This window comes from Phaseolus vulgaris, chromosome 8 (assembly GCF_051622355.1).
Source record: "Phaseolus vulgaris cultivar YP4 chromosome 8, ASM5162235v1, whole genome shotgun sequence".
Taxonomy (NCBI): Eukaryota; Viridiplantae; Streptophyta; class Magnoliopsida; order Fabales; family Fabaceae; genus Phaseolus; species Phaseolus vulgaris.
The window spans coordinates 10772477-10901904 of NC_143505.1; the positions used below are offsets into that span (position 1 = coordinate 10772477).

The 129428-nt window shown below is 35.6% G+C and overlaps 3 protein-coding genes, 1 long non-coding RNA gene and 2 pseudogenes across 9 annotated transcripts; 4 read left to right on the plus strand and 2 right to left on the minus strand.

The window, feature by feature from the left end:
* Positions 1 to 11472: 11472 nt before the first annotated feature.
* LOC150025410 (uncharacterized) lies at positions 11473 to 14154 on the plus strand (annotated as a pseudogene).
* Positions 14155 to 44109: 29955 nt separating this feature from the next.
* Positions 44110 to 45674, plus strand: LOC137826617 (zeatin O-glucosyltransferase). The gene has a single exon (XM_068632652.2). It carries the CDS (start codon positions 44159 to 44161, stop codon positions 45551 to 45553), a length of 1395 nt encoding a protein of 464 aa, XP_068488753.2. The 5' UTR covers positions 44110 to 44158; the 3' UTR covers positions 45554 to 45674.
* Positions 45675 to 48150: 2476 nt separating this feature from the next.
* On the minus strand, positions 48151 to 70224 carry LOC137827272 (uncharacterized). Of its 6 annotated transcripts, none has more exons than XR_011083697.2 (23): positions 70057 to 70224; positions 69237 to 69462; positions 69086 to 69151; positions 68911 to 68983; positions 68015 to 68137; positions 62402 to 62571; positions 61874 to 62026; positions 60949 to 61092; positions 60525 to 60585; positions 60059 to 60369; positions 59127 to 59258; positions 58910 to 59029; positions 58411 to 58497; positions 58152 to 58283; positions 57919 to 58042; positions 57698 to 57823; positions 56749 to 56883; positions 56078 to 56220; positions 55810 to 55950; positions 54569 to 54892; positions 53915 to 54031; positions 48887 to 48957; positions 48151 to 48622 (listed from the first exon to the last, which is right to left on the minus strand). XR_011083697.2 is itself a non-coding variant. In XM_068633557.2 (22 exons), the coding sequence occupies exons 3-21, from the start codon at positions 69134 to 69136 to the stop codon at positions 53951 to 53953; spliced, it is 2631 nt and encodes an 876-aa protein (XP_068489658.1). In that variant the 5' UTR covers positions 69137 to 69151; positions 69237 to 69497; positions 70057 to 70212; the 3' UTR covers positions 48661 to 48957; positions 53915 to 53950. The 6 variants fall into 6 exon arrangements, 1 of the variants encoding a protein (XP_068489658.1); XR_011083699.2 differs by having other exon boundaries at positions 48151 to 48615; positions 69237 to 69472; positions 70057 to 70212; XR_011083696.2 differs by having other exon boundaries at positions 69237 to 69472; positions 70057 to 70212.
* A 15447-nt stretch (positions 70225 to 85671) lies between these two features.
* LOC137827274 (GDSL esterase/lipase WDL1) lies at positions 85672 to 87602 on the minus strand. The gene is made up of 6 exons (XM_068633560.2): positions 87247 to 87602; positions 86841 to 86918; positions 86551 to 86691; positions 86386 to 86468; positions 86167 to 86310; positions 85672 to 86087 (listed from the first exon to the last, which is right to left on the minus strand). Exons 1-6 carry the CDS (start codon positions 87355 to 87357, stop codon positions 85874 to 85876), a joined length of 771 nt encoding a protein of 256 aa, XP_068489661.1. The 5' UTR covers positions 87358 to 87602; the 3' UTR covers positions 85672 to 85873.
* A 2644-nt stretch (positions 87603 to 90246) lies between these two features.
* LOC137823335 (uncharacterized) lies at positions 90247 to 91508 on the plus strand. The gene is made up of 3 exons (XR_011083112.2): positions 90247 to 90372; positions 90524 to 90598; positions 91367 to 91508. It is a non-coding gene; the product is annotated as an uncharacterized LOC137823335 (long non-coding RNA).
* A 22362-nt stretch (positions 91509 to 113870) lies between these two features.
* On the plus strand, positions 113871 to 119063 carry LOC150025411 (uncharacterized; annotated as a pseudogene).
* The last annotated feature ends 10365 nt before the right edge of the window (positions 119064 to 129428 follow it).

A 129428-nucleotide genomic window follows, 5' to 3' on the forward strand; every position in this document is an offset into this window, starting at 1 on the left:
AAATAAGATCAAATATTGGTCGCATGGCTTCTTGCATCTATGTCCTCTACAATCCTAATTAAGATGGTCGACCTTGATTCTTTGCGGAGATCTGGCAACATCTTACCACTTACTATGTTTCTCATACTCGTGCCATGGTCAAGAAGTTGTGTCTTTTTATCAAAACATCAAAGAACAAACATTCCATCTCCAAGTACATCCTCGATATCAAGAAAATGATAGGTTCACTCGTTGTTGGTGGTGTTCCCGTTTCTTGAATTGAGCATGTTGATGCCATTTTAGATGGTTTGTCGAAAGACTACGATGGCTTTATTACCTCCATTTTTTCTCACATTGATCATTACAGCGTGGATGAGCTTGAAGCTCTTATGCTTGCCCAAGAAGAAAGGTTCAAGAAGCACAGGCTAGCTCAATCCTCTATTCTTCATGTTAACACCATTTCTACTATATGGCCTTTCAACAATCCTGTCAAATGAACACATAAATCCAGTTATAACAACTTTCATGGTGGATGTTTTTCCAATCACTCTGTTTTTTTCCCTCCTCACAATCGCTTTGCTAGATCCAGAACAAACTTTCGCCCACCTTCAAATCAATTCTCTCCTTAGCAAACTGTCAAACACTTCTGTCAAATATGTCATAAAATTGGGCATACGGCTGATATGTGCTGGCACATGTATGATCCACCTTCCACACATTCTTTCAATGCTAACATGACTCAATATGCACCTTCAGCTGATCAAGATTCCACACCCTCCATTCTTGGTGCACCTTCAACCATTGAGGATTCTTTATGGTACCCCAATAGTGGAGCTACCCATCATGTAACCAATGATTCCAATATCTTCACCAATAAGCAAATTCATCATGGTGGTGAAAACTTAAAACTAAGTAATGATCAAGGTGTGGAATTTTTACACATTGGTTTTGCACACTATATTGTCTCACACACGAATACAATATTTGTCCTTCGTAACCTTCTTCATGTCCCTAAGATAACTAAGAGTCCAATTAGTGTTTCTCAATTTGCAAGAGATAATCACGTCTATTTTGAATTCCTTGCTAACACTTGTTATGTTAAACATCAGGAAACTCATCAAATTTTACTCCAAGGAAAAGTTAAAGAATGTCTTTATGTGTTTCCTCCTTCCAATGACTCTCATGTTTACACTGTTAATCATGTTGCTTATAAACCTAAATCTCCCACGTTACAACTATGGCATAATAGACTTGGTCACTCTAATTTTTCTATTGTTAAATGTATTTTGAGTGCATGTAAGGTTTCATACAAAACTCAAACACAATTTTGTAATGCTTGTTTATGTGGAAAGTTCATCAACTTCCGTTTCAAAATTCTAAAACTCACTACACTACAACATTATAATTAGTATACATTGATATCTAGGGTGCCTCTTCGATTTGTGCTTCCAATGGTGCAAGTTATTACATATCTTTGATGGATGCATATACTAAATATACTTGATTTTTTCTTCTACATAATAAGTCACAAACACTAACTGCTATTACTCGTTTTAATATTTTTGTTGAAACACAAACTGGTTACAAACTTAAAGTTACCGACAACACAAAAGAATTTCTATGTTTCAAACGTTTCACTCATGACTTTGGCATCTATCACCATTCATTTTCCCCGCATACTCATGAATAGAATGGTTCAATTGAATGTAAGCATCGTCATATAACTGAAATGGGATTAACTTTGCTTGTCTCTACTTCTTTACCCATTCGGTTTTGTGGTGAAGCATTTACTATTGTCATGCATATTATCAATGTTTTACCTTCTCCTATTATTCATAATAAGTCACCTCATGAAATGCTTTTTAATACTATTCCTGATTATGCAAAATTCAAAATCTTTGGTTGTGTTTGTTTTTTGTTGCTTCGACCACACAATAAACACAAGTTTGATTTCAGGTTGTCTTGTTGTCTTTTCCTTGGTTACAACTTATACAATGTTCTTGCCAGTTGACTTGCTCGTTTGTTGACTATGGTGACAAGCTCTAGCTTAATATGTCTCTTTAGGAATTTGTCTTATCTCTTGTAGCTCTGGAACGTAGCTCCGTTGAAACAGAGGGGGCCCTACCTGTTGATTGCACTTCGACGATCAAGTCAGTAAGGGCTTACTACAATTTAAAAAGTATTCAATTTCAGTCTTAGAAACAACGTACCTTTGTCTCAAGCCCATTTTATAGCTTATCTTTTGTAACAACTTTCCCTCAGGAGAATCTAATCTCAATTGAAAGCATACTCAATGGGAAAACATTTTGTTTAGGGGCGCCCTCTCTAGATGCAGTAACAAAAAGGAATCTTATCTCTAAGGAGTGCATAAAATAATAATAGAACAACCACCTGCCAGCAAGGCACCAACTTATGCACCAAAATCAGGGGATATTCTGCTTACAGGGGCACCCTACTCATGAAGCAACATTATCTTTTATCATGCATGCAACTTAGCCCCTATGTGCCCTAGATCACACGTACTTAAGCTAAAGCAACATTTACTTAACCTAGACACCATATGTGTTATGCGTACCCCTAGGTTCAAAAATACCCTTTAGCAGTGGTCATATAAAGGTTAACTTATGCCACAATGGGTTTACTAACCAAATTGGGCCCAATCACATGCCCCACTATACTGGCCCAACAACTAAGCTGACCTTCCTGTGCCATGCTCCGAGATCTGACCACCGAGTACTGAGCCCTGAGTGCTTTGTCCACTACACAAGCCCCTCAGGCTTGAGCTGAGCTTGCTTTAGCAAAGAGACTATCTACATGCGCTGGTGGCTTACGTGTCATTCTCACAATGGGCAGGTGTGGCACAACGCACGAAGTGTTTCTGACGTGACATCTCAACATACTTAATCTCATACGCACACGTGGCATCCTCATCAGCGGTGGAAAGGCGTTGCCGCTTGCCATTCCTACATTTGTTTAAGTTAACGTTCAAAAACCTTCTCCACTCATTGTTTCATTTCTCTTATACTTGTGAACCCTTCGCGCCTCTCTCAGACTCACTACGCCTCCTTCACGAACCTGAGAAATCTCCTCTTCCTCAATCGCTCCCTGAAACAAGGTATTTCCCCTTGTTCAACCCATTACTCATGTACTTGCATGATCATCTGTTCGGAATATTTGTTGCGATCACACTGCCTGAGTTGGGTCTGTTCTGGATTTATTCTTTTCTACTTATGTTCGTCGTTATTTCTGCTGGTTATATGGTTTCACTTGAATCTGAAATGCGTCGTTGCATGTGGTTTACTTTGCCTGAATGTGTGTTTGTATTTGCTTGTGTTTATACTTTTAGATAATCTTGCAATGGATTACAAAGCTCTGTATCCCTGGGCACCCCAGAATCTGTTAGAAGAATTTTCCATATACACTTCTCGTGAAAAAATAGTGGCCCTTAGGAAAAGCGAATGTCAAAACAAGTGTCATTTTGGTAGAGAACGATAGAGCTCTTAGGATAATCCCGTGTAGAGAGGATGAGCCTGTTTGTTGCGATGAGTCCTCTGACCTTTAGAGTCCCTTTTTTTTATTTTTATGCCATCATCTTCAAAAAGATTCTTCTTCGTTTACCTTTGTTCAATTTTGAAAAAAAAAAACTCCTCACCGAGATCAACGTGGCCCCTGCCCAGCTACATCCAAATAGCTGGCCATTTGTTTGGGGTTTTCAATTCTTTGCACACAGTTTGTTATTTTTCCATCTGTGGAAGTCTTCCTATATTTCTTTGAGGGCAAACACCTAGGCCGCCAACTCTAGGTTTCCTTTAATGGGGTGGCTGGGAGAGCATTGTTATAGCTCTTTCAGCAGTCTTACAAAGGCTTCAAAGGTAAATTCTTGAAGATACATTGCAACAAGAAGGACTCAACTTCTTCTAGATGGGTTTCCTTTATACTAGACCAAGAAGCCTAACTTCCAGAGTGCTCGGTGCCTGGAAGACATGCCTCAGCGTGAGCAGGAGGTCTGCCACTTCTTTTCGAGCTTAAAGGTGTTCTTTAATACCGCCACCCTCATAAGCAAAGAGTTCTCCCCATGGGGCTAAAGGCTTACATTGGTACTTCTCATTCTATATTCTCAATAATGCTGACTTTATTATAGTTGTTAAATTCCTTTTGTCTTCTTTGTAGACAACATGTTGGCCTGAATTAACTAGAAGGATTTGGCAGAGAGGGCCAAAAAGATGAAGGCAACGACTCAGCCCTAATCCCTAGATCTTAAGCTCAAGGTTCCTACTGTAGCAGCTCTAACCCCTACTGAGGATGACGAGGAGATCTTCTTTGGGATAGTCTTCAAAAGGAGAAGGAAGACACCCACTGCCCCAACTGAGCATTCTGAATCAGATGGGCGCGCTTCCTCCTACCATGCTCCTCTGCCAAGTCCAACCTCGCCGCGTGATACGAGGGTGGTGCTAGAAGATTAGGATACCAGCTCCTAGGGAGAGGGACTATGGTACCAAAGTCTAGACATCCCATCCTTTCTCGAGAAGGCCCTCTTGCCCAACAAGGCGAATGAGAAGTTGGTATGCCTAGAGGTGGATTGTCTAGTCCAAGAGACCATGAGACAAATGGGGTAGACTCTTGCTGCGAATTGCTTGGTCATCACCAAGTTAAAAGAATTGCAAAGGTTGGCCGACCAAAAGTCCCAAGAGGTAGCTGAACTTCACCAGAAAGTGGAGATCCTTCAAGAAGAAACGGTCAAGCTTCAGGACGAGCTCCAATGATCGAAACAAGAAGCTGAGGCCCTCCAAAAAGAAAAAAAATAGAAAGAAGGTGGATGGATGGGTTTCAGGTCCTTGTTTTAACGAGAAGTTACGAAAATTAATTTTTATTTAACAATTTTCTTATAGTGTAAAAATTGAGAATATTATATACACCTATAATGAATATAAGAGATTCAAACTATTTATAATAAAGATGTAACAATTTTTACTATCATTGATCATATATGGTAGTATTAAAATATTATGCTTAACACACTATTAATAAGACATTCTTTCCATCAATATTTAGAATGAAATTATATTACATTTATTTCAAGAATATGGAATGATACATACTCATTTCTATATATTTTTATTTCTCTCATTTAAGGAATCACACTCTCTTATTCGGTTCCTCATGAACAACATTCCACAACTCCTTACCTTAATGTGATGTCTCCACCAAAACCAACTATGATTGATAAACAACATTTGTTTTCCTAAATTTCAATGATTTGATGACAAAATTATTTAAAATTAATGTTTATCATCTATATTCTATGTTTACATACAATTCTTTTGTTAAGGGTAATTTCATATTAAGGGCATCAGTTATACAATTCTATATCCAATATTTAGTGCCTACATACATATGAGTCCATAAAATTCATAAAAAAAATAAAATCATGATGATATCAAACAACAACATCTATCTAAAAAATTCCTAATCATTCCACTTTAGTTTGACTTCACTTTACCATGACAAAAATTATGCTACCATTAAACGATTTCTTCACTCCATTATAGCATGAATTACCCTACTTTGTAATTTTTTTCAACGAATCTCATTATTCAGGTAAAAAGGGGCAAACTTACCCCACTTTGGTAAAAAAATTCATAATTTCCACCTAAAAAAAATCATCCCAAAAATTCAAGACTTAACAAACATCATTCTTATTATGATATTCGACACTATTTCCAAAAAAATATAATATAATTTTTATATATTTAAATATTTAAATATGTTTTAATTAATTAAATCTTAACTATCCTTCAAAATTAATTGTAATACTTAATATAATGCTAATACTTTCTTTTTAATTGTATATTTATGATATTATTTTTATACCACCTAAATATTTATAAAATAATTAATATATATTGTATTATTATTATTATTTTAATTTAATATATATTTTCATAATATAACTATTTTTTTAAATAGATATCAATTATATAATTAATTAATTATTTTAATATTATGTTAATATAAATATTTAAAAATTAAATTTTTATTTAAAATAGGATTTTTTAAATTTTGATTTAAATTATTATATAATTAATTAAAAAATTAATAATAATATTTATAAATTAAAATTAAACTTACATTTTTTATATTAATATAATATAAAAATGTGAAAAGTAGAAAAAACACATGAAAATAATTTTGAACTGTATTTTAGTTAAATTAAATATTTTATTTTACAAATATATTTTGATAAGAAATATTCAGACGATAGTTTTGTTCATTGAGTTATCAAACTGTAGTTTTTGCATTTGATTGATTACAACATATTCAATTTTAGAACACAATTGAAACACATAAGATATTTTTAATACATCCTCATAATAATTCTCATTCCCATCATGTCAGTGCAGACCAAAACATATAATGTAAAGGAGATAAAGAAGAAAAAAATACACAACATTTTATACTGGTTTGTTTGTCGCAACAAACTACAACCAATTCTAAATCAATAAACTGAAATTTATTAGGCAGATTAATGTTGTGAAGTACATTTCGAATATTATTTGGGTCCATAGATACTCTTAGCTAATTTCTTGAACATTTTTGGGCTCGTACTCACTCCTAGTTAATTCTTTGAGTATTTTTTCCACAAATTGTTTTAATGAGTATTCTTTCAGCTTGTAGTCACCCATGACTAACCCCGTTGAGTATTCTTTTCCAAGCCACTCCTGGCTCAACGAGTATTCTTTGGACTCCAAGTCATTATTTGTTAGTCCCTTGAGTATTATTTCCCAAGTCACTCCTAGCTCAACGAGTTTTCCTTGGGCTTTTAGTCACTCGTGATTACTCCCTTGGGTATTCTTTCCCAAGCGACTCCTGAATCAACGAGTATTCTTTGACTTTTAGTCACTCATGATTACTCCCTTGAGTATTCTTTCCCAAGTCACTCCTGGCTCAACGAGTATTCTTTGGGCTTTTATTCACTCCTGACTACTCCCTTGAGTATTCTTTTCCAAGTCACTCCTTGTTCAATGTGTATTCTTTGGGCTCCTAATCACTCCTAACTATCCCCTTCAATATATTTCCCAAGCCACTCTTGGTTCAAGTAGGAAGGATATGTGTTTGTATGATCAACAAACCATTGAATGTGCATACTAGGAAGTGTTTGCATCTTTTGATGGTACAAGGTTTAAAAGTTCTTACCTAGTTTAGATAATTGAGTTGGTTCTCTAGGGAAGGATTATGTCTTTCAAAGAATACAAGGTTTGAGCACTCTTTCCTAGTTGACTACATGAACACTCACAATGTTCTTCTTTGAAGCTTTGTATGGCACATAAAATTTGAGCAACATTTCAATATGGTGCAATCTTAGCTTTGTGCTCGTCTTCTTGATGAAAGATTTTATATAGGTGCTCAAAAAAAGATAGTCATTGCAAAAATGTTTATAATCATTGAGCAGCTTCAGCTCACTTGAATTTGAGCAATATAGCATTTTACAACAACACTTGTACTATGTTGTTGTTCTTCTTGATGAAATATTTTATATAGGTGTTAGAAAAAAGATAGTCATTGCAAAAATGTTTATAATCATTGAGCAGCTTCAGCTCACTTGAATTTGAGCAACATAGCATCTTGATGAAAGAAGAACACTCACAATGTTCTTCTTTGAAGCTTTGTATGGCACATAAAATTTGAGCAACATTTCAATATGGTGCAATCTTAGCTTTGTGCTCTTCTTCTTAATGAAAGATTTTATATAGGTGTTGGAAAAAAGATAGTCATTGCAAAAATGTTTATAATTATTAAGTAGCTTCAGCTCACTTGAATTTTCTACTACGTCTACTGAGTTCGATAGTGAACTATACATTAATTGTACTTCATGCAACTTTAAATACTCTTCTTATGTATACAACATCCTTGACCGTTGATAGTACTCATCTCCCTAGGTAACATAGCATTTTGCATCAACACATGGTAAAAGTGCATACCATACAAGATAGATAATTGAGTGAGTGTTGCAAAACTCTTTATGAAGGAAGTTATTGAAAAAAGAAGTTTTAGCTCGCATTTCAGAAGATCTTGATGTTGATATGTACTTGAAATCGAATAAATCTCTTCTAAAGACAAAATGCAATAGACATTTCCTACAACATAGCATAAACATACAAATGTATCGTCAGTTAAATGCAACACTTACATTTTTCATACATTTTGCATGATACGTTTTTTTTATCGGCAATAAAAAATCAATAAATGTGAACCACTTTAGGGGTGGTTCAACCCGTATACAAAAAAAAAACTCAAACCCTAAATCTCCTCCACCCAAATCCAAACCGCTCCACTAGACTCCTAAAAACAACTCACCTAACTGGACCTATAGAACCCACCTATCGAAAAAAAAAACATCAACAAACCATCCTCATACAGACTAAAGGGTCAAGACACCAGTCAAAAAAGGAGAAAAGCATAGAATGAGACTTGACAGTGACCCACGACCAAGCCTTTAATTGAACCAAGGCAAAAACTTCTGAAACATCAGCCACTCCCCTATTAAAAATTACATTGTTCTTATGCTTCCACAACTCTCTTACTATTGCAATCCAAACCGCTCCTCACACATCAACTGGAGCATTATTGAGCCTGAACTGGGAAAAATTCAACAAAGGAACGTTGTGAGACACGAACTGCACACCAATCCACTCAAAGCAATGACTCCAAACTAGCCAAGCAAATCTACACTCGAAAAACAAATGTCGACAGGACTCCTCCTCCACCCCACAGAAACTACACAAAGGACTATCTACCACAATCTCACGCTTTTCCAAATTGACCCGAGTGGCTGTCTTATTCTCCAGCACCCTCCAAGCAGTATCGAGTGCAAAAGGTTGCACTTTACACCTCCAAAACTACTTAAATATTGTGGTATCCTCCCCTTCCCAATCCCCCCTAAGACGATTATAAGTAGAATTAACTATATAAGATACTACCTCCCCACCCTTCCAAATCCAACTATCCTCCTTATCCAAGTCAAAACTCAACCCTTGAATTACCTGGAAAAATTGACACACCGATTGTTTTTTCTCATTCAAATAAACTCCTTCTTCAGACGAAATTCCAAACCCATACACCATTATTCCAAACTCCTACAACCTCGAAAAACATTCTTCAAAGCATCACAACCCTCCCAGTTATCCTCCCAAAAAGAGAATTTCTTCGTGAATCCTCTCTTCCACTTAAAAACATCTTCAAAATTTTGACTCCAAACCTCTTTCAAATTTTGCATGATACGTACATTGCAAATAAAAGTACAATGTTGTTCCATTGACATGCAAGACAAGTTACCATAGTTCAGTCCATCTGAATGGTCAATTTAATCCATTCCAACAATAATCAATGCACAAGATAATTGATTTCTTTGATGGAATCATATTTGCAATGGTCTGTTGTACAAATTATAAATCCAAAAGACATTGACCCATATTCTTTAGCAGAATGCTACCATTACCTTAATTCCTTAAGCATAGCGTCAACCCACACTACAAGAAAATGATTAAATGGCAACTAATTTAGAAAAAAAAAAAAAGTAGTTTCTATAGTAACTAATTTAGATACCAATTTATAAACTAAAAATTATTAGTTACTAAAATGGTATCTATTATTAATAAAAATTATAATAAAACTAGATACTACATTTTTGGTAGCTAATAATAAATAAATAAAAAGAATAAAATTAGAGACCATTTTTTTAGTCTCTTTGTTAAGATGTAATTGGAAAGCAATTTTTAAGTCACTTTTAATCTATTTTAGAAACTAATTTTTTTTTATAAAAATAAAAAATTAAAAACTAATTTTTTAGTTTCTAATCATCACATAATTAGATACTTAAAGTTTTTAGTCACTACTATTTAAATTTAGATACTAATTTTAGAGTAATTAAATTTTATAAAATTAATTATTTTTTTAATTTGAGCAAATTGGGTGCAGGAGGTAAAATTAATTATTTTTTAAATTTTTTTTAACTTGAGCAAATTGGTTGCAGGGTAAAATTAATTTATCTTTCTCTCTATAGCTTTTTCTTCTCATCTCTCAATCTCCACAACACACTCTCCAACTGGTGGCGGCGACGCATCCACGACGGCGACGCTCCCCAACGGCGACTCACCCGCGAGTGCAGTGCATCCTGCGACAGCAGCGCGCGACGGCAGCGCATCTCGCGACAGCAACGCACGACGGCAACAGAGTAGTATGCTTCTCCTTGTCTCATTTCGTGCTCTATTCTTACTCTGTTTTTTATTTTTTGTGCTTGCTCATCCTTATAGATTTTAGGTCATTGTAGTAGAGTGTGATGTTTTTCCTTGTCTCAAATTTAACAATTATATTCCAATGTGGAGTTTCAACATTTGATTTTCCCATAGACTCTTTGAATGGTCCTCCTACACATTTTTATTACCATTTCAGAAATTCAAAACTTAGCAATTCTTTTTAATTTTCTCAGATTGCGTAAATACTTAATTTATAACTTCTCAACTATAAACTGATAACAAAGTTGATAGTTTTTTTTAATCTATGTATAGATTCCTTATAAGATAATAATGTTAGTTTTATATGAGTTGATAGTTTTTTTAATCTATGTATAGAATCCTTATAACATAATAGTGTTAGTTTTTTTTTTTAATAGAGTATTCCCTGCTGTGTGGTATAAAATGCAAATCAATCCATTAATTTATTCACAAAAGTCTCCATCACTCTTAAATTTATGCATCTTGAACACATTAATAAGATATCCATTTGTATGAAATTGGCCTTATAATCTTGCACACACTTTTTGATTTTATAAACAATACATATGATGTTTCTATTCCAATCTTTGACGCCACATAATGAGTATCTTCTAGCATTATTTAATTCACGAGATCGAATGTGGTCTAGTTCCAGACCTATAGGATTGTTACATATAATATTGAATGACTGAGTATTAAAAGTCATAAGATTAGAACGTCTTATGACTTGGGATAACCTAATTTTTTATGAGTTTCCTTTCTACTTATTGGATTTAGGATTTTAATTGGATATCCTCTTTGTTATCAATCCTTTTGAAGAATATGATTTGTTTAGCACTACCATCTGCATGAAGTTGAAAATTAAACAAGAACCTCCCAAGATAACTTAATTTCTTCTATGTGTTGAGATGGATTTGTTTAGAAGTCTTATATTTATTCATAGGCTTTATATATGAAACTGTTTTGTTGAATGTCTACGTAGCTAATATGTGTGTGGTAGGTGAGTAAATAGGTTGAATTCTTTTAGTCCAAGACTAGTACCTGTGGGGCTGCAAGTTTCTCCTGTTCTTCCGGCAAAAAAAAAAGGTTAGACATTTTTTATTTTAGTCATTGTATGTTCATAGTTTAGGGAATATTTTATTGTTCTCAAATAAATTAAATAGTGATAGATTATAAGACTTTCTTTTATAGTTGAATGATGCATTGTGTTATACGACAGATTATGGATATTCGTCAAAATCGATATTGGATGTATGATAGATTTATGTCTGATAGAAAGGGATATAAAGACGCATTTTTAAAAGGAGTAGATGAATTTGTGTCCTATGCATGTGCAGAAACAAATTTGTCAAATGGAAAAATAAGATGTCCTTGTTCTAAGTGCAAAAATCTAAGGTTCTTCCATTTTGAAGAAGTTAAAGTTCATCTTTATAAGAAATGATTCATTTCCTGAATATTGGTATTGGACATGTCATGGAGAAAGTGACCCAAACATATGCATAGATACTAGTCTTGAGATTTTCAGTACACAAGAAGGATACCTCAATAGATTTGAGAGCATGGTTTATGATGTTGCTGGTCTAGAGTATGAAATAGATCATGATCAAGAAATGGATGACTCTCCAAGTATGAATGAGACTCCAAACATAGAAGCCCACAGGTTTTACGAACTATTAGATGCAGCCCAAAAACCATTATGGCCCGGATGTAATAATCACACTGAATTATCTTTTGCTGTTAGATTTTTGACAATTAAATCAGAGGGGAACATGTTTCAAAGATCTTGTGATCAAACATTAGCCCTTATGAAAGGGACACATCCTATTAGTAATCTTATTCCTAAAGATTTCTATAGGGCCAAAAAGTTAGTCTCAAAACTTGGTTTAACTACAAAAAAAATTGATTGTTGTGTTGATGGTTGTATGTTATTTTACATTGATGAAGAAATGAAGTTAAGAGAATGTAGATTTTGTCACAAACCACGTTTTCAGATACGAGGTGTTGGTAGAGATAAATACAAAGAGGTTCCTGTTAAAAGAATGCATTATTTACCTCTCATTCCTAGGCTTAAGAGATTATATGCCTCCATGAGTTCTGCTCCACATATAAGGTGGCATCATGAAAATACACGAGAACCTGGGGTGTTGTGTCATCCATCTGATGGTGAAGCTTGGAAACATTTTGATAAAATGTATCCTGAATTTGCATCTGAACCAAGAAATGTAAGGTTAGCTTTATGTTCTGATGGTTTTTCACCTTTTAATAATTCGACTCCACCTTATTCTTGTTGGCCGGTAATTATCACCCCTTACAATCTTCCTCCAGAATTATGCATGACTACTCCTTTTATGTTTTTGACATTAATTATCCCTAGGCCACATAGTCCAAAAGGTAAAATTGATGTGTATTTGCAACCATTGATTGATGAGTTAAAACAATTATGGAATGGAGAGTTGACATATGATATTTCAAGAAAACAAAATTTTATGATGAAAGCTACATTAATGTGGACTATTAATGATTTTCCTGCATATGGAATGTTATCGGGTTGGAGTACATCAGGAAGATTAGCATGTCCATACTGTATGAACCAATCAAAAGCTTTTAGATTGAAAAGAGGTGGGAAAATTTCTTGGTTTGATTCTCATCGTCATTTTTTGCCTATGGACCATTCATTCAGAAGAAATAAGGATGCATTTTATAAAAATTGAATTGAAAAGTCTCAACCTCCAAAATTTTTGACTGGGAATGAATTGTGGGAACAAGTTTGTTTTCTCCCAAAAACAACTGAAGTTAGTCCTTGTATTTGTGATGAACATGGTGTGTCTCATAATTGGACAAAACAAAGCATCTTTTGGGAGTTGCCTTATTGGAAAACCAATTTGATAAGACATAATCTTGATGTAATGCATGTAGAGAAAAACGTGTTTGATAATGTCTTCAACACAGTGATGGATATAAAAAATAAGACCAAAGATAATGTTAAGGCGAGAATGAACTTGAAGGAGTATTGTAAGCGAAGAGAACTAGAACTACAAGTTCAACCTAGTGGAAAAGTCTTAAAGCCTAAAGCAAAGTTTGTTTTGTCCAATGAACAAAAAAATATTGTTTACAAATGGATTAGTGAGTTGAAAATGCCAGATGGGTATGCCTCAAATTTTCGTAGATGTGTAAACCTAAATCAGAGGAAGTTGTTTGGAATGAAAAGTCATGATTGTCATGTGTTAATGGAGATGTTATTACCTATTGCTTTTCGTGCACTTCCCCATCAGGTGTGGAATCCTATAGCTGAATTAAGTAAATTTTTTAAGGATTTGTGTTCAACAATTTTGAGAGTGGATGATTTGTTATTAATGGAAAAAAACATCATCATTACGACATGTAAGTTAGAACAAATATTTCCTCCTGGATTTTTCAATTCCATGGAGCATCTACCTATTCATCTACCTTATGAAGCTAGAGTGGGAGGTCCTGTTCAATACCGCTGGATGTATCCATTTGAGAGGTAATTGTTTACTTCATTTAATGTACACAATTGTATATGTTAGTTATAAGTTTAGTAGTTAACAATATGCTTTTGTATAGGTACTTGAATAGGTTGAAACGAATGGTTAAAAACAAATCCCATGTAGAGGGTTCTATTTGTGAGGCATACTTAAGCTTGGAGACTTCTCATTTTTGTTCATATTATTTTGAGTCACATGTCCAATCAATGAGAACTAAAGTTGGTCGAAATGATTTTGGAGGTCAAAATGACACGAGCCAAACAACTTTATCAGTTTTCAATCATGTTGGTCGTCCAGGAGGAACTTGTAAGAGTCATTATTTGAATGAGAAAGAATTAGCTACTGTGCATTTGCATGTCCTGCTGAATTGTGAGGAAGTTCAACCATATATTGAGTAAGTATTTTAATTTTATATCTCATTTATTTATTTTTTTAATAGTTTTAATGGATATAAGAATGTATACAATTACAGACACTTTGTGCAATATTTGGAAGCATCTATTCCAAATATAAGTAGAATTGATATTGATGGGAGAATTGCATCCGAATTTCCATTTTGGTTTCGAACATATGTAAGTATTATACACTTTTCTTTTGAATAGTTTTATTAATTATGAAAAATAATGATTTTGGGATTTTTATTTATAGGTTCATGATAGAAATAACTTAGTACAAAATCAACATTTGCATCACTTGGCATGGGGTCCCCAAAAAAAGGTTCATACTTGGCCCATATACTTTGTCAATGGTTTCAAGTTTCACACGAAAGAATGGAGTATTGGTAAGAAAACAATCAATTGTGGAGTTTGTGTGAAGGATGATAATGAAAAATACTATTATGGTATTATCAAAGAGATTATGCAAGTAGAATACTCAGGAGAACCAACCAAAGGTGGTATTTAACTGTGAGTGGTTTGATAATACCATTAATCATGGTATAAAAGTTCAACCCCAATATGACATTGTAGAGGTTCATTGTCAAATAAGATATTCAAATTTTGATCCTTTCATATTTGCAACAAATGCAATTCAAGTATATTATGTACCTTATCCAGAAAAAATAAAAGAAAAGGTCGATTGGTGGGTGGTTATTAAAACCAAACCAAGATGTACAGTGGATGATCGATATACATTAGAGGTTGCTTATAAAGAGTCAACAACTAACGTTAATATCACAACAAATGAGGAACTACTTGGCCATTTGATGGATGAAGACGAGTATGAGGAAATAGATGAACTAGACACGAGAGTTGTTGAGAATTCGAAAGAAAGTAAGCAAATAGAAGAGGAAGAAGAGGAAGAAGAAGGTTTTTTTGAAAGTGAATTTGAGTATGATTCTGAAGATGATGAAATCTTAAATCAATATAGACTTGATGATTACTTTAATGGTAATAGTGATGATAGTGATGAGTAAATCACTTTCTTTATGATACTGTAAAGGTGAGACTTCATTTGTATTTGTGTTCTATTTTTTCTAATTTTTTCTATTATGTTTTATTGATTTCAACAATTTACTAATTTGTTTTATAATTATTGCAGATGTCAAACAAAAATCATGGTAAAGAAGTTACTTTTTGTGAACATTCGACCAAACAACGTTCAAGACGTCCTTCACAAATTACTTGTGCATCTCGACCAATTGCTTTCCCATCCATTGATTCATCATTTAGAACATCTCAGTTTGCAGCTCAACCTTTGGCACTAGGAGCTTTTAGTTCAAATTCAAAACCAAATGTTAATCAATCATTCAAAACACCTAAGTTTGCAGCTCAACCTTTGGCACCAGGAGCTTCTAATTCAAATTCAAAACCAAATGTTGATCAATCATTCGGAACATCTCAGTTTGCAGCTAATTCAACATCAAATGAAATTAATTCAACACCAGATGGAACTAATTCTACATCAAATGAAACTTTTGCTGCATCAGAGTCACATGGCAATTATGTCAAGTCAGTTTTAAACCTTGATGGGCAAGGGTATGTATATCAATGTAATGATTACTCTTAGAACAACCAAATTAATAATAAACTGTGGAATTATGATAATTTACATGTCATTTTGCAATTTCTTACCTTCACGCCCTGCAGCTAATGGGATTGGAAATATCTTCAAAAGTCATTATACTGAGCCATGGCCATCTTGGAAGAAGATACCAATTAGAACAAGGGACTTGTGGTTTGGAGAGTTTTTGGTTGATTTCATACAATTAACTTTGTTTAATTATCTAGTTTAATTTTATTATCTATGTTAGTCTTACATATAATTAACTTTGTTTCTTTATTAATGCAGAAGAAGTTTTCGATTTGTCCACCGGATCATAGGTGGGCAAGAAATAATTTTGAAATGTGAGGTGCTGTAATCATGAAAAATAATCTAAATAAGGCTCGACAGAGAAAGATTAAGCCAAACTGGATTGGAGATAGTACATGGGATATATTATGTCAGCAATGGGCATCTGAAGAATTCCAAAAGAAAAGCACGATCGGGAAAATAAATAAAGTCTCTGGATGTGGAGGTTTTGGAGGGTCTCGTCACACATGTGGCTCTATTAGCACATCTCACCATAAATATAATATGGTAATTTTTTTTCTAACTATTTTCTTTTTATAACATCTCAATATATATATATATAATATGGGAAATGTGTGGATTTTATTTTTTCAGACAAAGATGAATGGAATTCCTCCCACTATATTAGAATTGTTTTATCGCACGCACCAACGACGTAAGGACAACTCTTGGGTGGATAAAAAATCAGAACAAGTAAATGTAATGAATTATTACCTTTTATTTTAGTTGTTTTGTTATATTTTTTGTTTTTTCATTTTCAATGTTAAAGTTATTGTTAGTTTATTGCTGCTGTGTGTTTAAATACATATCTATCTAGAAACCACTGTCACTGCCACGAGACCAATTGCTAAAAGTTCCCATCAGAGCATATACAAATTTAAGTACAAAAACAAAGCAGAAAGAGAACATGAATATTGCTGGCTGAGTCACTGTGAGAGTGTGTGTAATAGAAAGAAAAATTGAGAAATGTATAAAAAAATCTACAAATTCATTATTTTGAAATTTTGGATGAAAAGTAATGTGGTTGAAGTGAAACAGCTTGCGATAAAGCTCAATTTCATGATTTTCAAAAGCTGGGATAGGTTTGTAGAAAAAAGTTGTTAATGTGCTTTCCCTGAAAACTGTTTGAGCTAGAGGCATACACTGCTATAGTGATTAGTCTCTCTCAACCTCTAGGTTCCTAGTCAATCCGACCTGTCCTTCATCATCAAGTTCATCTAGATTTTGCCTCTTAGGTGCATCTTACAAGACAAGGGTATGTATGTATGTTCCTCGTCACTTTTTTATTATTATATTTCAAGGGTAGGTGCATCCATAACTATTATTACAAAACACAACTCAATTATGCAACACTACATTTCGTACGTTGTATCCATATATATATATATAGTTACTGTTGTTGAGAAAATTATGAATTTATTGTACATGGATCTTGGAGGACCGAGTAAAAAGATAATCCCTTTGTTTCTTGTGCAGAAAACATCCTAAATTATTTTGCTAAAGACGGATTTATTTATATCTAGGAAATAAATGCTGACAAAAAAAGAATAGAAAAGTTAGTGAAGGAAAAATTACAGAAGACGGGAATCAAATCAGTGTGTTAGGTTGTTATTGGACATTGGAAAAACCGAGGAACCAGTATGACACCAAACCAAACCATTATTATGAATGATGCATGTCATGAAAGCAAAGAAATGTTTAAGAAATGTCATGAATTATGAATGACAGAATGTAAGAACACTAGTGTCATTAAACTGATTGTATATTTTAACAAAGTGAGAAGAGACATGTTTAAGAATTGGTTATACAGCATCCATAACGCACGATCTTCACAACCAAATTGTGATACACAATTATAAAACCCTTTACTAGATCTGGTGTGACTTTGAGAACATATAGACTCTAGATAGACGCATGATAGTACCATAAAACCAAAATCTAAACCCACTACAAGTAGTTTTCTAATACTGCTGCAGGTTGGGAAAAATGTTTTTTTTTTTCACAAACATCTCTTTCATGCACCAATTAGTGAAGTAGGAAACAATTACTGCACATTTCAACCTTTTATTTTAATAGTTAAGTACGTTGGAGTTTGAAATTGCATTTGTATGTCATCCACTTTATTTGAAAGTGACTCTAGATAGACGCATGATAGTACCATAAAACCAAAATCTAAACCCACTACAAGTAGTTTTCTAATACTGCTGCAGGTTGGGAAAAATGTTTTTTTTTCACAAACATCTCTTTCATGCACCAATTAGTGAAGTAGGAAACAATTACTGCACATTTCAACCTTTTATTTTAATAGTTAAGTACGTTGGAGTTTGAAATTGCATTTGTATGTCATCCACTTTATTTGAAAGTGAAAACTAGGCAACACTGGCAATTGCTTCTTTGGTGCCAAAGAGAAAGAGGGGAATTGCTGGCACACACAGTGTTGAAAATAGATGAAGCTCATCTCTACCTAGCCATAGTGTGTTTGATGTAGATGTTAGCTAGTTTGCTTTGTAGGTTGCAATATGTCTTAGATGATCTTGTACTTTAGGGTTGTGTGTACTCAAGGGTGCCTTTTGCTACATGACCTATCCTAGATGCCTAAGCAAGCATAGATCAAGCACTTGAAGTGGTTAAAAGTTTTTCCAAAAGCTTTTTTGAGTTCTCTCCAAAAATCAGGATACTACACAAAAATAAATCTGTTTCACTGTAAAAGAATAGGTTTATTTTTGGTGTGCTGAAAGGATTTTCAAAAGTTAGTTAAGGCACCAAAGGCTCAACTCAGTCAGTTATTTTCAGTTAGCTGAGTTGGCAGTTTTCCTAAAATAAATCTGTTTAGTTTAAAACTGAATCTGTTGTTTTCATAACAGCTTTTCAACTGTTTTTTGAAAAGAAGTTAGAAACTGTTTTCTATATAAAGAAAAGTTTTTCTCACATGAAAGGATGCTGAGCAATCACGTTTTTGACAGAGATTAAACACTTTCTATGTGAGAAGAATGATTGAAAAGAGTTTTTGAAAGGTTTTCCAAAGGGATTTTCAAGTGAGCTTGTTCTAGGAAAACTTTGATCTTGGTGAAGGTGCTGGTGCAGTTCTGCAGCAAATTGAACTACTGGTTTTGAGTTCTTGCATCTTCTTTTCAGGTGTTATCTTTCCTTTATTCTTGTTTGTAAAGGTGTAAGTGTTAGTTACTCCTTGATAGGGTTTCTTGGAGTGCAAGGTGTGCTGAAATAGGGTTTTTCAGCATTGGTTGTATTGTTCTTGTAGTGTTCAAGAACTGTTGTGTTTGTAAGTGATTGATACTGTTTTTAGTGGATTCCACCTTGGAGTAAGGTGAAAATAGATGTAGCTTTGTATGAGTGAACCAGTATAAAAACCTGCTTGTCTTTTTCTCTCATCCCTGCACTCGTTTCTGGTTTTGCTTAATTCTGTCAAGAACTAAATCTGTTCTTTTGAAATCAAATTTGTTAATTTTGGGTTTAATAAAAACTGTTCTTCCTGATTTGTTAAAGTTCTCTAATCACTAACAAAGTGTTTGTATATGAGGTTTAAATTGGTTTAAGAACAAATAGTCCTATTCATTAAATCGTGACAAAGATTCATTCTCTTTTGAAACCTTGTGTTGAATGAACTTGATTGATTTCTTGGCATAATCTGTACTATTCAAACTCATAAAATTTAACCAATCTGATTTTGTCATACCTCTCTGTTGATTGCAATTTTAATCTGAACAAGTTCAAATTGTGTTAGACTATTCTGAAGAATCAATGTGTTCCTTTTAAAAACAATTTGTTCTTTTTTCCTCTGATATACTAAAAACTGTTTGTATTTGCGAAAATTTTATATGTTCAATTCACCCCTCCCCTCTTGAACTTAGACACTAATAGACCCAACAATTGGTATCAAGAGTTAGGGCTTGTATTTTGCTCAAGTGTATGCATGATGTCTGAGTTTAAAATGCCTTTTGCTGAAGGTGCGTCTATTAATAGACCTCCTATGTTTGGTGGTGATAACTATGCTTTCTGGAAAATCAGGATGAAAATCTTTATGGAGTCTATTGACATGGGGATCTGGGATGCAGTGGTCAGTGGACCTTTTATACCTATGCAGGTTGTCAAAGAAGAAACAATAAAGAAGCCTTGGTCTGAATATAGTGAAACCGAGAAGAAGAAGGCCCAATATGACTCCTTAGCCAAGAATATCATCACCTCTGCACTGAATATGGATGAGTTCTTTAGAGTCTCTCAATGCAACTCAGCTAAGGAGATGTGGGAGGTACTAGAGGTAACTCATGAAGGGACTGATGATGTGAAACGGGCAAGGAAGCACTCACTAATTCAGGAATACGAACTGTTCAGAATGCAATCAGAAGAAAGTATTGCAGATGTGCAGAAACGATTTACACATATTGTAAATCACCTCATTGGCCTTGGTAAAGTCTTTGACAAGGAAGAGCTCAACATAAAGGTGTTGAAATGCCTTGATAGGAGCTGGCAGCCTAAGGTAACAACAATCTCAGAATCCAGAGATTTATCCAAGATGTCCACTGCTACACTTTTTGGAAAGCTGATGGAGCATGAAATAGAGCTGAAAAGATTGAAAGAACAAGAAACTGTGGAGAAGAAAGCCAAAGGAATTGCCTTGAAAACTACCATGGAACATGATACAAGTGAGGAAGAAGAGAATCCTGAACATGATGAGACATTGAGTCTGCTCATCATAAAATTCAGCAGATTTCTTAGAAAGAAAAATCGTGACAGAACTCAACAAAGGAAGAGGTATTCTAAATCCAATGATTCAAATTCTTCAAATTACACTTGTTTTGGATGTGGTAAACCAGGTCATATGAAGGCTGATTGTCCAAACAATCAAAACAAAGAAAAATCAGCAAGCAAGAAGAGTGAAAGAAGCAAAGGCAAAAGAGCATACATCTCATGGGAAGAAAATGATGTATCCTCATCTAGTGATTCCTCAACCGAAAGTGAGGAAGCAAATTTGTGCTTTATGGTGAATGATGAAGAATCTAACTCTGATTCAGTAAGTGATTTTTCTACTGATTCTGAAAATTATGATCAGCTGTTAATTGCATTTAAGGAAACACATGATGAAGTAAACAGATTAGTTGTAATTTGCAACAAATTGAATAGAGTAAATAGGGTACTTGAACCTAAGGTCAAAGCTCTTGAAGAAGAACTGCACAAAGCTAAAACTAAATTGGTTAGCCTTGAATTAACATGTTTGCATGCATCAATAAAACCTGTGATAATTGTAAAAAGCTAGAAAAGCAGGTTGAGTATTTGTTAAAAACACTTTCAAATTTCACCAAAGGAAGAGAAAATCTTGAAACTTTATTAGGTTCACAGAATGCTGTTTTTAATAAAAAAAAATGGTCTAGGATACAATCCTGGAATGAAAAGCAATGTGAAAAAGTTGTCCAGTTTTTTGGATCCTTCCAAAACAGGTTTTTCCTCTTTTAGTTGTTCAAATACAATGTATTATGCAACTTGTTTTTATTGCATGAAGTCTGGACATATATCTAGAACATGTAAAGCTAGGAGGAACCTTGTTCCAAAAGGGTTAGCCAAATGGCTTCCTAAGGGAAGGTATTAATCATACTGGACCCTAGACTAAAATGGGTACCATATGTGCTGAATCTGTTTTGCAGATGAATAGCAGAAAAAATCAGTGGTACTTGAACAGTGGGTGCTCGAAGCACATGACAGGTGACTTGACTCAATTCATAAGCCTAAAACTCAAAGCTGAAGGACACGTCACATATGGAGACTGTTAGAATATATGACCTTAAACGAGAGGGGGGTGAATTGTTTAAGAAAGATTTTCGCAGACTTTTAACCTTAGAATGAAAATACTTTGAAAGAACTTTGATTAAGGATTCAGTTTTTCCAAAACAAACAGCAAAAGCACAAAGCTGGAAAAACAATCGGTTGTTTTAGCGAAACAATCGGTTGTTTATACCAGTTCCAAAATAACAAAACTGAATTAAAGAGATAGGGATAGAGAAAATGTACACAGTTGTTTATACTGGTTCACTCCAATCCAGAGCTACATCCAGTCTTCTCAGAAACCTTGAGGATATCCACTAAGCAATCACACATTGTCACTTACACCACAACCAAGAGAATGACCTTGAACACCTCAAGAAACACACTCTCCTTGGCCAACACTAAGATTGTTGATCTTGAACACCTCAAGAACACACAGCCAATCTCAGCAAAACACACACACGAATTGTTCAGCAGTTTACAAAAGATTACACTTGTTACAGATGGAAATCTGAAATCAATACAAGTAGAATCCCTATTCAGCACCTTGATCAATCTCTCAACTCTTTAGCAATGTCATAATACTTTGAAAAACTCTTAGATAAAAACTTTGTTTCAAGATTCATAATATATCAAAACTGTTTTTCAGAATATATCTAAGAATATAGTTTGTTATCAAATCTTAACAAACTCTTAATTGTATTTAAAATTGATTGGTCAAAGCATTTAATGACTGGAACGTATTCAGTTAAAGCATTTAAAGCTCAGTCAAAGAAAACAGTTTTTCTGTTATGGTTTTAAAACAAACAATCGATTGTTTACTCGAATCAATCGGTTGTTTTGTTACTTAACAAAAACACCATTCAAAAACAGTTTTCAAACTTTCTCAAAACACCTAAGTGTAAACAATCGGTTGTTTCAACTTAGTTTGAAAATCATTTTGCTTTGATAAAATTGAGATGCTAATTGCTTTGAGATTTAATCTAAGTGTTGATTACAATATTGAACTACCCCAGAACAAAGCTTAAACCATCACAGCAGCATCAAGCAAAGCAGAGGCTTCATCATCCTTCAAAGGATTGGATTCATCAAAACATTGAACACCACTTTAAATCAATTTCTACACAGTGCTGTCAGACTCAAAAAACAATCGGTTGTTTCTTCGAAACAATCGGTTGTTTATACCAGCAAACAACAAACAAACTGAATTTAAAGAGATGGGGATAGAGAGATTGTACACAGTTGTTTATACTGGTTCACTCAAAACTAGAGCTACATCTAGTCTTCTCAGAAACCCTGAGGATATCCACTAAGCAATCATCACTTGATTACTTACACCACAACCAAGAGAATGACCTTGAACACCTCAAGAAACACACTCTCCTTGGTCAACACTAAGATTGTTGATCTTGAACACCTCAAGAACACACAGCCAATCTCAGCAACACACACAAACGAATTGTTCAGCAATTTACAAAGATTACACTTGTTACAGATGGAAATCTGAAATCAATACAAGTAGAATCCCTATTCAGCACCTTTATCAATCTCTCAACTCTTTAGCAATCTCAGAACTCTTTGAAAAACTCTTAGATGAAAAACTTTGATTCAAGATTCTTAATATATCAAAACTGTTTTTCAGAATATATCTAAGAATATAGTTTGTTATCAAATCTTAACAAACTCTTAATTGCATTTAAAATAGATTGGTGATGACTTTTTACGGCAAGTGCACCGCGTTTGTCAGAAGTAATAATTGTCCCTAAGGACGGATATCGATCCCACAAGGAACAGTGAATTATCAAGTACAATAATCCCTAAATATAGAACAAAACAATTAAAAGTGTATTGAGAGTGGTTGTGTTGGCGATGATCAATAAGAAAACAGACAAAGAATTAATTATTTCAATTGGAAAAATAGGGATTAGGTTTCATCTCTCTCACTCTCATGTATTTTGATTAACATGTCAATATTAAGTTCTTTAATTGAAATTGATGCCCGTATAAAAATCATTTATATCGATTCCTCGCATATAAAATCCTTAAGAATGTTCCCTAACTATCGATCCCTCGCATAATTATAAGAACAACTTAGAACGAAGCTCAGACGTTTAATAGCAATTAACATTTCAAGTCTATTCCTAGCACTCAAATATGTTAAGTATTGTTGTATAGGTCCGAACCCTAAAAATACCTCCCGGTCAGATTTAAGATTCTCAATTTGTCACGGAAAATTAAAAGTAAAACAACAATACCAATAATCAATCAAGAACTGAATATTAATATATAAAATATCACCTCAATACATAAGAGTTTGAGCAGATTACTCCCAATCCCAAAGGGGTAGAATTAGCCACGCATACTTCTATCACCTTCCATTCTCCCAATTGGGTTACAATTCACTCTATGGTGTTTTCCTCTCAATCTCGCACACTAAGGTTGAGCCTCTAGCCCTCTATTTATCCTAGTTTTCTAGGGTTAGATTGTTTATTGTGTTGCGCTAATGGGCTAAATGATAAAACATAAAAAAGGCCCAATCTTTCTTTGCATCTTTTTCCATTCTGGGACCTTCTATCTTTATCTTTTTAGCTCAAATCATTCATCTTTAATCCAAATCTCCAATCTTCCTTAGAAATCTGCAATTAACACCAAATTTGGGAATAAAATACTCTTATTCAAATAAAGATCATAAAAAATGTAAAAAGGTATAAATTCATAAATTAGGGATTATTTTATATGTAAATTAGCAATAAATCTTCATAAGTGCTTATATTTTAATATGAAATATTACTGAAATTAGACACTTATCAATTGGTCAAAACATTTAATGACTGGAGCGTATTCAGTTAAAGCATTTAAAGCTCAGTCAAAGAAAACAATTTTTCTGTTATGGTTTTAAAACAAACAATCGATTGTTTCCTCGAATCAATCGGTTGTTTTGTTACTTAACAAAAACACCATTCAAAAACAGTTTTCAAACTTTCTCAAAACACCTAAGTGTAAACAATCGGTTGTTTCGACAAAACAATCGGTTGTTTCAACTTAGTTTGAAAATCATTTTGCTTTGATAAAATTGAGATGCTAATTGCTTTGAGATTTAATCTAAGTGTTGATTACAACATTGAACTACCCCAGAACAAAGCTTAAACCAGCACAGCAGCATCAAGCAAAGTAGAGGCTTCATCATCCTTCAAAGGATTGGATTCATCAAAACATTGAACACCACTTGGTTCAACAATCTCCCCCTATTTGATGAAGACAAATCCCTGGTGCTTGTGTTGTACAGATTAAATCTGAAGCAGTTCCTGCAGAGAAAGCATTCATACTATCCAAAGCTTCTTACAGCAGCAAGTTGGATTTCACTCATTAAGCATAATAAACAATTGGTTGTTTACACGAAACAATCGGTTGTTTCTATCAGCAGCAGCAGAAAGGAATTTTAAATTCAAAGATTTAAACATTTTATGCATATAAGACATAGATATACAAGAACCAATAATTCTCCCCCTGTTTGTCTTCACAAATAGACTTTAACATGTATTAAAAACAGATTTAAGAGAGATTATTAAGATCAAGAATACCTAACTCATTTCTCAAGAAGAAAAACCTCTCTTTTGGCAAAGGCTTTGTGAAGATGTCAGCTAGCTGCAGTTTGGTCTCCACAAACTTTACTTCACAGTTCCCATTTTGCACATGATCTCTGATGAAATGATGTCTTATTTCAATATGTTTGGTCCTTGAGTGCTCAATTTGATTTTTGGCAAGGTTTATTGCACTTGTGTTATCACACATCAAGGGAACCTTGTTGATTTGTAAACCAAAATCTGCAAGTTGTTGCTTGAGCCATAGGATCTGTGCACAGCAGCTACCTGTAGCTATATATTCTGCCTCAGCAGTAGAGAGAGCAACACATGCTTGCTTCTTGCTATGCCATGAGATTAGGCATGAGCCAAGAAGGTGACAAGTGCCACTTGTTCATGATGTGATTCCACTAGCCATATAGAGAAAGGTTCTTGACTTTCTTAGGAATCACCTTGAGTTGGACATTATAGAGGCACTTTTCTTAGAGTTGGATCATTGTTCTAAGACAAGAACTCACCAAAATCTAGTACCAAATCCCAAACTCATTTGGATGAACCAATTTTAGTCAAATTGAACCGAACAAAAGAGTAAGAAAAGCAAAGGAACAAGATGAATGGACTCAAAAATAAAACTGCCGAACCAAAACTCATAAAAAACAGCAAGAACACCAAACCAAAACTCAAGAACACAAGCTAACAAAAACAATAGAAAGAGAAGAAAGGAAGGAGAAGAGAGTGCTCATGAAGATGGAAGGATGTTGGATGATCTTGCCACTAGAAGTGTGGAATGCTCCTAGATAAGAGTGATGCCGCCACTTGAGGACTCCATTGATCCATCAAGATAAGACTAGAGAAGAAGGCTCCAAAAGCTCTCCAAAGTTCACTCAAAATTTGAGTAGAGTTTTCTTAGATTAATTCCAATCTCAATTTTACAAAGAGAGCACCTCTATTTATAGCCTAAGGTGCTGAAAATGCAAGCTAAACATTTCAAAAATTCCCTCCTAAAACTAGCTAAAACCGGCGCCTAAACCATGCATGAGGGAGGTGTGACTCTTTCCTTCACTTTGGCACCTCCTATTCTACTCCTACACCTATCTACTAATACACCCCCCCCCTAAGACTCCTAACTAAAGACTAAAAGATGCTAAAACAAAAGAGGTTTCTAATGTTTCCCTCTAAGCACCTTCAACTAAAGAAATTACAAAAAGAGAAAATAAATGTCCTCTAGCTCCCAAAGCTTTGAACATGCTTCTTGTAATCCTTTGAGGTGGACTTTGACCTCCATGGGCGTCCTCCATTTGTGCCTCCACCTCTTCTTGATCTTGTTGATTGGCCTCCATGTCCTCTTGAGCTTGATCTCCATCAGTGCTTTTTCTATCTAGCTTGCAACCTGCAAATTCAGAATCTGAATAACCAATTAAATGTATAGGAGAATGAGAAGGATACCATAGTCCTACAGAAGATGTTCCTTTGAGATATTTCAGAATCCTTTTTGCAGCTTTGAAGTGTGACTCCTTAGGATTTGCTTGATATCTTGCACATAGACACACCGCAAACATGATGTCCGGTCTACTTGCTGTGAGATAAAGCAATGATCCAATCAAACCTCTGTATTTTGTTTTATCTATACTCTTTCCAGCAGCATCTGCATCCATATAGCAGCTTGATGGCATTGGAGTGCTTGCCTCTTTGCAATTCTCCATGTCAAACTTTTTGAGAATTTCCTTGCAATACTTTGATTGACTTAGGAAGATCTCATCCTTTGTTTGTTTAACCTGCAATCCAAGAAAGAAAGATAGTTCTCCCATCATAGACATTTCAAACTCAACTTTCATTGCAGCCACAAACTCTTCACACAACCTATCTTGAGTAGCACCAAAAATGATGTCATCAACATAGATTTGTACAAGAATAATTTCTGCATTTGACTTCTTGATGAAGAGAGTCTTGTCTACCATTCCCCTTTCATAACCATGAGATAGCAGAAAGTTGCTAAGCCTTTCATACCACTACCTTAGAGCTTGTTTCAGACCATACAAAGCTTTCTTCAACTTGAAGACATGGTTAGGAAACTTGTGATCTTCAAAACCCGGTGGTTGATCTACATAGAGTTCCTCATTGATGTAGCCATTCAAGAAGGCACTCTTTACATCCATTTGGAAGAGTTTGAAGCCACTCATACAAGCAAAGGCCAGCAGCAGCCTCACAGCCTCCAATCTAGCCACAGGAGCAAAGGTTTCACCATAGTCTATGCCCTCTTCTTGATTGTAGCCTTTGGCAACTAGCCTTGCCTTGTTTCTAGTGATCACTCCATCCTCATCTAGCTTGTTCCTGAAAACCCATTTTGAACCAATAACATTCATTTCATTAGTTTTAGGGACAAGAAACCATACCTCATTTCTTTCAAATTGGTTTAGCTCTTCATGCATAGCCTCAACCCATTTCTCATCTTTGAGAGCTTCTTCAATTGACTTTGGTTCAATTTGAGAAACAAAAGGTGTGTGCCTGCAGTAGTTTGAGGTAGAGCTACGTGTGGAGACACCTTCCTTTATCTGCCCTATGATGTTATCCACTAACAGATCTCTAGGAATCCTCCACTCTTTGGGCAGCTCACTCCGTTGCAGAATTTCAATCGGTTGTTTCTACGAATCAACCGGTTGTTTTTCTGCACAGATGTCTAGCTTCTCCAAACTGATGCTCTGTTCGTCTTCCTCAGCACTGATCTTTGGGTTCTCACTGGTTCTACGATCTACCTCATCAAAGACTACATGGACTGATTCTTCTACAGTCATCAACCTTTTGTTGTAGACTCTATAAGCATGGCTTGTGAGAGAATAGCCAATGAAAATGCCAAGGTCAGCTTTTTCATCAAACTTTCCCAAGCTTTCCTTTCCATTGTTGAGAACAAGGCAGTTACAACCAAAGACTTTGAGGTGACTGATGTTGGGCTTCCTTCCATTGAACATCTCATATGGAGTTTTCTTCAAGATGGGCCTTATAAGCACCCTATTTATCACATAGCAAGAGGTGCTCACTGCATCTGCCCAAAAATACTTAGGAAGTGATGATTCACTAAGCATTGTCCTTGCAAGCTCTTCAAGAGATCTGTTCTTCCTCTCTACAACTCAATTCTGTTGTGGTGTTCTTGGAGCAGAGAAATTGTGTAGGATCCCCAACTTCTCACAGAACTTTGCAAACTTCTCATTTTGGAATTCTCCTCCATGGTCACTTCTTATGGAGCCAATGTTGCTGTTCTTTGTGTTTTGAAGCCTTCTTGCTAGCTTTGAATGCAGCAAAGGCATCACTCTTTGATTCCAAGAACAAATTCCAAGTGTACCTAGAGAAATCATCAACAATAACAAGAGCATAATAATTTCCACCAAGACTCATAGTTCTAGAGGGTCCAAAGAGATCCATGTGAAGGAGTTCAAGAGGTCTCAATGAAGAGACAAGATTTTTGGTTTTAAAAGAACTCTTCACTTGTTTCCCCTTTTGTCAAGCTTCACAAATGTGATCCCTCTCAAACTTGAGTTTTGGCAGCCCAATCACAAGATCTTTTGATATTAGCTTGTTCAAATGATTCATGTGAATATGAGCAATTCTTCTATGCCAAAGCCAAGATTCATCTTGCTTGGATAGAAGACATCCAATTGAACATGGTGAAGAGATATCAAGAAGATACACATTATTAACTCTCTTACCTACCAACATTACCTCTTTGGTGTTGGGTAGACAGATTTCACATGTGTTTGTCTTGAACATCACTTGATACCCCTTGTCACAAAGTTGGCTAATACTCAGAAGATTGTGCTTTAGGCCCTCAACAAAGAGCACATCATGAATCACCAAGATGCCTTCATCTCCTATGGATCCTCTCCCAAGGATTCTTCCTTTGTTGTTGTCTCCATAGGTAACATGACCCTCTTGCTTGAAGGATATTCTCAGGAACTTTAATTTGTCCCCTGTCATATGCTTGGAGCATCCACTGTCCAAGTACCAAAGATGGTTTCTTTCCTCCAAGATGTCCTACAAAAAAGATTTTCAAGTACATAGGTTTGGTCCCCTTATGAATGTGGGTCCAACTGGTTTATACTCATCAATACAAGCTTTATTTTTCTTTGGAATCCACTTCATAAGCCCTTTAGGAACAACATGTTTTTTGATTTTACAGAATCGCACAGAATGGCCTCTTTTCATGCAATAGAAGCATGTAACAATCGATTGTTTCGATGGTCCAATCGATTGTTTTTCTGGCATTTTCGAAAACGATTTTGAAAATCTATCTTGTTTGTTTTGTGGATTAAAACCCAATCCAGATTTTCCAAAAACACAATTTTGAGATGCTAGCACACTCTCAAAGTTAGATTGGCCTTTTGAAAGCTTATCCACTGTTTTAACAAGATAGTGGACATTCTTTTCAAGATTTTCGCAATTTTCACAAGCTAGAGTATCACACTTGCAAGAGGAGTTTTTGTAAATGATTTCCAGGTTTTCAAAATCCATTTTTGAATTTTCTAAATCTTCTTCCAGTGCCTTTACTCTGTTTTCAAGCCAGCTATTCTTTTCTTTCAATCGATTGTTCAAGAGAGCCAATCGGTTGGCTTCTTCATGAGTTTCTTGAAAGGCTTGAAGCAATTGACCATAATTTTCAGAGTTTGATGAACTTACACTACATGAGTCATCCTCCCTTCTGGCCATTAAGCAAAGATTGAGGCTTTTCTTGTTTTGCCTTTTCTTTCTTCTTGCTTGACTCTTTGTCATTGCTTCCTTTGGTTCATGAGCAGCCTTGAGTGTCTCCCACATTTCCTTAGCAGTTTTGCACTTTGATATTCTGAAAAATTCATTAGTTTCAAGTGCAGAAGCTATAATATTTTGAGCAGACTTATCAAGCTGAGCCATCTTACATTTATCATCTGTCCATTTGGACAAAGGTTTTGTAAAGAAAGCATTTTCCTTTTTGAACTTTGGAATGTAAGGACCATTCTCAATTGAGTCCCAAATTCTTTGATCAATAGATTCAATAAAGATTTTCATTCTTGCTTCCCAAAACTTGTAATTCAATCCACAGAATAAAGGTGGTTTGTAGATTGAAGCACCCTCCTCAAAAGATAGTTTTCCACCCATAGAAAAAAAAGATTTTTGGATCAACTTGAATAACTTTCAAGAACCAAGCTCTTGATGCCAATTGTTAGAATATATGGCCTTAAACGAGAGGGGGGTGAATTGTTTAAGAAAGATTTTCGCAGACTTTTAACCTTAGAATGAAAATACTTTGAAAGAACTTTGATTAAGGATTCAGTTTTTCCAAAACAAACAGCAAAAGCACAAAGCTGGAAAAACAATCGGTTGTTTTAGCGAAACAATCGGTTGTTTATACCAGTTCCAAAATAATAAAACTGAATTAAAGAGATAGGGATAGAGAAAATGTACACAGTTGTTTATACTGGTTCACTCCAATCCAGAGCTACATCCAGTCTTCTCAGAAACCCTGAGGATATCCACTAAGCAATCACACCTTGATCACTTACACCATAACCAAGAGAATGACCTTGAACACCTCAAGAAACACACTCTCCTTGCCAACACTAAGATTGTTGATCTTGAACACCTCAAGAACACACAACCAATCTCAGCAAAACACACACACGAATTGTTCAGCAGTTTACAAACGATTACATTTGTTACAGATGGGAATCTGAAATCAATACAAGTAGAATCCCTATTCAGCACCTTGATCAATCTCTCAACTCTTTAGCAATCTCAGAATACTTTGAAAAACTCTTAGATAAAAACTTTGTTTCAAGATTCTTAATATATCAAAATTGTTTTTCAGAATATATCTAAGAATATAGTTTGTTATCAAATCTTAACAAATTCTTAATTGCATTTAAAATTGATTAGTCAAAGCATTTAATGACTAGAGCGTATTCAGTTAAAGCATTTAAAGCTCAGTCAAAGAAAACAATTTTTCTGTTATGGTTTTAAAACAAACAATCGATTGTTTCCTCGAATCAATCGATTGTTTTGTTACTTAACAAAAACACCATTCAAAAACAGTTTTCAAACTTTCTCAAAACACCTAAGTGTAAACAATCGGTTGTTTCGACAAAACAATCGGTTGTTTCAACTTAGTTTGAAAATCATTTTGCTTTGATAAAATTGATATGCTAATTGCTTTGAGATTTAATCTAAGTGTTGATTACAACATTGAACTACCCAGAACAAAGCTTAAACCAGCACAACAGCATCAAGCAAAGCAGAGGCTTCATCATCCTTCAAAGGATTGGATTCATCAAAACATTGAACACCACTTTAAATCAATTTCTACACAGTGCTGTCAGACTCAAAAAACAATCGGTTGTTTCTTCAAAACAATCGGTTGTTTATACCAGCAAACAACAAACAAACTGAATTTAAAGAGATAGGGATAGAGAGATTGTACACAGTTGTTTATACTGGTTCACTCAAAACTAGAGCTACATCCAGTCTTCTCAGAAACCCTGAGGATATCCACTAAGCAATCACCACTTGATTACTTACACCACAACCAAGAGAATGACCTTGAACACCTCAAGAAACACACTCTCCTTGGTCAACACTAAGATTGCTGATCTTGAACACCTCAAGAACACACAACCAATCTCAGCAACACACACAAACGAATTGTTCAGCAGTTTACAAAGATTACACTTGTTACAAATGAATATCTGAAATCAATACAAGTAGAATCCCTATTCAGCACCTTGATTAATCTCTCAACTCTTTAGCAATCTCAGAACTCTTTGAAAAACTCTTAGATGAAAAACTTTGATTCAAGATTCTTAATATATCAAAACTGTTTTTCAGAATATATCTAAGAATATAGTTTGTTATCAAATCTTAACAAACTTTTAATTGCATTTAAAATAGATTGGTCAAAGCATTTAATGACTGGAGCGTATTCAGTTAAAGCATTTAAAGCTCAGTCAAAGAAAACAGTTTTTCTGTTATGGTTTTAAAACAAACAATCGATTGTTTCCTCGAATCAATCGGTTGTTTTGTTACTTAACAAAAACACCATTCAAAAACTGTTTTGAAACTTTCTCAAAACACCTAAGTGTAAACAATCGGTTGTTTCGACAAAACAATCGGTTGTTTCAACTTAGTTTGAAAATCATTTTGCTTTGATAAAATTGAGATGGTAATTGCTTTGAGATTTAATCTAAGTGTTGATTACAACAATGAACTACCCCAGAACTAAGCTAAAACCAGTACAGCAGCATCAAGCAAAGCAGAGGCTTCATCATCCTTCAAAGGATTTGGATTCTTCAAAACATTGAACATCACTTGGTTCAACAATCTCCCCCTATTTGATGAAGACAAATCCCTGATGCTTGTGTTGTTCTTTGATTAAATCTGAGGCAATTCCTGCAAAAGAACTTTGAGTAATACATTGAACTTCTGATATTCTGTTAGTAACAGATTAACAATTAAAGCTTAAACATTCAATATCAGAACCAAATAACATCACTCAACCTGTTTTTAACAATATGAAAAACAGAAACTTAAAACAAATTGGAAACACAAACACAGCATATATCTCCCCCTATTTGTCTTCACAAATAGACAAAGATAAGAGATAAAATAAAACATTGTTCCAATTACATCAGAATAAAACAGCAACAGCAGAAGGAAAGAAATTTTAAAACCAGAAAAGAGAACAGCCAAAAACAATCGATTGTTTCGATGGCCAATCGATTATTTTTCTCTCAGTCTTCTTCATCAGCAAACTGAAGATCAAAGATTTGATTCTGGACAGCTTCAATCTGTTCGTCCAGAGTCATAAACCTTGCATCCATGTTGTCAAACCTTGTATCTATCCTCTGAAAGTTGCTAACACATAGATCATGAAGGCTCCTTTGATTTTCAGCAAAGGTATCTAGCCTATTCACCATGAGTCTTTCAAAAGGAGACATGGTTTGCATTCTTTCTCCTTGATGTTCAGCATCAGCACTAGGTCCTGCATCTTGAAAATCTTCAGCTGGATCTTCATGTTGAGCATCCATGTTAGCAGGTTCATCTTGTTCAAGGTGAGCAGCACCACTTGATGAGGCACCATGATCACCATCCTTACTTAACCATTTTCCACCTATTTTTGTGAAGCCCATCTTGCTGAGTGATCCATTGTTCAACTCTTGAGTTGACTTGACCAGCTCAGAAGTTTCATCTTCAAGATTAACTTCAAAATAGTGTAGAAACTTAGATATTAAAACAGCATAGGGATAGTGGTAATCGACTAACCTCATGGCTTTTTGCATATGTTCCTTGATTATGTGAATCTAATTGATATTCACTTTCTTGGTGATACAGAAGATGTAAACCAGATCTTCTTCAGTCAACACTGAGTGATTACTCCCCCTTGGAGTTAGGATCCAAGTTACAATGAGAGCAAGCAACCTCTCATCAATCCTCAAGCCTCCAACCGAGCAAGTGCTGACTTGAGATTGTTTGTTCTTCAAGCAACTTTTGTAGAACTGGATTTTGTTGAAATCTTCTACCACACCAAGGTTTCCTTTGTTGATTCTTAATCCAGAGAACTTAAGCCCAGCTACAGCAGCCCAAACCTCATGGGTTATCTCCATCTCCACACCTTTCACATGAGAGACTAAGTTGTTTCCCTCAAACTTCAAGTTGGTGTAGAAAACTCTCACCAAATCTGGATATATGTTCCCTTTGAGCTCCATAAACTTTCTGAGTGACTGGTCTTTGAGAAGCTTCCTCACATTGTCAAGCTTTAAGACAACAATAGAGGAAGAATTCTTGGAAGAGGAGATGTTGGCACTAAAGACTCAACCACTATTGAGAATGTACTGTATGTTGAAGGGCTAAAGCATAGTCTTCTAAGTATTAGTCAGCTGTGTGACAAGGGATACAAGGTTAATTTCGAAGCCAACACTTGTACAATCTCAAATGAAATTTCTGGTAAGGTGCTTTTCACAGGAAAAAGGGTAAACAACATCTATCTCTTAGACATTATGAATAACTGTTCTGAAAATGAGTGTTTGTTGTCTAAAAGTGATGAGTCCTGGCTGTGGCATAGGAGGCTTGCTCATATCCACACAAATCACTTGAATAAGCTGAAGTCTAAGGAACTTGTTTCTGGTTTACCAAACATAAAATTTCAAAATAACAGATTGTGTGATGCTTGTGTAAAGGGAAAACAGATAAGAACTTCATTTAAATCTAAAGATGTGATTTCTACAAATAAAGCCTTGGATGTTTTACATATGGACTTGTTTGGACCATCTAGGACTACTAGCTTAGCTGGAAATTACTATGCCTTGGTGATTGTTGACGACTTTTCAAGATATACATGGACTTTGTTTCTTGCATCTAAAAATGATGCATATAAAGCCTTTAAGAAACTAGCTAAGGTTCTGCATAATGAAAATGAAAATAGAATAAAACAGATTCGTAGTGATCATGGGGGAGAATTTCAAAATGAAAAATTTGATAGATATTGTGAAAAGCATGGGATCACACATAGCTGTTCTGCTCCTAGGACACCCCAACAAAATGGTGTAGTTGAAAGGAAGAATAGGTCATTAGAAGAGTTAGCTAGGACCATGTTAAATGAATCTGGTTTACCTAAATATTTTTGGGCTGATGCAGTATACACTGCTTCTTATGTGCTTAACAGAACCTTGATTAGACCAATTCTTAAGAAAACTCCCTATGAATTGTATAAAGGTAGGAAGCCTAGCATTAGTCATCTTAGGGTTTTTGGCTGCAAATGTTTTGTTCTAAATAATGGTAAAGAAAATCTGGGGAAATTTGATCCTAAATCAGATGAAGGAATACATACTGGTTATGCTATAAATGGGCATGCTTATAGAGTGTATAATAAAAGATTGCTTGCAGTAGAAGAATCTATACATGTTGTATTTGATGAAACAGATTGTTCTGTGTCTAAATCTGTTCTGGATGAACCTGGTATGGATGATTTAAGAACCATTTTGTAAAAGAATCAATCTAGTGAGCTTGATGCAACTAATCCAAATGTTGTCAAAGAATCTATTGTGAATGCAGGATTGCCTAAAGAATGGAAGACACCCAGGGATCTCACACTAGACAATGTAATTGGTAAAATTGAGAAAGGAGTCTCAACAAGAAATTCACTTAATAATTTCTGCAAAACAGTGGCCTTTGTTTCACAGATTGAGCCTAAAAGTCTGGAAGAAGCACTACAAGACAGCAATTGGATAACAGCAATGCAGGAAGAACTGAACCAATTTGAATACAATGAAGTGTGGACTTTGGTTCCACGAAGGCATGAGATGAATATCATAGGAACCAAGTGGGTGTACAGGAACAAGATGGATGAACATGGGTCTATCACTAGAAATAAAGCAAGGCTAGTTGCTAAAGGTTATAACCAAGAAGAGGGAATTGATTTTGGTGAAACCTATGCACCAGTAGCACGTCTTGAAGCTGTCAGATTACTCATAGCATTTTCCAGCATACAAGGCTTCAAGCTATTTCAAATGGATGTCAAGAGTGCATTCTTAAATGGTTACATTAATGAAGAGGTGTTTGTATCTCAGCCTCCAGGGTTCGAAGATCATAAAAATCCAGAGCATGTGTACATGCTTAAGAAGGCGTTATATGGATTGAAGCAGGCACCTAGGCAATGGTATGAGAGACTAAGTGAGTTTCTGCTCTCTCAAGGATATAATCGTGGCAATTCTGATAAAACTTTGTTCATAAAGAAGAAAAGAGAAGACATTATACTTGTGCAAGTCTATGTGGATGATATTATCTTTGGATCCACAAATGAAGAGATGTGTGAAGACTTTGTGAAAACAATGAAGAGCGAGTTTGAGATGTCAATGTTAGGGGAAATGAATTTCTTCCTTGGACTACAAGTGAAACAGCTCAAGGATGGAATTTTCATAAGTCAAGAAAAGTACTGCAAGGAGCTGCTTAAGAGGTTTGATATGGATCAATGCAAGGCAATCAGCACTCCTATTTCAACAAGCTGCCAGCTGGAACAAGATTGTGTAGGAAAATCAGTGGATCAATCTAAGTACAAGGGTTTAATTGGTTCTTTGTTATACTTAACTGCTAGCAGGCCTGACATTATGTTTGTTGTGTGCTTATTTGCTAGATATCAATCTGATCCAAAGGAATCACAGTACAATGCAGCAAAGAGAATTCTGAAATACTTGCAAGGATCTAAGGATGTTGGATTATGGTATCCTAACAATGTATCTTTAAACTTAACTGGTTTTTCAAACTCTGACTTTGCAGGTTGCAAGGTTGATAGGAAAAGAACAAGTGGGACTTGTCACATGCTTGGATCAAGTCTAATCTCTTGGCATTGCAAGAAACAGGCTTGTGTTGCTCTCTCTACAGCAGAAGCAGAATACATAGCTGCTAGAAGTTGTTGTGCTCAAACCTTATGGTTAAGGCAGCAGCTAAGTGACTTTGGGATTCTATTAAACAAGATACCTATAAATTGTGATAACACTAGTGCTATAAATCTATCTAAGAATCCTGTCATGCATTCAAGAACTAAACATATTGAAATTAGACATCACTTCCTAAGAGAACATATAACTAATGGAACTTGTGATATCAAATTCATTGGCACTGAATTTCAATTGGCTGATCTTTTTACTAAACCTCTTGCTAAAGATAGGTTTTATTTTCTTCTAAATGAATTGGGTATCATTAGCTTAAATTGTCCTCTGCAGTAAAAATTTCAATATGTTATTTTATATTTTAACATGTTTTGCTCTCTGTTTCAGAATCACAGTTGTGACTAGGAAAGAGAAAAATTTGTTTTTCTCTCTCTCTCCCTTTATCTTTGACTGCTTTTACGGTTATTAACCAGCAGGTCTATAACAATTATTATGTGGGTATCCTAACTGATTGGATATTGTGTAGGTGCAACAGATTTGATTTGTCAAACTGAAATCTGGTTCCAATATATTCTTGCGTAAATCAACACCTGAACCTACTGTACCACAAGAATAAAATCTGAAGCATATCTGATTGAATTGATTTTTTTTTAAAACCCATAATTCTTGAAATCTGATCTAAAGCTCTATATTAATCTGGCATTGATCAATTGTTTTGCACACAATCTCATTCCTGCTACAAGCTGTCTAGGTTCAAAACATTTACAATATTAATTTCCATTTTCTCATGAACAAGTGAATTGTTATTGATTCTCTCTCTAGCTGGGATTGTCTTTTGATAAACAGGTGCAGGTAAAAACAGATAGAGCATGGCATCCTCATCACACAAAAAGAAGAAATCCAAAGAGCAATCCAACAGCAGCCAAGGCATTCTAGAAAACTGGTTTGCTGGAGATTCTGAAGCTATGACAAGGTTCATCCATGAAACAAGCAGAAAGCAAGTCAATGTGCCCAAGGTGCTGGAATTTTCTTGGTTGAGGGAAGAAAATCTGACTGAAGCGAAAACCCTGCTCAAGCATCAAAAGCTTAAAAGCTTCTTATAAATGACTGGAAATGTCTATCCAGACTTGGTGAAAGTGTTCTACAGCAATCTGGTTCAAGATGGCAAAAATCTGGTCTCCCATGTGAAAGGTGTGAAGCTGAAAATTACAAGGGAAATATGGAGCAATGTGGGAGGAATCAAGTATTCAAGAATGAAGGTTAGCAAAGGGAATACTGCTGGAATTCAAGGGTTCAACAAAATGCAGTTTTACAGGAGCTGTGTTAGAAATCCTGCTGAACCAGTGGCTAGATTTCATGCTGGTAATCTGACCTTAATTCCAAGACTCCTAGCCTACATAATTTCTTGGCAGCTCACTCCTAGAGGAAGTAATCATGCTACTCTTCATGAAGAGGATTTGATTCTGCTATACTGTATAATGAATCAACTCAAGGTAAATTGGGTGAGTACAATGGTAGAGCATATGCTCAAATCCACACGGCTTCCAGATTATCGTATTCCATATGCTATTTTTGTGTCAAAGCTAATTGATTATTTTGAAGTTGATACTGCCAATGAGAGAAATGACACCATTAAGGCAGCAAGTGAAATAAACAACTCCACTCTCTTGAAGATGGGGTTCCAAAAGGAGGATGACAGCTGGATATTTAGAAGGAATGCTGCAAATAGAGCTGAAAATGAAGCAGCTAATCCAGCAGATGAAGAAGAAGAAAATGTTGATGGTGTGCATCACATGGATGAGTCACCAGTGCACTCTTCTGGAAATGAGGATATTGCTGCTACAAGCCAAAATGCATTGGTAGCATATCAGGAACCTGTGCATAGAGGTGAACCTCTATCCATGTTCGAAAGGCAAGTTCTAAACAGGCTAGATACACTCACATACGACCAAAAGGAGTACTATGAAATGACTCAAGCCAGGTTTCAACACTTGGATGACCAAATTGAAGGAGTTCAAGAGCAGCTAGCTGAGCTTTACTACCACAACCAGTGATTCTATTTCATAGTCTTTATCTTTTATATCTTGTTGAACAATTTGATTTTAGTCTGTTTGTCTTTATTATGCACTGGTTTTAGTCGGTTTTATTTTGGTTTGTAATAGAACTCTATACTGGCTTTTAGTTTGAACTGTTATGAATGTCTATGGTATGTCTTTATCCCATGCTTTATTCTGTTTGATGAATCCAAAGGGGGAGAAGAACAGAAGAACATCTCACAAAAGCTGATGTTCTGGTTCAAGCTGCAGGGAGGTAGCACAAAACTCACACACTGCTATATTCTGGTTTTATTTCTAAATGTTGTTGTGAAGGTTTTGGCAGTTAGTACAGTGCAGGTTTTTATCATCAAAGTATGCAAAGCAAAGGGGTTTTGTCTCCATCAAACAGGGGGAGATTGTTGAAGATGGATGAAGCTCATCTCTACCTAGCCATAGTGTGTTTGATGTAGATGTTAGCTAGTTTGCTTTGTAGGTAGCAATATGTCTTAGATGATCTTGTACTTTAGGGTTGTGTGTACTCAAGGGTGCCTTTTGCTACATGACCTATCCTAGATGCCTAACCAAGCATAGATCAAGCACTTGAAGTGGTTAAAAGTTTTTCCAAAAGCTTTTTTGAGTTCTCTCCAAAAATCAGGATACTACACAAAAATAAATCTGTTTCACTGTAAAAGAATAGGTTTATTTTTGGTGTGCTGAAAGGATTTTCAAAAGTTGGTTAGGGCTCCAAAGGTTCAACTCAGTCAGTTATTTTCAGTTAGCTGAGTTGGCAGTTTTTCTAAAATAAATCTGTTTAGTTTAAAACTGAATCTGTTGTTTTCATAACAGCTTTTCAACTGTTTTTTGAAAAGAAGTTAGAAACTATTTTCTATATAAAGAAAAGCTTTTCTCACATGAAAGGATGCTGAGCAATCACGTTTTTTACAGAGATTAAACACTTTCTATGTGAGAAGAAGGATTGAAAAGAGTTTTTGAAAGGTTTTCCAAAGGGATTTTCAAGTGAGCTTGTTCTAGGAAAACTTTGATCTTGGTGAAGGTGCTGGTGCAGCTCTGCAGCAAATTGAACTACTGGTTTTGAGTTCTTGCATCTTCTTTTCAGGTGTTATCTTTCCTTTATTCTTGTTTGTAAAGGTGTAAGTGTTAGTCACTCCTTGATAGGGTTTCTTGGAGTGCAAGGTGTGCTGAAATAGGGTTTTTCAGCATTGGTTGTATTGTTCTTGTAGTGTTCAAGAACTGTTGTGTTTGTAAGTGATTGATACTGTTTTTAGTGGATTCCACATTGGAGTAAGGTGAAACTAGATGTAGCTTTGTATGAGTGAACCATTATAAAAACCTGCTTGTCTTTTTCTCTCATCCCTGCACTCGTTTCTGGTTTTGCTTAATTCTGTCAAGAACTAAATCTGTTCTTTTGAAATCAAATCTGTTAATTCTGGGTTTAATAAAAACTGTTCTTCCTGATTTGTTAAAGTTCTCTAATCACTAACAAAGTGTTTGTATATGAAGTTTTAATTGTTTAAGAACAAATAGTCCTATTCATTAAATCCTGACAAAGATTCATTCTCTTTTGAAACCTTGTGTTGAATGAACTTGATTGATTTCTTGGCATAATCTGTACTATTCAAACTGATAAAATTTAACCAATCTGATTCTGTCATACCTCTCTGTTGATTGAAATTTTAATCTGAACAAGTTCAAATTGTGTTAGACTGTTCTGAAGAATCAATTTGTTCCTTTTAAAAACAATCTGTTCTTTTTCCTCTGATATACTGAAAACTGTTTGTTTTTGCGAAAATTTTATATGTTCTATTCACCCATCCCCTCTTGAACTTAGACACTAATAGACCCAACACATAGATCCTTACTAAATCAACCTCAGAGTACACTGTTATGGTAGGAATTGCATTGAAGCTCATTTGTTCCATACAAAAGTTCTGTATTGTAAGAGTAACTTAAAATCAATTTTAGTATCAACTTTAGAATGTCTTAGAATTCACTTGTGAAAATAATATTGAATAAGGTTCTATTAGAAATATGATTTCAGTATCAGTCCATGTTTGAATAGGTTTCAAGTAAAATTTATGTTATTGATTTCACATATCCTTTCAGCATATTATATTCTTATATATTAAATGTGAAACACATGGCTTCAAGCTTTGAGTATCCTATATTACAACAACTTTTTCAGACAATTTTACCTAATAAGTATCCCTATTATATATAATACACACACATTATAGATTAATTACAGGTCACTGTTATTGTTTACCTGCACATTAATGAAAATTTTCCAACTAATTTCTTTTTAATTACTTCAAATAGACTGAGAAGCAATCATTCATGAAATAATATCTGTTTGTTTTCTTGATCAATATTCTATTGGTATGAATATTCTATTGATGTTAACAAGCAGAATTTACAGGTAAATTTGAAGACTTAACACAAAGTGCATCTGCACAAGGAATTCCCCCTCCAAATGAGTTAGATGTTTGGTGTGATGTAGCTGGAACAAAGAATGGGAGGATATATGGTCTTGGAATGGAATCTACTGTTATTGGAGGTAGGCCTTACTACCTTGGCTCATCTTCTTCCTCAAATGGGTGGATACAAAGTCAAGAGCTTGATGAACTTAAAAGAGATATGGAAGTAGTTAGGAAAGAAAGAGATGAGCTTCGAATCAAAATTTTAAATATTGAGCAACTTTTTGAGAAAAACAATGCAATGATTCGACAATGGATGGATAGCATTAATCGTCAATCAATGCCACCAAGTTTTGAGGAAACTCAAGATGAGGATGAAACACAACCACCCAGTCAACCACTCAGTCCTTATCAAGGTAATTTTGTTACACTATTCTATATATATTTTTAAATTTCAATCTTACTAATAAATTTTATTTTATATTTTTTGACAGGTAGATGATTATTGTTATAGCTAGCATCAAAAGCTCACATGGTACACCACTGAGCATTAGCTCTTCATGGAATAAAGTTCACAAAAAAATGATAGATTAAGCATTTTACTTTTCAAGCGCCTTGTTTGAATCATTTGTAATGATTAGCAGCAGCAGCTCTTAGCTTCTACATTGCATATAATTACTTCTAACAATAGAAATAACTGTTATAATTTGTTAATGACACCATAGTTGGTGCTGCAGAATTATAATATGTGTCACTCTCATGTGCTTTGAAGTCCTTTTGTTTTGTTTTTATGCAGTTTTATCCCAACTATGCCAATCTTTTTTGCCTCACTGCCAGGAACTAAAACCATAGTTGGTAGAGGGTAGATAAAGTAAGAGTGGGTATGATAGTAGATGCAGTTGTGTAATTTTTTTTATCTTACCTGCAGGTTCGATGGTGTTGAGGAGGATGGAAGGAAGCATATGAAGGGGAGTTAGAATAGCTATTTGAAAAGTTATTTTCATCAAACCTTGTTATCTATATAATGTACATACAATCTTAAAATATGTCAAATGTATTGATTTTTATACTTGATAAATAAATAAATAATAATAAAATAAATAAATAAATAATAATAAAATAAATAAATAAATAATAATAAAATAAATAAATAATAATAAAATAAATAAATAAATAATAATAAAATTATATTATTTAGAGACCAATATAGTGACCATTTTTTGGTATTTATATATTTGGTCACTAAATGAGTTTCTATATATTTTGGTCACTAAATTGGTTTAAATAAAATTGGTTGTTAATTTGATTTTTATATAATTGGTCACTAAATTAGTTTCTATATATTTGGTCACTAAATTAGTTTTTACATATTTGGTTACTAAATTAGTTTCTACACATTTAGTCACTAAATTAGTTTCTATATATTTGGTTACTAAATTGGTTTTTATTTAATGTCATTAAATTGGTTTCTAAATTGGTTTTTATTTAATGTCATTAAATTGGTTTCTAAATTAGAATCAAAATTGGTATCTAAAATTAGCGACCATAATTTTAGCCACTTAAGACTATTAGTTTCTAAATTAGTTTCTAATCAAGTTAGTGACTAATTTTATCATTTTAGAAATCAAAAATTTAGTTCAATTTTTCTTATAATGCCATATACGAAACTCAAGAATTTGTCTCCTTAAATACTTCATATTCATCCAACACAGTGCAAGACACTATTTCTTCTATTTTCATATAAATAAACTTCTGCAGCTCTTTAATTTCTCACATTTTCTACAAACCCCAATTATATTTCCCTACATAATATTTTTTTTCTTCCCTCTCTCAAACGAATTAAAATTTCTTCTTTCCAAAATTTCAATTATTTAATTCAATAAACCTTTTTCAATCAATTTTTTTTTTATTTTCTCATTTTTCCTCTCTCCTTTCAAACTAGTGCGAAAATAAAAGAGAGTAGAGAATTCGGAAAACAAGTTTAATTGCGGAAATAAAATTCTGGTGGGTCCAAATGGGGGAAATTTTCCCTTTCCGTACTAGGAAAAAAAGAAGTAATAATACTTTCACATCCTGCTTCAATATAACCTCTCTCATCAATCATATAACGAAAGGTTATTTTCGTCATTGGTGAAAAGTTTGAGAGAAAAAAAAGTGTTGAAAAGGGTGTTCCGTCTGTGGATCATATTTAACATAATATGTTTCACATTAAACCCAATAAATATTAATATTTTAATTATTTATAAAAATTTATAATTTTTTAAATTTTGAAAATTATTTTAACATGTTACATTGTGCTTATAATTTTAATTAAAAAATATTAATTTTTTTATTATAAATATTAATATTTTGTTGTAGATGTAAGGTGCAACAGGGTATAAAAATATAAATATGTTTTATTAATACCCTCTGCCACTAACACAGACATGACATTGCTTGCGTGACATTAATTGACGTTGCAAACATGACATTTGGTGAAGATGTGACACTGGCTCTATATTATAATATATGACCCGTGGCACACGCAAAACTGGTTACTCGTGTGTGTAAGTGGTTACTTATGTGACGTTTATGGCCACCTACTCTTCATGAAAAGAAAAATCAATTTTTTTTAATAAGAACCATATATTACATCGGTTAGATGGCTTAATCGGTGTAATAACCCTACCAGAACTGGTTACCTAGCCACATGTTCTTCCACATATACTGGCACACGCAAAACTGGTTACCTGTGTGTCTGTAAGTAGTTATTTATTTGACTTTTATGACCATCTACTCTTCATGAAAAAAAAAAATCAATTTTTTTGAATATGGGTAATATATTACATCGGTTAGATGGTTTAACCAATGTGTAATATGAGTCATTTTAAGTAAATATATATATATATATATATATATATATATATATATATTACACATGTTGTTACTAAAAACCGATATAATATATTCTTTTTTTATCCTATTTGAAAGTTCACGCTGTTCATTGATGCACAATCTCACTCCGTCACGTCTCTATGTTATTGTGAAGGGTGTGAATATATCACCACTCTTCAAAATATCATAACCCTTATCACTTTCTACACAACCCAATCTCCTCTTCATAATGGCTTTCAATGGTACCCTTGAGAATGCAGAAACCGAAGTGCTCGTTATTCTCATACCTTTTCTTGCACAAGGCCATCTCAACCCGCTTCTCCACTTCGCACGCCTAATTGCTTCACACAACATACCAGTCCATTATGTTGGCACAATCACCCACATTCGTCAAGCCACACTTCGTTACCACAACTCCATTTCAAACTCAAACATCCATTTCCATCGCTTTGAAGTCCCTCCATTTGTTTCCCCTCCTCCCAACCCCAACAACAATGCACAATCCAATACTTTTTTTCCATCTCATTTACTTCCTTCCTTTGAGGCCACTTACCATCTTAGGGACCCTTTTCGCCAACTTCTTCAGTCTCTCTCATCTCAAGCCAAAAGGGTCCTAGTCATCCATGACTCCCTCATGGCCTATGTTGCACAAGATGCTACAAACATGCCAAATGTTGAGAACTACACTTTTCTCAGCTCGTCTGCCTTTTACACCTCCCTTCTCTTTTGGGAGAAAATGGAAAGGCCCCAATGCTTGCATGTCCCGGTTCCTTCTCTGGAAGGGTGTTTCCCAAGTCAATTCATGGACTTTGTTAGTGCTCAACGTGAGTTCCACAAATTCAGTGATGGCAGCATCTACAACACAAGCAGGGCCATTGAAGGTGCTTCCATTGAGTTTCTGGAGGGTGTCGGTGGTGGCAAGAAGGTTTGGGCTTTGGGGCCATTCAACCCTTTAGCCGTTGAGAAGAAAGATTCAGACGGAATTAGGCACTCATGCTTGGAGTGGCTTGATAAACAAGAGGCAAATTCAGTTATATATGTGTCTTTCGGGACAACAACAACTTTGACAGAGGAGCAAATCCAAGAGATTGCAAGTGGATTGGAACAAAGCAAGCAAAAGTTCATCTGGGTGCTGAGAGATGCTGATAAAGGAGACATCTTTGATTGTAGTGCGGCAAAAAGGCATGAGCTTCCAACTGGGTTTGAGGAGAGAGTTGAGGGCATGGGTCTAGTAGTGAGGGATTGGGCACCCCAATTGGAAATTCTGAACCACTCTTCAACAGGAGGGTTTATGAGTCATTGTGGATGGAACTCTTGTTTAGAGGCACTAACCATAGGGGTGCCAATTGCAGCATGGCCTTTTCACTCCGACCAGCCAAGAAACACAATTCTGATGACACAGGTGCTCAAGGTTGGTTTGGTTGTGAAAGATTGGGCCCAAAGGAATGTGGTTGTTAGTGCTTCGGTTGTTGAGAATGCTGTGAGAAGGTTGATGGAAACAAAGGAAGGTGATGAGATGCGAGATAGAGCAATGAGGTTTAAAAATGTCATTCATAGTTCAATGGGTGAAGGTGGAGTTACTTCCACGGAAATTGATTTTTTCATTGCTCACATCACCAAATAGTCTTATCAAATTATTCTTGAATCTACCAGAAGTTTACGGTTTGTTTGGCATGAAAATACACTTTCTTTCTGTTTCTTTAGGCATTGTCTGGTAATAAATATTCCTTATGAATGTGTGCTAATCCATTTTGCTATCCTCCTCTAGTTATTTCCGAAGAGCAAACCTTATTTGATAGCAATAGTTGCCTTACATGCAAACTGAAGCTTCACTCTGCAGATTTTGTATACTATTATTTTTGTTCAAGAGAATCTGTCAAATCTCCAACCATCAGCAAATGAATTTTATTTGCATCAATTAGATTGAAGAATATACTGATGAACTATTTATCTTATGTAGTGAACAATTCTGTGACACCAAAAGCACACTGAACATGTGCTTTATTTTCCCATTTGTTGGATGCTCTTTTTGGCTTCTCTGCTGACATCTTTCAGTTCCTGTCAGGTTCACTGTTGCCTTTTTTCCTTTCCATGCAGTCTTTTTCTTGTTTGATCCACTTGGCTTTTGTGAAACTTGGAAAAGCATGTGTTTGGCCCTGCAATCTGTTTTCATGTCTCCTTGTGCAAGACACAGCTCTATCAAATGCTTGAACAAAGATCATTTTTGGCATTTAAATTCCTCAACTTTATGTTATCTACCTCCATCTTTTGTTGTAATAACTCAATATCCCTTATCTTCCTACAAATAAGGTAATCTGCTAGTAAAAGTAAAATAAATAAAACTCCTTACAACTTTGACCTACTCAACTAACAGTTTTGATGTCATCCAAATCAAAATTCGTTTTGATTGAAGATGTAACTAATAACTTCATATCATCTTTTTCAAAGTTTGATACAATTTTAATCATTTTCTCAAGTGACTTTAACTTCAAAGCTAGTGGATACACTAAACTTGAAACATTCTATGCAACCTTTTTCCAAACTATGTTGCTCATTTTGCAAATTTCTTTGATTCGATAGTATTTTTAAACAACACATGTTTCATGTTCAAATTTAATGTAAAATGACTTCTTTCTCCCCCATCGAATCTTTTTAGCACACTACATTCAACTCACAATTAACTTTGTTATTCTAATGCACAATTACAATTTCTGTAAATATTTTTTTCTAAACAAGGCAGTTACCAAAATGTCAATGTTTCAAGTAAAGCTTTTCTTCAAAAGTAAATGTAAGAACATCAACTAAATAAAATATCTCTTAAATAACAACTTACTTAAAAATTTCCCCCTAAGATAATTTTCATATATATTGATGACTAATAAACAAATTTATTATTGATAAAAAAAGATATTGAAGATGTTGAATAGTAACTATAGCACCTATAAATCGCTGTTAGAATAGATGCAGAAATATTATTCTATTTTTTAACCGTTGCTAAGGTATCACACAATTTTGATCTCTCTTCTGTGACCAAAATAATTTTTGCACCTTTTTCTTTCTTTTTCTTTATTGTTTTAAAATAAGAACTTTATGTCTTTCTACAACCTATAAAAAAAATCGGTTCATGCCCATCTCTTATTAGTCCTTTCAAAAAAAAGATCTTCTAGTTATATTCCATTTTTAGATCTTCTAGTTACATTCCATTTTTAATGTTTTTTATCAAATGGTAAAAAATCAAAATATCTTATCTAATCCGATATTTTGAAAAACTGTCTAAAATATATTTTAAAAATTTATTTCAAAAAACACGTTCTGAACCATACTATACTCATTCCAAAAATCTTATTTGGGAAATCTTTTCTGAAAAATGTTTTTCAGAAAACAATTTCTGGAATAAAATTAAATTCCAGAATGGGATGTTCGGAAAAATTCCAGAAAAATTAATTCAAAAATCATTTAAAAAATAGGCAAATTCGTATTCTTGAATATTGATGGATGCAGGAAGAACTTTATCCGATGTAGGAAGAAACACCTTCATTTTATTTTTTTTAATATCTAGAACAATCTTTCTATTGGAATTTGTGTGCTTGCAAGACAGATTAATAACTTCATTTTCAATGGTGTTTCTAACCCACTTGTTGAAATGATATCAAATACCTCAAAATGGTTATATATCTCACATTCAAAAGAAAATAATTACATTCACAAGAAAATATCTCACATTTCAAGTTTATTTTGATAACTTAAATAACCTCTTAATGCTTTGGAATCTCATGTAGACCCTTCACATCTGGTAACATTAACAAACTTTAAATTCAACCCATAATATCCCATTTGTAAAACCATCACCCCTCACCCACTCCAAAAATATCTAGGCATGTGCTAAAAAAACAAAAACAATATATAATATAATAGGGACTACTTTTCAAATACTCGTTTTAGACAAAGCATAACCATGTTTGTACTTATTTATTTTCAGCAGTGTTGGAATTTAGCATGTTATCTCTTTTCTAATTTCATAGTATTTGTTGTTATATTCATAGTAAATATCTACATGGACTTTATTCAAACAATCACAACTTTATTAAACATTCCTACCATACTTCTGAATAGAACACATTTCTAGGAATTCATACCCATTACATAAATCAAAGAAACGTCCAAACACACCACAAACATTAAACAAAAACTAACACATGTAATTATCTCTATACTATTTATAAGATAAATTGGGACAACTTGTAAGGAAAGTCTTTCAAATAATACACATAATTATCTAGTATGAGACTCCAGGCTTACATTTGTTGTTAGCTGAATCTAACTTTGTTGAATTACTTTAAATAATTTCATCTAATACTTTAATCAAGATTTTAGGGCTATCAGATGTCTCTAGTCTTAACAATATTGAGGTATAGGAAGAAAAATAAACATGAAAACTGTACAGTATCTACTGTGTCCTTGATGCTCATCACACGAGGCTTACTAATAGAACATTGTTACGGACAAAATTGGAAGCAAAACGCATAAAATTATATTTCTCCAAGTGAAACAAAATGGCCGCAAGCAGACTTCAAAATTGCTTGCAAATTAAACTTGGGAAAATTGACTGAGATTCATAAAACTGATGCTGACTTTCCCTATCAAAGTTTGTTGCCTTCTCCTTAACCAATTTTGAACCACAGATCTCTACAAACTAGAGAGAAAATTTACAACTGAGAAGCAATCTAAAATCAAAAATGACGCCCAACAATATATACATTTGTGAGAAAGGTTCGAATTACTCAAAAAGTAATTTTGAAAGAGTTAATGTTCTTCCTCACCCTTTATTTTCTTTAAATATAATGGTGCTAAAGAATAACTCGTCTTGGACATCAGATTAAAAGAAAATAAACAGTGAGGGCGAAAAATAACTCCTTTTAAGTTACACACTGAATATGATTTGTATCATTTTGCTCACCACATAGCTCAGTCCATGTCCTTCTGCCTGTCAATTTGACAATAAAGAAGTCCCTTCTATGCCAACTATGGCTGCAAACAGTAAGCGTGTCAGAAATATTCAATTGCTACTTTTATTACAAATCATAATGAAATATAAGCATGGGTAAATTAAGCACCACATCATAGCAGTCATGACTAATATGATTCTTTTGAACAGCTGAATGAAAACAAATTGTTATAATTAAGTGCAGATTCCATTTTATATTTATTAAGACAGATTTGTTAGTGATTTTATTTTATTTGATTTGTACAGCTTTAAACACTCATTATTTCTGGCTTTCATTGCCTATTATTTCTTTCTTTAATTAGGTTGTAAAACAGTCTATAAATAGAGACTGTAATCACATTTGTAAGATATCTCAGAAATATATTTCATCTATTTCTTTCCTCTTGGTATCAGAACTCCTGATCTAGGAGACTCTGCTTCCGCAATTTTTTTTATTTTTTTTTAGCCTTCATTGCTGTAATCATTTTCCTTGACAGCCTTCATTGTTGTAATAGCCTTCATTGCTGCAATTATATTTTTTTGGATAGCCTTCATAGCTGCAACTTTTTTATTTTCCTTATCCTTTCTCCATCGACCACCACCACCGACCACCACTGCCGTCGCTCGCCGGAAACCGCCACCGGAAAATTTTTCCGGCGGACTTTTTTTGTGCGTGAACAAGATCAAATTTTGCCAATCTGAAAAAAGTTGGTTTTGAACTCTCATGGACTCCCTTAGTAAGCCATCTAGCTATTGTTCCTTTACTATGAGTGGTAAGAGTTCTAGTTTTTTATCCTTTAATGCTTCTAGTACTGAAAATATCTGGATTATAGACTCTGGTGCTACTGAACATATGACACCTCATTCCTCGTTTTTTTCATCCTACACTACTTTATCCGGTAAGCCATATATTACTGTTGCTAATGGTTCCACTACCCCCATTAATGGTTGTGGTAACATTCACCTTCAACCTTCATTTCCTTTAAAAAATGTGCTTCATGTTCCCAAACTATCCAATAACCTCTTGTCTATTCAAAAGATTACCCAAGATTTAAATTGTGCAGTGGTATTTTTCCCTTTCCATTGTGTTTTTCAGGATCTTGCCACGGGGAAGACTATTGGAATTGCTAAAGAGCAGGGCGGGTTATATTATTTACAGCATGAAGAAAGTAAAAAGGGTGTTAGACTACAGGCACACACTTCTAATTTTCAGCAAGGTCGTGAATCTTGGTCATCCTCTCAGATATGGCTTCAACACAGACGTCTTGGTCATCCTCCATTTAGTACCCTAAAGTCCTTATTTCCTGTTTTATTTACAAAAGTGTCTGCTGAGTCATTTCATTGTGATGTTTGTCAGTTTGCTAAACACCATCGGACAACTTTTCCTCCCAATGGTAATAAAAGTTCTAAACCTTTTGATCTTATTCATTCAGATGTATGGGGACCTTCACCTATTCCTAATATCTCGGGTGCAAAATGGTTTGTTTCATTTATTGATGATTGTACTCGGGTTACTTGGATATTCCTCATGAAATATAAGTCTGAAGTTTTTCACTTGTTTGTAAAGTTTTACAGAATGATTCAAACACAATTTGAAAGTCCAATTAAGAGATTGCGTTCTGATAATGGAAGAGAATATGTGAACCAAAACCTTTCCAAGTTCCTTGAGGAAAATGGAGTTGTTCATGAATTAACCTGTGTGGACACTCCTCAACAAAATGGGGTTGCTGAAAGGAAAAATCGTCATCTCCTTGAGGTTACTCGAGCTTTACTTTTACAAACATCTGTTCCTAGATCTTACTGGGGGGAAGCAGTCCTGACTGCCACTTATTTGATTAATAGATTACCCTCTCGGGTTTTAGAGGGTGTTACTCCTATTCAGGTTATGACCACATTCTATCCTTCTATTCCCATGTTGAATAGTCTTCAGAATCGTGTCTTTGGTTGTCCTGCTTTTGTCCATGTTCATAGTCCTTATCGGGGTAAGTTAGATCCTCGTGCCATCAAATGTGTCTTCATCGGTTATGCCCCCAACAAAAAGGGGTACAAATGTTATCATCCTCAAAGTCGTAAAGTGTATATTTCCAAAGATGTCACCTTCCATGAAACAGAGTCTTTCTTTCCTAGTTCTCAGCTTCAGGGGGAGAGTATTCAAGAAGCTGAGGATCTTGAGTTGCCACATTTTCCTTTGTTGCAGGATTTCGTTCTTAGGGAGGATGACAAAGATCCTGCACCAACATCATTACCAGAGAAGAATAATGAAGACAAATATTTTGGAAAACAATATCAGCGAAGGCAACAAGAACCCGTCTTGGTCGAACAGCAACTTCAATTGTCTGAACCGGAGGTAAGAACTCATACCAGTGAGACTCTTGAGGACACCTTAAATACTGCTTTTGAACCTAACCTAAATGATTTACCTATTGCCTTGAGAAAAGAAAAAAGATCTTGTGCCAAATATCCTATATCCCAATTTGTGTCTACAGAAAAACTTTCTATGTAGCACCAGAGTTTTCTTTCAGCTATTGATTCTATCAAAATCCCTTCATCGATACAAGAAGCCTTAAAAGATGAGAACTGGATTCAAGCCATGAATGAAGAAATGAGCGCGTTAGAGAGGAATGAGACTTGGGAGATTGTAGAGAGACCAAAAGATAAGAAAGCAGTGGGTTGTAGGTGGATATACACAGTTAAGTATAAGTCTGATGGCACACTCGATCGGTATAAAGCAAGGTTGGTTGCAAAAGGGTACACTCAAACCTATGGGATCGATTATGAGGAGACTTTTGCTCCAGTGGCAAAAATGAATACCGTCAGGATTATTCTCTCCCTGGCAGCACACTTTGGTTGGGCAATGCATCAATTTGATGTTAAAAATGCCTTCTTGCATGGAAGCTTGGAGGAAGAAGTATACATGGAGATTCCACCTGGTTATGGTATTGTTAATGAAGGGAATAAGGCGTGCAGACTTAAGAAGGCCCTATATGGTCTTAAACAATCACCTCGTGCTTGGTTTGGAAGGTTTACTCAAGCTATGGTATCTTTGGGGTACCGACAAAGCCAAGGTGACCATACTCTGTTTATAAAACATTCTCAGAATGGTAAACTCACTCTACTTTTAGTCTATGTAGATGATATGATTATTACAGGTGATGATGAGATTGAAAAACAAAATTTGAGGGAGAGACTAGCTGCTCAATTTGAAATGAAGGATCTTGGGAAGCTGAAGTACTTCCTTGGGATAGAGGTTGCTTACTCGAGACAGGGCATCTTTATTTCTCAAAGGAAATACATCCTTGATCTTCTCAAAGAGATTGGTAAGTTGGGTTGTAAGCCCACTGGAGTGCCAATAGAGCAAAATCATAGGATTGGGAATGATGAGGAAAACCAAAAAGTGGAGAAGACACAATATCAAAGACTTGTGGGAAAACTCATTTATCTTTCACACACTAGGCCAGATATAGCCTATGCAGTTAGTGTGGTTAGTCAATTTATGCATGATCCAAGAGAAAGACACTTGCAGGCAGTAGATAAAATTATTCAGTACTTAAAAGCCTCTCCAGGAAAAGGATTGCTATTCAAAAAAGGGGGAAAACTTATCCATGAAAGTATATACTGATGCTGACTATGTAGGATCGATTGTTGATAGGAGATCCACCACAGGCTACTGCATGTTCTTGGGTGGAAATCTGGTGACATGGAGGAGCAAGAAGCAAAATGTAGTTGCAAGATCAAGTGCAGAGGCAGAATTTAGAGCCATGGCTCAAGGGGTGTGTGAACTCTTATGGATGAAGATCATACTTGATGACCTAAAAATAAAATATGAAGCTCCTATGGGTTTGGCATGTGATAATAAGTCCGCTATCAGTATTGCACACAATCCGGTTCAACATGATCGAACAAAGCACGTAGAGATAGACCGACACTTTATTAAAGAGAAGTTGGATGATGGTCTTATAGCCACTGAGTACATCCCTTCAAGACTCCAATTGGCAGATATGTTTACTAAGGGACTTCCCACAAAACAATTCGAAGATCTTACTTGCAAGTTGGGAATGATAGATATACATTCACCAACTTGAGGGGGAGTGTTGCATAATCAGGAGAATTATGTTATAATTAAGTGCAGATTCCATTTTATATTTATTAGGACAGATTTGTTAGTGATTTGATTTTATTTGATTTGTACAGCTTTAAACACTCATTATTTCTGGCTTTCATTGCCTATTATTTCTTTCTTTAATTAGGTTGTAAAACAGTCTATAAATAGAGACTGTAATCACATTTGTAAGATATCTCAGAAATATATTTCATCTATTTCTTTCCACTCAAATGAAGTAAAAATACTTATTAGCAAGATTGAGCATAACAAAGATGTATTAAGAAAGATAAACACAATATCATCAAAAGAAAAAGGCAACACAGACAGAGAAGGAAAACTAAAACATTGATTAATAAACCCAAAAAAATACTGCAAGCCATCGTTATGCTGAAAGGCTTAATTCAAAATGGTCATACACGAAGCAAAAAACATTAGAAGATATGTCCCATGACACTCCCCACACCAAACAAATGGACACAACTATAGCACAAATAAGTAAGAAAGGCAAATTACTATCTTAAAGCATGTGATTTAATCCTTGACATTTGCCAAAAGATATTTTAATGCCTAAAATTTTGAAATGTGCGAAATAACCCCTTCCATAGTTATTTCCAAGCCAATGACCAATGGATTATATGTGGACGACTTATTCTGCACTTTTTGACAACATTAGAGAACAAAATGCATATTTTTAAGAGTCAGCAACAAAATCACAGATACTAATTTGCACTTTTCCCTACTGATTATTTAGAAACACTACTGAAGATGTATGATACTGTAAACACACCGAAAAAAGATACAAGAAACTCCAACACAAATACACAATAAAATGACAACTGACAAACATGACAGAAAAAATTGCTAAAGAAATAACACTGTTCCAGGCATGAAAAACGTACCAGTTTCTCACTCCAGAACATTCTTCTTGACGATCATTATCTCGTTAAGATTTTCAGTCGTTCAAGAGCACATTTTATTTCATGTTCTTCAATTTTCATACTGATCTTCCCTGATGACTACATAAAAAACAAAAAATAATCAAAGAACAGCCATTATAATGTTTTGGGAACTAGATATGTTAACAAAACAATAACATCAACAACAATAGCCTCATCCCACAGATAAAAGAACAATAAGGCAAATAAAAAATCAAAATACATTGAAACATTAAAAGTCACAGCATATGATGTATCCGTTGGGAAACTATTAAGGTTCCATTACCAGATTTCCACCCAACCAAATCTATTAGCTTGACTAGTTGTGGTATGGCATGCAATAAGCACACTACTTGAACTTTATGCAACCAAAAAATAGGTGATATTGTATCATGGATTCATGCTAATGAGCAGATGTATATGGTGCAGAATGTAACTATCCTCACTGCAGAAGATGTAACTATCTACACAGTGGAGTATAGACAATCTCAAAATACTGAAAACCTTTACTAAACTCACAATTTTGATTTATCCAATGGAAAGATAAGTAATATTTATGAACAGCAAGCTTCAAAATAACAGTCAAGAGTTTTTCTTGTTCATCAAGGTTGAACCTACCTGTAAGGAAATAACTTGCTCTACGATGTTATCAATATTTTCCTTGAATAGAGACATAATCTGTTGCAATTTAGCTTCCTTGTGCATCAACAAAAGAACAGAAGTAACAGCATTCACCTTATTCAAGCAGTTCCTTATATGTTGAGAACATTTGTCAGATTTTAGTAACAAACTACTATCATATATTGCTGATCCCATTCTCTTCAACACAAGATTCATAACTTTATGGCACCGGTCAAACAAGAAAAAACAAGGTAGAAGATAATAATGCTGGGTGCTTAATTGAGCGGAAGGAGTTCCCTGTTCATCATCTTCTGGAATGCACTGCGGTAAAGTAAAATTTAGAATCAATGGAAGTACTGACATTAATTCATATCAGAAAAATTAAGATCCATTTCTTTAGAAAATAAAATAAAAGAACACTCATAAATTACTAGAAGCACTTACTACTAGTATCAGAAAACATACTAGGGAGTCTAGCAAACATTTAAACAGGAAATTATATAAATAAATCAATTCATGTTGTCAGCAGAAATTAAAACCCATTGCTTTCAAAAAGAAAAAATATGCCAAATTACAACTACTTACTATAGTCAGATCATAAAACATATTAGATATCTAGAAGAAATTTTTGTTAAATAATAAATTAAAGATAATCTTCAATAAAGATGTCTTTAGACCGAGATGAGAAAATGAAAAGATAATGCTTATTTGTTACAAATAACACCTTGAGGTTCAAGGGTTACCCTCAACTTCTTATTATATGGATGTTAAGCCATAAAAAAGGTAAGCACACATAGAAGAGTCAAGTTGTCATTTTTCTCAATGAATCATCACATTGATTAAAATTGTGATATTGGTATCTGTTGTTATATAACTCCAGAAACATTTATTAACAACCAAAAATCAATCATCTCAGAAGTAGTGACAATTTAGAAACTATTCCCACCATCACCTTTAATATAATAATGGCTTGTAGACATTTAGCTAGATTCTGCATTTCTTTTTGGAAGTTGTCAACTTTTATTTTATATGTAAGATACTGTAGCAATCAAACATAATATTTTAAAAACACTGGACATTTTGACTTTAAAAAAGAAAATAAGGGCAGAAAAAACAATTAGCTAATTTTGATGTAAAAAGCATTGTCAGGGGAAACCAAAAGAATAACTTGGACAAATAGGTAACAACACAGTTCAAATTCATATCATGGGCTAGTCAGATTTTGGAAGCGTGCTTACCTGCACAGCATCCATCAGATATTCAGAAAGATGATGGCCAAGAGTGCTAATGCTTTGTTCAGAAAGTCTTGTGGGCTTTGAATCCACTGTAACAAGCATTCTCAGGAGAGAGCAACTATTATCCAAAGAAGGCTTTTGTGGCTGTGGTACAAACTAGGTATGAGAAATCATTCTTACAAAAAAAAATTAAATGAGCTAGGAAGGAAGCACCAGAAAAGTAAACAAAAAATCGCAATGCATAAGAACTCAAGAAAATGTATCAACTTACTATCTGATCAATAACCACTTTCTCTATCATCTGTAGAACAAGACCGTTGTCACCCATCTGTGCAATGTATGAACAAAGAACAGTTGTCATTGACTTTAAAGTTTGGCGAAGTGGGTCACTCTTTAAACCAGAGGAACCAGATTCTGCAAAAGTGAAAAGAATAACATTTCTCAATCTCTGGTACATGAAGATTACTTAAAGTAGTTTAGAAAGATTCAAAAATATAGATAATTCAATCACCAAATATTAGTCAAACAACAGAATGATTATATGAGGGTCGGTAACAGAATGAGAGTTACGAGGATTCTTAAGTGAAAAATATCTGGCTAGGTTGAGTGAAGGAGTTCTTCATCAGGAAAGGGATTATTCTTATTTCAGTTTTCTTCATTTTAATTTAGTAAGGAGTTCTGCCCCAGCTACGGTCTATTTTTCCTTTAACTCTTTATTGTAACAGAAATTTCCCCTCTGATTAGTCATATTTCAGTATCAATACTATTCAGTTTTCCTATTCTATTTTTGGGCTATATCACATTTCAACCCCTACTAGTTCTTTCTGATACCAACTACTGAGTATTATGGACAAAAGCACACTGACTTGGAAAAATGAAACAAGAAATGGATAATATCAAAAGTTAAATAACAGGTAGTCCAAATAAATCTTTGTAAGCTACCAGGAGAAACTTTGAAACGCAAGACCAATGTGATGAAAACACTCAAGTAATCAGCAATTTTTATATGTCCATCTCTATAGGCTGAATGGAGAATCTCTATGATCCTAAATAAGACACAGGAGTCTAGATCATCACCTGCAATAGTATAAAACAAAATTAAAAATCAGAAGCTTTAACCCAGAAAATTTTACAGCATTTATATCCTTAGTATCTAAACCCTACTTCTACTTAAAAGGCAATAGCTACATTGAACATTAAAAATGTTGGTACAGGAAGTGAGGGAAAAATGCTGTACAAAAAGTATCCTCCATTGCTTTAAGTTGTCAAAATACTTAAATCACAATAACATCACAAAGAATCTTAGTTGGAGCTCTGAGATAATTCATGGACAACATTCTAAGCTATAGAATTATCACTGCAACATCTACTTTGCGGGGAAAAGTCCGAACTTTCAAATCAACCTTACAAGAGTTTAACAAATATAACCACATTTCTATTGTAGGCAATAAAATAAAAACAAAAATAAGGCTGCCAAGTCAGACAAATATCTACATTTTTTTGGTTTTGATGAAACAATAATTACATGTTTTTATAATTAATTTCACTAAATAAATATTACTTGAATCTTTGAGACATACACTTAAGATGTTTCCAAAAAATCCTCAAAAAAACATCAAAGCAGTGGGACTTCTATGCTATATCTATCACATTTATTAAAACAAAAATTACTACAAAAAAGGAAGAAAAAAGTTTTAAACTTATTCTCCTCAAAAAAATTTAAATGATAAACCTTTCAATAACTTGCGATCATGTATCATGATAAATTTAAAATTAATTGATGTTAGTTATGCAAATGATAGTAGGCAAAATGTCAGGTGAGGAGGTATGATGACTAAATTAATAAAGAAACACCATGTTAGTGAAATTTTAAACAAGCCTGAAAGCGTACTTAGGCAACAATAGGCTATTGACTTTAAAATAGGCTGGTCCAAATGAGAGAAATAGTAAAGGGAACATAAAGAGAGCTCTTGAGATTCCCTAGGAAGACTGAGGAAAGGACCATAACATATCTGTTCTGCAAGGTGAAAAAAACAAAACAATTAGAAGCCAAAAAATAACTCACAGGAGTAGTATTATTAATACAGATGTCAACGGCATGTTCATGTTTACCTCCTCCTTCTTGACATGTACAATAAAAATCTTGCAATGACTGCTGCATGTTGTCATACATGCAAACAAGTACTGAATTCAACAAAGCACACTGTCCAATATGAAGTTGAAGACGTAACACAGCCTATGATGAACAAAAAATGTCGTGGGTAAAAGGACATAGTAAATTGCAGACTTAAGATCAATGCAAAGGAAGAATAAAGTACTCCTTATCAAATCAGAATAATAACTACCTGGGAGGAGGCTGGGTGTTTATCTCCAAGCTGGATAAGCAACAGAGGGAGATCTCCAATCCATGCAAGTAAAGCATCTTGAAGATTTAAATTTTCTGGATTGCTTGTCTCTATGGAAAGCATGCTTTCAATCTACATTTGAACCAAAGAAAAAAAAATTAATCTAGAAGGAAGGAAATAAATTGCTTTCATAAGATTATCCAAGAATCAAGAATTTCATTTCAAGAATGTTCTCAAAATGAGATGAGTCCAAACTTACATAAGTTAGCATATCTTCAATAGCGGAGACACAAGCCAATTTCAGCATGGAACCTGGTTTGCTCTCCTTGAAAGTCAGGGTAAAAGCCTGCAAGTGTCACAAATCCATGTTAATAGCAACATCAAAACCTTTATAGGAAAGAAAAAAACATCATAAACAAAAACATGGCACAAGATGACACAAAACCAGAAAATTAATTCTTTCAATTTAATTTCTAGTTTCGGTAGTTGATATATTTTCACTAACAAAAAGGTCACACTTAGTTAATTGTTTTCAAGAATTCGCAAGGCAACTGGTGATAACAAAATCTTGATTTCACCATGTCTTTCACAGTATCTGGAATCAGACAGAACAATTAGAAAACAACATAATTTTGTAATTATTGTCGAAAACAGAAAAGAAACCAAAGGCCAGCAAATATTAAAAAATCAGAATATCCAAAATTAATGGCATCCACAATCTAATGAAAATGACATAGAATTCCTTCAATGTGTCAAACCTGAAGAAGACGTGATGTCCAATAGCCTGCCCCACGTGAAACAAATTTAGGAATAAATGGAAGGAGTTGAATTAAATGCTCTTCCCAGACAGCCTTAGCAGACTGTGTAACCCAGAAGAACTGTATAATAAAAAATCCAGCCCATTTCAGCCATAGAATGATAACTATTTTCAACTTAATGAAAATTCAAAAGAATAATGTTAGCATATCATCAGACCTTTCCAAGCAGAGCATTTTCAAAAAATTCAAGAAATTTCTCCAACAAATTAGGAGGAAGACACGTCCATTCATTTAATTCAAAAAATATTTTGGCAATGACCATGTTCAAGTCAAGCAACCTACCACAATCCTGCATTGCAAAAAAAAAATTAGTTTATTTGAAATAAGAAGAATATCACAATCCTGCAGATCCCCAAAACATGTCACAAATGGAACCAGATCACAATAACACAACAGAAAAAGGGTAATCCACCACAGAACAATTTATAGGGGTAAACTATCTTCTTTTTTTTTTGGAATATAAACTTGATCTTAACAAACCAAATTTGAGGGCTGATGACCAAAGCAAACACACAAACCAAGATCAACTCAAGAAAGGTTGCAAAATTTAATATTTCAATTACTACTCAAAATATTGATAGAAGATTTTGCTTAGACATAAATACATGATCTTTAAAGTATACCAGTTGGAACACTAGACATGCCTTGTCAAAAGTCACATTTCGTAAATCTTACAGTTCAAACGATACATGGTATATTTTCCTCAGGAAAAAAAAAATTACGAGGAAAGGGAACGTAACAACAAGAATTATATATCTTCCTTGGACCTAATTAGAAAAAGAACATGACTTTTGTCAGGGGAACCTCCTTGGCAGGTAACAGAAAATTGAGAGCTGTACCTCATCCTTCTTGGTACTTAGTCTTATCTTCTTAGAAAATTTCTTTTTTACAGACATCAACCAAACAGTAAAAAAATAATCAACTTAGCAAACATTATATTTGTTGAAACATAACAAATTTATGTTGATTGGGTTATCAAAGGGAGAAATAGCTAATCTGAACAGTTCCATCTCCTCTTTAGATCACAATTTTACAGTTAGTTTCTACTCACCAGCCCCCACTAAAGGGTAAAAAACACAAGACACATACCCTTGCTGAAAGATGATCAGCCGGATTGAGGGGGAAAAGAGGAAATAATTTCTTGAAGAGTACAGAAGAGATGGTAACATCCCATATAGCCACATCAGGTCCACCTAGAGAACTTTGAGATTCTGATTTCTTATCATTCCCATAAGCGATAGACCTAACTATAAGATCTATGCAATGAAGAATGGATGCCATACAACCATAAGACTTCCCTTCAAGACTTTCCATAGAATGAATCAGTGGAATAAATTCCAGGAAACTATTTATTAATGCTGGAACAAGATCCTTCAAATTCTTTATGATATAAGAAAAACCTACACAAACAGATAAAGCATAAAATTGGAAAGTCAAACAATTAGTGAGAACATCAAAAGCTTGACAAAAAGCTTTTAGAATTATGTAAACTCATGCAACGACAATCGATTTATGTATGCTTCAAAAATCAAATTGTATTTATAAGTTATCATACCATTTGAGTTCATAGGCATGTCAACTTCAAAGGCATGCAATACCCTTTGTCTAGTATCATCCTATTAAAAATATAAAATATTAGAAATAAATTGGTGAGCACAAAAGATAAAATACAGTTAAGATTAACCACAATGAGATGTTTCACACAATGAAAAGCAAAAAATTTAGATCATAAATTATAACTCATTCTAATCATAGATAAGTATTTATCCAGATACTAACACGTATTACAATTTGTGCAAATTATAAATTCCAGATGCACATAATTTGACCAATTTAAGCACAAAGCTGAGTATAAATGAAATGAAAATAGAGACAGACTGCTAAAATAAAAAATGCAGAGTGGTTTATGCATAGAAATACCAAAGCTTAAATTAAAAAATATGTCATGAAGCATTAACAGCTAAATGGAAATAAAATACCTTATTGTGCAAATGAGTTCCTCCTTTATTCCATGGAAGGAGTGACAAGCAACGAACCAACCCAGAAAGAGCATAATTTAATTTTCCTTTGTCTTGTAAATGGTATTGGTTCCTCCTTAGAATATCCTCATAATTCAGAAAAATCTGTTAACCACACAACCAGCAAAGTCAATTCTAAGCATCAAATACAAAAATTACAATTACAGGGATATAGAACTCAATTTCAGGAACAATTGAAGAACAAAAGTATGCAGATGGAGAATAGAATAAAATGGTGGGCTGGAAAATAGATAATACATTGATGGCAGGTAAAACAACCATGAAAAAAATGGGAAATAGAAATGCAATAAATCAGTGTGTTTTGCTAGCACAGCTAAGAAAAATACTGCCACAGTAATCTGTGTATGAAATTCCCAAATTCCTCTGACAAGTGTTCAATCAGCATTATAGTACCATTATAGGATTTCAGAACAACAAGAATATTAAATGTACAGAAATCTCCCTTCAATTAAGTTTCAACGTATTGTCATATCAGGATCCAAGTTCTATAAAATACAGATATAGTGAAGCATTCCCTCATTTTTCTCTTCTGATTGTTGGGCAACATCAAGACAGAAAATAGCATATAATTCAAAAACCATTAGCATAAAACTGTATGAAAAAAGTTTTGACACTGGGTCAATAAATAAATATAAGCTTTCATTGCAGAGGTGGATGTAAAATCCAATTACAAGAGCATCAGAAAATTTAAGGAAATCAAAACTGCTGCTATTGCAAGAGAAAAACCTTCAACCCCCCTCCATGCCTCCTCCCCCCAAAAAAAATCACCATAGACCATAGAGTTGCATATTAAAAGAAAATTTGATTTTAAGGAGCAATCATACCATACTGATAAAGAAATTTAGAATATGGAAAATAATATCACCTTTTCTGCATAAGATGGTGAAAAGGAAGGAGGATAGAACTCGAGAATGAGATCTAAAAAATCAAATGCCATCATCCGAACATCAACCGACAAATGAGTCATTGCATTAAAAATGTAAGGCATCAATAAAGAAACAATCAGCTCTTGATTGTCCTACAAAACATAGGGAAACCAAAGTAACCGAATAAGGCAAATGAAGTTTCAAAAGAATCACTCTTTAATGTAATGATGTAGTCATATAAAGATTATGGGATACGTTAAGGAAAAAACAAATTAGACCCTCATAATAAGACTTCAGGAAATATAAGGATAACAATCAGCTTCAGAGTATTACAGCCAGCCATCTTGATGCATGATAATATTGATTAATAACCAGAGGCAATATAACAAAGCATATATCATGAGAAAGAAACACCACCATTTACTTTTTCATAACTGATAAAAAATAAATAAACAGCCAATGGTAGTGGCATATGAATGTATCATCCCAATGTGTTAGAAAAGTGAAGTAAATAAAATGGGAAGTACCTCTTTACAGCAAGGTAAAATCACAACTTTAAAAAGATCATACAATGATTTCCGAACCACTTTATCATCATCACCAATGCGCTCACGAAGTTTTTCTACAGCAGCATATTTGTGTGACTTCTGTTCAGCTGGATGCCTGGTGAATAAATCTTTAATACCCATCAATGCATCTGTAGTTTAGAGTGTGGTAAAGAGAGTATTAATATGAGGATGATCAAATTTAAATGAAAATTCAAATGCTTAATTCCTGGATTAAATAAAGCAATGACATTAATTTAGGAAATTACAATTCAAAAAGAACAAAGAGTACATTAGGAATAGGAACCAAGCCAACACATCAAAGCAATCAAGATATGCCATTAGAGTAACTTTCAAAAGATCCAAACAATATAACTAATGGCTGCTTAATTTTATTTTTGACATATTTGGAAAATAATTAGTAATATTGGCAGTGCTCATGATCTTGATTTTATGGCTTCAGGCTTAATTTCAAACCAACTTGAGCTATCATTTCTAAAACTTTTAAAACTGTTAGATATTATTAGATATAATTAGATATTATTTGATATTATGAGATATTATAGATATTGTTAGATATCTCATATTTATGTAATGGGCTTAGCCCATATGTTTCTTTTTCCTATATAAACATAACTCTATGTGTTCACAAGGGATTTACCCTATTCTTTCTTTTCCTTTAATATGGTATCTAGAGCATAAGGTTAGAGTTTAGGGTTTAAGGTTCAATTTTTATTGGTGAACCCACTATTCACTGGAATTTTCCAGCCACCACCCCACTGTCTCGCCGGACCAGCCTCCGGACCTTCGCCGGATCCGCTGCCGGAATCTCGCCGGAATCGCTGTCGGAGCCTTCATCTTTGTTGCTCCCGCCAATTAACCGGTGACTAGATTTGTCCTTATCTTTTATGGCTTCTTCCGCTTCCGCTGCCACTATGGCTTCTTCTTCAGTCATTATGCCGGATTCATCTATTTATACTAATTACGTCAATGTTCATCTTTCCATTGACAAATTGGATGGAACCAATTATGACACTTGGGCATCAGATATTAAATTATGGCTTAAGAGTCAAGGAAGGTTATGTTGATCATCTTACTCATCCTACTCTTGCTGAAAATGAAGTTGTTCGTTGGTCGAAAATTGATGCTCAATTATGCATTGTTATCAAATCGACCATTCACTCATCTTTAAAACAAATTTTTCGTACCTATGAAACATGTTCAGAAGTTTGGGAACAAGCAAAATTATTATACACCAATGATACTCAACGTCTTTATGGTGTGTGTCAAAATCTTCTCACAATTGTTGCTCCCAAACGTCTTGATGGTACAATGGCAGAATATCTAGGTAAACTTCATGCTCTTCTTCATGATTTTAATGAGTTATTACCTCCTGCCTCTACTCCTTCTCAAGAACTAGAACAAAGATCCAAGTTCTTCATGTTATTGGGTTTACATGGTCTTCCTGATGATTATTCTCAGGTTCGTGATCAAATTTTGGGATCTCCTATTGTGCCCAATTTTACTTCCACTTGTTCTACCCTTTTGCGCGTGCCAGGTAAACACACCGCTGATATAACGTCTCATGTTGATGACTCTTCTGCTTTAGTATCTCAGCATAATGATCGTACTCGCCCTCACAAGCCGGGCAAAGGGCGTCACAAGTGTGACCATTGTGGCAAACTTGGCCACAAAATTGACAGATGTTATGCCTTACATGGTCGTCCTCCTAGATCTGTTGCGGTTGCTCAAATTGCCCCTATGCAACCTTCTACCATGGACCATACTTCAATTGATACCCCAAGCCAGCCTGCTATTTTCAATGAATTTCTTAAATGGTATGAGGATCGTCAGAACCCTAGTTCCACGGCTTCTATTGCACATTCAGGTACATCTTTTGTTGGCCTCACTCACTCCACTTCCCATGGCCCTTGGGTTCTAGATTCAGGTGCCACTGATCACATTACTGGTAATAAATCTTTTTTCTCTTCCCTATCTACTATGGGTTATTTACCTTCAGTTACCATGGCCAATGGATATAGGGTACCATCACATGGTGTTGGTACTATTAATCTTTTTTTCATCTTTATCTATTGATAATGTTCTTTATGTCCCTGGGTCTCCATTTAACTTATTATCCATTAGTCGTCTCACTCGTTCCCTTGATTGTGTTATTTCTTTTACCAAAGATTCTGTTACTTTACAGGACCAGAGTTCGGGACGGATGATTGGCACCGGATGTGAGTCTCATGGACTTTATCAACTACAGATCTCTGCACATGTTGGCGCAATTATGGATTCTCCATCTCTCATTCATGCTCGGTTGGGTCATCCTAGTCTTGCCAAGATGCAACAGCTTGTTCCAAGTTTGTCTAATGTGTCTACTTTATCGTGTGAGTCGTGTCAGTTAGGGAAACACATTCGTAGTTCTTTTCCTCGTAGTGTCTCACAACGTGCTTCATCTCCTTTTGCCTTAGTTCACTCTGACATTTGGGGACCAAGTCGTATTAAGTCTAATTTAGGATTTCAGTATTTTGTTACTTTTATTGATGATTATTCAAGATGTACTTGGGTATTTTTAATGAAAAACCGTTCTGAGTTGTTTTCTATATTTCAAATATTTTACAATGAAATTAAAAATCAATTTGGAATTTCCATCCGAATTTTGCGCAATAATGGACGTGAGTATCTTTCTCATTCTTTTAAAAATTTTATGGCTTCTCATGGTATTCTTCATCAAACTTCATGTGCTTATACACCTCAACAAAATGGGGTAGCTGAGCGCAAGAATAGACATCTTGTTGAAACAACTCGTACTATTTTAATCCATGGTGATGTTCCTCAGCATTTTTGGGGTGATGCTGTTCTTAGTGCATGTTATCTCATTAATCGCATGCCATCTTCAGTTTTAGATAACAAAATTCCTCATTCTATTTTATTTCCACATGACCCTCTCCACTCTTTACCTCCCAAAGTTTTTGGGTCCACATGTTTTGTTCATAATTTTAGTCCTGGTCTTGATAAATTATCTCCTAAGTCACACAAATGTGTCTTTTTAGGGTTCACTAGATCACAAAAAGGATATAAATGTTTCTCACCGTCTTTAAACCGTTATTTTATTTCAGCAGATGTCACCTTCAGTGAATCTTCCCTTTACTTTAAGTCTTGTCCTTCTCCTTCAATTTCTTCATCTAATCAAGTTAATATTCCTCTTGTTGTGCCTAGTGCACCTAACAATTCACCACCGCCGCCAACTCTTCAGGTGTATAGTCGTCGTCAACCGTCTCATCGTCCATCAGCAGACTCTATTCTGGTGCCAACACCTCATCCCCCTCCGGCTCCTATAGTTGAACCTCCTACTGTTGAACCTGATCTTCCTATTGCTATCCGTAAAGGTATACGTTCTACTCGTAATCCCTCTCCACATTATACTGCTTTGAGTTACCATAGACTATCTCAACCCTTTTATACCTGCCTTTCGTCTATTTCTTCTGTATCCATTCCAAAATCTGTAGGTGATGCCTTAGCCCATCCTGGTTGGCGTCAGGCCATGCTTGATGAAATGAATGCGCTTCAGAATAATGGAACTTGGGAACTTGTTCCTTTACCATCTAGGAAATCTATTGTTGGTTGCAGGTGGATTTTTGCTATCAAAGTTGGTCCTGATGGTACTATTGATCGTCTCAAAGCTCGTCTTGTGGCTAAGGGTTATACCCAAATTTTTGGTTTAGACTATGGTGATACTTTTTCTCCAGTAGCAAAGATGGCCTCTGTTCGCTTATTCATAGCTATGGCTGCTCTTCAACAATGGCCTCTTTATCAACTGGATGTTAAAAATGCTTTTCTTAATGGGGATTTGCAGGAAGAAATTTATATGGAGCAACCTCCCGGTTTTGTTGCTCAGGGGGAGTCTTCTGGATTGGTATGTCGTCTTCGCAAATCCTTATATGGCCTCAAGCAGTCTCCTAGGGCTTGGTTTGGAAAATTTAGCAATGTTGTTCAACAATTTGGTATGACTCGCAGTGAAGGCGATCATTCAGTTTTTTATCGTCACTCGAGTGCTGGGTGTATCTATCTTGTAGTATATGTTGATGACATTGTTCTTACAGGCAGTGATCACCATGGCATCTCACAAGTAAAACAACACCTTTGTCAACACTTTCAGACCAAAGATCTTGGCAAACTCAGATATTTCTTGGGGATTGAGGTAGCACAATCCAATACTGGTATTGTTATCTCTCAAAGAAAATACGCATTAGATATTTTGGAGGAAATTGGGTTGATGAATTCGAAATCTGTTGATACTCCCATGGATCCCAACGTCAAGCTTCTACCCAATCAGGGGGAGCCTCTTTCAGATCCTAAGAAGTACAGGAGATTAGTTGGAAGATTGAACTATCTCACTGTTACTCGTCCTGATATTTCCTTTGCAGTCAGTGTGGTGAGTCAATTTCTTAATTCTCCATGTGAAGATCATTGGAATGCAGTCATTCGTATAGTGAAGTACATTAAAGGCTCTCCTGGAAAAGGTTTGTTATATGGTCATAATAACCATACTAAAGTCGTTTGTTATTCAGATGCTGATTGGGCAGGATCTCCATCTGATAGAAGGTCAACTTCTGGTTATTGTGTCTCCATTGGTGATAACTTGATCTCTTGGAAGAGCAAGAAACAAAGTGTTGTGGCAAGATCTAGTGCAGAAGCAGAATATAGAGTTATGGTCTCGGCTACTTGTGAGCTTATTTGGCTTAAACAGTTACTTAAAGAATTGCAATTTGGAGAGGTTACTCAAATGACACTGATATGTGATAATCAAGCTACTCTTCATATTAGCTCAAATCCAGTTTTTCATGAAAGGACAAAACATATTGAGATTGATTGTCATTTCATTCGAGAAAAGATTATATCAGGAGATATCAAGACTGAGTTTGTTAATTCAAATAATCAATTAGCAGATATTTTTACTAAACCCTTACGAGGACCTAGGATTGATTACATTTGTAACAAGCTGGGTACATATGATCTATATGCACCAGCTTGAGGGGGAGTTTTAGATATTATTAGATATAATTAGATATTATTTGATATTATGAGATATTATAGATATTGTTAGATATCTCATATTTATGTAATGGGCTTAGCCCATATGTTTCTTTTTCCTATATAAACATAACTCTATGTGTTCAATATACACAAGGGATTTACCCTATTCTTTCTTTTCCTTTAATAAAAACAAAATCATAATCAAGATTTTTGTTGTGTTTCAGCTCCAAACCAAGGCTCGTTGCTATTTCAATCCATAAAAATGTTCTGTTGATTATAATAAAACAAAATACAATACATTGAAATTGTAATGAATAAGAATTATCTAAGTACTTCATACAGCAATCATATTCCCTCCACATTTTAATAGCTTAATAAGTTAATCTTTATTGTACTAAATTTTTTTGTTCAACTCAGCTAATCAAGATTAATCTTTTTTGAAAAATTGATTGGTTCTAAACATACAAAATTTGTTCTGTAGAGAACTAATTACACTAATATGCACATTTAAAGGCAATTAAATAATGACAATATAATAAAACAAAAATATACCTCTACGAACTTTTGGATTGTGATGAGATGTTTGCTGGAGAAGTTCTTTTAAAGTCAAACCTTTCTTGTTTACAGCCAAACCTGCCTTCTCTGCTGCTATACTCTGTTCCGGCAGAACAATTGCTGTTGGAGATATGTTGGTTAACTTATTTCGTGACATTAAAGTCATTTATAAACAAAAGTTATAAAACAATTAAAAAGAAATTCCTTTTCTAAGTTGTGTGTGTAAAAGAGAGGGAGGGGGGGAAAGAAAGACTCTGTACTGTGAGTATTAACAGAGAAGCAGATGGACATTCTTAAACTTCGCACAAAATATAAATATGTTTCTATTTGAAAGGATAGCCTAAAATTTTATTGATTTTTTTAAAAGAACCAAGTATGGCAAAAGAAAGCAGTTCAAAAGTTCAGATTGTTATTTGCATCAACAGAACCAAACACATTAAGTTGAAACATCAAATTTCACCATGTCTCTTGCACTTTCCTTTGCTAATACAGAAAACAGTACGTAGGGTACTAAACCAAAAGCAAACCACATTTAAAAAATGTAAACCCGTTTTTTATGTCTTAATAATTGGTTCTGTTAGTGAGTTTTAAATCCATTTTCTCACATGGTTTAATTTGTAAGTTAATTCCTAAAAAAGTTGTTTTTAGAATAGGGTTTGGTTCAAAAACTGGTTTTAAAACCAGTTTTGAACCAAAACCATTTTGGCCAAAAAACAAACTAGATTTAGAAAGAAAAGAAAGAAAGAAAGAAAGTGATGTGGATTCAAAATCTAATCCATGCATCTAGGTTTAATTTGGATTGATTTTCTTTTTTAAAACCAAATTACATACACCTATTAGCAAATAAATATGTCATGAACACAACCTATTTTAATTTTGGAGCAGAAGGGTACCTTTAGATTTAATTTCAGTATTTGTTGTATTCTTAGGTGGTGGCAGTTTCCTCCCAATCTTTCGCCTTATTTTCTGAAAATTTTGAAAGTGGCATGTTAAAAGGCTACAAAAGAATTCAGAGTTACGGATGCAGAAATGAATATAATAGAGTTGTGCTAGGGCCATGGAGGAAACCTTAAAGTCAATGCCAGGCTGTTTCTTTGAGTTGGCTTTAGAACGAGTCATCTTACCCTAAGGAGACTAAGAAAGCAGAAGCAATAGCTGAGTTAGTTTCTAGTGTCATTCAATTTAATTCATAGAAAGGACACGAGAGATGAAAAGGTACCTTTAATGTAACTGTAATTTGGCCTGGGTGTGAGCGTGGATGTGAGGTGAAATAGTGATTTTCAATATACTCACAATGTTGTCTCTGCTGGTTGTAGCAGCACAGTGGCAAGACTGAAATAAGGCCCAATCAGAGTTATAAGTGCAACAAACTCAGCAAACAGGCCACTGTAGAACCTTTTCAACCATCACAAGTCCTCCCAACTCTAGTGGCTCCTCCTTCAAAACTGAGAATTCCTGTGATTGTAAACTACTTTTATATCTGAACAAGAAGAATAAATAAGCTCATCTTAGCATTTGCAAGATTCTCTGAAACACCCTTGCATTGTGAACATGGACACAGAGTAAAGTCAATCGTCCGTTAGATTAGTTTCTCCATAAACACTTACCGGAGAGAAAAATTAGAAGAACAAATCAAATTAGCTTTGTCATAAATTAAAATTAGTTTATGCACTAATTTGTAAAAATTATTTCATTTAACTTCTCTGGAAAAAAAAATAACTTGTGCATAAGCTAGCCTTATAGAGCAACTCACTTCATACTTTTCTTTGTATTTTTCTCTCTTTCATAAGTGATTACAGAAATGTTTGTCCAACTGACCTTAATACTAGAACTTCACAGTGAAAAGGAAAGCTTAAAAGAACAACTCATACATTCCTTTAAATTGAAAAAAAAAATCTAGCGTATAACATTCTAGGGCACCTAAAATCGCGAAAAAAAACAATTCAACAAGTGCAAAATCAATAATCAAAACGATAACTACGCATAACCAAGTGAGTGCAGTAGAATCGAAGTGAAGAATGAGAAGAATGGAGTGTTACCAGAAGATTGGGTCTTCTTCTACGGTGACGCCGGTAAATTGAGAAGGAAAGAGAACCACAGAGGCTCCGAACTTCAAGGGCGGCTACTAAGCTATGAAGTTTTGCTTGGTGCGGCGGTGGCAGCAACCGTGAAAAGGGTTTAAAAGAAAATATGCTAAAGAATATTGCATGTTTATAAATATATCATAAATATTTAATAAAAAAATTAGTTTAATATTCCTCTTAAATGTATATTAAAAAAAATACTCTAAAAATTTACTTTTCAACCATTTTAAGTTTTGTGAATAAAAAGATTCGAAATCATTACCTAATCTTCCTTATATTTAAATAAAATCACTTTCAATAACGTTTTATGTGTTGATTTTTTTAAGATAGTGCTTTTAAAAATTTGTTTAATCTCCTATCTTTTTTTTTATCAGCTTATCGTTTATTTTCTAGACTCGATTTGTTTTAAGGGTTGTACTGGTCAAGAGGAAGAATGTGAATGGATATTTATGATTTAGATCAAGGGATGTGTGGGGAAGGGAGAGAGGATCTGCATGGAGAGTGATTTCTCTCATCCTCTTCCTATGCAAAGATTTGATTGGAAAGTCACCTAAGATAGTGGTGTTTTCCCTTTTTTATCTTCTTTTTTGTTTTGTCATTCATGCAATAATATAAATAATAACACCTTTTATTTTTATTATTTTTCCATCACAATTATCATATTATGATATTTCATACTTTATTTTATATATTTTCTCTTCTTTATAAATAAATTTGTTGTACGATTTACTCCATATATAATATTTTTTTATTATAAAATATCTACATGGTTATGTATTTACATACAATCTAAATCAATGAATAAAAAAAACTTTCAAACTGTATAAACAAATATAACAATAAATTCATATATGCTTAAATAATATTATTTTTATGATTATTTTCATGTTTCGATAATATTAAGTAACTCGTATTTTTTCCGAAAATAATTATTTAACGGTATCGAAATAACTTATTCAATTGTACCAAAAATAATTTAAAATATTTCAATTAACTCAAATCTACATAAAAATACATCATATTTCATTAATTAAATATTTTTAAATACAAGGATAAATTTGTAAAGTTACATTTTACACTTTAAAAAAAACTCACAACCATTTCATCACTCACAAACTCCTTTAAATTTTCCTCACACATTCACTCTAACATACTCTAATCCGAACAACCTCATTTTCTTCCCACTTTCTTCTCATATCCTCACACATTTATACTCTCTAAAATCCTCACGCATCCTCTCCTCAATTCAAACACACACTTAATCTATTATTGATTTTCATATTTTTATTTAATATTTTAAAATTACTGGTGTACCTGTATAGGCTGAGGGGTTAGCTTTTGGAGATAGCTGAGTGGTTGATAGTCCCGATCTTAAAAATGGGTATAGTTTGAAAAAAAGATCTCTCTCCTTTTTATCGATAAATAAAGTTTTTTATTTTCTAAGTTTCTATCAATTTTATTTTTTTTAATGATATAACACAGTCCAAAAAAACAAATTGGTAAAAAAAAAATATTATCTTTAGAACTCATTCAACACAACCAAATATTTATAGTAAAAGAAATATGATTTCTTCTCAAGTCTTTCGGTATCAATGGGTACAATAGTAATTACAAATAAAAACTATGGATTTTTATAATTACCTTTTTATATGTATATACTTTTATTGTGATAATTACTTTTTAGCTTTATAAATTATTTTTTTAATTGTATTAACTTTTTTTATCATAAAAGAATAATATACAAAAGCGATAACACGTGTTTTCACTATTTATCGTTAACTAAAATATAGTCTGTTAAATTTATGATAACCAGTAATTTAAAAATAACTCACTCGATAAAAATATGAAGTTGTTATAAATTTTAGTCGTATAACATAAATATTTATTATTTATTGTAAATAAGCTAAATACCAATAAAATATTTCTTTGTTTTTGTATGTTACTAATTTTACTGTGAATAACTTCTTGAATAATTATTATTGGGAAATGATAAAGAAAATAATTTACGAGACACTAAGCAGATATTTAAACGAGAATGTCCTTCTTAAATATTAAAAATTGCATGTTCTTCAGTGTAATTCTTAACGGGAAAAATATTTTTATCTTGATTGCATAAAAAAAGCTCGAAATTACCTTTTAAAGTAGAATTGTTATATAAAATTCTAACTAAAATAGTTTTTATTATATAAGCACACACTCAAAGCAGCCAAAAAATATACATACCATTTAAAATATATTAGTGTTAACCCAGTTTTCATTTTGATTTTGTATTTCTTTAGGATATATTAGTGTTTGGGTTTTAGGTAAGAAATGGTACGTGAGTTGTTAAATTATTTATTAGTGTGAATAAAATTGTTTCTTTTTCTAATACATTTTTTAAAAATTCATTGGTAAGTAATAGACTTTAAGAGAACAATAAAATAAAAAAATTATAATATTTTGCAAATTATTAATTTTTGTACCTACTACTATATTTGCTTTGATGATGAAAGTAACTATATGATTACTAATTTTTCTACAGTATTAATATAAAAAAAATTATATTATCAATGAATTAAGAAATAAATATTTTTTTTAAAACAATCGTCTGTATTTAAACATGTAAGACCGACTATGTTTTCAGTATTATTTTCACTCTCTTATTTATTTATTCTTAAAAAAATTGTTTTATGAAGTTATCAATTTCATTCTCTTAACAAACATCTAATATATTTTTTATGCATTTAATATTATGTGAATAGTTTAACATAAACATATTGTAGATATGCTGTTTTTTTATTCTTTGATATCAACTAAATAATTTAACAAGTTGAAATTGAATATCATAAAGTAATTTGAAATATATATTCTATCTTAATATGCTGTTTTTTTATTCTTTGATATCAACTAAATAATTTAACAAGTTGAAATTGAATATCATAAAGTAATTTGAAATATATATTCTATCTTTAAAATTCAAATATATTCCCAATATTTATACCATATGTGTCATCTTATCTTTTTAACATTAAACATACATATATATATATATATATATATTATTCTCTTTTAATTTTAAATGAAAATGAATAACTTGATATAATTTATTATTGCAGTTGTAATTTGAATAGTTTGGTTATAACATATTTTAAAAAGAATTTTCGTAATAAATTTACATGTATAAATAAATATTTATTTGATAGAGTATACAGACTAAAATACTACTTATTACGAAAAAAAACAAAACTATCACGTATAGCTAAAATACTATTTATTATAAAACATAAAAAGTCAATCTATTTAGTAACAATTACTATAAATGCATGAGCAATATTGTATAACCAAATCCTCTTATATATAAATATGCCAATTAATGTTTACTATTTAATTTTTTTTATTTTGAAAGTAATCATTCAAATCCATTTTAACCGAAGATATGAGAACACATTTTCTAACCCATTATTTTTTATTGATTAATATTTTACATATTGATTAAAAATTAAATTTATAAAAGTTTATTAAATATACGATAATATATAAAAAAAATTATCCTACTTAGTACAAATATTCATTTACCATTAATTATATTATAAAATTAATAAAACTATAACAGTAAATAAAAATATTTCCTCGTTAAATATACATAATTCATATTCATATTTTATTTTCAATTATATTTTAAAATAAGAATAAACTATCTGAATATTGGATATTCATAATGGTACATACGTTATAAATCACTCACATCTTTTAGGAGTAGAATATTATAGAAATCACTTGTTACTTTTTATGTAACAATTATTATTTGTTTTATTTTATTAAAAAAATATAGCGGTGAGGCATGAAGTGCCTCTTTCGTGCTAGTAATTGTAATACAATGACTTTACAATCATTATTAAAATTAAAAGATATAAATCTTAAATACGTAAATATATAAATATTATTATTTAAAATAATGTCTATTATTAATAGAAATTTATAAAATATTTTTTAAATTGGTATTCAACATTAACTATCAAGATTTTAGTTATTAACTACTTTAAATTCTAAAATAATTTTTAATTTAAAATTAGAAACATTTTAAGTTGGTAGTTAATTAGATATCACTACAAGAAAAAAATTGTTTTAACGAAGGTTTATTTTTACATTACCAAGAGTTAAACATCCGCTAAGTCATTTATCTAGGATTGCAGTTTCCCCCGCTAAACCATCCATGGAAAATGTGTTCCTCGGGGTTTTTTTAAACTCCAAGGAAAAGTCTTTAAAAACCCCCTCATTAAATACTGCGAGTTTAAGAACCTCTGTAAAATACCATAAGTTTTAGGACTTCCGTAAAATACCATGGGTTTTAGGACTTTCATAAAATACCATGAGTTTTAAAATCTTTGTAAAATATCATGGGTTTTGGAACCTCCATAAAATAAATAGGTTTCGAAACCTCTGTAAAATACCACAGGTTTTCGAAACCTCCATAAAATATCATATGTTTTCAAAACCTCCATAAAATACCATAAGTTTCTAAACCTCTATAAAATATCATAGGTTTCGAAACCTATGTAAAATACCATGAGTTTCAAAACCCCCATTAAATACCATAGGTTTTGGAACTAAGAACATTTTTTTACACATTTATCATTTAAGCATTCACAGAGGTGGAAGACGTGTTGCTTATTTCAACCCGCTGGCCTACTTAGGCACGCCCCGCATAACCCGCAGCTCGCACGGGCCAAGATGAAAAATAGATGTTGTACCTGAGAGAGAGAGAGAGAGAGAGAGAGAGAGAGAGAGAGAGAGAGAGAGAGAGAGAGAGAGAGAGAGAGAGAGAGAGAGGAAAAATAGATGTTGTACCTGAGTGGAGAGATGGGGCCCAGGCACGGTCGGTTGATGTAGTGTAGTTGCTGACGTGTCGGTCTTCTTCTCTTTCGGTCGGTCGCTCCTTCTTGGTGTCTCCTTCGGTTGGGCGGGGGAGGGTACCTGCGAAGGCACTCCGACGCTCAAGTAAGTGTGAGATTCTAAGTGTGGTTTAGTAAGTGAATGAAAACGTACCTTTCTCTGGCTTGAGCACAATATTTATAGGATTGCCTAATGGGCTTTCTATCCCTTGGGCTCAGGGTGGTTATGGATAGGTCTTGCCAGTCGTGCTCCGGAATACCCGGGGAACATATCTTCTTTCAACGCGTATTCCTTATTCTTCGGAGGTGTATCTTAACCACCTTAGCTTGTCATGAGTCCACTTACATTTATTATGCGTTCGGTCGGTCGGCCACGTGTGTTCGTCCGGTGCCTACCGGTACACTTGCCCCCCAGGCTCGAGGTGAATAAAAGCCGAAGAGTCGTAATGATTGTTGTGCCTTTCGAGGTGTCAGACAATAAATTTAACGGAATGACGGGACGTTCGCTTTTTGTCGAAGGCGGCGGAGATGGATCCGGCGGTGTAGATTAAGCGACGCTTCGACTTCCGGCTGATATGGGTCGTAGGATGAGTGGGAATCTGACGGATGAGGGTGAGAGGGGAGTGCTATAAATAGTGCTTCCAGTTGCAGAGATATCACGTTTCCTTGAGTTCGGAATCCGAGTTGCTCCGATCGCCGAGTTCACATTGCGAGTTGCTTGTACGATCTGTAGTTGCCGACCGAGGTGTGGATTCGTGAACGAAAGGTTAGTTATGTCGTCTCAACTTTCTTCAAATAGAGTAGGTAGTAGAGAGTCGAGCGAGAGTGGGGAGTCATCGTCCGGAAGTGGCGAGAGTACGAGTGGGTCAATGGGTCCGAACTATGAGTGGGTAGATATTAGTGTTAGGAATATACCTACTGTCTTTAGGAAACCGGACGACCTGGATAAAGTGCTGGCAAGGGCTTCTGTCGTGCGGTCGGGATTACCTTCGGATATTGTAATTGCTGAAATATGTGGGTATACCGACCGTGTCTGTCATGGAAGGGAGAACGCTCCGGTTGATTTCTTTTACGTTTATAGTACGTTGTTTGCCGATTTGAAAGTGACCTTGCCGTTCGATGAGTTCACGATGGACGTGCTACGGTTTCTTAACTTAGCTCCAACCCAACTTCATCTGAACTCATGGGCGTGCATGCAGGCCTTCCGAATGGTGTGTCAACTGTTTAATTTGACACCCAGAGCGGAAGTGTTTTTATTTTATTATAACACAAATTCGGTCACCCCGGTAAGTTGGGTGTCATTGACGAGCCGTCCGGGGAGTGTGCGCTTTGCAGCCTTTACCACATCTTACAAGAACTTCAAGGAACGATACTTCAAGATATTTGTCGAGCCGGACGACCGAGAGTATTTTTATAATGTTGATGTTACCAAGTTTCCATTCCATTGGACCCAGAATCCGACTGTGCTTAACGCTAGTTCCCGTACGGCCCTGTCAGCTTTGGATAAGGCCGTTATGGTGGTGTTTGACCAACTCCCTCATAAGTTGCCAACAAGGGAAATAATTGCACTATATGCGTCGTTCGATCCCTGGGCGGATTTTATTGGTTTGTGATTGTAATTGTGTTGGGATTGAATAACTTCATTAATAGTGTTTAATTCTTGTGTGTTTTGCAGAGATCATGACACGGACGGACGCCTCGCTGAACGAATATATGAACAATTTGCGTCAACAGAGGAACCGACAGGCGGGTTCCCTTGAGACGAGTGGGGCGTTAGCTGCCCGACCGACTTCAGTGGTGCCTGCTGCGGGGGCCACGGCTGCGACCGCAACGAAGAAAAGGGGTCGACCCCCTAAGGGAAATCAAGAAGGCCGACCGGGGCCTTCTCGAACGGTTGCTGAACCGTCTCTGTTAACGGCCGACCTGGAAATAGCGGCCCACTTACAAACAGAGCTGACGGCCGAGGAGAACGAAGTGCTTTCCACCATCCCTACGACAAAGTTGATGGTGGAGACATTAGAATTGCAAAGCCGGGCGCTTGTGGCGAGCCGGACGGTGATCGAGGAGCTCGAGAGAGTTATGACCGTCACCGTTCCCCGCTTGAAGAAGGAAGTAACTGAGGCCAATCAAGCTGCAAAGGCGTCGGCGGAGATGGTGGAAAAATTGAAGGCCCAAGTGGAGGAGAAGCAGGCGGCCGTGAAAGCGCAAGAGGGACTGACGAAGAACCTCGAGGCGCTACTAAAGGAGGGTGCCGACCGAGAGGAGGCGTTGAAAGCGGAAGTGGCTAAGTGCCAAGACTTCATGCTTCGCATTAGCAAAGAATATTTTCGGTTGGGCATCGGACAAGTGGCCTGTCTGCATGGAGCACCCTTGGAGGACGACCGGTACGATATAGAGAAGATAGTAGTGGACGGAAAGCTGGTGCCGGCCAACCCTGATGATAGCTCAAATGAGGAGGCCGAGGCGGAGACTCCTGGCCCACAGCCGGACGCCTCATTTGAAGAATTAATGAACAATGTTCCATAGAAAATTGCTGGACCCGGCATGTGGGCAATATACACTTTGCATTTTGTATATTTATAATTTTAGCTAGTATGTATGATGCGTAGGCCGAATTAGTTTCTAAACATGGTGTGGTTTATATATAAGTAATGATTTTGAATTCGAGTGCCGAATGAGACATAGGTAATGCCGAACGATGCATAGATAATTCTGAATACGTTAACGTAATAAGTTAATTCTGATGCCGAACGAGGCATAAATAATCCTGATTACGTTAAAGTAATAAGTTAATTCGGATGCCGAACGAGGCATAAATAATTGTGATTTCGTTAAAGTAATAAGTTAATTCTGATGCCGAACGAGGCATAAATAATTCTGAATAATTTTGATGCCGAACGAGGCATAAATAATTCCGATTATGTTAAAGTAATGTTAATTCTGATGCCAAACGAGGCATAAATAATTCTGATGCCGAACGAGGCATAAATAATTCTGATTACGTTAATGTTAATTCTGATGCCGAACGAGGCATAAATAATTTCTCATTGTTAAAGTAACAAGTTAATTATGGTGCCGAACGAGGCATAAATAATTCCGATTACGTTAAATTAATGTTAATTCGGATGCCGAACGAGGCATAAATTGAGAGTAATAAAAGGAATAGGAGACTGATTTTATAGTGCCTCGTTAAAATCTTCTCGGTCGTAAACCCTCCTTAGGGAAAAATCGACCGAGCGAGGAAATAGTACACTTTTATTAAGTTCAACTGTAATAAAATTTGAGATGCGTGGCATTCCACGTTCTCGGTATGTCCTTCCCAGATAAATGTTCTAAGTAATAGGCTCCACCAGCTGTCGTATCTGCTATGCGGAATGGTCCCTCCCAATTGCTAGAGAACTTGCCTCCTTCCTTCCGGGCGCTACTCCGCATTCGCCATACTAAGTCGCCTTTGTGGAATAGTCTTGGTTTGACCTTGGAGTTGTATCGTCTGGTCGCCCGAATTTTGCATGCTTCTTCTCTAATTCTACACTTGTCCCAAAGTTCGTTGATGAGATCGAGGCCGACCGAGAGGCTTTCCTTGTTTAGATCAAGATCAAGGGTTTGTCGGCGGAGAGAGGGTTCTCCAATCTCGACGGGGATCATAGCTTCAGTGCCATACGTTAGGCTGTATGGCGTTTCTTGTGTGGTCGTCTAAGGGGTACAACGATATGCCCCCAAGACTTCTAGGAGTTCTTCAGTCCAGTTACCCTTGGCTGGGCCAAGACGTTTCTTCAACTCGTTCAAAATGACCTTGTTGGCGGCTTCTGCTTGGCCGTTTGTTTGTGGGTGTTCGACCGAACTGGCGATGTGTTTGATGTGGAGTTTCTCGTAAAATTCAGCTAACGTCCGGTCAGTAAACTGCCGACTGTTATCGGTGATGATGATCTGTGGGAGGCCGAAACGACAAACAATATTTTTCCAGATGAAATTTTGGACATTGCGAGCGGTGATCGCGGTCAGAGGTTCGACTTCGATCCACTTGGTGAAGTAATCAATGCCGACCAGTAAGAATTTACATTGGCCTTTATCGGGGGCGAAAGGGCCAATGATGTCCATACCTCATTGAACGAACGACCAAGGTGATAACATAAAATAAAGTTCCTCAGGTTTTTGATGGGACAAAGTGCCAAACTTTTGGCATTTAAGACATTTTTGGACGAAATTGGTGCAGTCGCCTTGGACGGTCGGCCAGTAGTATCCGACCCGGAATACTTTGGCTGCCATTATTCGTGCGTCGGAGTGAGTTTCGCAAATTCCTTCGTGCAACTCTCGGACGACATAGGAAGCTTGGTCAGGTGTCAAACATTTAAGGAGTGGTTGGGTATAACCTCGGCGATAAAGGTCGTCGCCAATTAAGACAAAACGGGCGGCCTGCAGCTTCATGGTTTTTTCGCCGAGAGGACTACATGTGTCGTCGAGTAAATATTGCTTAACCGGGGTAATCCAAGTAGATTCCGCGTCGGTCGTTAGGCATTCCTGTAGGTCGATGCTTGGGCGTGTAAGCGTAACATGGATGACCGACCTATGCATTCCATTACACTTCGTGGTTGCCAAACGGGACAAGGCGTCCGCACGAGTATTGTGATCGCATCGAACGTGCTGCATGGAAATTTCAGAAAAGGTGCTCATCGACTGTTTGACTAAGTGATAGTATCGCTGTAAAAAGCTTTCTCTAACTTCATATTCGTCATTAAGTTGACCGATGACTAGCTTGGAATCACTTTTACAAATTAACTTAGTGACTTCCAATTCTTAAGCGAGGCGTAGACCGGCTAAAATGGCTTCATATTCGGCCTGATTGTTTGAAGTTTTGAAGTCGAATTTTAGGGCTTGCTCGATGACAATCTCGCCGGGGCCTTTCAAAACGAATCCAGCGCCGCACGACCTTTCGTTGGAGGAGCCGTCCACGTATAGGATCCACGATGACTGTTCAGTCTCGGCTGAGGAAGGAGTGAGTTCGGCTGCGAAGTCAGCAAGAGCTTGCGACTTGATGGCTCCTTGTGGTTGGTACTGAATATGGAATTCAGATAGTTCTATCGTCCATCCGATCATTCGTCCGGCTAAATCTGGCTTAGTGAGAATCTTTACAATGGGGTAATTTGTCCGAACAATAATACGATGATTTTGAAAATACATACGCATTCGTCGGGCGGTAATGATGAGAGCCATAGCTACCTTTTTGATCGTTTGGTATCGGATTTCGGCGCCATGGAGGGCGCGGCTGACGAAATAAACTGGCCGTTCTTCAAAATTAATTTCTTGCACTAAGACTGAACTGACGGCTTCGTGTGAAACGACGAGGTAGACTATAATGGGCTCTCGGGCGTCCGGTTTCTGGATGACCGGCGGGGAAGATAGAAAAGTTTTCAATTGGAGGAAAATTTCTTCGCATTCGGTCGACCACTCAAAGCGGGATGGTTTTTTCAATAGTCGGACGATGGGCCTCGTTCGTTCGGCAAGTTTAGGAACAAATCTGGATAGAGCGGTGAGTCGGCCGATAAGTCTCTGAATTTCCTGAATGGAGTTGGGACTTCTCATTTCGGAGATAGCTTTACATTTCTCGGGGTTAGCTTTTATGCCTCTATGAGTTAGCATAAAACCTAAGAACTTCCCCCCCTCGACGCCGAACGCACACTTGTCAGGATTGAGTCGCATCTGGTGTTGGCGGAGGGCTCGAAAAACTTCTTTTAGGTCAGCAATATGTTGTTTGCATGAGTCGGACTTGACGACGATGTCATCGACATAGACTTCAACATTCCTGCCGATCATGTCGTGGAATACATGGTCCATTAGTCTTTGATAAGTGTCCCCGACATTTTTGAGTCCAAAGGGCATAACTTCATAGTAGAAATTATCGGAATCAGTCATGAAGGCTGTCTTCTTTCGGTCGGCCGGGTGCATTTGGATTTGATTATAACCTGAGTAGGCGTCAAGGAAGCTTAGGATGTGATGTCCGACCGCTCCATCAACGAGACGATCAATGGTAGACAGAGGGTAAGAGTCTTTTGGGCATGCCTTATTGAGGTCTGTGTAGTCAACGCACATTCGCCATTTTCCGTTCGCTTTCTTTACCATAACCACGTTGGCTAGCCATGTGGTGTAATGGGCTTTCCGAATGAATCCAGCTTGTAACAATTTATCGGCTTCGTCACGTGCGGCTTGGCGTCGTTCCTCGCCTAGATGTCTTTTCTTTTGAGCTATTGGCCTAGCCTCTTTATACAGTGATAATTAGTGAGTGATAACCTGTGGGTCTACGCCAGGCATATCAGCGGCCGTCCAGGCGAACAAATCGGCATTTTTAACAAGTGTCGTACTGATGGCCATTCGGTCGTCCGGTTTCAGCGAAGTGCCGATATGCGTAGTGTGGCGATCATCGCGAAGCGGGAATGGATGCAAGTCTTCTCCTGCTTCCATACGGGGATCGTCCATACGAGGGTCGAGATCAAGAAGGGCTATCATCTGACGACGGGACATGTGCCGTCCGGAACGCCGAGTGGGGGATCGTCCTCGTTTTTGTGGGAGTCGGTCGTCCGGATTGGTTGTGTAGAGTCGTTGAGTTGGCTCACTTTTCAAACTTGTGACATAACATTCTCTAGCGGTTTTTTGATCGACATGGATTGTTGCAATGTCGTTATTTGCCGAAGGGAATTTCATGGCTAAGTGTGGGGTGGAAACAATGGCTTTTAATCTGTTGATGGACGGACGACCGAGCAGGATGTTGTAGGAAGTTTGGGCGTTGACCAGAAGATATCGTACGTTTATTGTTTTGTGGAGATCGTCTTCCTCACCAAAGGTTGTATATAAGTCTATATACCCCTTAGTGTCGACCTGTTCACCTGAGAACCCTACAATTTGTTCGTTATAGGGTTGAATATCTGATTCTGGGATGCGCATTTTCTTGAAGATTTCCCAGTATAATATGTCGACCGAGCTACCTTGGTCGACCAAAGTCTTGGCAATTGCGAACTTGTCAATTTCTACAGTGATTACCATAGGGTCGTCCTGGGCTGGATCTATAGCTGTGAAGTCATCGTCAGTGAAGGTGATCGGAGGTATGTGTGGACGCCTCCTTGTGGTAGCATGAGCGGACTGGATTTCCCGGAGATGTTTCTTTCGGGCGGAATTTGAGCACCCGCCACCGGCTATATAATTTGCTTCGTGGTTCGGTTCGCCCAAGTTAACGGGTCCAACAATCATGTTGATGACTTCGCGGACTCGTTGGCGAGGGCGGGTGTTTCGGTCGGGACTTATGCTGCGGGCGCGTGTACGCCAAACGGGGCTTTCACTGCGTTTCCGCGAAGCCTGGCTATGGTCGGTTCGGTGTTTGTAATCGTTACGGTATGACCGGTCCACACCACAGGATGGATGGTCGGTACTCCGTGGTGGGGATCTTGAATTCCTTGTCCTCTTGACGAACTGCCTCAAATGACCAGCCTGGATGAGCTCTTCGATTTTGTCCTTCAACGCCTGACATCCTTCGGTCGTGTGGCCAAAGTTTCGATGGTATTGACAATGCTTAGCGGTGTCTGCATTCGGTGACGTTTGATATTGCTTCAATATCGGGATTAAGTCTGTTTGTAGTGCTTCATCTAGGGCTCGTCCCCTCGGCACAGTTAAGGGGGTGTAACTGTTAAACCTGGGGATTCGGCCTCCTCTGTTCCGGTCGGACCTTGGAGTAGTTCGGACGGTTCGTTCGGTCTCGACTTCTCTTTCTTTGTTCGGGGTTTGGTCTTTGAGGACTCCGGATCCGACGGTTTTGAACCGTTGGTGGTAATCGATGTGTTCTTCGATTTGCATGAATTTGGTTGCTCGAGTTCGAAGGTCTTCCATGTCTTGAGGCGACTTCTTGATGAGACTCTCAGTAAAACGGCTCGGCCGGATGGCCGAGACCAAATGGTGCAATGCAACTTCCTGCTTGAGTCCTCGGATGTGCATACATGCTTTGTTGAACCTATCTAGAAAGGTTTTGAGAGATTCACCTTTTTCTTGTTGTACCGCTAGGAGAGACATGGAGGACATGTGATGTGATCGGCTGGTGGCATATTGAGTGGAGAATTTTACGGCTAAGATGTCAAAGTCGTCAATGGAGTTCGGAGGCAGCTTTGTAAACCAGGTAAGAGGTTCTCCCTGAAGGGACGTGGGGAATACTTTACACCACACATTATTATCTGTGGTATACAAAGTCATTTGCGTCTTGTAGACATTTAAATGCTCGTCCGGGTCGGTCGAGCCGTCATAGAGTTTAATAGCGAGACCTCTCCATTTGTCAGGAAGTGGTGTGGTGATAATTTCGTCTGTAAAAGGATGACCCCTTTTACTTGACTTTCTTTCGACTGTTTTAGCTCTGGAAGCAGGATTGGTGTCGGCCGGCGTAGGTATGCGAGAGGCGGTTCGGTCGGCCATATGGGATTGGCCTTCTCGTTCGGGATTATCGACCTGTCGTTGGAGTCGTGCATTCTGCTCTCTCAATAAGACGATTTCTTCTTCTTGGCGGCATCTATCTTCTTCGTGTTGACGATGGTCTTCTATCCCCTTTTGTCGCAGTTCCTCCATCTGAGTTTGGAGGGTTTGAATCATAGTCATTTGTTCTGCCATAGCGTCGTTGTTGTTTCTTGTCGCAACCATTATAGCTTCAAAAATTGAAGATTTGCCTCGGCCCCACGGTGGGTCGGTCAGCCACGTGTGTTCGTCCGGTGCCTACCGGTACAGATGCAAAAGAAAACTTTAATTATTTTTAATCAAGCCTTCTAACAATTCTCATACCCAAATTCTTTTATATTTTTATCTTAATTGAATGAATTGAATTGAAACGAGGTTGAAATTTTAGTTTTTTCAGTAGCAAAAATAAGTTTTTTTTAATTAATGATTTAAAAAAAAATATTTACGTGAGACGAGTCAGTGAAATGAACCTGCATTCCTTGTGCGTGGCAGGCCAACCCGACCCACATTTTGCGGACCAAATGCAGGGCGGGTCCTATGCGGGACGGGTCAACCTGTATTGCCACCCCTAAGAAAATCGATGTTTTATGTCATACAGATGTTGCAAAATCGATTATATACATGAAAGTCAATTATTGTGAAATTTTAGTGGATAATTGATGTTGGTCGCATGATAATCGATTATACATGTAAATTTATGGGATAATCAATTATTCATTCCCCATAATCGATTATGGTTTTAGTTTTCTTTGATTATGGGTTGATTTGGGTCTTCGTTTGCACATATTTACGGTTGTTGGTTTTTGAAAGTTTATACTATTTACAACTTAATTCATTTGTGTTTAGTAGATTAAAGTATGTTTAGAAAACCCTAATGTTTTACCATAATCCTAAACCCAAATCCTAACCTCAAACCTTAACCTTAGCCTTAACCCTAACCATAAAACCTAACCATACCCTTAAAACGAAAACGAAACAAAAACAAAGACACAAATTGTATACACGAAGCATTAGGCGATCAAACAAAGATTGTCTATCCCAAAAACGAAAAATGAAAACGAAATCTAAGATACAAACCATATGCACCAAACATTAGACGATCCAATAAAGTCTGTCTACTATGAAAATGAAACCGTATATATAGTTTGACGACGAAAACAAGGAGATCCATAGTGATGGGTTTGCCAAAATTGTTGAATGTTCTACGAAGAGTGAGAATTGGAGTTTTGAGAATGGTGCTTGATTCGTTAAATGCTCTTAATTCTAATTACAATTGTTTAATTGGAGAAGAAGGAGAGGAAGAAGGGAAGGTAGAAGGAAAATAAAAAGATAAGAAGAAGAAGGAGAATAATGACGTAATCTTTGTTATATAATAAAAATATTTAATAATATTATTAATAAAAATAAATAATAAAATATAAAAGTCATCATACTCATCATTTTTATAAATTAAAAAAAATCATAATATTCATCATTTTACTCACAAATTCTTAAAAACTTTTCCTACATTTTTCATTCTATTTACCTTAATTCAAACAATCTCACTCTCTTCACAATTTTCATTCAAATCATCTTAAATCAGCTCCCTTAAATCTATTCTCTAATCCAAACAAACTATTAATTACATGCATATATAATCTCAAAGCATATAAGAAAGTATAGTTCCATTTGTCAATGTTTCCATTTGTCAATGTTAAAGATGAAGTTAAAATAAATTTTAATCTAATCATTTAAATTTTTGATTTTATATTGGAGTTTTAAATTCCCATATCCACTCTAGTGTTGAATTAAAAAAAATATTAAATGCTATTTGTTATTCAAGTATCCACCAATATCGGTATAATATATTAGTCAAATATTTTAAAGTACCAATATGAGGCGTAAAACAAATTGAATCAGCATGGTTCCATCGTGCATGACAAAATCTCTTTTAAGATCACAAGTAATAATAAATCAACACCCATCTCTGATGATATCATCTTTTAGAGAAAGAAAAATAATTAGACTAAGACAAAAAAGTACCTTGTGAGCATAGTGAGGAAGAGTACTTATGTACATTATGCACGTTGATACGACAATTGATTTTTCAACAAGAATCAAGGGTATTTATGTATCCATGTCAGAGAGTTTATACATTGAAGTCACATATCTTAAATTATTCTTTATTGTGACCAATTAAGTATGTGATTTCATAATATATTTGCTAAAACAACAGAGCCTCTGATAGATTGAAGATACAGAACTTTATTTGAATCCACTCATGAAAGAAGAGATGCAAAACTTCAACCAAAAGTTCATTACATTCATACATAGAGAAACCATGGAACCCCCAGTTTATGATGATGATACACAAGGAAACTATTATGGTAGTTTTATTTCAAGATTTCTTCAAATAATTCAGTAAATAAAGAAATACAAGTCTACTCCCAGTGGTGGTTGTCAGGGAGGATCCAATTGGAAATATTATTATATGGCCTTCCATCATCAAAAAATGGATCATATGGTGAATCTTCGTCAAACTCACTTGGCAATGATTTCCAATACAAACTAGGCTTCCACTCTGCATCTTTCAGTACCTTCATTATCTCTTTGAACAGTACCTTGTTTCCCAGAGGTGAGAAATGAATTCCATCGCTATAAACCAAAAAACAACTGATCAAGACAAGAAAATGCATATTTAAACATTTTCAACTAAGTATCAGACTTTACTTACATGAAACAAGCATCTTGCCATTTATCTATTTTCTGAAGAGTAGTCCACAGATCAATGGCCTTAATATTCATATCCTGACACAAATCCATACACGCCTCTGAATATACTCGACAAGTTTCATTGGTCCTCGATGGCTTCCCATTACTGTTTCACTCCAACAATGAGTCAAAATTCTAAGATCTTATAATAATGAAATCAAAATTGAATGGCAATAAGCACCTTCTTGCAAATTGTATGTTAAGTACTTCATCATTGATGGGAGGAGCACTGAGTACAATAATGCGAGTAGTCTCTGAGAGGCTCTGCAAATCATTAACAAACGGGTCAAAGTTTTGCAGTGAGAAGAATAACAAGAAAAGGGTGGAAAATAAAAATGGTTAATACCTTGATATGGTTAATAATCTTCTTCATATTTTCAACATATTCTTCCAGAGGCACACTGGTACCGAAGCCTGATGGGTCAGGAAAAGAAGAATCATTACCGCCAAAGTAGATAATAACCAATGAAGGTTGGACACGGGCATCCTGAATTCAACAAGTTCACACAGCCTTAGCAAGGATCAGAGATTCAGAGTAATCAAATACTACTTTTAAGTAGAATGAACAAAGGGGAACAAAATTCACTCTGAAGGGGAGATTTTTGCATTGAACAGAAGCACTGAGATGATGAATACCTTGGGAAAAACTTTTTCAAGAACCTGCAGAGCTCGCCTTGTATTCCAGCCAGCATATCCTCGATTAATTATATCAGCCTGTGTCATGTAAAAATAGGATTTGTTAGGTTCATGTAAAACTGATTTTCTTCTTTCAGTAAAAAAATGCTCTCAGTAGAGAGAAAAGAGGTTGAGCATTCCCAACAAGGCACACACAAAACTCAACAATAACTAATAATCAAGTAGCAAAGTGGTCTAACATAAACATAGATATAACTAACTCAAAATCTCTTTACCAATGCATCAGACTCTTCCATACAAAGAAATGAACCCCTATCAAGGTTTTAAGTTCTTGTGAATCTACTCCTTAATCTAATCTGAATCTTAGCATTTAAGTTGTAAAGAGAATGAGAAGAAGAAAAAGTACCTTGCGAGCATAGACGTGAGCAAGATTAGCAGCCCAACCTTCACCATAGAAACCAAATTGAACGATTGAAGAACCAAACAGAACAAACTGAGGCCTGGAGGTTCCTGACATTATGAGTTGCTCTCTCGTTCAATGTTTTTTTTACTTCGTTCAATGTTTTTTTCCTTGAACGCTGAATATGCACTGAGATACGTTGGACTCCAATTTATGTATTGACTTCATCACCAACCTACTACCTACCTCCCTGTCCACCAGTCTTTTTTTTTTTTTTATTTAAACTTTTCCCTTTTTTTAGGACAAAAATTAGATCAATTATTGGATGGTCCACACTCTCTTCACTTATTATAATCTCAATTAGTTTCTATATATGCTGCATACAAGTTTTTATTTCCAAAAATAATTAATCATATATCATGTAATAAAAGTTTACCTAATCATTTTTCACATATTGAAGTATACAAATTGAATTTTAAATATTAAATGTGTATTTCTTTCTGTCTTTTGTCTTCTTTTGTCCACGTTGGTACCAATATCACATCAAAATTGAAAAAACAAACAAACAACTACTTCTGAATTAAATGCCTTTTAATTAGTGTTAATCCTACTTTAATTGTTCTTTTTGTTGCCTTAAAGGTGAAATACCTACGAGAAGTGTGCATGTAGACATGGTCTCCACGAGAGAAAAAAGATTTGCTGGGAAAGGTAACATGTTCTAGGAAGATAAATTATTTGTTTATTAGATTCAACTTTTTTTATGAACATGAATTGGGAGTTGGTTAGGAGAGGCTTTTCAATTATTGAATCAACAAACTTGAATTTTAGAAGATTTTATATATCATACAAGGGATGCATTATTATAAACTCACACATCTTTTTAACAAAATTCACAATCTCTGGTACAAAATCAAATATAATTTTGCCTCTTTATTTTATTCAATTCACACTTTTGATACTTATTATAAAATAGAAATGTTTGGTCTTTTTATTTTTAAAAATTATGTAATTTTAATATTTTGATTGTGTAACATTTTATATTTTAGTTTAAAATTAAATTAAATTATTTTTCTGTCACTGTTTTATTCATTATTTCATCCAGTACAAGTTTGGAATGCAATGCTGTGAAATTGTGACGTCCTTTCAACTTGAAACACGTTTTCGACGAGGGTAGCAGGTACCTAACCTTCATATAATAATAATACACATGTTAGGTTTGATAGTAACTATTTCATAACTATTGATATACATATATATAAATATATTTTTACTCAAATATTTATATTAATATAACATAGTTATGTAGTTGTATATTTCCTTATCATTTTTTCAATCATACTTACCTTATCCGGTTCAATCGATCCAACCCCACTAATCATGTTTAGCTTAAATGAAATTTTTACTAGCTAAGATTTGAGAAATTAATTTGCAGAATTATACTTTGGAATGTTTAATCCATTTCAGTAATTTAAATAAAAAAAATAACATTTTATATAATATGATGTTATATTTTTTAGTTTGTTTGGCATTGTCGAACTCCATTATAAACTTTTTTTTTCTTGAAAAAAGGTTTTAGTGTGTTAAGAGAGGAGAGTCTATTACATTATGCATCATTGACCTTAATGCTTAGATAATGTAGGATTTTTTTAATATAGAGGAAGAAACCTTGCATTTTATTAAATTATGCATCATTTATATTGAGGAAAAGCCTTTTCCACTCGAGGTTAAAATGTATGGGCGTCATGTTAATATTCTAACATCACGTTTTATTATATTATGGTTAATTACTTACGTCTAGAAGTATTGTATTAAATTTTATATTGAAAAGAAGTCTTAATGATGGATTAAGAAATAAAAATTAAAGAAAAGTTAGAGTTAATTATGAGTGGTTGCGGCAGCAGTAACCCATGTTAGCAGCGATTTCAATTGACTCATTCCGATTAATGTATTTATTTTATATACTCCATAAAGGTATTCAAGTCACATGCGCTACACATGGTTCCTAATGTAATGTAATATCAAATTGCATTTTTATTTATCTATCATTCCCACCCACGATTCATCCATGTGGTTATTAATATATTACTTCATCATTCATCATCACCTACACTTCAAAAACACTTCTCAAGATTTTCACTTAATTATAAATTAAATAACACTTGATTGTTCCAAAATAACTCAAACGTCTTATAAAAGTATGTGGATCGCATTACAAATACTAATGCAGGCTAAATTTTTTGTACTCATATTCAACCCACCTTGTTCAAGATTTTGTGACACAATGTTAACCTATATTAACCACCAAAAACCTTAAGATTACATCACAAATTTGTACAGTGAAAGTTTCATTACCTCGTTTACTAAGACATAAAAGACATCATGTGTACACAATGCTTATCTTTTTTTGTACGCCATTTTTTCCCCATTCTAATTTTGCGGTGGTCAATATATAATATAATTTAAACGTTTATCACGGGAAATTATTTGGGATTGTGACTTTATTAAGGGGCATATACACACTCACTCACTCACACACCGTAACCTTTATCTTCCAACTTTTTGTTAATAACCCGGTTTGAATATGTACTAACGTTAAAGCTAAATGAATCTTAATTAGAAAAACATTTCATTAATCATCAACAAAATCTAACTTGGTTTGTCAAACAATGTGTGTGAGTTGTCAAACAAGATCTCCGAGTTGTTATAAATATGATAACATGTGTTCCATTTTTATAAATAAAAATCATTTCATTAGTAATTTTGTACTGGTATAAACCGATCGAGGTGACCGAGACTCGGTCTCTCTGATCAAATTGATCGAGACTCCCACGGACGATCAGGCGACCGACACACTTAATCATTAATGCTTAAACTAAGGTCAGTGGAACTAAATTACCATTAAGAATTAGATAATGCAACCATTGTAACAACACCTTTTCTTTAAAAAAAAAACAGAAACAGAGAACCCCTCCTTCATTTTCTTCCTCATCTCCATTTCTCTCTCTATCCAATTCTCTTCTCTCCCTCTCTCTTAATTTTTCTCCCAATCTTCATCTATTTTAGAATCTGATCATACCACGCTGTAGCTGAGGAGTTCAGGAACATTTCTACCCGATCAGATTTTCAAACAGAGTAAGTTCATTTTTACTCTAAATATCCTTTGTTCTCTGTTTTTCCTTAGGATTTAGTCATCAATCTTGGTGGGGTCAGTTGAGAAGTTTAATCCTCTCAACTTATTATATTATATACTGAAATTTTGTTCTGTTTGGATAATTTACATTAGGCCCGTAAATCTTGAAGCTTATCCAAACGGTGGGGAATAAAATTCTAAAAGTTGCTTGGAAAGCAAGCAATTGAGGTAAGGGAAGCTAAATTTAATTTTTAATAGCACCCTAGGATAGAAGATCTGAATGCGGAAGGGACGTGGTCCCAATATTCAATTTTCTCTTGCAGGAATGTTGTGTGTTTATATATTGGGTTGTTTGTTTGTATATTATTTAAATTTGTAAAAATATTATATTTTGATGATTTAGTATTAAAGTGTTATTTTTTTCATGTCAAATAGACTTTTGAATATTGTGGATCAATTTTTTGAATGATATTGTATGACGGAATGGTATGAAATTGAATTCATACATTTGGGATAATGTATGGACTGATGTTTGTTGTGTATTAAGTATTGATGCCTATGTGGTAACAGAGATCTCCGAGCTTCACTGATGATCTAAGTCACATAGACTAAGATATCAGGTGGTGAGAAGCTGATGGGCGAGTTCATGCACACCGTGACATATGAGATGCACGGCTTGGGTTGTATTGAACTTACCCTGATCCTTTCTGTTAGATTCGCTGGTAATCTTTGGATCAGGTGTTAGTCTCTGGTAGGACTTACTTAATACAGGTCTTCCGGAAGACGTTGTTTGTTGAATATCTTGGATCTGTAGATCGATGTGATTGTTTTAATGTTGGGATTTGAAGAAGATTGTATAATTTGAGAAATTGATCATGTAACTTGGTTTTCTCTTTTGATTTAATTGCATATATTATAAAATTCTATTTTCACTAGCTTACCATTGCTTTTCTTGCTGTGTTTGAACTGCGATGACTGTACTACGTACACGAGCAGATGATCTTACAGGTGTCTGAGGATCAGAAGAGTTTTAAGGCATTGATTTTGAAACTTATATTGTAAATACTTGTATTTCTATATGTCCTAATCACGTATTAGGAATATTTTGAAAAACTGTAAGCTTGTATAGAAATATGTAGAACCGATATTGTAATAGTTATATGTAAATTATAGGGTGTTACAACCATAAGTGTGATAATCGGGCCCAATAAGGTAGCCCATTAAAATAATATAAATAGCGCACATTTCAAGCAAAAAGGTACGTTTTTATTACTGTACATACCCGAGTGCCAAATACCCTCTTTACTGACTTGAGCGTCTGAGTGTCTTTTGTATGTACTTCTCCCATTTGACATTCACTCGAGACTAGACTGAGAGTCAAAGGAGTAGCACGAAGATCAGAAGGATCACAGTGAAACCTTAACAACCTGCTCGAAAGAAGAAAGAAGATGATGATACAATAGTTCTATAGGTCCATCTTATTAACAATATCAATTTTTTTTCATTCCTTATCTTTAGTAATGGATGCATCTATATTGTTATAAATTTCCAGTGATCTAGTTGAGTAGGCGAATCGAAATAGATTTTAACTAGTATGATGAACCGGGACACACAAAATTCGTTAAACCAGTTAATGATTTTTAAAAACTTGAAAGTATATTTTATTGAAAAATATATGTATTCTATACACTTCTTTTTTATGAATTTACGCGGTTATTATTAAGAGTTTCATTTTATACTATTATATTTAAAGTTTTTATTTCTAAAATTGTATTGTAGTGAACTTTATTTGTCATTGTGGATATTGGTAGTTTATTATGATAAGTACTTTAACTTTAAATTAAATAGTTAAATTATATTAAAAATATATATTTTTTAATTTTTTAGTGTAAAGCAAGTCACCAATAATAGTCTGACAAATTAATTCAATGACTCTTAGGTGTGGTGAAGCAATAGTCTGACAAAAGAATTAAATGGGTGTATCACGTGGACAACAGAGCCAGCTTTTACCATTCTCCCAATAGGGACTTCACATCTGGGATTTCATCTCTTTCCTATGAATTAATGCCATATAATATGATTGGTTTGAATTTAAACAAATAGGTAGATTTAAAAAAAATATTGATGACGAGATAATGTTTTGTTTGGAATTTTAATGGATTTCAGGTGAGAAACGGATTCAAGGGTAAAATTGTTTGAATTATGAGAAGAATGTAGAAGTAATGGTTTCTGCATCACAATCACAGATACATTTGGTATTGCTTCTCAAGCTATTAATATATTTTCTAAAAGTATTAGAGGAGGTGATATGACTTACAAAATTGATATTTATAAAGTATTTGATACTCTATGTTGAAAGTTTTTATTGTTAGTTTTTACACATTTTGGTTTTCATTCCTCATTTGTCAGTTGGATTAATACAATCTTTCGTTCAACTATATTTTCTATCAGGATAAATAACAATATAGTGGGGTTTTTTTTTCTTGTAGTAGAAGTGTGAGATAGAGTGATCCTTTATCTCCCTTTGTTTTTCTAAGTAAAGGCATCTCTAAGCTTGTGAATGATAAGAAAATTCAACATATGGCTAGCCCTACAGCTTACATAACTCTCTCTCACATTTTATACATTGATGACATCTTTGTTTTTTGTAGGGTAGATAATAAGTCTCTTAGAAATTTGTATTAAAGGATACGAATACCAGAGTTACAGAAGGATCCTAATATTAATTGGGAGTCTTTTCTAATTATCGGTTGTTTCTCTTTATAGAGAAGAATAATTGAGTGTCTTTTCTAATTATCAGTTGCTTCTCTTTATAGAATTGGGTGTCTTTTCTAATTATCAGTTATTTCTCTTTATAGAGGGGAATAACCTTTATTTTATCTTGGTGTGTTATGATTCTAGTATTTAATTATTGATTATTTCCTTCTTTAGTTAAACCCTAGAATGAGTGTACTACTTGTATATATTCAGACCATTTGTTTTGATTTGAATAATAAGAAAGAAGAGATATTCATTCTCATATCCTTTGTCTTCAGTTTACTCTTTTGTTCATCTTTGTTCCCTTTTGTTCATCTCTGTTCTATTTTGTAATATGGTATCAGAGCTATGATCATCAGCGCTCTGCTTGCTACATTTATTCATGGGTGAAGTTGATGATCCCTCACAAGATCTTAGTTCACCTTACCATGTTAGTTCATCAGATAATCCTTCCTTTCTTATTGTCCCTATTATTCTTGAGGGACCAAATTATCATCATTGGTCTCGTTTGTTTCAAATAAGCCTAATTTCAAAGAACAAAATAGGTTTCATTGATGGAACTATAGAAGCTCCTAATCGTACCAAATCATTGTTTCCAACATGGCAGAGAGCCAATATGTTGGTTGTTTCGTGGATTCTCAAGGCTGTTTCTCAATACATCGCGCAGAGCATCATCTGTATGGACAATGCCTTTGACATATGGAATGATTTAAAGGAAAGGTTCTCACAAGGAGACATGATTCGTATTTCTGATATCCAGGAGATGATTTCTTCTTTTAAACAAGGTGAGTTGACTGTTACAAATTATTTCACTCAGTTAAAAATTCTTTGGGATGAACTTGATCTTTTCCGCCCGTTATCCGCTTCTTCATGTGCCTCTAAATGCAATACTCTTGTGAATGTTTCTAAATATAAAACACAAGACTAGATTATCAAATTTCTAAGGGGGCTAAATGATAATTATTCGATTGTGAGAACTCAAATTCTATTGATGGACCCTTTGCCATCCTTGAATAAAGTTTGCTCTCTTGTTACACAACAAGAGAGACAAATATTTGGTGATCAATCCAAGGCAATGATTGCTACTAGCAAAGGAGGTTATAAAAACAATGCTACAACCTATGGCAGAGGTGTTGGATACGGAAGAGGAAGCAATGGAAGAGAATATACTTCCAAAATTTGTAGTCATTGTGGAAGGACAGGACATACCATTGATACATGCTATAAAAATCATGGCTTTCCACCTCATTTCAAGTTCAAAAATCAGAATCATGATCAGAGTCATACTAATGCAGTTTTTCAAAATACAAATTTCAATAATAATGAGCAGAATCATGAAGGTTCAAAGTCAGAAGTGGAGTCTCAACAAATTGGTTTTACTCCTGAGCAGTATCAAACATTGTTAGCTCTTTTACAACAAACCAAATCCAGTGGCAATGCTTCTAATCAAGTCTCTATTATTCCCTCCAATCAAACAGGTAATAATTTTATTTCTTCTTTTAGATCTTGGATTATTGATAGTGGTGCTACTGATCACATTTGTTCATCCTTAACTTATTTCACTTCATATCATCAAATTGATCCTATTTATGTCAAATTACCAAATGGAAATCAAGTCATTGCCAATTATTCTGGAAGTGTTTTTCTCAATCAAAATCATGTCATAGACAATGTTTTGTACATTCCTTGCTTCAATTTTAATCTTCTTTCCGTAGCAAAATTGATTGATAAACTATCTTGTGTTCTTACCTTTGACTCTAATGGTTGTCACATTCAGGACAAAATAACTATGAAAATGATTGGAATCGCTAAGACGCAAGATAGACTTTATATACTCAAGATCCCATCTTACCAGAAATTTCAAATTAAACCCCTTGAATGTACACACACCATCAATACTGTTAATGTCAGTGCTAGTGATCTAGAAACCCTTTGGCATTTTCAATTAGGTCATATTTCAAATAAATGTATTGATGTTATCAAGAATAAATTTCCTTTTGTTAAATATAACAAATCTTTTGTTTGTGATGTTTGTCATTTTGCAAAGCAAAAAAGACTTTCTTTTCCTATTAGTACATCTAAATAAAAAAAATGTTTTGATTTAATTCATGTAGATGTTTGGGGACCATACTCAATACCATCAATTCATGGTCATAAATATTTCTTGACCATAGTTGATGACTATTCGAGGTACACATAGATTTTTCTTTTGAAACAAAAATCTGAAGTTGTTAAGGTTTTGGAAAATTTTGTTATTTTTGTTCAAATACAGTTTGAGACAACAATAAAAATAATAAGAAGTGATAATGGAACTGAATTTTTCATGACTAATTTTTTTGTCAGTAAAGGAATAATACATCAAACATCATCTGTCAATACTCCACAACAAAATAATATAGTTGAAAGGAAACATGGTCATTTATTAGATGTAGTAAAAGCTCTTATGATACAATCTCATTTACCCAAAATTTATTGGTCATATTCTGTGATACATGCTGCGCATATTATAAACATGCTTCCCACACCTGTTTTAAACTATTCTTCTCCTCATGAAATGCTTTTCAAAACAGATGCAAATTTTAATGGATTAAAGGTGTTTGGTTATTTATGTTATGCTAGGACCTTGTCAACAAATAGAAAAAAAAATTGATCCAAGAGCATCAAAATGTGTTTTTATTGGTTTTCAACGGGGGACAAAAGGATATATTTTGTTGAATATTCAATCAAGAGAAATTTTTGTGTCCAGGGATGTTGTCTTTTATGAACATGTTTTTCCATACCAAAGGGTTCAAGATACTAGCAATGAAACTAACAGTCCCGACGTTAATGATCAAATTTTGTTTGCTGAAGATCAATTTGTCTTAAGTCAGCCATCAGAAGCCATTCTTGCACCTTGTGATAATGTTGAAAATAGCAGTGATAATAATTGTGAGTCACAAATTGAGGTTTCAGAAGAAGATTGTTCCCATATAGACTAAAACCTCAATGAAAATCATGATATAGAACAAAGTTCTGAATCAGATCCATCTGTCCGAATGAGCACAAGAATAAAAAAATCACCTGAGTATTTAAAGGATTATCATTGTAATCTTAATGTTTCCAGTACATCTTCAAACGTTAAATATCCTTTGAATTCTTTTTTGTCTTATAGCAATTTATCACCTTCTTACAAATCTTTTGTTATGTCTCTTTCTTCACATGTTGAGCCAACCACTTATTCTGAAGCTGTGAAACATGACTGTTGGAGAAAAGCTATACAATTTGAGATATCTGCTTTAGAGTCAAATCAAACTTGGGAGATTGCTCTTCTACCTCAGAACAAAGCTGCCATAGGTTGCAAATGGGTATTCAAAATAAAATATAAGGCTGATGGAACAATTGAAAGGTATAAAGCAAGGTTAGTGGCAAAGGGATATACACAAACAGAAGGCATTGACTACCTCGATACTTTCTCTCCAGTAGCAAAGATGACCACTTTAGCTTCTATTTATAATTGGGAATTGAAACAATTAGACATAAACAATGCCTTTTTACATGGAGATTTGGAAGAAGATGTATACATGGTTGCTCCTCCTGGATTGACTTCTATTCCACCAAGAAAAGTTTTTAAACTAAAAAAGGCTTTATATGGCCTTAAACAAGCCAGCAGAGAATGGTTTGCCAAACTGTCATCATTTTTGCTTTCTATGGGATATACTCAATCTATGAATGATCATTCCTTGTTCATTAATTCTTCCGAAGGATCTTTTACAGCATTATTGGTATATGTGGATGATATAATATTGGTAGGAAATGATAAAGAAGAGATTGTTCGAATCAAACAAGCCTTGAATCAGACATTCAAGATTAAAGATCTTGGGAATTTAAGATACTTTCTTGGTCTAGAAGTAGCAAGAAGTAAGACAGGAATAATGGTAAATCAAAGGAAATATGCATTGAAATTATTAACCGATGCAGGTCTTTTAGCCTGCAAACCTGCACCCTCTCCTATTGATAATCATGAGAAATTCTCTTCTACTGGAAGTATTCCTTTCACAGATATTCAAGCCTACAGAAGATTGATTGGAAGGCTTATGTATCTCACTAATACCCGACCTGACATAACATTTTCTGTGCAACCACTTTCTCAGTTTCTTGCTAAGCCTACAATTGTTCACTATAATGCAGCGATTAGAATTCTCAGATATATCAATGGGGCTCCAAGTCTTGGTCTATTTTTCTCTTCCACTACTTCTGTTCATCTCAAAGCCTTTTGTGATAGTGATTGGGGCACCTGCAGTGATTCAAGACAATCAGTGACTGGTTTTAGTGTGTATCTTGGGAATTCTCTCATATCTTGGAAATCAAAGAAGCAAGGAACAATATCACAGAGTTCTTGTGAAGCTGAATACAGGGTAATGGCCACTGTTACATGTGAAATTCAATGGCTAACTTATCTTCTTCAAGATTTCAAAGTTCCTTTTGAGCAACCATCTCTTTTATATTGTGACAATGACTCAGCAAGATACATTGCAACAAATCCAGTATTTCACGAACGTACAAAAACATATAGAAATAGATTGTCACGTGGTCAGAGAAAAATTAAAGAAGGGTTTCATCCATTTGCTTCCCATTTCCATCACAGAGCAACTGACTGATATTTATACCAAAGCTTTAAGTCCTAAATCTTTTAAGAATATTTGTTCCAAGCTGGGTCTCATCAATATTTGCTCTCCAGCTTGTGGCGGGGTATTAAAGGATACGGATACAAGAGTTACAGAAGGATCCTAATATTAATTGGGAGTCTTTTCTAATTATCAGTTGTTTCTCTTTGTAGAGAAAAATAATTGGGTGTCTTTTCTAATTATCAGTTATTTCTCTTTATAGAGGGGAATAACCTTTATTTTATCTTGGTGTGTTATGATTCTAGTATTTAATTATTGATTATTTCCTTCTTTAGTTAAACCCTAGAATGAGTGTACTACTTGTATATATTTAGACCATTTGTTTTGATTTGAATAATAAGAAAGAAGAGGTATTCATTCTCATATCCTTTGTCTTCAGTTTACTCTTTTGTGCATCTTTGTTCCCTTTTGTTCATCTCTGTTCTATTTTGTAATAATTTGACTATCTTCCTTAAAATATATGGTGATTTTTCTTATCAATATATTAATAATTCTAAAAGTAGTTTTTTCACCATGAATACTCAGCAAGATTTGTTACCAAAGTTCAACGTCTTCTTTCTTGCAGTCATAGAGCTTTACCTTTTAATTATTTAGGGGTGCCTATCTTTGTTTGTGCTCCAAAGTGTCGATTTCTTCAACCTTTGACTGATAAAGTCAAATTGAAGCTAACATCTTGGAAAGAGAAATCTCTTAGCATGATGAGTCGGATCCAGTTGGTTAATACAGTGATTACTAGTTTTCTAGTTATAGTTTTAACATATATAAATGGTTGATTTCTATTCTTAAGCAAGTTGAGTAGTGAATCATAAATTTTATTTGAACTGGTGATATTATGAAAAAAGGCATAGCTATAGTTAATTGGGCTAAGATCTGATCTCCTCTTGAGAATGGAGGATTGAAGATTATTAATCTCCATTATGAAAATAATGCGTATTATTTTAAGCTTACTTTGAATTTTGCTTATAGTAACAAGCCTTGGTCTCTTCTCTCAAAAGCCAGAGTTCTTAAATTAAAGTATCAGTTTAGAATGATTTATATATCTTCCTCTATTTGGCTTGAGATTAAACTGTTTTATGACATTTTTCTTGAACATATACTTTTATTAATTTTTGGAATGATAAATGGTCTTTCACCCCTTCTTTATCAATCATTGTAGGGTTAATTGGTGGTTATAGAATCTCGGATACAGTTTCTCAATTCTGGATTGGTAGAGTGATTGAAGTATTCCCTTGTCATTACGGCAGATGCCTCATTTTTTTTGAATATATCATGATTAGGAAGGAACAGGATATTCCTAATTGGATTTTGGAAGATTCTGGGCATTTCACTCTTAAGTCGGCTATGACTTTTTTCTTGGATCCTGAAATTCCTTGTGACTGGGATAAACTCATTTGATCTTCATATATACCTCCTTCCAAAACTCTAGTTCTCTGGAAAGTTTTTCATGGGCGACTACCTACATATCAACACATTCAGCATAAAGGTTTGCATATATGTTCTATGTCTACGCTTTGTGAAAAGTAGGAGGAATATATTTGTCATTTATTTTTTGGATGTCCTAATGCTATGCATATTTGGAGTTGGATTTGGAAAATTTTCCTTACTTCCCAGTTCTCTAATGTGGATGATCTCCTTTCTTTTATTAAGAGTGATGGTAGTCCTTTGGTTAATTTGATTAAACTTGTTGTAATAACTTTTTCTATTTGGATGATATGGCGTATGAGGAATTATGTTAAATTTCATGTTAAAATTGATGTTTCTAGGGCCATTTCGGTCATTAAAGATCTGACTTGTCTAGTGGGTAATTTGTCTAAAATTTTTATATAAAATCATATGTTTGATTTCAATGTGCTTAAGTTTTTTGGTATTAATACTCGTAGTGATAAAGTGTTCAATCTCCTATTCATGTTCAATGGAAGTTTCCTTCTCTAGGTTGGGTTAAAATAAACATTAATGGTATTGCTAGGGGTTCTCCTGGTCGTGTTACTTGTGGTGGTATTTTCCGTGGGAGTATGAGAAAATTTATTGGTGGATTTTCTGCTTTCCTTGATGTTTATACTGCTTTGGTTGCTAAATTTTATGGAGTTATACATGCTATTGAACAAGCTCAAAATATGGATCTTACTAGTTTATGGCTTGAATGTGATTTTGCCTTGATTTGTATTGCATTTTTTTTTTATATAAAAGCCTTCATGTTAGGAATCACTATGCAACTTGACATCTCAGCTAGGCTGACACCTGCTGGGACTAATGTTCTTTGGATGATTTGTAATAGGTAGAACACTTGTCTTAACTAATGTGGAAAAATCAAACTTAGGGTTTCTCACATTTTTTCGTGAAGAGAAAGCATGTGTTGATAAGTTTGCTAACTTAAGTTCTATTCATAGAAAGTATTTTCATTGGTATAATAGGCTTTTACCTAGTATTTTCTTAGAGTTCTTTATTAATAGATATAGATTACCTATGTACCGTTTTTGTTAATATATGAGTTTTTGGTCTAATCCCCATATTTTCTTGTATTTCCTTTCTTTTTCCTTTTAATAACATTTTTTCATGTGGTGATAGATGATTGTTGTTACTTGAGGTGTCGGTCTAACTCAGATGTTAAGTTTTATAGTGATGCCAAATGTGAGAGTTTTTATAAAAAAAAATTAATTGATTTTTTTTAAAAAAAAGTGTAAAACTATAAATTTGCCTATGTAGTTAAAATTAAATTAAAATAAAATATAATTAAATTATTTATATATAGAAAAATTAAAACTTATGTACAAATATTTTAAAATATTTGATACATATATTTACGCAAATAAAAATTTTAATTTATTAAAAAATTTAAATAAATAAAAATTATAAATTATTTAATGTCTTATTTAAATAAAAATCTTAAATTACTAAATTTTTTAATATTATAAATCATAAATTATTTCATGTCATATTTAAATATAAAATATCACATAAATAAAATTTATAAATTATTCAAAAATCTTAAATAAATAAAAATATAATTTTTTAAATTTAAAAAAAATAGAATTTCTAAAATTTTCAAAATCCTAAATAAATTCAAATTTTAAATTATTTAATGTCGTATTTAAATAAAAATATGAAATATTTAAAATACCTAAATTATTCAAAATTTTAAATAAACATAAGTATAATTATTTAATTTCTTATTTTAAAAAATAAATTAAATTTCTAAATTATTCAAAATCCTAAATAAATACAAATCTTGAATTATTTAATATCCAATTTAAATAAAAAAATTATAAATTATTCAAAATTTTAAATAAATATAAATTTAAATGATTTAATTTTGTATTTCATTTTTTAAAATAAATAAAATTATTAATTATTATGAATTGTAAATATAAATCCTAAATCATCCTATTTAAATAGAAAGATAAAATAATTAAAGTATTCAAAATTTTAAATAAATAAAAATCTAAAATTATTCAAAAATGTTAAAAAAATACAAATCCTAAATTATTTAAGGTCTTATTTGAAAAAATAAAATATAAATAACTTTAATTCATAAATTATTCAAAATCTTAAATAAAGACAAATCTAAATTATTTAATTTTATATTTAAAAAATATAAAATAAATATAATTTCTAAATTATTCAAAATCTTAAATTATTTAATGTTCTGTTTAAATATAATTTTGAAATAATTAAAATATCTAAATTATTCAAAATATTAAATAAATATAAATTATTATTATTTAATTCCGTATTTAAAAATAATCTAAAAAAAATTATTTAAAATTTTAAATAAATACAAATCTCAAATTATTTAATAGCATGTTTAAATATTTTTTTTTATATTTTATTTGTTATAACTATTTTTCAAGATAATTATATTATCTCTATTACTATAAATAATTAAATATTAAATGCTATTTTTATGACTATTATTATTTTATATTTATTTGTTTTATTATAATTAATATTATTATATTTTTTAGTGTTTATTGTTTATTTTTATTAATAATATTACTAAAAGATTTATTATATAAAAAATCACGTTCTCCTTCTTCTCCTTATTCTTTTATTTCTCCTTGAATTGAACAAATGTAACTATGGTATAACAGAATAAACAAATAAACCATAAATATAAAAACAAAAAAACAGAATCACAAGCATATTCGATAATTGATTCTCTTTCTATAATTGACTTACTTACACAAAATACTCATAACATCAATTATGGAGTCCATATAACTGATTATCTTGTAAAAATAACTCAATCGATTATGGGAAACGGATTATTGAGTATCCATTCAAAAGTAAGACATAATCGATTATGGTTGCTTCAACATGTCTTTGATAATCGATGTTGTGTGTTTTTTGTTGTCATGTATAGGTAAAAGGAGGTTAAAATCATATTTTGGCACATGCATGTGTGGCTTTCGTTGTCTTTCTTTCAATTTGAGCGAGCCACTAAACAATAATCATCTTGTTGTTTCATTATCGTGAACAATCGATCACTAGAACCAAACACAATGTAATAGAAAGAAGTCCTACTCCAAAGTATAATTTTGGTTTATGAATATATCTTTCTTCCATTTGTGTTAAACATTTGTGTTAAAATCATGTTAGTAACATGTTTCACTATTATTTTATATAGAAATTTTATGTTTTTTATTTTTAAAATCGTGTTTAATAGTTATTTTTTAAGTTTTTTTTTTTAAATTTTTTTAAGACTCGTGTTTAGAAACACATTTTTAATTTTCTTTTAAATATTGTAAAATTATGCTTGGTGAGTCTTTTTAGTGGCTAGTTTTTTTTTCAATATTTGTAATTTTTTTAAACAAAATTTGAGTTTTTAAATTATTTTATTATGTTTATTTGTAAAATTGTGTAAGAATTTTAATTATTTGAATGTTTTAAAATTATTGTAATTTTTATTTTTAGAATTTGATATAATTTAGTTAATAAATGAAATATGGAAAATTTAAAACAATAGTAATAAAATGTATGTCTTTATTGTAATAAATAAATTTAATAAATTGGATTAATAAATAATAAAAAAAATAGTTTTTATTTCCTGAATAGTTATTTTTCATATTATAACTTTTATTTTGGTGAAAAGAACAATTTTTTTATTTGAAATTGTCCATCTATGTCATTATTGACACAACTGGTACTTGATTTTCATAATTGTTTACAACACATTAGAGGGTCAAGAATAAAGTTTGGTCTAGTAAGTAGATCAATAATATTCTTATTTTAGAATGAAAGAAACTGAAATTCGTAAGTCTTGTAAATGTTTTGTAGATTGTACATTGTATCAACAAATGTTAGTAGTTGTAAATGGAAAGAGGAACAAACAACAATAATATACTTAAAGAATTTGAAACACCCCATAATCACACCACAAAATATTTAATTCTTTTGTCTATGAGATTGCTTGTCGAGCAAGTTGGATATGACACATGGTTGATCGTTGTTCATTTTTCCTAAGTAAGGTAAGAAATATGCTCTTCTAAATAGAGTTCATACATTCAACTAGATTGATTGTCATATATATGTTCATACTTCTTGCCCCATCAAAAAATTGAGTCCACTTCTCTAGTGATGTTTGATTTATCTGTGAAAGCACTTATCAAAACTTTGATCTCATAATTGATAACTTAGGTTGTAGAATGGGTTATTTCATTTCATAATCTTTAATAATATAATATGTACATATTTCATCATAATTGATAACTTAGGTTGTAGAATGGGTTATTTCATTTCATAATCTTTAATAATATAATATGTACATATTTCATGTGGAAGGAGGTGTTAGACTCCAAGTGTAGGGGTTGGAGAAATTTGAAAGGGCCAAGTTCAAACAAGAATGTGTCTCTTTGGTGGCGGGAGCTAAAGGCGATTTGGTCGATGAAGGAGTGGGGTGAAAAGTTCGATGACCGTTTTAGGTGGAAAGTTGGTCATGGGAAGGAAATTAAGTTTTGGGAAGATAGATGGGTGGGCAACTTAGTGTTGAAAATTAAGTTCCCGAGGTTGTTCTCTCTGAGTGGGGATAAAGATTTGTTGTTGGAACACTGTGGGGTCTAGGAAGAAGGAGCTTGGAGTTGGAAGTTGGGGTGGAGAAGAAATTTGTTTGAATGGGAGAAGTCTCAGGTAGGCCAACTTTATGACGAGATTAAAGGGTTGAGTCTTGTTTCGGACATTGACGACACATGGTTTTGGAGAGACGGTGTGTCTTCTGAATTCTCGGTTAATTCTGCTTATGGTGTTTTAAGGGGACAAAGCGATGGGGAATTGTCAAGTTTGTACAACTTTTTCTGGAGTATTAAGGCTTTGCCTGCGACCCAGGTTCCGGCGTGGAGGGTGATGGAAAACAAGATTGCTACTAAAGTCAACTTGGCTCGACGCAGGGTGGAGACTGACGGTTTAGTTTGTTGTTTTTGCAGGTTGAAAGAGGAATCTACTAGTCATTTACTCTTTGACTGTAGAATTGCTTAGCTCGTCTGGGTACAATGTTCCTCGTGGTTAAGAGTGTCGTCGGTCGTTCCCATTGATCATATCGCTCACTTCACGCAGTTTTGTAATGCACTTAAGCCTTTCAACTCGGTCTTGGGAAGTGTGTGGATCTCGATGGTTAGAGAGTTTTAGTGTCATAGGAACAAGGTTATTTTTAAAGGTGATGTGGTGGATCATTCAGAAATCTTCACTTTGGCTCAATTGAAGGCTTGGTCCTGGGTAACTTCTAAAATCCCCTCTACTTGCTTCTCCTTCTCTGACTGGTGTCTTTCCCCTTTATCTTGTTTGGAATTGATATAAATGGCATGTTCCAGTTTAGGTTGACAAGTATCTTTATTTTTGTGGATGTTGGTTTTTGAGGGGCTGTTGGGTTGGTGGCTAAGGTTTGTTGTTCTACTGTTCCTTGATATGTTTGAAGTGTGTTTTTACTGGGTATGTAGTGTTAGATTAATTTTGGCTCTTTCTTTGTGCTGGAATGGGAGGTCTGAGTAGATGGGTTTTAATGTATAGATATATATAAGGGTTGAACCACCCCTAAAGTGGTTCTTGTTATTCAGTCCTTATTATTGATAAAAAAAAATATGTACATATTTTATCAAGGACTAATAAGTTAAAAAAATTTAATACCTATGTTAATCAATTGTCTCTTCAACTTTGAATTTTGAACTTTTTGTTAAAGTTGGATGCAATATGGCATATGCAATATATTGAGTGTATGTTTTTCCTCCTATCCAACTTCCACATATTGTAATATTGATAAAATAGTTGTTTCTCAATTTGTTATCAAACATAAGTTTGGTTGGTGGATGTGTGACGTATTAGCGCAATAATTGGAGAAATCAAATTAAAGCTTCATTTCTCGACAATCAATGTCATACATAATTAAATTTTAAAAGTATGATAATGTGACTGTGATGAGTTTTAAGCTCTTTGGTTACCTTGTCCTCAGGCCAGTGTTGTTTGTTTCTCTTGTCACTTATAACTACCAACATTTTGTTGACTTATGTACAATCTACATAATATTTATAAAGTTTACGAAATTCAGTTTTACCCTGTTCGAAATAAGAATTATTGGTTTACTTATACGAACCCAAACTTCATTCCCAGCTCTCAAATGTGTCATAAACAATCAGAAATACCATTATTAGTCGTATCCATTATAAAATGGATGAATCAATTAATAAATAAGCAAAAACAAAAGATTTGTATTATCGAAATTATCCATATAGACAATAATACTACAAGAAAATCATTAGATAAAGACTAATTTTAGAAACTAAATATAATTAGTCATTGTATTGACTAAATTAACTTTTTGGTAACTAATTATATATTAATTTAAAAACTATTTATTAATAATATAAATTACTTTAGATACCAATAATTTGTTTAGTATCTAACATAACATCTAATTTAGTTAATATGGTGACTAATTATTTTTTTTTCTGAATTTAGTTTTTATTAAATAATTTTTTTGTAATGTAAAAAATAATTTTTTGTAATATTTGTTTTCCCGATTTATTTAATTATTTTATAATAAAGACATATATTTTACTGCTATTATTTAAAATGCTTCTAAATTGAATTCAATTAACATAATTAATTTTATTAATGAACTAAATCATCTAAATTTAAATAAAAATTACAACAATATATTCATGATTTTTTAAAACAATTAAAAAAAACCCTAAAAAACACACCTAACTACAACAAAATTTCACAAATAAACATACAAAAATATCTTACAAACCAAATTTATATTTTAGAGATTTTTTTTTAAGTCGTGCTAGTACGACTTGCTCACATCGCTATTTGTTTAAAAATCTATCAATTTATGTAAATTTAAAATAGAATTGTACCTAAAATTTCCAAGGAGGTAGTAGTCTTTAAGATTCTTCAACCTAGCTTCAAACCTCTACTACCATATTAGTCAAAGTGAGGTCAACTATTATCCAATTTCATGTAAAGTTGTCATTACAAACCCAAATGAGATTGCAATTATGAATCTTTCTTTAATATTCTCCTTCCATTTCAACTTTTGTATTGTAAAGTTTCCTTTAATCTCACGAAACTACACAATCATTCATAGCATCTCATCTCAACACCTACTACATTAAAAAATAGTGAAAAAGTCATACGGTAGATCCTTGCATTTATAGATGCATGTGAATTCAATATCTGCATTTATCTTGTACCTTCCTCGCATCTCATGCTTCTATTTGATAAAAAGAAATCTATTTTATTGTTAGGTTCAATCATCATACTAATTCAAACCAGATATATAATTAAAAATGTATAATATTAGTAAAATATTTAAAAATAAAATAAATGGAATCCTCATTGCTTCAACATGCATTACTCTTCCTGAATATATGCTTACATCGCTCGAGGTCAACAACAATTTATATATTCTTTCTTTTTCTAACCCGCTAAGACGTCTTTTAAGCATAAAACCATGACGAAACATCAATTTTCAAAGCAGATAATACATCAAATACAGTGATTGATCCTAATAATATTATCTCCTAAATTTGAAGTCGAAACACATCACAAAATGATTTTAAGATCATAAGCGATGAATCAACATCTCACAAAAGGAAAGAAAATAAGTAGAATGAGAAGAAGAAAGGAAGAGTAGCTACCCAACCTACATCATAAAAACCACATTGAACAATGGAACAACCAAACAGAGGGACTGGGGCCTCACTAATGCTTCTGATATCTTACTATCTCTTCTTTCTCTTTAACACCAGATTAAAACCTATTCACCTCATTTCATGTCTTCCTCGTTTTGACCCACCATGTGTTTAAAGTGGGGTCAACATTTATTTAGTTCAATATTCTGTATTGAATCTCTTTTGTATTGTATAGACATATTCTTTGCAACAATGTTTAGGCTGGTTTCTTTCCACAAAAGGGAACAATGAATGAAAGAACAGAAAATACATATGCTATTTAATCCTGCAATTTAAAATATTTATAGAAAAAAACTCCGAAAATATATTGTACTTTCCTGAGTCATATTGGGTTTATTTTGTCTTATTATCCAATTTTCTAGTTCATTATAGCATAAATTAATGTTGCTTGCAGTACGAGTAAAAAATACAGTAAATATATTTACTCATGGATATTACTCCCTGATATTCCCCAACCCAGGAAGCATTGTATTATACAACTTTTATATCTCTAAAATTAATTTTTAATGATTTTTTTTAGTGAGAAGTATTTTTTGTTTGTTTGTTTATTTTCACAAATATGATTAATAACCTATTTAGTAAAAGCAGAATTATTATAAAGTCATGGTTTTATAAATATACATAAGAAGGAAGGTTTAAGGTAAGTTAGAAATGAACATTTTAATTATTTTAAGTTATAAGATTTAACATATGTATATAATATAAAATTATTATTTTCTGTCGTTAAAATTTCTTCTTTCAAAACTTAAGGTCTCTCTAACTTCTTCTAAGTTTATGGGACGATTTCTTTTTTCCTGTTTTAGGCATATGATTAAAAAGTAGCAAAATTTAGGTTCTCAACGGGAATTTTGACATGAGTAAATTTTTGTATTTTTGTTTTGTTTGCATGGAAGGAGTTTTTTTTTTTTTTTTTATATGATGTGATAAAAAAATATGACTCCTCTTGGTTTAGATTTGTAGTGATATGTATTTTTGTAAAACTTTCTAGGAGCAAGTTAAGGCATCTTTAGATCTCCTTCTTCTTTTTGATGTTTTGTTTGAAGAGAAAATGATTTCAAGACAAGTGGATATATTATAATTTAATTAACTTTAATTTTTTTTTGGTGTTTTCTCTGTGTTTTTTGAAGTTCAGACTGCTATGGTTGTTGAGTTTTATAAAGTTATACATGCTTTGGAGGAAGCTCAAAAAATGGGACTTACTAATGTCCGGCTCGAATGTGATTTTGCCTTAGTTTACTGTTAGGACTAATGTTCCGTGGATGCTCCGTAATCGATGAAATACTTGTCTTAATTATTGTGGAAAAATCAGGTTTATGGTTACTCATATTTTTTGTAAAGGGAATGCATGTACTGATAAGTTGGCTAATTTAGGATTTATTTATAAAGAATAATTTCATTGGTATAATAGGCTTCCGTCTAGTTTGTTCTTAGAATTCTTTATGAATATATAGTCTACCTATGTATCGTTTGTTAACATATGAGTTTTGGTCTAGTCCCCCATATTTTTGTATTTTCTTTTTTTTTTCTTTTTTTTAATAATATTTTTTGTCATGTGATGATAAATGATTGTTGTTACTTGAGGTGTCAGCCTAGCTGAGATGTCAAGTTGCATAGTGATGCTTGACATGAAAGCATTTATATATAAAAAAATTAACTTTAATTTACTTGAGTAAATCTTGGATTAGATAACTAGTGATGATTCTTGTTATTGTTTTGACTTTGAATTTAGTTCATGTCTAATTGGTTTGATATGAATTGATTAGTGAAATATATAATTGTTTGTGAATGTTAAGTTTAAATAGAGTTAGAGACTTTGAATCAATTGGACCAAAACATATTTATTTTGATTTGACATTGAAGTAAAAAGTTGTTTTTGAAGAGAGTATGGTTCAATTGTGTGAAATTCTTGAGTTATAATATTTAACATATTTTACATAAATGATAAGTAGATTGCTCAAGCGAGACTCAAGTGGTGAATTCTTGAGTTATAATATTTAACATATTTCACACAAATGATAAGTAGATTGCTCAAGCGAGACTCAAGTGGTGAAATTTAATATTAGTGCAGAGACTTATTACTCAAGTGACCAACTCGTCGTTCAAGCATTCAATTGGTCGTTCAAACAATGTTTCTTAATGCTTAAGTGCCCAAGTGATAGTTTGAACTAGAGAGAACTCATAACATCTCTTTCTCCTCTAGAAATTTAGTCGCCCAAGTGATGGACGATCGCTTGAGCAAGAGAGAAGTCGTAGCAAGTCTCTATCTTCTAAGAGTTTGGTTACTCAAGCACTCTATTGGACGTTTAAGTGACATGTTCTATTGCTCAATCCAATATTTGAGTGAGGAAGAGATTAAACTAATTCTCTCTCATTCTTAGGAATATCACTCTAGTTAGGAGACCTTACTCAAGCAGTATTCCTCTGTGGTTTAATACATGTTTTTTTCAAATATATTACTTGAATAAAATGGATTTATGTATAATGAAACTTGTTGTGTTGTACTTCATTGAATTTAATCAATATGAATAATAGTTACTAGATGAAAATTGACTTGTGTATGATATGTGATGTGTAATGAGTAGTGGAATCATTAAATAAATTATATATCCATGCTTCACACATTTTCAAGTCATGGATGATGATATTAGAAGTGAAAAGGTGATGGAAGTTCTTACTCTATTACTATAGTAACTGGAAGGATTTACCCCCATTTCTTGTGGACTGTCTTCTGAATAAGTAATAAGTCAGGTATAGTCTCCGATGGATGTGTTCAACACGTGTCTTCCAAAAGACTTCAAGTCACGAGTTTAGTTGTAATTTATTTATTTCGTGGGGGTTTGTTCAGGGTTTAGGGTTTAGATATTCAAATATGTTGCAAATACTTAAACATGCAATATACCAATTTGAACACTATATTTGAACACGTTTCAAAAGTACTATAAAATTGTGATATTCAAGTGCAAATAGAATTAGAATAAAACCACATTTAATATATTTCACTTAAAAATATATGCTCAGACAAAACCTTTTTTTAATAAATGAATTAAAGAAAACAAGATGATTATTAACAAATATTCTAAACAAACTTATGAATATAACAACTTAAAAGAGAGATATGCATACAATATATATAATAATAAATATGAACAATAAGATTTATATAATAAGATCACATTGTGGCCATCCCTTGCTTTGAGCATGGATTACTCTATGCACAATTCCCTCGATGAGAATATTCTTCCATAACTCATGAGTTCCTTAATCAAATGTATTAAAGAGAGGTCTACTAAAATAATTTCACAATACATAAACATTTATCTAATTACATGGGTTAAGTGAGATCATCCATCACAACAATCACAAGACTAGAACTTTAATATTTCACAATATTTTTCATCATTATTACATTAGGTCTCATGAAATTGTTTTTTTTTTCCTAAATATTCATGCATGATGAACTTTAGTATATTGTCTTTTTAAGTCTATACAAAATGTTCCTAGAAGTTTATTAAGTCTTTCAATAAGATTCACACTTCATTTACAATTACCATTTTAGAATGATAGCTTGTTGTGGAAGTACTTTTCACATACACTAAGTATTAGATTCAATTCTTTCTTTCATAGACATTTTGGGAATCCAATTTTAAAGGCAAGACATAATCATAAGAATAAAGATATTCCATACATCATTATCATCTAGTTTATCATTCATTTTGAATCTTAAGTATTCAAAACAAAATATAATCACTCAATTGTTCCTTAAAACTTTATACATAATAATACATTAGATGTAAACAAAGTCACATGGTAAATTTAACCATTATCCATTCACTTAATCAACTACTTTAAGCATGATAAGATTTTTAACACTCACTACTACACTTAATCAATCATCCCCAAGATAATTGATTAAATGCACATGTCTCCACCAAACTTGCTCAAAATAATTTATTACTTACTCAGTGAACTAGCATGTTACCAAGTAGAAAAATTGTTCATACAATTAATATTTTTATTCTATGTGAGTACCCATCACTCACATAATTTGAACTGAATGATTCTTATTCACATACAATTCAACTAACCATAGATCATGAACTTTGATATCAAGCTTTTGCATACTCTTTATGGAACAAGGATAAAGCAGGTTGCATAACAAATGGCTAGAAGATCACCATCTAAATCAGGGGTTGCTTTTAAAACTATTGAACCTATTCAGACATATTCCCAATGTAAAATGAAGAATCTATGAGAACTTTTTATGACTGTTGTTAGTCATCTACCATAATAAATATCACGGTGGCATACTTGTAATTTTGGAAAGACTTATTATGCGAGTTGTAGATTGAACCAACTACGTTCACTTCTCTTCTTCCACGATGCTATAACATTCTTCCTCTTGCTCCAACATTCTTCTTTTTCCGTGGTGCTCCAACATTCTTCTTCTTCTTTCGTGGTGCTCCAACATTATTCCTCTTCCGTTGTGCTCCTCCATCTTTCAATCTTCCATGGTCCTCTTGCTTTCAATCATTCGTGGTAGTCGTTAAACATGTAAGTTTTCTTCCATGATTTTAATTTTCCACATACTAGGGTTTTGTTAGCTGGTTTTACTTTGGTTGTTTGCATTTAGGTTTTTGTTGGATTATTTGATGTTTAAAGTAAAATGCGTTGGATGTGAAAGTTTTGTTTAGCTTTACTCTTCTCATGTTAGGGTTTCGTTCCTGCTTTGTTGTTAACAACAAATAGTTTAAAGATTTTGTTAATCTATGGAACCAATTTGATTATTTTATTTTTGATGTTGTGAATAGTAGAAGTGGGGTAGTAGGAATTAGTACATTGTCCGAGCTTAGGAGTTTTCTCTTTTGTTGCAGACCAATTTCTCTTGAAATAATAGGTATTTTATAGGTATTGTATACTGACCTAGTTTAGAGAGTCTGGAGAGAGAGAGTCTCCGGTGAAGTATGGCGGAAGTGAAGTTCTTCTTCACAAACTTTTCTCATGAGTACGTGGAGAGAGACATGTGGACGATTTTTCAGATGTGGGGGAGGGTGAGCGATGTTTTCATTTCAAGAAGGTTAGATTCTGGTAAACGACGCTTTGGGTTCGTGAGTTTTCAAGGAGTGTTGGATGTTCGTGTTCTAGAAAGGAAGCTAGACGCTATCTGGATAGGTCTTTGGAAGTTGCGGGTAAATATACCTAAGTTTAGCAGGAGGGAACCAAATAGGCCAGAGGTGGGAGATGGTAGGAGAATGGAACTTGCTAAGAAGGTTTGGAGGCAGAAGGATCATCAAAGAACCTTTGCTCAGGTGGTTAGGGATGGCCACGAGTCTGATGCTCAGAAGGTTCTGGACGCCAACATGGTTTGCGTTCAAGTTGCGGTGGATTCTACAAAGTGGCTGGAGGATTGCTTCGTAGTTTGAGCTCAAAAATGTGCAGTCTATTAAGGAAAGTTTTATTCTAAGCGGTGCAAGCTCTGTGAAGTTGAGGTCACTAGGGGAGAAGTTCGTGTTGCTGTCATGTAAAGAAGCGGGTTTCTTAGAGAAGTTAGTTGCAGAAAGTAAAGATTGGTTAGACGGGATTTTCGAGTCTATTGTCCCTTGGGACGATAGCTTTGTGGTAGGAGAAAAATTTGTTTGGGTCCGCTGCAGAGGTATCCCGTTGGCGGTGTGGAGTAGCCAATGTTTCGAATTCATTGGGTCTCTAGTCGGTTCGTTAGTTGAGGTTGACGACGCTACGATAACAAGGGAGGTTGTTGAGTTCGTTCGATTGCGTGTCAAAATCCCGGTAGGGAGAGACGTGAAAATGGTAAAGCAAGTGCAAATTAATGGTATTTTATGCACCGTTTCTTTTGAAGAAGAGTTCGAGGTCCCGACAGATATGCAGCAGTTCTATGATCATCATTGGGGAGTAGCTTGTGAGGAGGGATCCGAGGCAAGTTTGGATGTATTTGGAGGAGCTGGATCCGTCAACTCTTTCTTCTCAGAGCTTGGTGAAGGGTTTGAATCAAAGGACGGAGAAGAAAAAACGGTTCAGTTCCCAGCGGGGTTGAAGGTTTGTCTGTTAGGTGGTGAAGGTGGCGCATGCAAAAATAATCATTGCGGAAAAAAATTTAGTTCAGATGGAGTAGGTGGCGCATGCAGCCCTAATTCTGGTGGGGTTTTTTCGTCATTTCTGGGGAATGAGGAGAGCAATAAGTGTAGTGGGGCCCAGTTAGGTGGTTGTGGAAAAAGGGAGTTGCATTTTAATGACGCATTAATTAATCAGAAGTGGTCTGATGACCTAATTTGTGTTGGGCCTATTCTGGCCTGTACTACCAGATGGTCGTAAGGCCGACTAGACCGGATAGACGACAAAACCGACTAGACGACAACAGGCGAAGCTAAACGCGTAATTAAGCATAAACAACCCAACTTAAATGGTAAGCACGGTTAAGACTCAATTGGGCCTTCGTTTGGACCCTAAAGCAAGCCCACAGCGGCCATAGCCCACCTAGAGCAGTATAAATAGCAGAAGAGGCACATCACCCAAGGTAACTATTCACTCCCCACTCTTCTGGTACTTACCTCTCGGTCTGACTTGATCGTCGGAGTGTCTTCGCAGGTACTCCCCCATCGTGTCCAAGCTGAAGATCCAGTCGGAAGAAGACCAACCGGAAGACCAACCGGAAGGCCGACAAGACGAGAAGAACGACACGACATCATCAGAAGAAGTGTTCTGCAGGGTCAGATCTTGTAGGAACATGAAGACCAACCGGAAGGCCGACAAGACGAGAAGAACGACACGACATCATCAGAAGAAGTGTTCTGCAGGGTCAGATCTTGTAGGAACATTTTGGCGCCCACCGTGGGGCCGAGAACACTAACCCCACGAATTATCCGCATGGTGACTACGAGGAACATGACGGGTAACGATAGGAATGCACAAGAAGAAACCAGCCGTCCGGACCCTATGACGTTAATCTTGAAGATGCAGCAGGAAATGGAAGCTTTGAGGAAGGAGAATGCTCAGATGAAAGAAAAGCTTGCTAAGAAGCCGGAAATACCGGAAGCTATGGATAATATCCCCTCAAGAGATCATGCGAACACGGATACACATGAGGCCGGGAGCTTGTATCAAGAAAACGTAAGGCCGACCTCAAATAATGTGCTAAACACGGCGCCTAGAAGAAGTCCCTTCACTGAAACCATCCTTGAAGTCCCCTTGCCGGGAACCTGGAACAACCCCACGTTGGACAAGTATGATGGGTCCACGGATCCGGATGAGCATGTAAATGCGTACCTGACACAGGTCGGCTTGCATACGGCTGAAGACGCGTTGTGGTGCCGAATATTCCCCACCTCACTTAAGGGGGCAGCCTTGAGCTGGTTTACTCGACTGCCAGCTCAATCCATAGATTGCTTCGACACACTTGCGGCTAAGTTTGGAGCACAGTTCACTACCAGCCGACCACACCACCTCACCTCGATCGCCTTAGTGAATATTCGGCAAGAGAAGTCGGAGACCTTGAGGGCCTTCATGAACAGATTCAGCAAAACAGCGTTAGACATACGAAACCTAAGTCCCGAAGTGGCGATGCACCACATGGTGACTGCGCTGAAGCCGGGACCATTCTCGGACAGTTTATGCATGCAACTGGCCGCAACATTGGATGAGTTGCGCCAAAGAGCCACCAAATACATGCAGCTGGAGGAATTGAAAGAGTTTCGGAGTAGAGCTCAGGCGCCCGACGAACCTGAGAGGAGGAGAGACAGAAGCAGGCCAACACATTTTGGGAAGCCCAGAGACTTACCCAGGGGACCACGTTTCAACCGTTACACCCCCTTGACTGCCGAAAGGTCAAAGGTCTTAGAGGAAGCTCTCAATGCAGATCTCCTGAAGGCACCAAGCAGGACTCCTACTCCGTTAAGTGTCGACCAAACCAAGCATTGTCGATACCACCGCAATTTTGGGCACACAACAGAAGATTGTTGGGCACTGAAGGATAAAATTGAAGAGCTCATCCAAGCTGGTCATCTGCGACGCTTTGTCCAGACAAGCCGAGAGGAGAGGAAAAACGAAGTTGATCTGGAAAAGAGAGAAGGGCGTAGGGACACGCAGGCAAACGAGCAGAGAGGCCGAAGAGGCCGGGACGGCCGAGAAGGACGAGGAGCAAGAGATCATCGAAGAACCATGCCGGTACGGGGAGTCATAAACACAATCGCCGGAGGTTTCGCGGGAGGAGGAACTACATCATCCTCCCGAAAAAGACACCTTCGGGCGGTCAGTTCGGTGTACTCCATCAGCAGAAGCAACAGGAGAAGCCTGCCTCCCATGCTTTTCACGGATTCGGACTTCAGAAACATAAACCCGAAGCACGATGACCCTATGGTAGTCACCATCGAGGTAGCCAACTTTGTCATCATGAAAACTCTGATAGATCAAGGGAGCTCTGTGGATATCTTGTATTGGAAGACCTTCCGAAAGATGGGCATATCTGACGACGACATTGTCCAGTATGATGAACAAATCATTGGCTTCGCGGGGCAGAGAGTCAACACCAAAGGATACATTGACCTGGACACCAAATTTGGAGAAGGAAATCGAGACTGTCGGACGATCAAAATCAGATACCTGCTTGTCGACGCCGAAACTTCTTACAATATTTTGATCGGGCGATCCTCTCTCAACAAATTGGGAGCTATAGTCTCGACACCTCACCTGGCCATGAAGTTCCCGGCCGACAACCCGAGTAGGGGCCGAGAGGTGGTCACTCTCCATGCCGACCAAAAAACTGCTAGAGAATGTTACGCGGCAAGTTTGAAGATTCTGCCACCGCGAACACCCACCCGGAGGGCCGAGGTTCATCATATATCCTTGAGTGATGACTTGGATCCAAGACCTAATGACGAACCCCAAGTGGAACCCAAGGAAGAGGTGGTGCCATGCCGAGTGGGCCGAGCAGGTCAGAATACTCGTTTGGGATCAACCTTAGGAGAAGAGGGAAAGAACATTATCACAGCTGTCCTATACAAAAACACAGACTTGTTCGCATGGTCGGCAGCCGACATGCCGGGAATAGATCCTCGCATAATCTCGCACAAACTATCAGTCTGTAAGGAGGCTAGGTCGGTAGCCCAGAAGAAGAGAAAGTTCGTGGGAGAAAAAGGACGGATAGTCGAAGAGGAAACCAGGAAACTACTGGATGCTAGGTTTATCCGAGAAGTGCATTACACCACGTGGTTGGCAAACATCGTCCTGGTGCAGAAGAACAATGGAAAGTGGTGAATGTGCACTGATTACACCCATCTTAATAGGGCATGTCCAAAAGATGCATATCCATTGCCAAGCATTGACCGGCTGGTAGATGGCGCAGCCGGTCACAAAGTGTTAAGTTTTCTTGATGCATACTCTGGGTACAACCAAATACGCATGAATCCGGCAGACCGAGAGAAGACAGCCTTCATTACCGACAAAGCCAATTTTTGCTATGAGGTCATGCCTTTCGGCCTGAAGAATGCTGGAGCCACCTATCAGAGGCTCATGGACCAGATGTTCCGAGATCAGATAGGAAGGACCATGGAGGTATATGTTGACGACATAATTGTAAAATCCGATAGCGTGGAACAACACACCAACGACTTGGCCGAGGTCTTCCAGCAGATAAGAAAGTATAACATGCGCCTTAACCCAGAGAAATGCGTATTTGGAGTCGAAGGAGGCAAGTTCCTAGGCTTTATGCTGACAAGCCGAGGAATCGAGGCGAATCCGGACAAGTGTCGGGCCTTGGAAACCATGAGAAGCCCGGAAAACCTGAAAGAAGTTCAGCAGCTGGTGGGAAGACTGACGTCCTTGTCCAGATTTATGCCTAGATTAGCGGATAAGATCAGACCAATCTTGAGGCTCACGAAGAAAGCAGAGAAGTTCACATGGAGTGAAGGTTGCGAAGAAGCTTTTCAAACGGTAAAAAAGGCGTTGGCCGAACCGCCTATTCTAAGCAAACCCGTCCATGGGATCCCTCTACTGGTCTACCTGGCCGTGTCACCGGAAGCCGTAAGTGCCGCCATAGTACAAGGCACGAAAGAACAAAAACCAGTCTACTTCATTAGCCGAGTACTACAGGATGCGGAAACCCGGTATCAAATGATCGAGAAGGTAGCTCTAGCCCTCGTCCATGCCTCCAGAAGGCTACGACAATATTTCCAAAGTCACGAGGTTATAGTGCGAACCGACTTCCCCATCAATAAGATTTTGCAAAAACCCGAGTTGGCCGGAAGAATGATTGGCTGGTCAGTCGAGTTGTCCGAATTCAGCATTAAATACGAACCACAAGGACCTATCAAGTCCCAATGCTTGGCAGACTTCACTTCAGAGTTACAGCAATGCCAAGAACCTGAAACCATATGGGTCTTGCATGTCGATGGCTCCTCAAGTAAGAAGGGTGGGGGAGCCGGAATTGTTCTGGAAGGGCCAAAAAATATACAGATTGAGCAATCTTTGCGTTTTGGTTTCCCTACTTCGAACAATCAAGCAGAATATGAAGCGCTCATAGCCGGACTGTTGCTGGCAAAAGATGTGGGAGCTCAGAAGGTGGAATGTCATACGGACTCACAACTCATGGTCGAGCATGTCAATGGGAACTACCAAATCAAAGATCCTCTGCTCCTGAAATACTACCACAGAGTGGTTAACATCATCAGTCAGTTTCAAAACGTCAAGATAAATCATGTGAAACGACAAGAAAACCTGAGGGCCGACACCCTGTCCAAACTGGCAACCGCTAGGACGAAAGGCTGACACGCCTCTGTCATTCAGCAGATCTTATCGGCTCCGTCGGTCCCCATCGGGGAATGCATGGTCACCGAAAAAGGAGAAGACGACTGGGTGTCCGACATGAAGAAAGCTGTCAAGGACCGTGAAGAAGGGAAGGACGGCCATGACTTACACCTATCTAGGAAAGCGTCACGATTTGTTATAATAGGAGAAGACTTGTACAAGCGAGGATTCTCAACCCCTTTACTCAAATGTGTGTCGAAAGTAGAAGCCGAATATATTCTGCAAGAATTACACCAAGGGGCGTGCGGGTTACATTCTGGGGCCCGAACAATGGCGACGAGAGTCCTGAGGGCCGGTTACTATTGGCCTACGCTAAGAACAGATTGCACCAACTTTGTGAAAAAATGTGTAAGTTGTCAAGAGCATGGTCCGCTAATCCACCCACACCCTCACAACCTGCAAAGCATCAATTCTCCCTGGCCTTTTGCCCTGTGGGGAATGGACATAATAGGTCCCTTCCCCCAGGCAACCGGGCAAAGGAAGTTTCTACTGGTCGCAGTGGATTACTTTACAAAGTGGATTGAGGCGGAACCCCTTGCAAACATCACAGCTAGGCAAGTCCAGAACTTTGTATGGAAAGACATCATCTGCAGGTTCGGAATCCCGCACACCATCATCACGGACAATGGGAGACAATTTACTGATCGCAAGTTGGCCGAATTCTATGAAAGCCTGGGCGTCCAGCACAAGACAAGTTCAGTGGAGCACCCGCAAACCAATGGCCAAGCCGAATCTGCCAACAAAGTCATCCTGAATGAACTAAAGAAAAGACTTGGCAGTGCCAAAGGTAAATGGGTAGAGGAGCTCGTAGAAGTTCTCTGGGCATACCGGTGTATCCCCCACTCGGCAACTGGGGAAACCCCGTACAATCTCACCTACGGCACAGACGCCATGCTGCCGGTTGAGGTCGGAGAGCCGACAATCCGAAGAGAACTCCACAGTTTGAAGATGAATGAAGAGTGTCTAAGAGCGGAGTTGGATTTGCTCCAGGAAGCACGCGACAGGGCCAAGATAAGAGAACAAGCTTGCAAGCAAATGGCTGCGAGAAGATACAATTCAAAGACAAAACCAAGAGCCTTCCAAGAAGGAGACCTGGTCTGGAGAATGAAAGGGGAAGCTCGCAGGATCCCAGCAGAAGGAAAGTTCAATGCAAACTGGGAGGGTCCCTTCAAGGTCAGAGAAAATCTCCAGAACGGCGCATATCGCCTAGAACACTTGGATGGCAGGGAAGTTCCCAGGACGTGGAACGCGAGCCATTTGAAAATATATATCAGTTAACATGTATTATAGGTGTACTCTTTCCTACCTTCGATCTTTTTTCCCAGAGGGCTATCCCGAGGGTTTTTGATTGAAGAAGGTTTTAACGAGGCACCACAATCAATGAAATCATGTTTATCACTCAAAATCCTATGGCAAATCATTAATACAAGAATCAATAAAAACCTCTCGGCCAAGGAAGAATTCACCCAAGTGAATCCCTGCCGAGAGTACAAGAAAAACCTCTCGGCCAAGGAAGAATTCACCCAAGTGAATCCCTGCCGAGAGTACAATAAAAACCTCTCGGCCAAGGAAGAATTCACCCAAGTGAATCCCTGCCGAGAGTACAATAAAAACCTCTCGGCCAAGGAAGAATTCACCCAAGTGAATCCCTGCCGAGAGCACAAGAAAAACCTCTCGGCCAAGGAAGAATTCACCCAAGTGAATCCCTGCCGAGAGTACAAGAAAAACCTCTCGGCCAAGGAAGAATTCACCCAAGTGAATCCCTGCCGAGAGTACAATAAAAACCTCTCGGCCAAGGAAGAATTCACCCAAGTGAATCCCTGCCGACCGAGAGTGCAATAAAAACCTCTCGGCCAAGGAAGAATTCACTCAAGTGAATCCCTGCCGAGAGTACAATAAAAACCTCCCGGCCAAGGAAGAATTCACTCAAGTGAATCCCTGCCGAGAGTACAATAAAAACCTCTCGGCCAAGGAAGAATTCACTAAAGTGAATCCCTGCCGACCGAGAGTGCAATAAAAACCTCTCGGCCAAGGAAGAATTCACTCAAGTGAATCCCTGCCGACCGAGAGTGCAATAAAAACCTCTCGGCCAAGGAAGAATTCACCCAAGTGAATCCCTGCCGACCGAGAGTACAATAAAGACCTCTCGACCAAGAGGGTTCACGATAAACCTCTCGGCCAAGGAAGAATTCACCCAAGTGAATCCCTGCCGACCGAGAGTGCAATGAAAACCTCTCGGCCAAGACAGTTCAAAAGAAAAACCTCTTGGCAAAGAATTCACTCAAGTGAATCCCTGCCGACCGAGAGTGCAATAAAAACCTCTCGGCCAAGAGAGTTCAAAAGAAAAACCTCCCGGCCAAGGAAGAATTCACTCAAGTGAATCCCTGCCGCGAGTACAAGAAAAACCTCTCGGCCAAGGAAGAATTCACCCAAGTGAATCCCTGCCGACCGAGAGTACAATAAAGACCTCTCGACCAAGAGGGTTCACGATAAACCTCTCGGCCAAGGAAGAATTCACCCAAGTGAATCCCTGCCGACCGAGAGTGCAATGAAAACCTCTCGGCCAAGAAAGTTCAAAAGAAAAACCTCTTGGCCAAGGAAGAATTCACTCAAGTGAATCCCTGCCGACCGAGAGTGCAATAAAAACCTCTCGGCCAAGAAAGTCTCAGAAAGTCAAACAAGTAACGTATACGAGAAGTGAGTGAAAGACGACATTCAAATTATGAAATTCTCATTCATGGTATTCAAAAGAAACCGGCTACGCCGTATCGATTACACAAAAGACGGGGTCACGACTTTACAAAAAATAACAATTAAACGCGACCCATGCATAGAGGAACAAACTAGCTATCGGGCTCTAGGTGTTCGACCTCTGAAGCTGTCGGGGGAGCTAGCACTTGAGGTGAGCTTGGGATTTGATCTAGCGGCATGAGTTGGCCTTCGTAGAAGTCCTTGTCAACATCAAATTTCCCTTCATCCAAGGGAACATTATAGAAAAAGGCTGCTTGTCGAAGGGCTTTCTTAAAGCCAAGTTCATGCTCCTCCATGACGCTATCTTCGGCCACCTCTAGTTCCTTCAGCAGCTTCTTTATCTTCTCTTCGGCTCAATGGTTGGTATGGGCCATGTCCAAGAGGCTTTCCTTTAAGCCCTTCACTTCGTTATCAGCCTTCTCGGCAACCTCTCTACCAGCCCTCTCGGCCAGTTCGGACTTCTCTTTCCACATCGCCACCTCAGTCTCTAGAGCTTCCTTCTGAGCCACAAGTGTAGCATTCTCGGTCAACTTTGTTTTCAAGCTGGCCGAGGACTCATTCAGCTTAGTTCGGAGTCCCTCCACCTCGGCTGCATTTTTGTCCCTCTTCATCAAATCGAACGCCATCCGTTTGCCGAGTACCAAGGTCCTAGAACACAACTCCATGAAGGCGTCATGAACTTGAGCATGGCGTGCCGACAGATACGCATCTTGCTGGTAAGGATTCAGCATGATGCTCACCTTCTCGGCCACATTAAGATCGTGTCCAAGAAAGTCAGGCCCACTTGAACCCGGTCTCCCAAGCAATCGGCCCCTCTTAGGAGACCTTCCAGATGAAGAGCGCTCCCCATAGCGCCGAGAAGACTTGCCACGATCCTTGCCATGGTCTTCTTTTCGTTTCTTTGGGTTGGTCGGGCGGTCGACTTCGGCAGCTGGCACTATAGTAATGGGGATAGCAGCCTCGGCATTCGGTGTACCCGATCCTCCCGGCGTATCCCCCCTCGCGGCCATCTGTGCTTGCCGCTTCAGGCGAAGCTCTCGAAAATAATCTTTTTTTCCACCTGGCGGCACCAAACTTGCCATTATACCTGAAGGACGAAAGCAAAGTTAGTCATAGTAAAATGCACAAAAAGACGAGTAAAAACACATACCATCAACATCAACACATCTATCAGGGGACAAGTAGGCACGGACGAGGGACCGGGTTGGAATCTTGCGAGGAAGTTGGTCCAACACCGATAACACTTCCAAGTCGTCATCGGTCATCAGGGACCTCGGCCATAAATTGAAACGTGCCGGATCCTTCGTCCAATAAAAAGGAAACTTAGGTGTCTCACCATCAAAGAAAAACTGCCGTCCCCCCTCCTCAATGACAACCTTAAAGAAACCTGTTTTAAAGTTCTTATAAGATGTCGTATAAGGAGCGAAAAGGCTATTTTTTGTTTGGCCGACAAGGGATAACCAACATATTCGGTCACCCGGCCTAGTGCCAAAGAAATGCAGAAAAGACCTAGCTGTCGGCCTAAGACTCAACACATCGCAAAGCAACCGAAAGGCCTGGAGTGCTGCCCAGCTATTCGGGTGCAGTTGCGTGGGGGCTACATTTAAAACACGCAGCACCTCCATGGAAAAACTATCAAGGGGAAAGCGGATATGCATATCCGAAAACAAACAAGAATAGAAATAAAAAAAGTCCTTTCGCCCTTCCCCCCTTCCCAAGCAAACAGTCTCAAACTCTCGACACCTACGAAGAGCGAAAGCACCACTAGGCACACCATCTAACACAATATCTACGCTATCTACAAAATCCTGAAGCAACGAAACTTTGGTAAAGACAGAAAAGAACTCACGAACGCTACTATGTACCCATTTATACTCGGCCTCTCGGGTTTCCTCCCCTGCGTACCCACTCAATGAAAACGACTCTGCGGGTTGTTCACTTTCCCGACTCAAAGGGCCGACAGCCCGAGAAGAGCCTTCGGCATTCTCGGCATCTATGACAGGGATATCATCAGCCAATGGCCTCTCCCTATCAGACCCCCTAGACACAGAAGGACATGAGGCAGCAGCCGAAAGAAGAGACATTGTTACCTCCAGGAAACTCTTCAACCAATACACAAGGAACGAAGGAATATCACTCGGTTGTCGGACTCTCAGAGCTAGTTCATGAATCACGTGAAGAAATCGGAGCCCACTGCCACTCCTATTTATAGGTGAGAAAAACGAGAAGGCGAAGCGTCACAACGAATGCCCACCGTTGGATCCACATGCAATGAACGCGTGAGATCCTACCCAGCGGTCACATCCCACAGTACCACGTGCACGTGCCTCGAGTATAAGCCAGTGTACTCAACCTCAACAAACTGAAGGCTCACGGCAATTCGACTCTACGTTACATTTTAGCCAACTCACTTGAGCCTGGGGGGCATATGTACTACCAGATGGCCGTAAGGCCGACTAGACCGGATAGACGACAAAACCGACTAGACGACAACAGGCGAAGCTAAATGCGTAATTAAGCATAAACAACCCAACTTAAATGGTAAGCACGGTTAAGACTCAATTGGGCCTTCGTTTGGACCCTAAAGCAGGCCCACAGCGGCCATAGCCCACCTAGAGCAGTATAAATAGCAGAAGAGGCACATCACCCAAGGTAACTATTCACTCCCCACTCTTCTGGTACTTAGCTCTCGGTCTGACTTGATCGTCGGAGTGTCTTCGCAGGTACTCCCCCCATCGTGTCCAAGCTGAAGATCCAGTCGGAAGAAGACCAACCGGAAGACCAACCGGAAGGCCGACAAGACGAGAAGAACGACACGACATCATCAGAAGAAGTGTTCTGCAGGGTCAGATCTTGTAGGAACATGGCCCAAGAAAGAGTCGCAGCTAGGGTTGACTCTTCACTAGGGGCGGCGGCGGCTACCATGTACGTCTTCTCAGGGGAAGTTGCAGATCAGGAGGTGACGCAAGGAGTGGCAGTTTGCGACGGCACCGACAGCACCAGCGGTTCCGACGCCTCCGACGAGGACGCGCAACACAATGGCGGGTTCAGGTCGTCTTCCAGGGACGTTTACGAAGCGACAATAACCAACGGCGGAGTCTTATACATGGATTTGTGTGCGGCGACGGGTGGTGACCAGTTAGCTACGCCGGTTTCGGCGCTGGGTGTCGCTGCCACCATTGGTGACGACAGCTTGGGGCGGAACGGTGATGAGCTTCGGTGCGAGGGCACAAGGGTGATTAATGGGAGGGATGACGGGGCGTTTTTGCAGTACGGTGACGCGGTGGAGGATGGACGAAGAAGTTTTAATGGGAGCAGCAATGCGGTTTTAATTTCTAGTACGTCAAACAGTGGTGACAGTCATAAGGTTGATGGTAGACTTGCTAGTTGCGTATTTAACCAAGCACCTATGGTCAACGCTAGAGGAACAGGTTCACAAGCTGGTGTACAAATGGTAATAGGGAAGGTTTCTCGAACCCTGTTTTTGGAACTGAATGCTAAATCTAGCCGTGAGGCCGTGTCCCCTCTCAGCAAGAGCGGCGACAGTGCTGGTAAAAACGGTTCTAGGTTTAATTGGCTGAAAAATGAAAATTTAGAAGTTATTAGAGTGTGGAGCATAGGAAAGGAACTTGGGTTTACCTTTAATGGAGAGGAGGAACTTGTTATCAGCAAGTTAAAGTTTTTAGAAAATCGTGACAGTGGTAAGCAGAAGGTTGTTAGGAGGGAGAGCAGTGTTTCAGATGATGAAGATTGTTAGTCTGAACATAAGGGGGTTAGGAGGGAGTCTTAAACGAAAATATATTAGAGACTTGATCAACAAAGAACAAGTGGACATGATTTGTTTACAAGAGACAAAGTGTACTGAGATTAGTAAGGAGAATGGTTTCCTGTTGTGGGGATCTAATGATATCGGTTGGATTGAGGTTGGTGCTAGTAATAACGCAGGAGGGATCATTACTATGTGGAGAAATAGTCTATTTCAACTCGTCAACTCCTTTAGGGGTAATAGTTTCTCTGTTGTAGAAGGGGTGTGGAAAGGTGGTGGAGGGGTTCAGGTTATGATAGTGAACGTCTACAATCCTAATTCGTTGAGGGAAAAGAAGACGCTTTGGGAAGAAATTGGTGAATTCAGACGACGTCAGAATAATAGGTTGTGGTGTGTACTTGGAGACTTTAATTCTGTTCGAAGACAAGAGGAGAGAAGGAGTGTTTTCTCAGTGTCTGATTATAGCAGGGACATCAGGGGATTTAATGATTTTATTGAAGAGTCTGAACTCTTGGATGTGTCGTTGGTCGGTAGAAAGTTTACGTGGTACAAGCCGAATGGGTCAGTTAAAAGTAGAATTGACAGGGTCTTGGTGTCCAGGGACTGGTTGGATGCGTGGCCGGAATGCAAACAATTCGTCTTAAGTAGAACGGTTTCTGATCATTGTGCCTTAGTGTTTAAGGACTCGATAGTGGACTGGGGACCGAAGCCGTTTAGAAGCTTGGATGTGTGGCAGGGTGATAGTAGTTTTGAAGCTTTTGTCAGGAACAAGTGGCACAGTTACGAGGTGCAGGGAGGAGGTATGTTTGTCTTTAAAGAAAAATTGAAAAAGTTGAAGGCTGATTTAAAAATCTGGAATAGGGAGGTCTTCGGGTTTGTGAACCTTGCAGGGGACAAAATGCTCAAGAAAATACAAGAGTTGGATGAAAGAGACAATGAAGGGGGCCTTGATGCGCATGGAAGGGAGGAGAGGCGGGTGTTGCTGGCAGATCATAGTCGGTTTCTGTTTAAGCAAGAAGCCATTCTGAGGCAGAAAGCCCGACATCAGTGGCTGGAATATGGAGACCTTAATACAAGGTATTTCCATTCGGTTGTCAAGTGGAGGAGGGCGAGAAATGGTTTAAATGGAGTTTTTGTGGACGATCTTTGGATTGATGATAAAGAGGTGGTGAAGGATAAGGTTAGGAGTTTTTTTAAATCTCGGTTTGACGGAGTTGATGGGGTTACCGTCAAGCTGGATAATGTCCAGTTTGACTCAGTTTCTAGGGAGGAAAATAGAATGTTGGTTGAAAATATATCTAAAGAAGAAGTTAAATTTGTTGTGTGGAGCTATGAAAGTTCGAAGAGCCCTGGTCCGGATGGTTTTAACTTTGTCATTTTAAAGTTCTGTTGGGAGATTTTAAAAGAGGATGTTTTGAAGGCTGTGAACGAGTTTGCAGATAGAGGCAGGTGGCCCAGAGGGTCAAACGCGTCTTTCATATGTTTGGTGCCAAAGGTTGACAACCCGCAGCAGCTAAGCGACTTCAGACCTATCTCTCTGGTAGGTTGTTTATACAAAATCGTTTCAAAGGTTTTGTCTCTTAGACTGAAGAAGGTGATGGGTAAGTTGATTGATATTAGGCAATCTGCTTTCCTGGAAGGAAGGGGCCTGTTGGATAGTGTCCTCGTTGCTAATGAGGTTTTAGAGGAGGTGAAGCGGAGGAAGAAGAGTTGTGTTTACTTTAAAGTGGATTACGAAAAGGCGTATGACTCTATAAGCTGGGAGTTCTTATTTTATATGCTTGGAAGGTTAGGTTTCTGTGAAAAATGGATTGGATGGATTAAATCATGCTTGCAATCTTCCTCTGTGACAGTGCTTGTAAATGGGAGCCCTACTTCGGAGTTCTACTCTAAGAGGGGGTTACGTCAAGGCGACCCTCTTGCGCCTTTCCTGTTTCTTATTGTGGGGGAAGGGTTGGCAGGTGTTGTAAGGAAAGCTGTAGAGAAGAATTTAGTGGAAAGTCTGGAGGTTGGGGTTAAAAAGGTAAAGGTAAACATGCTTCAGTATGCGGATGATACTCTGTTTTTATGTGAAGCGAATTTTAAATTGGTCTGCAATTTGAAGGTTATTCTGCACTGTTTTGAATTAGCCTCTGGTTTGAAGGTTAATTTCTCAAAAAGTAGTATTAGAGGGGTGGGGGTTGATCATATTGTGATTCAGCAGTATGTTGCAATCCTTAATTGTGAAGTGATGAAAATTCCCTTCAAATATCTGGGGTTGCTCGTGAGGGGAGTCACAAGCGAGTCTCGTTTTGGGATGGTGTATTAGAAAGAGTTAAGAGCAGGTTGGGTAGATGGAAAGGCATATTTCTCTCGTTGGCAGGAAGAGTGTGTCTTATTAAGTCGGTGCTTTCTGCCATTCCGTTGTTTTATCTATCCATGTACAAACTGCCTGGTGCTGTGTTAAAGGAGTTTGAAAAGGTACAGAGAAGGTTTTTGTGGGGATGGGGAGATGAAGGAAGGAAAGTAGCCTGGGTCTCATGGAGAAAGGTGTGTGAGCCTAGAGAAACTGGTGGTCTTGGAATTTTGAATTTAAGACTTTTCAATGCGGCACTGCTGGGAAAGTGGATTTGGCGTCTGGAGACTGAGAAGGATGGTCTGTGGAAAGAAATTCTTGAATCTAAATACGGAGGTTGGAGAAATTTGCAAGAACAAAGGAGTAATGCTAAGGATTCCAGTTGGTGGAAAGACTTGAAGGGGGTTTGGGGGATGGAGGATGGAGGATTTGAGGATTGGGGTAAATCCTTTGAGAATTGTTGCGAGTGGAGAGTGGGAGACGAGAAAGATATTTTGTTTCGGAAAGATGTTTGGGTGGGCAATGAAGATCTGAAAAGTAAATTCCCAAGATTGTTCTCTTTGTGTGGTAATAAAGAAGGTAGTTTACAGTCTTGTGGGGAGTGGGTTAATGATAGATGGGAGTGGAAGTTAATTTGGAGGAGAGGTCTGTTTGATCGGGAAATATACCAGGAAGTCCAGCTGTTACAAGAAGTGCATGGAAAGACCCCTATCATGAATTCTGTAGATAGTCAAGTTTGGAAGGCTGGTAAGGATAGTGGTTTCTCGGTAAAATCTGTCTATGCTCTTTTAAGATGCCCTGTGGAGGGAAAAAGTGAATTTGTCTTCCTCTGGAAGACTACTGCTTTGCCCTCAACACAGATTATCGCTTGGAGGGTGTTGATTAATTCGATTGCCACAAAAGCTAACTTGGAGAGGCGTGGGGTTTTGGTGGATACCGATTTATGTAGTTTTTGCAGGATGGCTGTGGAGTCGACAAAACACATGTTTTTTTATTGCAGGATTGCCTGGTTAGTCTAGAATCAGTGTTATACATGGTTAGGGATTGCATCGGTTGACCATGTTGTCCCAACAACTCACTTCTTGCATTTTAATTTGCTAAATGCTCCTGTCCAGGTTAATGTAGTCTGGAATTGTGTTTGGATTGCTGTAGTTAGTGAATTATGGAAGCACAGGAATAAACATATATTCCAAAGAGGGGTGATCGATCCTTCGGAAGTGTTCACTTTGGCACAATTAAAGGCTTGGTCTTGGGTAACTTCTAAAACTGTTTCTGCAAGTTTTACTTACTCTGAGTGGTGCATTGATCCTAGAGCTTGTATGTTTTCAATAAAGTGAGCTTTTATAAGAGTTACTCCTTCGGTTGGGTTGTTTGTTGTTCTAAGCTTCTGTTGTTCTTTTTGCCCCTTGTTGTGGGTGCAAAAAGATTGTATTGAGTTTGGTTTTGAGTCTATTTGGGTTTGTACGGGTTAGATTTTATTTTGTACAGGTTAGTTTTGATTTTGTATGGGTTAGTTTTTGAAATTGTACGGGCTGTACGGGTTTTTTAGTGGTAGATTTGTTTGTCTCCCTCTATCTGCTGGTTTGGGAGACCAGAGAAATTGTCTCATTTTTTAGATATGTATAAGGGTTGAACCACCCCTTAAGTGGTCCCTGTTATTCAATCTTTATTGCTGATAAAAAAAAATGGTATTGTATACTGAACAATAGGTTGCCTACATTCTCTTCATAATAATTAATATGCATTACATATCATATTAGTGAGCTAATGTTATAAACTATTTTCATAGTTGTTTGACAGACATATGTTATTGAAGTTTGATTATGATTTTGAATTACTAATTACTACCCTGCAAAGTTGTTTTTGAAGGTTTTGGTAAAAAGTGACTTAAGTTATCTGATGTGGACACCTAATTAAAGCCAAACACAAATTCAAGAATTTGTATAACACACAAGAATCAATTCCACTCTTTAAATGACAATTATACCATGAAAATCACAGTCTACTAGCTAAAAAATTGATTTTCTCATTATTGTTCAGGAGGTCTCGATCACTTTTGACATGTAGGGAGATAGAAATCCTTGTTGTTATTAGTGTCTTGTTTTTGTTTTATGTGCTTGGTTCTTATCCTTGTGGTTTTATATTTGTACTTTGCTTATATAATATCTCAATTTTAAAATCATGAAATTATGTACAAATTAAAATTGGTGAATGGTGACGTAGTTTTCTTTTTCTTTTAACATGTTTATGTTATTACTTTCAACTCAAAAATGCAATTTCAACACAAAATTTATTGAAAATTCTTATTATTACTTTTCTATATAACAATCTTATTAGTACGAGATTTTTTTCGTGAACATATTTGGTGCATTCCGCAGTAGTTAGAATTACATGAATCATAAGATTCGAATCTAAACATAGATTTTCCGATTCACAAATGAAGTTCAATCGTTCTAGATCTTGAATGGTTACATGAATTGAATGAATTGTAGGATTCATGATTAAGATAATCACAAAACAATCACACGTTTATGACAAGAAACATTATCAGAAGAAGGACATGAAGAAAGTAAAAGGAAAGAACGAAGAGAAGATAATAGAATCGGTAGAGAACAAAAACTTAACGGTGAAGAAAATTGGAGACGAAAAACGCATAGAAAACTAAAAGAAGATTGAAGAAGAAGAGTGGAGAAGAAGAAGAGGTTGTACCTTTACTTTTGATAAAATAATTTTATTGTGAACTAGTTTTAATATTCTTTTCTTAAACTTTTACTAGTATAAATTTTTAATT

Bases quoted from the DNA above. Each gene is read 5' to 3' on its own strand.
- LOC137826617 (XM_068632652.2), top strand. From the start codon at position 44,159: ATGGCTTTCAATGGTACCCTTGAGAATGCAGAAACCGAAGTGCTCGTT.
- LOC137827272 (XM_068633557.2), bottom strand. From the start codon at position 69,136: ATGACTCGTTCTAAAGCCAACTCAAAGAAACAGCCTGGCATTGACTTT. The intron at 62,572-68,014 runs GTATATTTTTGT...TCTAAACTACAG, and splicing joins CAATCCAAAAGTTCGTAGAG to ATGCATTGATGGGTATTAAA. The intron at 59,259-60,058 runs GTATGTGTCTTG...TTTGCAATGCAG, and splicing joins CTGATCATCTTTCAGCAAGG to GATTGTGGTAGGTTGCTTGA.
- LOC137827274 (XM_068633560.2), bottom strand. From the start codon at position 87,357: ATGTCAGGAACCTCCAGGCCTCAGTTTGTTCTGTTTGGTTCTTCAATC. The intron at 86,919-87,246 runs GTACTTTTTCTT...TACATGACACAG, and splicing joins CTCACGTCTATGCTCGCAAG to GCTGATATAATTAATCGAGG. The intron at 86,311-86,385 runs GTGCTTATTGCC...GGAGTGAAACAG, and splicing joins AACATACAATTTGCAAGAAG to TAATGGGAAGCCATCGAGGA.